Source organism: Odontesthes bonariensis, chromosome 7, assembly GCF_027942865.1.
Source record: "Odontesthes bonariensis isolate fOdoBon6 chromosome 7, fOdoBon6.hap1, whole genome shotgun sequence".
NCBI classification, from domain to species: Eukaryota; Metazoa; Chordata; class Actinopteri; order Atheriniformes; family Atherinopsidae; genus Odontesthes; species Odontesthes bonariensis.
Window position 1 is genome coordinate 39,939,395 of NC_134512.1, and position 128,639 is coordinate 40,068,033.

The 128,639-nt window shown below is 43.8% G+C and overlaps 6 protein-coding genes and 3 non-coding genes across 19 annotated transcripts; 3 read left to right on the plus strand and 6 right to left on the minus strand.

The window, feature by feature from the left end:
- Positions 1 to 908: 908 nt before the first annotated feature.
- Positions 909 to 5,660, plus strand: c7h15orf40 (chromosome 7 C15orf40 homolog). Its single transcript, XM_075471151.1, has 4 exons — positions 909 to 1,167; positions 2,426 to 2,570; positions 2,647 to 2,774; positions 5,074 to 5,660. Exons 1-4 carry the CDS (start codon positions 928 to 930, stop codon positions 5,161 to 5,163), a joined length of 603 nt encoding a protein of 200 aa, XP_075327266.1. The 5' UTR covers positions 909 to 927; the 3' UTR covers positions 5,164 to 5,660.
- A 9,462-nt stretch (positions 5,661 to 15,122) lies between these two features.
- On the plus strand, positions 15,123 to 23,644 carry LOC142384840 (cocaine- and amphetamine-regulated transcript protein-like). The gene is made up of 3 exons (XM_075471152.1): positions 15,123 to 15,307; positions 16,410 to 16,493; positions 23,367 to 23,644. The coding sequence occupies exons 1-3, from the start codon at positions 15,185 to 15,187 to the stop codon at positions 23,472 to 23,474; spliced, it is 315 nt and encodes a 104-aa protein (XP_075327267.1). The 5' UTR covers positions 15,123 to 15,184; the 3' UTR covers positions 23,475 to 23,644.
- Positions 23,645 to 24,833: 1,189 nt separating this feature from the next.
- Positions 24,834 to 31,007, minus strand: LOC142384511 (small ribosomal subunit protein eS17). The gene is made up of 5 exons (XM_075470788.1): positions 30,936 to 31,007; positions 29,721 to 29,872; positions 28,780 to 28,885; positions 26,747 to 26,812; positions 24,834 to 24,959 (listed from the first exon to the last, which is right to left on the minus strand). The coding sequence occupies exons 1-5, from the start codon at positions 30,936 to 30,938 to the stop codon at positions 24,882 to 24,884; spliced, it is 405 nt and encodes a 134-aa protein (XP_075326903.1). The 5' UTR covers positions 30,939 to 31,007; the 3' UTR covers positions 24,834 to 24,881.
- Positions 25,129 to 25,258, minus strand: LOC142384932 (small nucleolar RNA SNORA71). Its single transcript, XR_012770122.1, has one exon. It is a non-coding gene; the product is annotated as a small nucleolar RNA SNORA71 (small nucleolar RNA).
- On the minus strand, positions 27,012 to 27,137 carry LOC142384934 (small nucleolar RNA SNORA71). Its single transcript, XR_012770124.1, has one exon. It is a non-coding gene; the product is annotated as a small nucleolar RNA SNORA71 (small nucleolar RNA).
- LOC142384933 (small nucleolar RNA SNORA71) lies at positions 29,536 to 29,665 on the minus strand. Its single transcript, XR_012770123.1, has one exon. It is a non-coding gene; the product is annotated as a small nucleolar RNA SNORA71 (small nucleolar RNA).
- A 1,828-nt stretch (positions 31,008 to 32,835) lies between the features above and the next one.
- Positions 32,836 to 53,569, minus strand: LOC142384513 (endophilin-A3-like). Of its 2 annotated transcripts, XM_075470790.1 has the most exons (10): positions 53,337 to 53,569; positions 50,907 to 50,975; positions 50,750 to 50,822; positions 44,948 to 45,091; positions 42,058 to 42,191; positions 41,277 to 41,435; positions 39,596 to 39,699; positions 39,341 to 39,465; positions 39,215 to 39,253; positions 32,836 to 36,195 (listed from the first exon to the last, which is right to left on the minus strand). In XM_075470790.1, exons 1-10 carry the CDS (start codon positions 53,379 to 53,381, stop codon positions 35,984 to 35,986), a joined length of 1,104 nt encoding a protein of 367 aa, XP_075326905.1. In that variant the 5' UTR covers positions 53,382 to 53,569; the 3' UTR covers positions 32,836 to 35,983. The 2 variants fall into 2 exon arrangements, with proteins under 2 accessions (XP_075326905.1, XP_075326906.1); XM_075470791.1 differs by lacking the exons at positions 50,750 to 50,822; positions 50,907 to 50,975.
- Positions 53,570 to 65,567: 11,998 nt separating this feature from the next.
- Positions 65,568 to 87,370, plus strand: snrkb (SNF related kinase b). Its single transcript, XM_075470789.1, has 4 exons — positions 65,568 to 65,867; positions 68,313 to 68,707; positions 80,737 to 80,878; positions 86,237 to 87,370. Exons 1-4 carry the CDS (start codon positions 65,644 to 65,646, stop codon positions 87,234 to 87,236), a joined length of 1,761 nt encoding a protein of 586 aa, XP_075326904.1. The 5' UTR covers positions 65,568 to 65,643; the 3' UTR covers positions 87,237 to 87,370.
- Positions 87,371 to 94,571: 7,201 nt separating this feature from the next.
- ano10b (anoctamin 10b) lies at positions 94,572 to 120,691 on the minus strand. Of its 10 annotated transcripts, none has more exons than XM_075470802.1 (17): positions 120,183 to 120,691; positions 118,278 to 118,582; positions 108,749 to 108,922; positions 106,878 to 107,015; positions 104,393 to 104,509; positions 104,190 to 104,306; positions 103,004 to 103,339; positions 101,229 to 101,411; positions 101,067 to 101,122; positions 100,907 to 100,981; positions 100,433 to 100,597; positions 100,143 to 100,334; positions 99,932 to 100,069; positions 98,735 to 98,851; positions 96,211 to 98,638; positions 95,745 to 96,007; positions 94,572 to 95,671 (listed from the first exon to the last, which is right to left on the minus strand). In XM_075470802.1, exons 2-15 carry the CDS (start codon positions 118,573 to 118,575, stop codon positions 98,624 to 98,626), a joined length of 2,121 nt encoding a protein of 706 aa, XP_075326917.1. In that variant the 5' UTR covers positions 118,576 to 118,582; positions 120,183 to 120,691; the 3' UTR covers positions 94,572 to 95,671; positions 95,745 to 96,007; positions 96,211 to 98,623. The 10 variants fall into 10 exon arrangements, with proteins under 10 accessions (XP_075326917.1, XP_075326908.1, XP_075326916.1 ...); XM_075470793.1 differs by having other exon boundaries at positions 95,745 to 96,038; positions 96,109 to 98,638; XM_075470801.1 differs by having other exon boundaries at positions 95,745 to 95,970; positions 96,008 to 98,638.
- Positions 120,692 to 128,639: the final 7,948 nt, after the last annotated feature.

The following is a 128,639-nucleotide window of genomic DNA, read 5'->3' on the forward strand; positions in this document are numbered from 1 at the left end:
GCCCTTATATATACACATATTTATATACATACATATGTGTATATATATATATATATATATATATATATATAGATGTGCATGATAATATCATGTATCATAAGGTTGATACAAACACAACGAGGCTGAGGAAAGTCAATGACTCGGCTGAATACGTTTCCTTCCAGGTTGTAAAGCTAATGGCCACTGGTCATTTATTGTACTTCAGTGGCACATTATAAACCGGGCTGTTTTAACGTGATGCCGCTTGTTGTTTCCGTTTCAGGAACAAACTCCTCCCCTGCCGGTCGTCACTTCCAGCCGGCTCAAAGGGAAAAGAAGCCACGGAACCAGAAAAGGTCCCACCAGCATCTGAGTCAGGCTGAGGTTAGGATTGATCATCTTTGTCTGAGATGTAGCTCTTGGGTTTCTGACCTTGGGGTGACCTTGCTGGGACGTCCACTCCTGGGCAGATTGACTGCTGTCCTGAATGTTTTCCACCTGTGAATAATCTCTCTCTCTGTAGAACGATGGACTCCAGATAGTTTGGAAACGGCCTTCTAACCCTTCCCAGGTTGATGGGCAGCAGCAGCTGCTTCTCTGAGATCATTGCTGATGTCTTTCCTCCTTGGCATCATGTTAACACACACCTGAATGCTTTAGTTTTTTCTTTAGCTTTATTTATTTGTTTCTCTTTATTATTTTATGTATTTTTAATGCTTCTTCCACTCCCTGCTGGAATGCTTTTATTTTATGTAAAGCACTTTGAACTGTTTGTACATGAAATGTGCTATATAAATAAATTTGATTTGATTTAGACACCTTTGACTTTCCAAAGAAAGTCACTTTTCGTTGTTTTTTTATAGATAAAACTTTTATTTTGAAGAAAACCGGAAACTACTATTTTGAAAACCGGAAGTCTTAATGTGTACGTCCAAGCTAACAGCTAGCATGCTAACAGGCAGGTGGCAGATGTTTTGCCGGTCCCGTGTGGCCGTTGTTGGTGTTTTTAGGTGTTTTCAGAGGTCTGGAGCCCCGGCTTTACACCGTGTTCCGGTACCTGAGTTTGTCCCGGTTCCCAGCAGCCGGTTACCCGCTCTGTCCCGGTCCAGCCTGCCTCCTCTGCCCGGAACCGGCCAGCAAAGAAGACGGTTCTCCACAACCAGACACATGCCTAAAAAGGAGAAGGCGGTCAGTCTTTGCAGTTTGTTTTAATACAATCCAACTCATTTAATTTAATTTAATCCAACATTACGACCAGACACTTATGATTATATTAGTATGTAAAATAGCTTAAAGTACCACCAACTTACTGTATTTGTTCATATTTATGATGAAGTTTGAATTTAAACACAATCAGCATCAAACTGAATTTTATGTCGTTGTGACAATTTTTTGGGGGGATTCAAGAGAAAGCGAGATCATCGTATTAAATCGTCTGAATAAATAAAACCAGCAGCCAGCCATGGTCTCTCACTGAAGGGGAGGGTTGCCAGATCCTGTGACAGAAACACGTAACCAGATCAGTCAAAAGTAAGCCCAAAACGAGCTAATAAACATAAAACCTAATTATATAATAATACTAGGGCAACGATTAACATGTTTAATCTAATAAATCACATGATTTCCCTGATTAATCACATTTGTACGCAGAATCCACGCAGCTGGTGGGGAATGAACAGGTGACACGAGTGAAGCTAATGAACTGAACATGAGGGCAAAACGATGGCAAAACTAGCAAGAACTCCAAAACCAAGACCTGAAATCTAAAACATGAAAGTAAAAACACGGCAGGACCCACAGACATGACATTAACGTGTGTTAAAAGGGAACTTTAGCAGCGCTAAAATGCATAACCATCAGATCCTCCTACTTATAATGTATGGATTCAAAAAATATGGGACCAGATGGAGCAAATTACAAACTCATTAAGGCTTCAGAAACCTATTTTTATGAAACGATGGAAACCAGTTATAGCTCTGCTAATACAATAAGTGTAAAGCATAAGACTTCTGGTTAGGTACTAAATACATTCACACCACCAGACATTTCATACCTAGAGTGGATCTTTCCTTTTCTTTTCTTTCTTTTTTCCTCTTTTTCCTCCCTTCTTTCTCTCCTTCCTTTAAAAAATCATTTATTTTTTCCCTTTCAAATTATCACAACCATTAAAATTATCATTATTATTTTTTTTCTAAATTATGTTCAGTTATTTATCTTTATTTAATTTTCACTTCAAATCTGTGTAATTGGTCCTATGTTTTATTAGTTTTCATTTATTGAACTACTATGTTTCATGACTTTTGCTAAGATGATGTGCAGCTGTAAACAGAAACAGGAAAACATGTACATGAAGGGAAATTTGACTTGTCATGTTATGTGAAAAAATGAATAAAAATTAAGTTATTAAAAAAAAAATGGAACTGTGGCTTTCATCTGACCTGCGAAGGTCAAACAGGTGAAAGGGAAGTCGGCGGCGGCCGGAGGCGGAGCAGCAGAGACTCAAACGTCTGGTCCGGTGGCTCAGGACAAAAGTGGAGCCGTAACCATCACGGTGCGCGCCAAGCCCGGCGCCAAGCACAGCGGCGTCACAGGTGCGTCACAGGTGCGGCTGCACTGTGGCTCTGAGCTAAAAACCAACTGAGACACGACTTTCTGCTGCTCTTACAGACGTTTCCCCGGAGGCGGTGGGCGTTTCCATCGCCGCGCCGCCTGCAGACGGAGAAGCAAACGCTGAGCTCATCCGCTACCTGGCAGAGGTTCTGGACCTGAAGAAGACTCACATCTCACTCGAAAAGGTTCCTAAAAAACATAATTTTCTGTGTCTGTGGGGTCCCCCAGGGGTCCATATTGAGTCCTCTTTGGTTAATACATGCTCTAGGCAGCATAAGCAGAAAATGTGATGCACACCTCATCCTCCTCGACCTGAATGCGGCCTTCCACACCATCTTCATGACAGATTAGCATCTATTGGCATTTAACCCCAGGAGCAGAGGTGGGTAGAGCAGCCGAAAACTGTACTCAAGTAAAAGTAAAAAGTAGTCATCCAAATAATTACTTGAGGAAGACTGTGTTCCAAACCGCATACTCCCACTACTCCTACTAACTTTAACTTTTTTTAAGTTCCCGGATGTATACTAGATTCTCCTAAATGTTGGGTATGCATCATGAGGTTACTACTCATACTCAAACTACCCAAGATGCAACGTAACGTGACGTCGCCGATCGTCATTTCCTGTCAAAACGGCAGTTTCAAGCTAGCTACAACGAGGGTAGGTTCACTTCCTGTTTTCAAAACAAAAGCACCAATTGTATGGTAATGGCTTTCCCTATGATAAAAGGCAACACGTTGGGGATCTAAACGACTACTTTCTCACCTGAAAATGTTTCAAATGTTGCTAAAGTTTACAGAGTTTAGAGCTTAAGGGAAATCAGCTTCAGGCCGGCTGATTTCGGCTCGGGCAGGAGCGAAATGCATTGTGGGTAAACGCTCTGCATACTGTCTGATCGAGTAGTATGCAGTATGCAGTATGTAGTATGTAGTATGCAGTATGTAGTATGTAGTATGCAGTATGTAGTATGCAGTATGTAGTATGCAGTATGTAGTATGTAGTATGCAGTATGCAGTATGCGGTTTGCAGTATGCAGTATGCGGTATGCAGTATGTAGTATGTAGTATGCAGTATGCGGTATGCAGTATGTAGTATGTAGTATGCAGTATGTAGTATGCAGTATGCAGTATGCGGTATGCAGTATGTAGTATGTAGTATGCAGTTTGCAGTATGCAGTATGCAGTATGCAGTATGTAGTATGCGGTATGTAGTATGCAGTATGCAGTATGTAGTATGCAGTATGTAGTATGTAGTATGCGGTATGTAGTATGCAGTATGTAGTATGCAGTATGTAGTATGCAGTATGTAGTATGCAGTATGTAGTATGCAGTATGCAGTATGTAGTATGCAGTATGCAGTATGCGGTATGCAGTATGTAGTATGTAGTATGCGGTATGTAGTATGCAGTATGCAGTATGTAGTATGTAGTATGCAGTATGCAGTATGCAGTATGTAGTATGCAGTATGCAGTAGGCGGTTTCGAACACAGCCTAAGAGTAAAAAAGTGCTCGGTGAAAAAACTACTCAAGTACTGAGTAACTGTTGAGTAACGTCTGATTTATTTGTTAACACATTACGGTCATTTCAGACAGACACAAATACAAAATAATCATCTATAGGCCAATTAGAGTTCATCCAATTGATAAAATAAATTAAAATGAATTGATTAATTACAAAATAGCTTAAATTAAAATAACCCAGGTAAATTCATGTACTTCAATAAAAAATAAAAGAGACTTAGGAAATGTTTAAAACATGTGTAACCCATATGTAACCTAAAAAACAAACATTCACCTATCCATGGGGGGAAAAACGAGTTTAGGAAACTTAGCGCTACATGTTTCCTCAAGTTAGATGTTGAGTTTCTGCTGAAATGTGCGTTTGTTTTGGTTGCCACAGAAGACACATAATGTAGCTGCTGTTTCTCACTCTTTGTAAGGTAAACATGCTTTCAGTCTGAGGCCTCGTCTGCGTCTTCATTTCCCACCGTTGGTTCTGACATTTTTCATCTGTTTCTTTCTTTGTTTGCTACGACTGCTAATGCTAAAGCTAACCCGTCCCGCCGCTGAGATCGAGTACGGTCACGTGACCAGACTGCACGGCTGCGTCTGATTGGTGGAACACAGTCAGGTGGTAGAGCCTTTGGCGGAAGTCTTGGTGGATTCGCCGATTACTTTCTTTTCTGGTTCCACAGCAGACAGCAACAGACTTTTACGAAATAAAAAAAATAGATGAAATAAATAAAATTAAAAAGCGGCGTTAATGGTCAGTGGTCAGTGGAAACTGGATATAAATGTGCTTTAAAGACATACTTCCCTAATTACAGATAACTTCTCTCAGATAGCTGAAACCAGTCTGAACTTTGTTCACATTTCCAGGCTTGTGGGCACCGTTTCTCTCCCATTGTGTGTATTATCTGCGTTTCCTACCTTTTTTAATCAGTTTTAACATGTGAACTTTACTTCCTGTATCTTCTGTCCTTCAGGGCTCCAGATCCAAAGACAAACTCATCAGAGTGGACTCCTCTCTCAGTCCGGAGGAGGTGTTGGAAAGGCTGCGACAGGCTGCAGGCTGACCGAGGAGGAAGAGGAGGAGGAGGAGGAGGAGATCCATCCATGCCTCCTTTCCTTGATTCCTCTCCTGGGGTTTAAGTACCTCCAATCTGTGATTCGAGCCAAAGAAGCGAGGAGCTGAAATAAGTAAAAGTCAGTCAAATCCTCAGCTGTTTGATATTTAATCATCTCTGTCAGAGGAGCTCTAAAAGAGTTATCATGAACATTTACAGTGAACTCAGGCTTTAATGTGAGAGAACTTCCACAAAGGATGCACCTGAGCAGTGCCCTTATAGCGCCTCCTGCTGGTGACGTTTAGGAACTGAGAGGTCCAGTTCTGGCTCAGAGAGGACAGAGAGGTGATGCATTATAAACAGGACCGTGCAGAAGCCGGCAGCAGGTGGCGCTGTGTCCCTGTCTGCTGAATCTGTGGGTCACATGTTGCTGTGAGACCTGATCACACTGTGCATGTATCAGTGATGCAGCAAACAGTAGATCAAAATAAAACCTTTTAAAAAGCCGTTCTTTTCTCACTTAACTGCAGACTCTATGATCCACGTCGCTGTGAGGAATAAATGTTCTGATGCTGCTGCTCTGTGGTGATAAACTGTTTCAGTGCTGGTTCTCACATCAGAACACACTGCATGTTCTCTGTAAACATGGAGATTATTGTTTTTGTCTCAGGGTCGAACTTTTCCTTCAGTTATCAGACAGAAAAACTGCTCATTCTGAGGTCTGCTGACATCTTAAATCTTTTCTGTTTGTAAAGGCTCAGAATTAAACTTCTTTTACAGTCCGAAGCGGTGGGATGGGGGGGCAGAATCCAGATAAATACAAACAAGTGTGTTTAAAACAAAGTTCCTCAGAGAAAGGCTGGAAGGGATCTGCATATTTCTGCCTCTGCAGAGCAGAACATCATGAAAGCATTCAGGGAATCTGGAGCAGTTTCAGGGAGCAGCCTCAGCTGGACCCCCGTGACCTCTGACCCCTCAGACGCTGCATCCAGAACCCTCGTTCATAAAGAAAACTGAATATAAATGTGCTGACGGCTGCAGTCCTGACCTGTCCCCCCCCCCGTGCTGCTGCACACCTGAAGACCTGAAGCAGGAAGAACGGGACAAAATGAATTACCCTGAAGAGACAAAACATGAAATATCTCGAGTTTTTACTCTTTAATAAAAGATAAAGTAAAGGCTGCTGCTTTTTTTCCATCTTAGTTTGTGGAAAGTTTGGATTATTTGACCTATTTGTACATTGTTTTCCAAAAGAAATAAAAGAACATTTGTTAGTCGTGACCAAAACTATCAAATATTTCTCGAATTAACTTCAGTTTTTAGTTGCATAATTTAAAAGTTTATAATTTGAATCCTTTTTGTAAAGGGCCTGAAAGATGAAAGTCTCTCCTCCAGGCGAAGCCTTCAACTGTGCTGCTATAAGAGCCTAAAAGAGAGGAAACGGGCTCCGAGCGGCAGCTACAGACGGGTTAACAGTGTGAAACAAGAAGAAGAAGAAGCTGATCAGCATCTCGTCAGAGTCAGAGGGGCGCGGTGAATCACCCCAGCAGTGATCAGCCTCAGATTAAAACCAGTTTAAACCAAAAAGCTTCAAAGAGTCTGAGCTGACATCAAAGGCCGGACAGATAAAGCTCATTTTACCCTAAAGCCTCCAAAGGCAAACAGAGATTCTGCTTCTCGGGGCCTGTCAGGCAACATTCTGGGAGAATTACCTGCAGTTTGTTTTCCTGTTGGACCAGGACCACTCCAGTTGTTTTTCACGGTGTGTCTGTCTCCTCTGATCCAGGAGATTAAAGGGACAGTTCGCCTCTTTTGACATGAAGCTGTGTAACATCCCATATCAGCAACATCATTTCTGAACATCTTCTTACCCCCTGCTGCGTCCTGTGAGCAGAGTTCCAGCCTCGTTTTGGTGTTGATGAAGGTAGTCCGGCTAGTTGGCTGGGGTTTAAAAAATAAAGCGCTTTGCTTCTCAGAACAATATGCGTTCAACAGAGTAATACATTTGCATCACAAAATGGTTCTCCAGGAAAAAGTCAGACCTCACAATCTCTTGGCCCTATTTTCTCTCCCTTCGTATCACTGCCTGCTGCCGACAGCCGCGCCTGTTACGCTGTTTGCTGCTCGGAAGCTGGGGACTGCTCGCTCTGCACTTCGGTCTGCTCAGGCAGCAGAGCATGTGAACGGAGCGGAGCGGTGAAATATGGTGAGAGCGCAGAGCGATTTTCAGTTCAAAAGCCGGAGCGAGGATTTCGCTCCGATGCGCTCACAACATCAATTAAAAATGTCGGATTATAAAATTTGTAAAATAACATTTTTGATTTAATGTAGTCTAGTGTAATAAATTAATAATTAAATAGGAAGCGCGGGGCAACATGAGTGGAGCGAGATGTTACGTTCACAGCTGGGGACAAGCAGCCACGCGGGCCTTGTCACCCGTAGTAAATGAGGAAGTGAGCAATTCAAGTCGAGGGCGCAACGGTGTGTTCTATGTGTGGCGGAGCTAGCATTAGCTGCAGAGAGAGTGCGGATAATAAACAGGGAAACGCCCGAACTGTCGGGGCTACAAACGCTATCAAGCGTGGATTGTGTATTTCGTCTGGAGTTTTGGGACACGGGAACGCTCGGAACAGGTCAGGTACCGTGAAGACATGTTCCCCTTTCTGATTGTCTGAATTAAGCTGACTGCTCAGCTGCTAGTTCTAACCGTGACCCTCGTTTCCTCTGCTTTGCTTCCGTTTCTGCTGATGCTCTCGCGGCCACACACACACGCCTCTCCCTCCTCCTGCCTAGCCCAGCCTGGGCTCTCTCTTTGCTGTGTCGTGTGATGCATATTTAAGCTGAGTAATCTGGTGGGCTTCGTCCTGACGTGGTAGTTTTCTACCTGGCGCCCAACATTTTCTAAACATTATTTTTTGTACGTAAGAGCCACCGTTACAGTGGCGATAATTTAACAGCCAGTTAAATAAGACAATACACCGGTCACATCATTAAATCAAACGCCGCGTGTCCCAGGGCCCTGTCATAATTACATGAAGTAAAAATGTCAGAAAATTCCTTCTGCTGAAAATTTGAGCGAGCGTGGAGCGATTTCGCCTGAGCAGCAGGAAAATTAAGGCGAGCGCGGAGCGAGGTTTGAGCGGAGCGTCCTGGCACAACTTTGAGCGGGGAGCGGGAATTGCGCTGCGCTCCGCTCCGTTCACATGCTCTGGCAGGCAGTGATACGAAGGGAGAGAAAATAGGGCCAAGAGAATATATTTCAGAAAACAGCTGAGTTTTCATCGTTTTGTAGTTTTTTTTAACTGTTGAACATACTGGGAAGCAGTTCTTTCTGCTCATCATTTCCTCATCTTAACCTCCAGCGTTGGCTGTGAGCTCTGCAGTGGAAGGACTCGTCTTTTCAGGTCTGTTTGAACTGAAGTTTTCATCCCCTTCGTCGCGTCACATCTGTCATGGAGCAGCAATTAAAAGATAGCAGGAGGCCATCATCCCTCCTCACAGACTCTGAGTGGCTCATTGTGTTTGAGGTGACCTGATGGAGCCGAACGCCTGTTTCCTGAGAAGATTATAGAGAAACTGAGAAGACGGACGGTGATAATGACTGTTACGGTAATTAAAGAATGTTGTAGATGAGATGGCTCATTAGTGTCGGTACAGGAGACGGACAGTATCTGATGCCAGAGGAAGAAATCCCCTCATGGACGGAGAGGCCAGAAGCAGCAGTGTTAGACGTCTCAGAAACAGAACACCTCAGTTAGCATGTTAAAGGTTAAAGGTCACCCCAAGGTCAGAAACCAAAGAGCTACATCTCAGACTCTGCAGGCCTCAGTTAGCATGTTAAAGGTTAAAGGTCACCCCAAGGTCAGAAACCCAAGAGCTACATCTCAGACTCTGCAGGCCTCAGTTAGCATGTTAAAGGTTAAAGGTCATGACAGCACAGTTAGAAAAAGAGAAAGGCTGTGTTCGAAACCGCATACTTCTCCTACTACTCATACTAACTTTTTGAGTTAGTATGCAAGTTTGAGTAAGCAGAAGTTCCCGGATGCATACTAGATTCTCTGAAATGTTGGGTATGCATCATGAGGTTACTACTCATACTCAAACTACCCAAGATGCAACGTAATGTAACGTCGCTGATTGTCATTTCTTGTCAAAACGGCAGTTTCAAGCTAGCTACAACGAGGGTAGGTTCACTTCCTGTTTTCAAAACAAAAGCACCAATTGTATGGTAATGGCTTTCCCTATGATAAAAGGCAACGGGTATTTTATTTTGTGAAAATAACAGGAAGTGCGTTAGCTCACTGCGGCTGGCTTTAGTAGCACCGAATTCGTGGGAACAAAATTGTAAACAGCCGGTATTTTGTCAGGTTTTCAACACGTTGGGGATCTAAACGACTACTTTCTCTCCTGAAAATGTTTCAAATGTTGCTAAAGTTTACAGAGTTTAGAGCTTAAGGGAAATCAGCTTCAGGCCGGCTGATTTCGGCTCGGGCAGGAGCGAAATGCATTGTGGGTAAACACTCTGCATACTGTCTGATCGATGAGTATGTAGTATGCAGTATGTAGTATGCAGTATGTAGTATGCAGTATGTAGTATGTAGTATGCAGTATGTAGTATGCAGTATGCAGTATGTAGTATGCAGTATGCAGTATGTAGTATGTAGTATGTAGTATGCAGTATGTAGTATGCAGTATGTAGTACTCAGTATGTAGTATGTAGTATGCAGTATGCAGTATGTAGTATTCAGTATGTAGTATGCAGTATATAGTATGCAGTATGCAGTATGTAGTATGTAGTATGTAGTATTCAGTATGTAGTATGCAGTATGCAGTATGTAGTATGTAGTATGCGGTATGCAGTATGTAGTATGCAGTATGCGGTATGTAGTATGCAGTATGCGGTATGCAGTATGTGGTATGTAGTATGTAGTATGCAGTATGGAGTATGTAGTATGCAGTATGGAGTATGTAGTATGTAGTATGCAGTATGTAGTATGTAGTATGCAGTCTGTAGTATGCAGTATGCAGTATGTAGTATGTAGTATGCGGTATGTAGTATGTGGTATGTAGTATGCAGTATGTAGTATGCAGTATGGAGTATGTAGTATGTAGTATGCAGTATGTAGTATGTAGTATGCAGTATGCAGTATGCGGTATGTAGTATGTAGTATGCGGTATGTAGTATGTGGTATGTAGTATGCAGTATGTAGTATGCAGTATGGAGTATGTAGTATGTAGTATGCAGTATGTAGTATGTAGTATGCAGTATGTAGTATGCGGTATGCAGTATGTAGTATGTAGTATGCGGTATGTAGTATGCGGTATGCAGTATGCAGTATGTAGTATGCGGTATGTAGTATGCGGTATGCAGTATGCAGTATGTAGTATGTAGTATGCAGTGTGTAGTATGTAGTATGCAGTTTGTAGTATGCTGTATGTAGTATGTAGTATGCTGTATGTAGTATGTAGTATGTAGTATGCTGTATGTAGTATGTAGTATGTAGTATGTAGTATGCTGTATGTAGTATGTAGTATGCTGTATGTAGTATGTAGTATGCTGTATGCAGTATGCAGTATGCAGTATGCAGTATGTAGTATGCAGTATGTAGTATGTAGTATGCAGTATGTAGTAGGCAGTATGTAGTATGCAGTATGCAGTATGTAGTATGCTGTATGTAGTATGTAGTAAGCAGTATGTAGTATGTAGTATGCAGTATGTAGTATGCAGTATGCAGTATGTAGTATGCAGTATGCAGTATGTAGTATGCTGTATGTAGTATGTAGTATGTAGTATGCTGTATGTAGTATGTAGTATGCTGTATGTAGTATGTAGTATGCTGTATGCAGTATGCAGTATGCAGTATGTAGTATGCAGTATGTAGTATGTAGTATGCAGTATGTAGTAGGCAGTATGTAGTATGCAGTATGCAGTATGTAGTATGCTGTATGTAGTATGTAGTAAGCAGTATGTAGTATGTAGTATGCTGTATGTAGTATGCTGTATGTAGTATGCAGTATGTAGTATGTAGTATGTAGTATGCAGTATGTAGTATGTAGTATGCAGTATGTAGTATGCTGTATGTAGTATGTAGTATGTAGTATGCAGTATGCAGTATGCTGTATGTAGTATGTAGTATGCAGTATGCAGTATGCTGTATGTAGTATGTAGTATGTAGTATGTAGTATGCAGTATGCTGTATGTAGTATGTAGTATGCAGTATGCAGTATGCTGTATGTAGTATGTAGTATGCAGTATGCAGTATGCTGTATGTAGTATGTAGTATGCAGTATGCAGTATGCTGTATGTAGTATGTAGTATGTAGTATGTAGTATGCAGTATGCTGTATGTAGTATGTAGTATGCAGTATGCAGTATGCTGTATGTAGTATGTAGTATGTAGTATGTAGTATGTAGTATGCAGTATGCAGTATGCTGTATGTAGTATGTAGTATGTAGTATGCAGTATGCTGTATGCAGTATGCTGTATGTAGTATGTAGTATGTAGTATGTAGTATGCAGTATGCAGTATGCTGTATGTAGTATGTAGTATGCAGTATGTAGTATGTAGTATGCAGTATGTAGTATGTAGTATGTAGTATGCAGTATGCAGTATGCTGTATGTAGTATGTAGTATGTAGTATGCAGTATGCTGTATGCAGTATGCAGTATGCAGTATGCTGTATGTAGTATGTAGTATGTAGTATGTAGTATGCAGTATGCTGTATGTAGTATGTAGTATGCAGTATGCAGTATGCTGTATGTAGTATGTAGTATGCAGTATGCAGTATGCTGTATGTAGTATGTAGTATGCAGTATGCAGTATGCTGTATGTAGTATGTAGTATGCAGTATGCAGTATGCTGTATGTAGTATGTAGTATGTAGTATGCAGTATGCAGTATGCTGTATGTAGTATGTAGTATGCAGTATGCAGTATGCTGTATGTAGTATGTAGTATGCAGTATGCTGTATGTAGTATGTAGTATGCAGTATGCTGTATGCAGTATGCAGTATGTAGTATGTAGTATGTAGTATGCAGTATGCAGTATGCTGTATGTAGTATGTAGTATGTAGTATGCAGTATGCTGTATGCAGTATGCTGTATGTAGTATGTAGTATGTAGTATGTAGTATGCAGTATGCAGTATGCTGTATGTAGTATGTAGTATGCAGTATGCAGTATGCTGTATGTAGTATGTAGTATGTAGTATGTAGTATGTAGTATGCAGTATGCAGTATGCTGTATGTAGTATGTAGTATGCAGTAAGCAGTATGCTGTATGTAGTATGTAGTATGCAGTATGTAGTATGTAGTATGCAGTATGTAGTATAGGGTTTCGAACACAGCCAAAGCCTCTTCTTCATGGCAGAATTCCCAATAAAGCTGCTCTCATTCACATAAACTGGATCTGAAAATCAGCTCATTAGGATTACGTTTCATCCGACCGAAATCATTTGATGATAAAATCCTGATTTCATAACCGCAGCCTCATCTGACAGAATCACCATTAAAGTAGATCTGCGTGCCTTGAGTCATGTTTCCACCTTCAAACACATGACGGCTGTGGGAGATAACTTTCATTTCACTCAGTAAACTAACTTCTGGACTTCTGATGTTAAACTCAGTCGTCATAAATCCCCAAAAACACCAACTGTGTAAAAACTGTGAGATGATTGTGTAAAACAACACAAGAAGTTCAGCTTCAACTGCCTAAAATCTGAGAAAAAATACATAAAAAGATCAAATCTAACACATCCACACACACGTGCTTCAGAGGGAAACAGCTCTTGTAAGAAAGCTGTATATGATGAATAAATAAATAACCATTAATAAATCACATTCAGTTATTCAGCTGCCATCAAAGTGTAAAAATAAAGAATTCTAAATCTAATAAATATGGTTTCAGATGGTAGAAGCCTCCATAAGGGTCAGAGAATGTTCAGTCCCTGTTTTAGGCAACAGAAACATTTAATGTTAACTCACTAAAGTCTGTTTTTCCTGCGCTTTAACCTATTATCGATCTCTTATCTTTAAGCCTAACCTGCTCCGGGGTTAGGAATGAAAACACAGGTGTGTCTACACATCGATTAGGGATTTTAATTTAGGGCTGGGCAACGATTAACATGTTTAATCTAATTAATCACATGATTTCCCTGATTAATCACGATTAATCACATTTGTACGCAGAATCCAAAAATGAATCCAAAAGTAGCGTATAGCTTTTAGCATTTAGCTTTATTTTAAATGTGCTGCCATATGAATGAAAGTGCCATAACATTTGTTGTGCAAACACACTTTTAACATCAGCATCTTTCTGTAGTTTTTATGTAGAAGCCTCGCTCCACTGTCTGTTTCCTTGAATGACTTGCTGCTATCAGTTGTGTGTTTTGCCTTTAAGTGATATTTTAGACTGGAACTACTACGCTGAGAAGACAATTCAACTTGGCAGTGTTTACAGATGACTTTGGTTCTGTCGACTCCGCCGTCTGGAAGAACTTTAAAATGAAAATGGCCGAGTAAAAGTTCCGTACGCTTCTCCATGTTTGGTGGATCCAAAGATTACTTTCTTTTCCTGTTCCACAGCAGACAGCAGCAGACTTTTACAAAATAAAAGCCTGTGAGCAGCAGACTTTTACAAAATAAAAGCCTGTGAGCAGCAGACTTTTACAAAATAAAAGCCTGTGAGCAACAGACTTTTACAGAATAAAAGCCTGTGAGCAGCAGACTTTTACAAAATAAAAGCCTGTGAGCAAATTACTTTTACAAAATAAAAGCCTGTGAGCAGCAGACTTTTACAAAATAAAAGCCTGTGAGCAACAGACTTTTACAAAATAAAAGCCTGTGAGCAGCAGACTTTTACAAAATAAAAGCCTGTGAGCAACAGACTTTTACAAAATAAAAGCCTGTGAGCAAAAGACTTTTACAAAATAAAAGCCTGTGAGCAACAGACTTTTACAAAATAAAAGCCTGTGAGCAAAAGACTTTTACAAAATAAAAGCCTGTGAGCAAAAGACTTTTACAAAATAAAAGCCTGTGAGCAACAGACTTTTACAATAATATAAAAAATATAATTTTTTATATAAGTATTTTTAATAAAAAAAAAATTTTTTTACTTCATGGGCATGGGATTCTGTTCTGAGTGTTCCTGTATGTCTGTGTTCAGGGGGTAAGAAGATGTTCATCAATGATGTTGCTGATATGGGATGTTACACAGCTTCATGTCAGAGGAGGCGAACTGTCCCTTTACCAGAGGCCTGATGTGATGTGAGCGCTCCAGAGTTCCATCTGAGCAGAAGCGTCCCTGCTCTCTGATCTCTGGGGACGCTTCGTCTCATCTTCAGGATATTTATCTCTTCCATGAACAATCTGCTGGTGCTTCTTGTTGTCGCTTCAGCAGCTCAGAACCATCTGTGTTGCAAACGAGCTGAATTAATGCAAATAAAGTCAATTAATGTGGAAGCAGCAGAGTTCTGATCAGCAGCCAGAGAAACTAATCACTGAGTTTATCTAAGCAGAAACAGTTTCCCACTTTCTGTGAGTTTAAACGGAAAAATGTGTTTTTGTGTCAAACTTCAGGGAATTAAAAACCTTTAATTAGCCTGGAAGTGATTATTTGCTTATGACACCTTCAAGTGTTTCAGGATTTATTATTATTTTTATTATATTTTTATATATATATATTTATATATATATATATATATAATTATTATATAATTTATATATTATATTTTATTATTATTATTATTATTATTTATTATTATTATTATTATTATTATTATTATTATTATTATTATTTCAGTGTTTATTTTGTGTCTAATTAAAAGTTTATGAAGAAATCTTCACTGTTTGAAGAAAAGTTTTGGGATCCCCCCGAGCCTCTACGTCACACCCGTGACGTCACACAGAGAGGTGGGGGTGATGGAGCTCTGCCCGCGCGCAGCACTCAGCGCTCAGACGCACGTGGAGGAACCTGGAAGCAGCTCGCGCATCCAGAGAAGTTAAACTGCGGCTCGTGTCTCCTGTCAGCGTCAGCATGATGTGGGCGCGCGCTGTGCTGTGCGCGGCGCTGCTGTGCGCGCTGTGTCCGGCCGGGAGGACGGAAGCCGAGAGGGACTTGCGCGAAGTGCAGGACTACCGCCACAACACCAACAGGCTGGTGAGTCCATTAATAAGATTAATATTCACAATACCGACACATTTTTATAAGGAATTATAAACCTGCAAATCAGAAAATATTCATTTTGTTTGAGTGAAAATATTTTTAATATTTACCCCCCAAAAAACGTTTTTTGTTCTGTAAAATGAACACGTTAATAATACATTTTAAATGTAACCAATTAACTGATTAATGTATGAATTCCGTGTAATATCAATTAGAATCATCATACTAATAATAATCTTTATTAATCAATCTTTAATTGAGTGGGTAACTGAATATGTAAGAACCAGATAAATAAATATGGTTTGTTTATTTAAACAAAAACTGTTTAAATGTTTGTTTTTTTTAATTATAAAAGTATTAAATGTCCGTGTGAATATATATTTTAAATTCATCAAAAAAGTATTTCAGTCTAATTTAATCAATGTTGTGTTTACATTAGATTTACATTCATTTATCCGTTGTATTTATTTATTTATTTATTTAGGGAGTTATGTGATGATTGAATATTAGGATCCTTCACTTATGTCAAAGGAAAAAATAACAGAATATGTAGAAAATATACATTAATTCATCTAACTGAATTTTATATTTTCATTTCAACTCATCAGCTAATTATGAAAATTGTCCAAATAATTTTTTAAAAACTTGATAATTTGCACAAATATTTGTTTTTATTTTTGGATATACGATTTAATAATTTGTGGATTATTATTTGTATATACCTAATGTTTATTCACTATTTTTATTTTATTTTATTGTATTTGCTTGTTTTCACTTTAATTGTTTTCATATATTTACTGTACGCTGTTGCAACACAACAATTTCCCAAATTGGGATGAATAAAGTACTTATCTATCTATCTATCTATCTATCTATCTATCTTTCTATGTGTCATATGGTTCTATTTGATTTAAATATATAAATATACATGTTTAAACATTTCTGGCCCGGTTTCAGGTCACTGATCTGACCTGAAACCGGGCCAATAAAGCCTCCTGCACCAAACTGTGACCCGCTGAGTGTGCACGTGTCAGCTGAGTGTGCACGTGTCAGCTGAGCGTGCACGTGTCAGCTGAGTGTGCTCGTGTGTTCTCAGCTCGGAGCGCTGCAGGAAGTTCTGGAGAAGCTGCAGACAAAGAGGATCAATCCCTGGGAGAAGAAGTACGGACAGGTGCCCTCCGTGAGTCCAACACGCCAGTCCCTCCAGGAAGTACTTTTACTGTAGCACAAGTACTTTTACTGTAGCACAAGTACTTTTACTATAGTACAAGTACTTTTACTGTAGTACTCAGTACTTTTACTGTAGCACAAGTACTTTTACTGTAGTACAAGTACTTTTACTATAGTACAAGTACTTTTACTGTAATACTCAGTACTTTTACTGTAGTACAAGTACGTTTACTGTAGTACTCAGTACTTTTACTGTAGCACAAGTACTTTTACTGTAGCACAAGTACTTTTACTGTAGCACAAGTACTTTTACTATAGTATAAGTACTTTTACTATAGCACAAGTACTTTTACTATAGTACAAGTACTTTTACTATAGTACAAGTACTTTTACTATAGCACAAGTACTTTTACTGTAGCACAAGTACTTTTACTATAGTACAAGTACTTTTACTGTAGTACTCAGTACTTTTACTGTAGCACAAGTACTTTTACTGTAGTACAAGTACTTTTACTATAGTACAAGTACTTTTACTGTAATACTCAGTACTTTTACTGTAGTACAAGTACGTTTACTGTAGTACTCAGTACTTTTACTGTAGCACAAGTACTTTTACTGTAGTACAAGTACTTTTACTGTAGTACTCAGTACTTTTACTGTAGCACAAGTACTTTTACTATAGTACAAGTACTTTTACTATAGCACAAGTACTTTTACTGTAGTAGTCAGTACTTTTACTATAGCACAAGTACTTTTACTATAGTACAAGTACTTTTACTATAGTACAAGTACTTTTACTATAGCACAAGTACTTTTACTGTAGCACAAGTACTTTTACTATAGTACAAGTACTTTTACTGTAGTACTCAGTACTTTTACTGTAGCACAAGTACTTTTACTGTAGTACAAGTACTTTTACTATAGTACAAGTACTTTTACTGTAATACTCAGTACTTTTACTGTAGTACAAGTACGTTTACTGTAGTACTCAGTACTTTTACTGTAGCACAAGTACTTTTACTGTAGTACAAGTACTTTTACTGTAGTACTCAGTACTTTTACTGTAGCACAAGTACTTTTACTATAGTACAAGTACTTTTACTATAGCACAAGTACTTTTACTGTAGTAGTCAGTACTTTTACTGTAGCACAAGTACTTTTACTGTAGTACAAGTACTTTTACTGTAGTACTCAGTACTTTTACTGTAGTACAAGTACGTTTACTGTAGTACTCAGTACTTTTACTGTAGCACAAGTACTTTTACTATAGTACAAGTACTTTTACTATAGCACAAGTACTTTTACTGTAGTAGTCAGTACTTTTACTGTAGAACAAGTACTTTTACTGTAGTACAAGTACTTTTACTGTAGTACTCAGTACTTTTACTGTAGCACAAGTACTTTTACTATAGTACAAGTACTTTTACTATAGCACAAGTACTTTTACTATAGCACAAGTACTTTTACTGTAGTAGTCAGTACTTTTACTGTAGCACAAGTACTTTAACTGTAGCACAAGTACTTTTACTGTAGTACTCAGTACTTTTACTGTAGCACAAGTACTTTTACTGTAGTACTCAGTACTTTTACTGTAGCACAAGTACTTTTACTGTAGTACAAGTACTTTTACTGTAGTACTCAGTACTTTTACTGTAGCACAAGTACTTTTACTGTAGTACTCAGTACTTTTACTGTAGTACAAGTACTTTTACTGTAGCACAAGTACTTTTACTGTAGCACAGGGACTTTTACTGTAGTACTCAGTACTTTTACTGTAGTACAAGTACTTTTACTGTAGTACTCAGTACTTTTACTGTAGCACAAGTACTTTTACTGTAGCACAAGTACTTTTACTGTAGCACAAGTACTTTTACTGTAGTACTCAGTACTTTTACTGTAGCACAAGTACTTTTACTGTAGTACAAGTACTTTTACTGTAGCACAAGTACTTTTACTATAGTACAAGTACTTTTACTGTAGCACAAGTACTTTTACTGTAGCACAAGTACTTTTACTGTAGTACTCAGTACTTTTACTGTAGCACAAGTACTTTTACTGTAGCACAAGTACTTTTACTGTAGTACTCAGTACTTTTACTGTAGCACAAGTACTTTTACTGTAGCACAAGTACTTTTACTGTAGTACTCAGTACTTTTACTGTAGCACAAGTACTTTTACTGTAGCACAAGTACTTTTACTGTAGTACTCAGTACTTTTACTGTAGCACAAGTACTTTTACTGTAGTACTCAGTACTTTTACTGTAGTACTCAGTACGTTTACTATAGTACAAGTACTTTTACTGTAGTACTCAGTACTTTTACTGTAGTACTCAGTACGTTTACTATAGTACAAGTACTTTTACTGTAGCACAAGTACTTTTACCGTAGCACAAGTACTTTTACTGTAGTACTCAGTACTTTTACTGTAGCACAAGTACTTTTACTGTAGCACAAGTACTTTTACTGTAGTACTCAGTACTTTTACTGTAGCACAAGTACTTTTACTGTAGTACTCAGTACGTTTACTGTAGTACAAGTACTTTTACTGTAGTACTCAGTACGTTTACTGTAGTACAAGTACTTTTACTGTAGCACAAGTACTTTTACTGTAGCACAAGTACTTTTACTATAGTACAAGTACTTTTACTATAGTACAAGTACTTTTACTGTAGTACTCAGTACGTTTACTGTAGTACAAGTACTTTTACTGTAGTACTCAGTACGTTTACTGTAGTACAAGTACTTTTACTGTAGCACAAGTACTTTTACTGTAGCACAAGTACTTTTACTATAGTACTCAGTACTTTTACTGTAGCACAAGTACTTTTACTGTAGCACAAGTACTTTTACTGTAGTACTCAGTACTTTTACTGTAGTACTCAGTACGTTTACTATAGTACAAGTACTTTTACTGTAGCACAAGTACTTTTACCGTAGCACAAGTACTTTTACTGTAGCACAAGTACTTTTACTGTAGTACTCAGTACGTTTACTGTAGCACAAGTACTTTTACTGTAGCACAAGTACTTTTACTGTAGCACAAGTACTTTTACTGTAGTACTCAGTACTTTTACTGTAGCACAAGTACTTTTACTATAGTACAAGTACTTTTACTGTAGCACAAGTACTTTTACTGTAGCACAAGTACTTTTACTGTAGTACTCAGTACGTTTACTGTAGTACAAGTACTTTTACTGTAGTACTCAGTACGTTTACTGTAGTACAAATACTTTTACTGTAGTACTCAGTACGTTTACTGTAGTACAAGTACCACTCATAGTTTATAAAACCACAGAAAACTCAATGTGATGGACCCTGGAGGGTTATTAATGAAGTCTGACTTTAGTTTTTTATAACCAAACAAATACTTAAATTAAATCAATTAGATCAATTTTTCCTTAAAATCCAGAGCCGAGGCAGTTTTGTACATTTATTAAATGATCAAAATACAATGATGAATATTTAAGTGTGAGCCTGATAAATCTGAGTCGGATGATTAATTCGTAGAAGAATTAAAAAAAGATTAAAAACAGAGTGAAACACTTTGATCTGAAGCTGTTTTCATCTCTTTTCTTTTCTTCTGGATGATTGAAGTGTTTCAGCCTCACGAACAACAACAAAAAAAAAGCCTTCATCTGGTTTCTGGACCATCAGAATCTGCTCCGTTTGGCTCCGATTACAAACTAAATTTGAACAAAATAAAATAAAAACTTTAGTTCAGTTGTGGATAAATATGTTTGTGCATTATTTATGTTCAAATATAAAATTAGAGCAAAGAAACACTTAATCAGCTGAGGTTAAAATGCAGAATTATCTGCTGGTTGTAGGAAGGTTTTCACAAATGATAGAACTGAACAGAAGTCCTGATTCAGCCTCATTTCTGTCTGATTCCTTCCAAGCAGCCAGACTTCCTGTTACCTTTAGTGTCCTGATCAGCAGTTCTGCAGCTTCCTGAAGCTTTTTCTCAGTTTCTCTGCTTCTTCCCTCATCTTCAGTCCAGTCCTTGTACTTGAGCATCTTCAGAGGAATGTGTTTTTTCTTTGTTCAGCCACTTAACTCTGAGCTGTGAACCATTCAGGCAGGAAAAAGGCTCCTAACTCAAGGGATTGAACCAGTGTTGTGTCCACAAAGAGCAGATATTCACTTTAAAGCTGCTCAGAACTGAACTAACTCTGGTTCTGCCTCAGATTCTGGGTTTATGTTCATGTTGGAACATGTTTCAGTGACTCTCTGCAGCTGTTACCATGGAAACATCTGCAGATATTCACTTTAAAGCTGCTCAGAACTGAACTAACTCTGGTTCTGCCTCAGATTCTGGGTTTATGTTCATGTTGGAACATGTTTCAGTGACTCTCTGCAGCTGTTACCATGGAAACATCTGCAGATATTCACTTTAAAGCTGCTCAGAACTGAACTAACTCTGCTTCTGCCTCAGATTCTGGGTTTATGTTCATGTTGGAACATGTTTCAGTGAATCTCTGCAGCTGTTACCATGGAAACATCTGCAGATATTCACCTTAAAGCTGCTCAGAGCTGAACTAACTCTGGTTCTGACTCAGATTCTGGGTTTATGTTCATGTTGGAACATGTTTCAGTGAATCTCTGCAGCTGTTACCATGGAAACATCTGCAGATATTCACTTTAAAGCTGCTCAGAACTGAACTAACTCTGGTTCTGCCTCAGATTCTGGGTTTATGTTCATGCATTTCAGATTTTTTTCCTGGAAATATCTAAAGAAATGAGGGCTGGATCAGGACTTTAATACAGAACTATACGTTAGAATCTGAAGTATTTCAGAGTGCTGCTGAATATTAATGTTATTCTTTAACGCTTCATCCTTCCTCCACAGATGTTGACAATTAAATTCCTTATTTATTGAAAAAAAAAAAGTTTTTTCTTTGCTAAATTCACATATATAGAAAATATTTGACATCTAGTATCAGCAGTTAAACGGCCTGTTGAGTTATTTCTGTCTGAGGAGAAAACGAGCTGAACACCCGTCTGCAGAGGAATTCTCTTCCTGCTGACATGTGAGAAACAGGAGGGTCAGCAGCCAACATCTTCCACTTTTATGACAAATATCTGATCCCATAACTGTGTGGAACATGGCTCGTAGGAAGCAGCACCATGAGAACGCTGCAGCCAAAGTATTTCATGTGATCTCTGCAGTTTTACCACCTTATTCCTTCCTTAAGGCTTCAGTGCTGATCATAACTACCTAACCTTTAGATGCCAATTTGAACTTTTTAGCCCAAATTTGAAGCCTTTAGGTGCCAGTATTTTCAAAATATGGAATGCAAAGTGGAATTATTGAGTAGGGATAATTATGGTCTGGGATATGGCAATGATTAGCAACATTGATTTTTAATTTTTTTGTTATGCCTGATTTAAAAAAAAAAACTTGAAAAAACTTTAGAAAATAATTGAAAACTTGGTAGTTATGATCAGAACTGAAGTGGAATAAAAGATTTATGAAAAAAAGTGGAAAAGAATATTAATATATGATGTTTTTAGGTCGTTTTAAAAGGGGACAAAAATTTCCTTTTTCAGAAATTAAAGTGATACTCCGGAGTAGATTCAACCTGGGGTCATTTGAACCGTGATATCCAGCCAAGTAGCCCACCCGCAGTTTTTTTCGATATTGGCTGAACATCAGCTGAGTTACTGAGTTATCCCGAATAGCTTAGTACAAGGGTTAATGGACCCTGGCAGTATCTCCAAAATTACCACACTAAAATCACATACCATGACACCAAACTTCTACAGTAGTACAAATACGGTCTGTACTCACCAAAGCGATGCATTCGGAAGTTTGAAAATAGTCCAGGAGTTTATTATTATCAACACAAGCCTGATAGCTTCTCTGCAGCTAAAGCTGCGTCGACGTCACTTCCTTGATCTGGGAGCTTCAAAGTAAGATGAGGGTTGATCTACTATTGTAGACAACAAAGTATATGCTATATTCTACATGAATTTTTATGTTGTAGAGTTGTGAAGTTATTTTATCAATGGAGAAATTGAGCAGCCTTGCTTTGTTGTCTACAGTAGTAGATCAACCCTCATCTTACTTTGAAGCTCCCAGCTCTCTGAAGTGACGTCGACGCAGCTTTAGCTGCAGAGAAGCTATCAGGCTTGTGTTGATAATAATAAACTCCTGGACTATTTTCAAACTTCCAAATGCATCGTTTGGTGAGTACAGACCATATTTGTACTACTGTAGAAGTTTGGTGTCATGGCATGTGATTTTAGTGTGGTAATTTTGGAGATACTGCCAGGGTCCGTTAGCGCTTGTACGAAGCTATTCGGGATAACTCTGTAACTCAGCTGATGTTCAGCCAATATCGAAAAAACTGCGGGTGGGCTACTTGGCTGGATGTCACGGTTCAAATGACCCCAGGTTGAATCTACTCCGGAGTATCACTTTAATTTTTTTTTGTTTTTAAAATCAGACATAGTAAAAAAAAAATAATAAAATCCCTAAAAATCCATGTTGTTGCTGATCGTTGACTTATCCCAGACCATAATTATCCCCGCTCAACAATTCCACTTTGCATTCTATATACAGAAAATATAGCAGTTTTTGTGTTTTTTTTTTTTTTTTACAGAAATTGGCATTTACATCATATAAACCAGTATTTAAAGGGTTAAATTTTGAAAATAATTCAAAACTTGGTAGTTATGATCAGAACTGAAGTGGAATAAAAGATTTATGAAAAAAAATATTAACATATGTTTTAAAAGGGAATCAAAAATGTCCCTTTCCAGAAATTCAGTTTTTTTTTTTTTTTTTTAAATCAGGTTAAGTTGTGTTTTAAATCCGGTATGAGGGTTAACTCTGATGTGCTCATCATGTGTGCATGTGTGTGTGCATGTGTGTGTGCAGTGTGACCTCGGGGAGCACTGCGCCGTCAGGAAGGGATCCCGCATCGGGAAGATGTGCGACTGTCCCCCGGGAGCCTTCTGCAACTTCTTCCTGCTCAAGTGCTTATGAGCCGAGCCGTCGCACCGAGACTATATTTTACAGATATAATAATAATAATAATAATAATATAAATATAAATGTGAAGTGGCTGTTCTGCATTAAAACGTGTTTTGCTTTAAACTTCGACTGCGTTTTGGTGTTTTTTTAGTCTCATGAGACAGAATTACAGGTAAAACTTTATTGTTCAGCAGATTTAAAGAAATCCGGGAGCTCAGGAAACGTTATTAAAGGGACAGTTCGCCTCTTTAAAGGGACAGTTCGCCTCTTCTGACATGAAGCTGTGTAACATCCCATATCAGCAGCATCATTTCTGAACATCTTCTTACCCCCTGCTGCGTCCTGTGAGCAGAGTTCCAGCCTCGTTTTGGTGTTGATGAAGGTAGTCCGGCTAGTTGGCTGGGGTTTAAAAAATAAAGCGTTTTGCTTCTCAGAACAATATGCGTTCAACAGAGTAATACATTTGCATCACAAAATGGTTCTCCAGGAAAAAGTCAGACCTCACAATCTCTTGGCCCTATTTTCTCTCCCTGCGTATCACTGCCTGCTGCCGCCTGCCGACAGCCGCGCCTGTTACGCTGTTTGCTGCTCGGAAGCAGCGGACTGCTCGCTCTGCACAGCAGGTAAAGGAAAGGAAACACTAGTGAAAGTGTGGAAATCATAGGTCCCGTGCACCCATATTCTCCCTTACTCCTCTCTGGGCCCCTGTGTGTGTGTGTGTGTGTGTGTGTGTATGTTGGTAATTTACCAACTTTGTTGCATAATTAGAGCACCCAACACTGTCTGAACCCAGATTCCCACACATTTCACCCTGTCAGCGTGGTTCCATACCTCACCTGATCCAGGTGGCAGAGCGACTCTCTGTTCAGGCGGCCTTACAGTTGATAGTTACAGAAACAGAAAAACACAATATACATGCACCCAGTGCAAGAAGTACATACACCCACACAGTGAAACTGCCCCTCGTGTGTGGAACAGTCTGGTATGAAAACGGCCGTGTTCAATGGGGCTAATGTGTCGTTCAGGTGTAAACTGACCTGACTAGGTTGACTTTCTAATGAAATTCAAATAAATAATACTTGCTTCATTTGTTGATTACTTTCCAGTTATGCCTGTTTTTGATGCATTTCCTTAATTTGTTTTTTAATAAATTTTAATAAAAACAATTAACAAAAACGAGTGGCATTTTTATTCATAAATTGAATTTAACAAAGGTAAAATTGAACATATGTGTTGTTTATAATACTTGCAGTTGGGATGGAGTAAACATCTTCAGAGTATTTTAACAAAAAAAAGGTTTGATTATGTTGAATTAAAAGACGAGGACCCTATGAGGGTTAAGACGCTCCACAGAACAGTCCTGCACAGCGCTTTGTTTTTGTCCCAGAGGGTTTTTATTAGGAAGAAACTTTACAGACGTTAGACTCCTCGGGGCTGCTTGAAGTTCATGCCGACGGTGGGCTGGGTGACCTGCAGGTTGGACAGACTGCCGAAGTCCTGCGGAGACAAAGAAGATGGCGTGAGACCTGGGACAACCTGGGACAGAACCGAGGACAGAGGACACAACCTGGGACAGAACCTGGGACAGAATCTGGGACACAACCTGGGACAGAATCTGGGACAGAGGACAGAACCTGGGACACAACCTGGGACAGAGGACAGAACCTGTCTGAGAGCGCCAGGGTCTGACAGGAACCGGTGGTCCTGCAAACACGGGAAAGGCTCTCAGTTTCATCTTCCTGCATTAATAAATGACCGCGGCGACGGGCACGCCGCCATCACCTTTCGATGCAGGACGGAGGAAACGGAACGCCCAGATTCTGTCCACTTACAGAAATCAGCCAAGAAAACATAAATAAATACATACAGACATTTCCACCCAACATCAGAAACTTTTACGTCCTCAAACATTCAGAGACGACTCGCCGTCATTAAGCAGCTGCTGGTTTGGATTTAAACTGTTTTAATTGATTTAAACTCCAAACATCACAACTTAAAGGCTTAATTATCTAAAACTTTAAACGTATTTAATACTTTTTAATAATTTAATACTCAGTCTGAGCTGATCGAACAGAAAAGGATCAAAAATAATTAGAAATAAGCAACTCTTATAAGAAATATGACTCATATATATATATATATATAGCAAATATAACTTCTAAAAAAAACTCCTCTAGAATTAATCCGGTTAGAAGAGTTATTTTTAGAAGATATATATATAGTCATATTTGATAGAAGAGTTGCTTATTTTTAATTATTTTGATCCATTTTCTGTTCGATCAGCTCAGACTGAGTATTACATTATTAAAAAGTATTAAATACGTTTAAATAATATATATATAACAAATATAACTTCTAAAAAACTCTTCCTGCTTAGGAGTTTAAACTGTTAAAGTTTTATATTTTAGTAAATGTGTTCAGAAACATGAAATATGGGCGGAGCTTAGGGGAAGGCTCGCTGGGCTGCTCTGACCCGTCAGGGCGCCCCCATCAGGCCCAGCAGTGGAACTACACCACCTGATGCTCAACTGTTTACGCTCAATTTCAAAGCCCGTTTGGGCTAAAATATCCGTTTATTTCACCACATCTGAGTTCATTACAGTTCAGGAAACATCTACGTCTGCCGTTCAGCGCCGGTTCAACGCTGCATCGTTCTGTGCACGTGTCCATCTACGTGTGAACTCTACCGCAACCATGAAAACGCTTCAACGGGCGCAACTAAAGTGCTAAAAACCGGAAAGAATTCAATGCAGACTCTTTGCATCTGAAATGATGTTTTGAGCCAGAAAGTGACGGAGTGATGGTGCAGGGCTGCTTCTGAAGGTGCTTTTCTTCCAAAAGGACGTTTCTAATCGGGTTAAATCTTTTACTGGGAACCAGCTGCTTCCATTAAAGCAGCAGGAAGCTGCACGCCGCCGCCTAAAGTCACTCTGAGTCGGGGTTCTGATCAAGCTGCCACCTGCGTGCCCACGTTACTGCCGTTCCACCGCCGTTAACGAACCAATAGGAACGCTCTGCCGATGCCTGAAGCGGCGCCTTCAGACACTTTGTTATCGTGGCGCCGGACGCCGTCACAAACTCTTTGTTTCCGGCCTTCAGCTGCGATAAAGCCAACGAGCTCGTTAAACTTCTCATTAAATCGGCAGGTTTGCTGGAAGAATCCGTCCAATCAGAGACGGAGAAAAACCGCAGACTTTCAGAATCCAAAGTGAAAGGAAATGTAGCCGACCCCAGCCGCTACAGCTGGTTCCCTTTGTCGGCGTGTGGTGGACGGTGAGACTCACCAGCAGCTTCAGCATCTCCTTGGTGTCAGGATCCACTTCAATCAGCTCCTGGTCCAGAGCCGACACCTGCGGGGCAGAAAGCATCGGGCAGGTCAGGCCACAGCGTCTCACTCTGACACATCAGCTGAACTAAAACATGTCGCCGGTCTGAACCGGTCTGAGCCGGCCCGAGCCGGTCTGAGCAGCCCGAGCTCAAACAATCCCACATTCAGCGGAAACTTTACATCCGTTTACACAAAATCACGCAGAACCTTTTATAGCCTGATGTCTGAGAGCGCCAGGGTTCAAAAGGAACAATCCTTCAAACACGGGAAAGGCTCGCAGTTTCATGTTCCTGCATTAATAAATGACCGCGGCGACGGGCACGCCGCCATCACCTTTCGATGCAGGAGAGGAAAATGGAGGCAAAGCCGGTAAAATCAACTTATTTCAGAGCTCAGCCAATCAGACGATTTCTGTTTTTGACGAGTAAAGGTCGGATAAAAACACTGAAGCTTCTCATTTAAAGGGACAGTTCGCCTCTGACATGAAGCTGTATGACATCACACATTAGCAGCATCATCTGCTCGGTCTGCACAGCAGGCAGCGATACGAAGGGAGAGAAAATAGGGCCAAGAGATTGTGAGGTGAAGGAAAGGAAACAAAACAAACGGAAAGGAGAAGGAAACAAAAGAAAAACAGGGCGCTCGCTCTTTTTCCAAATTAAAATTCCAGACTTTTTTAAAACTGATACTTTTTTTCCCCAGGACCTTAACTTTATGAGCTTGTAACTTGTGTGCCTGCTTCATTGGGTGAGATTGTACCAACTGTGTTTATTAGAAATTTTTTATAGGCTAGTATTCAATGAACAAATGCATTATTCACAGTAAATTATGCTTTTACTGATGAAAACGTTTCAAAACATGAAAATCACAAGTACATGAATTTCACATCAAGTGTCACAAAAACTATCTATAAAAAAAATGAATGGATGGATGATTGTATGTAGAATTCAGTCTCTGCACTCACATCTCATTAGGCTGATACAGTACGTGACCAGTTAGTAAACTTATAGTTTTATAGCCTACCTTCCTATTTCTCATTTCACAATGCCTTTCAGCATACTGTAAAATTCTACCATACATTTATTTTCCATACTTATTAAGACTTTCACACAAAATTCAAGACTTTCCAAGGTCTGGAAAACAGTGCTTCAAAATTCCAGACGTATTAAGACTTTCAAGACTTGCGCAAAGCACCCTGAAAAAGGAAAGGAAATGAAGGGAAACAAAAAGAAAGGAAAGAGAAGGAAAGGAAAGGAAACAAAAGGAAAGGTCTGACTTTTTCCTGGAGAACCATTTTGTGATGCAAATGTATTACTCTGTTGAACGCATATTGTTCTGAGAAGCAAAACGCTTTATTTTTTAAACCCCAGCCAACTAGCCGAACTACCTTCATCAACACCAAAACGAGGCTGGAACTCTGCTCACAGGACGCAGCAGGGGGTAAGAAGATGTTCAGAAATGATGTTGCTGATATGGGATGTTACACAGCTTCATGTCAGAAGAGGCGAACTGTCCCTTTAAAGAGGCGAACTGTCCCTTTAAAGAGGCGAACTGTCCCTTTAAAGAGGCGAACTGTCCCTTTAAAGCTTCAAGGTGTAGAGAAACCAGAACATTTAGGTGGAAGGAAACCATGAGACCATGAAAGAAAGCATGTTCTGAGTGAAATAAAAGCAAGTTGAACACGTTTCCTTTGCTTCTTCCTCGCCGTGGCGACATCATTAAAGCCACCACCAGCGCTTTGTTTTTGTGCCAGAGGCTAACGAAGCCAATTTCTCTTTATTACGAGTAAAGAAATCAGATATAAACACTGAAAAGCTTCTCATTTAACCCCAAAACACTGATGGCTGTTTAGAGGATAAAGTTTTAGCTTTTTAAATCTCAGGAACATGGAGAAATGCTGCATTTATGCCTGTAAAGCTTCAGCGGGTAACATCTCACACCAACATCTGTAAACACCACCAGAGCCAAACGTCTGTTAGGGTCACTGACCTCTGGTACGTAGTTGTCCCTCCTCTCCCTCTCCTCCTCCTGCAGCTTGATGGAGATTCCTCTGACGGGACCCCTCTGGATCCTCTTCATCAGATGCGTCACATACCTGCAGCAGCAGCAAACCCACCGTGAGTCCTTCCCACAAAGAGCATCAAACATCTGCAGCTCCTCCAGAACGCTGCTGCTGGAGTTTTAACCCGGACTAAGAGATCTGAACACATCACAGCAGCTTTAAAATCTTTACTCTGGCTTCCAGTCAGTCACAGAATAGATTTTAAAAGCCTGCTGATGGTTTACATCTGTGATCTGTTCAGAGAATATAAAGCCAGCAGAGCTCTTAGATCCAAGGACTCAGGCCAGCTGGTCCAGTCCAGAGTCCAGACTAAACATGGAGAAGCAGCATTTAGCTGTTATGCTGCAAACAAGTGGAACAAACTGCCAGTGGAGATTAAACTTTCACCAAATGGAGACATTTTTAAATCCAGGTTAAAGACATTTCTGTTCTCATGTGTCTATGCATGAAATCTGCACGATATCTTTGAACTTATCTAGACTGTTGCCTGATTTTAAATTCATTTAAATGATTTCATTTGTTTCTCTTTATATTCTTTTATGTATTTTAATGCTTCTCCCACTCCCTGCTGCAATGCTTTTATTTTATGTAAAGCACTTTGAACTGTTTGTACATGAAATGTATATAAATAAATTTGATGTTACTTTACAACGAGACGGTTTAGGATGAATATCTTAACAAAGTGTCTGCGAGCGCCAGGGTCTGAGAGGAACCGACCATCCTTCAAACACGGGAAAGGCTCGCAGTTTCATGTTCCTGCATTAATAAATGACCGCGGCGACGGGCACGCCGCCATCACCTTTCGATGCAGGGAGCACGTCTTCCTGTGGTCTGAACGCCCGACAGGGCCACCCAGCGGGGGACTCACCCAGCGATCTTGTTGCGCAGCTTCTTGCTCGGGATGATGGCGATCTCCTCGCACACCCTCTTGTTGGTGTGGAAGTCGTTTCCCAGCCGGGTGTAGTATTTCTCAATGATGACCCTGGCGGCCTTCTTCACCGTCTTGGTCCTGACTCGTCCCTGCAGACGGGAAACAGAACACCCGTGAAGGGGAAGAGCTGCTCGTCCACGCCACGCCGCCTCGGGTGATAACCACGTGTGGAAGCTGCCATGTTTACTGTAAACTCTGTTTCTGGACTCAACCGTTCAACTAAACCTGGGCCACATTTACAACGTTACAAACCGGCGTGTTCATTTTTAGATTCTTTCACACCTCCAACAAACGCAGGAAGGTTTGCTGTGGTCAATGCTGAGCTGCACGCAGATACCTTCTTAAAGTTCTGCCTCAGCCCTCAGGGAAAAAGGATCTAAAACCTACAATCACAGCAAACCTCCGGGTTTTGATTTCATTTCATCTTTTTACTCCAAGTAAATTCATCCATAAACAACATTTTATAAACTTCCAATTTCAGACTGTTTTCGTTTTTAATGGTGTTAATCACAGTGGGATCAGCTGTGATCACAGAACAGGACTCAATAAACACTATAATAACCGCTCAGATTAACACCAGGTGGACACCTCCAGAGCTCACCACGATGCTCCTGAGCCTTTTATCCAAGCTAACATCAATACGTGCAGATGAGAGCATGTTAAAGTAAATCAGCAGCACATTTCCTGCAGTGTGGCATCATCCAGACACCCCCCAGCCCCCCAGAGGCGATGCGCCCCGCGGCCGCTCTGCACGCCAACATGACGCGGCTGCCTCCGGGTAGCACCGGCGCTGCTTCCCGGTGTAGCTTCCACAGCTAGCTAACGCCGACTGTTTAAAAAAAAAGGATTTTAACCACTTTAGCTCCCACTATCCAAACACAAATGAAAAACGTGTTATTCTGCCTCAGATCCGGCTGCATCTTTAAAATAATTTTCGGGATCCGCAGCTCATTCAGCGGGGACGACGGTTCCGTTGGCGGCGGCTCTAAAACTGTGAATAATCCCGCTCTGCTTGTGTTATCTGACTAAATAAAGCGACGGTCCAGTAATATTAACCACCCGCTTTCAGTAAATGAGACCAGAAAGAAATATGAACCGTCACAACGGGAGGATTAGTTCAGATAGTGTAGAAAGACGTGAAAATTTACCCACCATGTTGGATCGGCCTGGTAGAAGAGGACGAGCAGACTTCCGGTGGAAGTTTAAACCCGAAGGCGGAAGTCGTGGGCCGGAACTATCTGCGGTTATAGCGACTCCTAACGGCTGGAGGCCGCAACTACAACAACAAGAAACGTGCGCCTGCTCTTGGAAGTCAGACACGCCTTGTACTACAGCACAATGGTTGAGGGGATTGACCTTTTATGTTGCTTTAGAAAAGATAAGCTACTCAATAAAGAACAAACTTGACAAGTTTTGGAAAAAATATAATATTTTCTATAATTTTCTTGAGAATAACAATATGGATGTAGATGGTTGGGTGGATGACAAATAGGACTTCGTTGTCTTTATTTAATTGATTTATTTAATCTCTGGTCTTTTTAGTTTTGTTTTTGTCTTGTCTTTGTTTTTTTGTTTTTTTATATTATAATGTAATCTTTATTTATGATTGTAGCGTGTGAGTACAAACCATATGCTGGCTTTATTTATGCTTTATTACAAGTCCTCTATTTTGTTTTGTTTTATTATATTTTTATGTACCTTACTGTGCCATTGTGCTGTTTTGTATTGATCTCTGTTTGTTTATAAAATGAACAAAATTTTTAATAAATAAATGTGTAAAGAAAAAAGAAACGTGCACAAACTAACTTTTTTACGTTTAAGTGAAATATTAAAGCTTTATGAGATATTGTTAAAAAATTAATAAAATACACTAACATATATATCTAATTTCCTCTTTAAATCCAGATTTTCTAAATTAGACAATGTGAGTAAGACTTACAGCATCTGTTCCTCAATGTGTGAAAGGGAATTAAATACCAGGCCAGCACTCATGTTTGTTTAGTTCTTTTTTTCCTTTTTGGGCCAATCCAGAATCCTAGTTGTTGAAAAAATGGTTCCAAATATGATCTAAAATTTGAAATAGCTCCTGAGTTCCTCCTGAAATTGCATTTTTCTTGTTTTGACAACTAAATATCTTGTCAAATGTAACAGTTACATAACTTTGACTAAATTTTAAGTCATTATTTTGCTTTGATTTTGTTAATACATGCCTTTCAAAAGTCATATTACAATTTAATTCTAAATCAGCATATATAACAGTTATGATTAATTGTTTGAGAAAAAACTGTGAGATGACACGTGGAGCCATGTGCTGACACTGGGGTTAGACTCGGGGTCGGTGCTCTTTGAGATTTATTTTCTATTTCTCCAATCTTTTCTGACTAGATTGAGTCACTTGAACAAATGCAGCCCTTTTGAGCACATACAGATAGATAGATAGATAGATTATTAAAAAAGTTTCTCTCCTTTATTCTCTACCTCTGATCTTTTATAATTTCCATTTATTCAATTCAAAAGAAAAACATTTCAGATATTGACAAACAACATTTCTGTGGTGTTTGTCACATTTATAAGCGGGGTTTAATCGGCTGTCTTTGGGATCATTTTAATGATTATATGAACAGTGTATTTTGAGCAAATATTTTAAATAAATACCAAAATTACTAAAAAAAAAAAGTTAGGCAGGAAAGGTAGCTTAAAAAAATCTTATTTAAAATGGAATAATTATTCAAAATAAGTTAAAAATACTGATGTTTTCTTTGATTTACTGAAATACATGAAGGCTTCACAGAACTGTATATAATAGAGCATTAAAGGCCTTTTTTTAACCACTTTTCATGCCTGACTTGTCCTCTGAAGCGTCTGGAATGACCCTTTATTTTCTCATGTTGGGGCTCAGAACAGGAACAAATGTTTTTAGGTTCAGAACATCTTCATCTTGATTTGTTCTGGTGGAAACTGAACACAGTTCCAGATAAATCTGGTGAATCTAAATCAGTTTGTTCTCATCGTCTACAGTAGATTTATGAAGCTGCGTCAAACACTGAAGAAGTTCACGAAACAGGAGAGTATTTATTACCAAAGAAATTATTGCTGACATACATTCTGTTGTACAACAAACATCTGTGTTATGAATCACAGGCTGCAGTAGTTTCCTAAAGTCACCACGAATATCATCACACATCTGTGAGTTTATTTCTAACAGCATTAAGCTCAAAGGAAATGTTTCTCACTAAGAAGGTTGAGGGAATATTAATCTGAGAAAGAAGGTTTGAAGTGAAGATACACAGACTGATCTGACTTTTCCCTGAAAGAGAAGAATAAAAGAGTTTCTTCTCCTCTGCCTCAGTCCTACATGAACACACAGACACATAATAATCTGATTAATCTCCAGTTCATTGTCTACAGGACTTTATACTGTGGCATTATCAGCTACTGTAGTTAGTACTGAAACTAGTTTTCTGTTAAAGTAGCAGTGCATTTAGCAAATAAAGGCTTATTGCATGTCTTCTACCTTACACCCCCAATTCCAAAAAAGTTGGGACACTGTGTAAAATATCAATTAAAAACAGAATGCAACGATTTGAGGATCTCATGAACCAATATTTCATTCACAATATAACATTTAAAAGATACCAAATGTTGAAAAAGATGTTTTCCTGTTTACTGATGTTTACTGTTTTACAGCAAAACGTCTCCAAAGAGTTGAGATAGGCCTTTAAAAGTCAGGGTGGGAAGAAGAAACAGCTGGAAGAACATGTGGAAACATGTGATTGTGTTAAGTGGGAACAGGTCAGTGACATGATTGAGTGTAAAGAGAGCACCTTAGAGATGCAGAGTCTCTCAGAAAGAAAGATGGGCAGAGGATAGGCAATCTGCGAAAAAATGTGTCCATGATTGAGAAGCAATTTCAGAATAATTTCTCTCAACATACAGTTGGGAAGATTTTGAATATTCTACCATCTGCATATCATAATATCATCAAAAGATTTAGAGAATCTGGAGACATCTCTGTGAACAGCTGAACATCAGTCCTGGATGTGTGTGACCTTCAGGCTCTCAGGCTCCACAGATGTGTCTCTGGAACTGGAGACCTGCACATCTGGAAAGGCTCCATCAATGCTGAAAGGTCTAAACAGGTTTTATATCCTGACACCCTCACCTGTCAGCAGGTAACCTGCTGGTTGGAGAAGCTTCCAGAACGCTGTTCCTGCAGATTCTGGTTTTTACTTTCGCTGCTGCAGCAGGTTCTACGTTTGCTTCTGTTTTCTCGATACATCAAGTTCATCAGAGAGGATTTCTTTGAACTGTTAATTAAAGTTTCAAATTAAATAAAAGATTCCAGATTCAAGTTTTTTTTTGCTGCAAACACAGTTTAGTATCAGAATAAAGTTTCAGGACCTTTGCTCTGATGTTTATATAAACCCTGCTAGAAGTTACATGTTATGCTTGTTTTTGCTGTTTTTGAGTTATTTGTTGAGCGTGAGATCACAAAATGCTTTGGAGCAGCAGGTCCAGAACAACTTTAACTGGCAGCAACACTTCAGGAGGTTCTTTTTGAAAGTCTGTGGGACGGTTCCAGAGATGCAGGATGTCTTCTCCCGCCTCTCACTCTGTTTGTCCGGACGTTTTCTGCTCGGTAACCAGCTTCCAGCTCATCAGCCCGGTCTGGGTCTCCTGCTGCTGGAGCTCTTTGGAAATAACTGAAGTCTGAACCACTTTCCTGCTGCTTTGTTCTGTTTCCTGTGACTGCGTGGTTTCAACCATCTCAGAGTTTGTTTTTGCTTTTATTCTAAGGTAGCTGAAGAGTTGGATTATTTAGTTCGTTTCTGCCAAATGAAGAGAAGCTGCCTGATTTCTGATCGGTTGTTGAGACGAATAACTGACTAATCTCAGACCAGCAGCTCGGTCACCGGACCTTCGCCGGACCTTCCCCGGACCTTCGCCGCCTCCTGACTAACCTGCAGCCACTTCCCACATCACTCATCTGTGTGTGTCATACAGACTTCATCTGCATTTCTTATCCATGTGCTTGTTAATGTTCTAAAGCTGGTTCCCTGGACTCTGGTTTTATCCCGCAGGAAAGCTAGATTTTCACCATGTGAGCGTGAGTCGCTCTTTGTGCTCATTGGGGCTCATTGGGGGCTCATTGAGGCTCATTGGAGCTCATTGGGGCTCATTGGGGCTCATTGGGGGCTCATTGGGGCTCATTGGGGGCTCATTGGTGCTCATTGGAGCTCATTGGGGCTCATTGGGGCTCATTGAGGCTCATTGGTGCTCATTGGAGCTCATTGGGGCTCATTGAGGCTCATTGGGGCTCATTGGGGGCTCATTGGGGGCTCATTGGGGGCTCATTGGGGCTCATTGGTGCTCATTGGGGCTCATTGGGGGCTCATTGAGGCTCATTGGGGGCACATTGGGGGCTCATTGAGGCTCATTGGGGGCTCATTGAGGGCTCATTGAGGCTCATTGGGGGCTCATTGGGGCTCATTGAGGCTCATTGGTGCTCATTGGACCTCATTGGGGCTCATTGGGGCTCATTGGGGCTCATTGGGGGCTCATTGGAGCTCATTGGGGCTCATTGGGGCTCATTGGGGGCTCATTGGGGCTCATTGGGGGCTCATTGGAGCTCATTGGGGTTCATCGGGGCTCTTACACAACTAACAAACATCCAGAACCGGCAGCAACAAAAGGCGCTGGGTGTCCTCACGTCTGCAGCCAGTTTGCTTCGATTCTACCAACAACACGTGAATAATCAGAAATAATCAGAACCTCTGGAGGCTGCGTGCAGTCCAGGACGGGGTTAGTGACAGTTTGTGAGGAGACTCATCGCTTTTCATCACTGTGTAAGAGCCCTTTTAATCAGCTGAGTGTAGGTGAAAGCCTCTAAAGCACATCTGGATGCTGGAAACACATTCCTGCCGAGCCTCTCTGATCCAGTTTACAATCTGTGGACAGAACCCTGAGTTTTCTGGGACGGCTTCAGACTGAAGAACCTCACAATCACGACACCAAACAGGCTTATAATGCAGCGCTTTGTTTCTATTTTCTTAGAAAGAGAAAGAGAAAGGAAGCTTTTCCTGAAGGCAACACAAACCACGGCCTTCCTTCCCTTTGTGACGGACCGATTCGCTCGTGATAAAGTGCAAAAAAGAAGCTACAAATTTGCATAATACAGGAAGTGGGATCTCATCTCATCGTCACGGTAACGGCAGAGGCACCAACACGTCCACGTAGCTGACGGGGAGGAGCCCCGACCGGCCGCCCACCGCGCCCTCGAACCAGTTGTCGTCCGCCTGACCCGTGAGGACGATGACGTCGCCCGCGCTGAAGCGCAGCTCGCCCTCGTGGTTCGGCAGGAAGGGAAACATCGCCCGACAGCACGGCTGATCCAGAACCAGCCGACCGTCAGCTGGGTGGGAGACACATTCAGAGAGAAAAAACGGATCCGTTTTATTAATAATAATAATAATAATAATAATAATACTAATAATTTATTTATATAGCACCTTTCATACACAAAATGTAGCTCAAAGTGCTTTACAAATAAGATCAATATACAAAGTAAATAACGTAAAATAACTACAAGAATAACAAAATAGAGCACAATAGAACATGTTACTCGGGGGGGGGGGGGGGGGGTAGAGTGAGGAGGAAATAGATATAAATGACAGAAAGTACTAAAAATAGAAAAATTAATTTACCAATAAAATAGAGAAACAAATGTAATATATAAATAGTAATAATAATAAATCAAATCAAATCAAATTTATTTATATAGCACATTTCATGTACAAACAGTTCAAAGTGCTTTACATAAAATAAAAGCTTTGCAGCAGGGAGTGGAAGAAGCATTAAAAATACATAAAAGAATATAAAGAGAAACAAATAAAATCATTTAAATGAATCTAAAATCAGGCAACAGTCTAGATAAGTTAAAAGATATCGTGCAGATTTCATGCATAGACACATGAGAACAGAAATGTTTTTAACCTGGATTTAAAAATGTCTCCATTTGGTGAAAGTTTAATCTCCACTGGCAGTTTGTTCCACTTGTTTGCAGCATAACAGCTAAATGCTGCTTCTCCATGTTTAGTCTGGACTCTGGACTGGACCAGCTGACCTGAGTCCTTGGATCTCAGAGCTCTGCTGGCTTTATATTCTCTGAACAGATCACAGATTGTAAACCATCAGCAGGCTTTTAAAATCTATTCTGTGCCTGACTGGAAGCCAGAGTAAAGATTTTAAAGCTGCTGTGATGTGTTCAGATCTCTTAGTCCGGGTTAAAACTCCAGCAGCAGCGTTCTGGAGGAGCTGCAGATGTTTAATGCTCTTTGTGGGAAGTCCAGTTAAAAGAGCGTTACAGTGATGGAGTCTGCTGGAGATGAATGCATGGATGAGTTTCTCCTGGAAACCTTTAATTCTGCTGATGTTTCTGAGATGGTAAAAAGCTGCCTTGGTGACAGCTTTGATGTGGCTGCTGAAAGTCAGATCTGAGTCTATCAACACTCCGAGGTTACCAACCTGGTCAGTGATTGTAATAATACTAATAATAGAATTTATAAAACTAGTAGAAGGCGAGGGTGTATAGATGTGTTTTTAGCTGCTTTTTAAAGTTTGTAATATCTGTTGACTGACGAATGTACACTGAGGGAGAGCTCCAGATTTTTGGTGCATAAAAACAGAAAGCAGCTTCACCCGTCTTTTTATATTTCATCCTAGGAACACTTAATGAAGTAGCACCTGATGATCTTAGAGCTCGATTTGGAACATATTCTGTTTTAATATTGTTGCTTTTGCATTGTTCTTGTGTTTTATGCCTTGTGTTTTGTGTTGTACAGCACTTTGTTTCAGCCACGGCTGTGTTAAAGGCTACATAAATAAAGATTTAAAAGTTTTAAACCCCAAAGGGTCTCTTCATCCTTTGTTTGATGCCTCGTCTCATGATTATTCCAGAATAATCTTTCACCAGAGGATATTAAATAACTTTTAAAGTAGATTAGTGTTTTAAAACGTTTAGTGATGGGAAACTTTGACCAATCACAGCAGGAGCTGAGCATCGATCATTTTCACTGAGGGTGCTGCGCTCAGGGCTGCGACAGTGGGCACAGCCAACTTTTCCTTTACAGAAACACACATTTACCAACTATAACGTCTCACATGGAGGAGCTGAAGCTGACAGCAACAACTCGTGGACAAAAAAGAAAAGACTGACGCTCTAATTACCTGAGAAAACTGCGTTTGAGGGCAGATCAACATCAGAATATCAGACATCTTTCCAGTGATTCTAAAGGAAGCCACGGGGACCTCAGACACTATTTTTTTACCCAAAAGATCTGAAGGATTCCCAGTCGTCGATGCTGGAAATGTTGAGCTTCAACACCCACGATTTCTTTGACAAATACTCCTCAACATGTATAAAAATTAACCTTAATTCCCTGCTGATGCCTGCTCATCCTGCCTGATGACGGCATCTTTCCTGACCCCCCCCCCAACCCTTTCATATACATCATGAACACTTTGGAATTCCTAAACCTCGATGGCCTGAAATGGACTTTGATTTATTGGAAAGAGTCAAAGTGAAAACGTGGGGGAAAAAACCCCTAACCCATTAAGGCCGGGAAAGCGTACACGTCTTTTTTCCTGTATGTAGAAAACATGGCTGTTATTCCACGTAATCTGCCCAAAACACTTGCAGACTGCTGTCACTAAGAAACCTGGCACAGCAGCCTAATGCTGATTTCAAACAGGCTTCCAGCAGCATTTGTTGAAGCATTAAAAACCTTGTTTAAGCGGTGACATTTTCTGATGTGCGTTGTCTAAGATATCGATGTGGAGTTCAAGAAGGTGCTGGTTAAGCTCATCCCAGCACTTCTGTCACCTGAAAATCTGGTGGAAAAAGAAATTGGAGGAGTAAAACTCACCTGCAGAGACCTGCTGCACTACTTCAAAGTGAGTTTACGTTGTATACTCGGTACACTGAGTCTGTAAGAATCACAGCTTTCTGCTACATCAGGGGTCGGCAGGCCGCAGCTTCCATCCTGATGCTGCAGCTCCGCGTGGCTTGGGAGAATAAATTTAAAAAGTATCCAATTGAAGTGTATTTTATTTGTGTTTTTTATTGTAGTTCTAAATTCGAAGATTATTGTGATCTTGAAATATTAAAATAAATTATATATATATATATCTATATATATATATATATAGATATATATATATATATTTTTTTTTTTGTCGCTCAAAATATGAGTCACACTCGCCGTATATGCCCGCTGAAACGCCGTTCATTTATCGAGACTTTCAACCCCAGGTAGGCCAAGTATGGAGAAATGTAAGAAAATAAAAGTATCTGAAGAAAACTGGTGCAAAACAACCCTTACAGGAAAAAAGACGTGTACGTATCTGTAAATGAAAACGTGTGTTTTTCTTACTGTAAGTGGAGACGGGACTGCCGGGTCGGGACCGTGATGCTGCCAACAGACGGAGGAAAGAAGGTGTTTAAAATCTTACACATGAAACAGATTTAAAATGAGACATTAAAATGAGAGTCAGCGGACCTGGAGCCAGCGGCGCCGCGCCCGCCGGCTGATGGTAAAGCCCAGCGCTGCTGCTGTGGTCACCTCTGACCCGGATCTTTTTGGATCTGAACCGTCGCTCCAGTTTGTTACTGGCAGCGGTCAGCCTGATGAACCAGAAGGTTTGGAGGGATTAAAGGGTATAAAAACAGACTTATTTAGAAGAAAAACACCTGCTCAATAAAGCACCGAACATTCCACCACAGCGTCATGCTTCTGAGGTCAGAGGGGGCTCACCTGGCCTGCAGGTTGCCATGGAGACCAAGCAGGATGCGATGGGCGTTGCGGTGAAAGTCGAGCAGCGCAGCGACCAGAGCTGCCAGGAAACTGATCCGATCCACCTGCAGCAGGAAACATCAGAGCGGATCGGTCGGACAGACGGTGACTTTCTTTTTTTCCCCAACATTATCTTTATTGAGTTTTCAAAATGTTTCCAAAACACACATATATTCAGAAATAAGAGCGCTCTCATATCCAAGGAGACATCAGGGGCAAAGTTATTATCCAACATTCAAATTGTCCTTCCTTATAAGTCAGATATTTATGAGATAATATAGAGCAACACTTAGTACAAGTATAAAACAAAAAACAAAAAGAAAAGAAACAACAACAACAACCAGAACAGTAAATGTTTCTCTATCTTGTCCAGAATAAGCCCATATTATTTTGCTATTGTACCTATATGGTTGAAAAATACAGATTCAGATGTACAATCCATACAGAATAAATAAAAAAATCAAATATCAAAAGAAAATCAATCACAGAAAGGACTACCAACAACTACGCCTCTTCGTCTTCGTTACCCACATTACTTAAATCTACACTCTCCATATATTCCATAAAAGGACCCCAAATGTTTTGAAATAGTGATATTTTCCCTTTTATAACGGTGACTTTCTAACGTCCCCGCAGCATCACGATCAGCCCCGTTAACTCTTACACAGAATGTGATAAACGGGCGGCACAGGGAGAACAGTTCCTGTTTAACTTCATGTATTTCTGTCCTGCACTCCACCCACCAGGGGACGTTGGATCTTTTGACTCCACATGAATTAAGCTGCTAAGTAACAGCACCCCAGATCTGTTTCATACCAAAAAGCATCTCCCAGAAACACGGACAGTAACCGTAGACGGTGTGTTTTAACCCATGAAATGCTGATTTTCCAGATGAAGAAAGTGTGGAGTCCCTCCGTGATGTAAATGTAAATGTACTTTATTTCTACAGCCCTTTACAGACAATCCTTACGGTGTACCAAAGTACTTTACGGCAGGTAATAAATAAAGAGAAGAAGAAGTAAAAACAAATAAAAACAATAAAAGAACAGTGAAAGGAATAAATACATGTCGCTAGGTGCCTGTACGCATTGATATGAAGGGAGAGAAAATAGGGCCAAGAGATTGTGAGGTCTGACTTTTTCCTGGAGAACCATTTTGTGATGCAAATGTATTACTCTGTTGAACGCATATTGTTCTGAGAAGCAAAACGCTTTGTTTTTTAAACCCCAGCCAACTAGCCGGACTACCTTCATCAACACCAAAACGAGGCTGGAACTCTGCTCACAGGACGCAGCAGGGGGTAAGAAGATGTTCATAAATGATGCTGCTGATATGGGATGTTATACAGCTTCATGTCAAAAGAGGCAAACTGTCCCTTTAATATCAGCACTACAGTTAAACAAAGAACATTTTTACTATTTGGCTTCAATGGTAGATAAATGTGTAAGTCGTTTGCATAGCAGTGGAAAGAAAGGTTGTGCCTGGCTATAATTATTATTAAACCAGTGGTAGCAGGTACAATGAGAAGAGGATCGGGCCAAGAACAGATCCTTGAGGGACTCCAGAGGAGAGAGGAGCACTGGAGGAGGACAGGTTGTGCCCGGCTGATGCCTTCTCTGTGTTTGAGTTGCTTTAAACTCACGTCGTTCAGCAGCAGGACGAACATGCTCTTCTCCGCCAGCTCTTTGGACGACATGAACTTGTCCCAGGTGTGCCGCATCTCCTCCGCCGGGACTTTCCCACTTCGTCTCCTCTTATAGTCGAAATCCAGCCGACGACCGCTCACTTTCTTCAGCTGGAACTAAGGAGACACACAAAGTCAGAGGATCAGAAACGGCCTCACAGCTTGTAACAAAGAGAACGCTTCAACAGAACAAATAAGAACCTCATGGTGACGTGAGATCAGAGGGAACAGAAATGTCTGCGTATAATTCAGGTGAAACGAGTCCCTGATGAGACGCTCCACACTGGAAAAAATCTAAATCTCACCAAGTATATTTTTCTCATTGAGTATCTCATTACACTTAATATAAGACACAACTGCCTAACAAGCACCATTTCAGCCAGATATAGGGACTTGTTTTAATACAATACATCTGGAATATCTTGTTAAATGAAAAAGTCTTGAAAACAAATTGTTTTGAGTCAGATTTCACATGAAACAAGCTTTTTTTTTTCATTTGAAGAGGTTTTTAAGCTAATTTCAAGATCACTTTTATCTCAAAAGTCCTAAATATCACATCTTATTTCAAGAAATCTGTACAAGCCGATTTTCACTAGTTCCATTGGCAGATTTATTTGCTTATTTCAAGCAAAAACGTCTTTTATTTGTTGTTTTTTTTACTTAATTTTGGAGGGGCATTTTTTCCAGTGTAGTCAGGAACAGAGCAGCAAACGGTCCAAACTGATGAATGCTGACCCACCTTGATCTCCTTCAGCTCCGTGTTATGGAGGTCCTGCAGGGGGTCGATGAAGGTGCGTTTAACGTTGACGTCCAGAGCGTCCCGGGCCTGCCCGACCTGCTGCAGAGCTCCGCCCACAGCAGCCAGAGCGCCACCTGGAGGCAGGACGAAGAAAAGAGGAAAGTTCTACCTGCTGCCAACATGCTGCCAGCTGTTCAAAGAAAGCAGAAATAACTGTTCCCTTTTTTCATAAAAGACCAAGAGGCTCCTCTTTGGATTAAAGATAAATTAGTTTCAATATTTATGCCACAAAATTTCCTCCACAAGGACAACAAAACTTCTCAACGACTCTTTGGGAACTAGATAGATAGATAGATAGATAGATAGATAGATAGATAGATAGATTCTTTATTAATCCCAATTTGGGAAATTATTGTGTTGGAGCAGCGTACAGTATAAAAGATATGTAAACAATTAAAGTAAAAACAAGCAAATAGAATAGAATAAAAATAAACAATAAACATCAGCTATATACAAATCTACAGTATGAAGAGTAGGGTAAATAATAATAATAATAATAATAATAATAAACATCAGTAAAATAAATAACAACAGATTTGTACATTTAACAATAAAGGTAAAAATAAATTTAAATGAGCAGACTGAACCAATAAGAAATATGGGGTATATGGATATGGTTTACAATGCTGACTGTAAACCTTGTTATTGTAATTTATATTCAGAGACCACATTATACTTAAAGTTAAATCTCTCCAGGCCTGAAAAATGAACCCTGAAATTAGGAAGAAGAGAATTCAGGCGAGATGGAGGAGAAACAAACATGGTGGATCTTTGCCCAGCTGGAGGTCACTGATGGCAAAGATCTCCAGTTTCCCCCCCAACAGATAATCCATCCTACAGACACAGATGCAGTTTGCTGTTGGACGGCAGGTGGACAGCGTTTGAGATGGCTGCCATCTCCAACTTGACCACTAGATGTCAGTAATTGTTCCACACAGTTGATTTAAAAGTGATTTTCAGACGTTTATCCAGCAGGTCGGACATCAGAGGTAATCACGCTGAAACTCACATCCATTTCATTTCCAGAGTTTCTGATCCGACTGAGATTCTTACATTTCTTGCACTTAATTAAGATCCTGCAGATTTGAAACAAATTCTGACCCAAATGCTCCGATCGCATTAGTCTGTTTTATATGATCCCTACATAACGAGACTGATCTGTTACAGTTAAAAGATGATGACACCATGGCTGTGTTCGAAACCGCATACTTCTCCTACTACTCCTACTACTCATACTAACTTTAACTTTTTTTAAGTTCCCGGATGCATACTAGATTCTCTGAAATGTTGGGTATGCATCATGAGGTTACTACTCATACTCAAACTACCCAAGATGCAACGTAACGTGACGTCGCCGATCGTCATTTCCTGTCAAAACGGCAGTTTCAAGCTAGCTACAACGAGGGTAGGTTCACTTCCTGTTTTCAAAACAAAAGCACCAATTGTATGGTAATGGCTTTCCCTATGATAAAAGGCAACGGGTATTTTATTTTGTGAAAATAACCGGAAGTGCGTTAGCTCACAGCGGCTAGCTTTAGTAGCGCCGAATTCGTGGGAACAAAATTGTAAACAGCCGGTATTTTGTCAGGTTTTCAACACGTTGGGGATCTAAACGACTACTTTCTCACCTGAAAATGTTTCAAATGTTGCTAAAGTTTACAGAGTTTAGAGCTTAAGGGAAATCAGCTTCAGGCCGGCTGATTTCGGCTCGGGCAGGAGCCAAATGCATTGTGGGTAAACGCTCTGCATACTGTCTGATCGATGAGTATGCTGTTTGCAAGTATGTAGTATGGAAGTATGCAGTATGCAGTATGTAGTATGCAGTATGTAGTATGCAGTATGTAGTATGTAGTATGTAGTATGCAGTATGTAGTATGCAGTATGCAGTATGTAGTATGCAGTATGCAGTATGTAGTATGCAGTATGCAGTATGTAGTATGCAGTATGTAGTATGCAGTATGCAGTATGTAGTATGCAGTATGTAGTATGCAGTATGCAGTATGTAGTATGCAGTATGTAGTATGCAGTATGCAGTATGTAGTATGTAGTATGCAGTATGTAGTATGCAGTATGCAGTATGTAGTATGGAAGTATGCAGTATGCAGTATGCAGTATGTAGTATGCAGTATGCAGTATGCAGTATGCAGTATGTAGTATGCAGTATGCAGTATGTAGTATGCAGTATGTAGTATGCAGTATGTAGTATGCAGTATGTAGTATGCAGTATGTAGTATGTAGTATGCAGTATGTAGTATGTAGTATGCAGTATGCAGTATGTAGTATGTAGTATGCAGTATGCAGTATGTAGTATGTAGTATGTAGTATGCAGTATGCAGTATGCAGTATGTAGTATGTAGTATGCAGTATGCAGTATGTAGTATGTAGTATGTAGTATGCAGTATGCAGTATGCAGTATGCAGTATGTAGTATGCAGTATGTAGTATGCAGTATGTAGTATGTAGTATGCAGTATGTAGTATGTAGTATGCAGTATGCAGTATGTAGTATGCAGTATGTAGTATGCAGTATGTAGTATGCAGTATGCAGTATGTAGTATGCAGTATGTAGTATGCAGTATGTAGTATGTAGTATGCAGTATGTAGTATGTAGTATGTAGTATGCAGTATGCAGTATGTAGTATGCAGTATGTAGTATGCAGTATGTAGTATGTAGTATGCAGTATGTAGTATGTAGTATGCAGTATGCAGTATGTAGTATGCAGTATGTAGTATGTAGTATGCAGTATGCAGTATGTAGTATGCAGTATGTAGTAGGCGGTTTCGAACACAGCCCATCTCTTATCTACAAAACTTTTTCTTCCAACATCGTACCGAATTCAGAGGCAGCTCCGAGCTCCTGGCCGTACAGCAGCATGCAGTCTCCCAGCATGCCCTCTGTCTGCGGGTACCCCGTCGCCCTCGCCTGGCCTCGTATCCTGGACATGGTGTTGAGCATGCTGAGTTTAGCTCTGTACGCTGCAGAGAAAGACACGTTCAGTCTCCATGAGCACATCAGTTAGCTGCTTCTGTGACGGTTTACATTGAATCTTCTCTTTATTTTTTCCACATTTTCAGGATGCACATGAACAGAAAAGTTAAATCCCAAACCCTGTTCTGAACCCTTAGCCCTAAAACTAGGTTTTTAAGTCTTGCAGGTAGTTGTTGTGGCGATTGTTTGTCAAACCAAACATCCTATAAGTTGAAACAAGCCACTACACTGGAAAAAATCTAAATCTTACCAAGTATATTTGTCTCATTGAGTATCTCATTACACTTAATAATCAGACACAACTGTCTAACAAGCACCATTTCAGCCAGATATAGGGACTTGTTTTAATACATCTGGAATATCTTGTTAAATGAAAAAGTCTTAAAAACATCTTGTTTTGAGTCATATTTCACATGAAACAAGCTTTTTTTTTTCATTTGAAGAGGTTTTTAAGCTAATTTCAAGATCACTTTTAACTCAAAAGTCCCAAATATCACATCTTATTTCAAGAAATCTGGACAAGCTGATTTTCACTAGTTCCATTGGCAGATTTTTTTGGTTATTTCAAGCAAAAACGTCTTTTATTTGTTGTTTTTTTACTTATTTTTGGAGGGGCATTTTTTCCAGTGTACTGAACTGGGGTTGGGTTTCGTACGCAGACAAAAGAAGTCCAATGTCCAACACCTGAAGATTGCGTTTGACGGTTTATTTTTCCAGCTGGCAAGAAAATAATACAGATCAAACTTTTCTTTGTCCTCTGCTGCTTCTCCTGCTCTGATAAAAAAACCACAGGCCCCACCCCGATCCATACTGGTCCTATACCAGTCCCTATACTTAAAGGAAATGGACCCACAGTCCTTCCTGTCTAACTTAAAACAAAGAAACAGAAAACAAACAATTATTCACCTACAAATAAACTCAGTAAATAACCCCCCAAAATATAAAGTAACCCAAGAATAAATTTGAACAAAATTCAAAGTAATGAAGATAAGGAATAAATAGCTCCAACAGGCAGGTGGTTCGCCATGATCACTAGGGATGGGAATTGATAAGATTTTTAAGATTCCAATTCCATTTTCGATTCTCCTTAAAGGTGGGGTCTGAGATCTTGGAAAAACGGTTCCTGCAAGCTATATTTTTGAAAATACACAACCTTGCCTCTCCCTTCAGCCCACCCCTCGAAACTACGCCTTCAAAACACATGAACGAGTCTGTGAACGCGCAGGGGGAGGGGGGAGGGGGGCTGACGGTTGATTGCCGTGTCAGAATCCAATAGAAGTGACTCTCATCATTACTTCTATTGGTCAGACATTTCCTCTTGCTACACCCTCTACAATGGTCTAAAAGATTTCGTTTTTTTTCCCAAACATTCTATTTTAGTGGGTGCAATGGGGTCGTGAGCAGGTTTTCAGACAATATGATAAAAAATGCTCCAGAAAACATCTCGTACCCCACCTTTAACGATTCGGTTCTTTGTCGGTTCCCTTATCGATTCTCATTTGGAGAAAAAGGACAACAAACCGGTCGATTAGCATCAACTTTGTTTAGTTTAGAAGTAACACGAGTCATGACCTCACAAACCCAACAACGGTGAGGTCCACATTGGTCTATCCTGGCCTGGGTAATTGAACTCTTCCTGCTCTGGTGAAAGGAGAAGCTGGAGGTAGAGGTGAACTGGGGGTAGTACCACCAGCCTCTGGCTCTGAGCCAGTCAGGCTCTGTCTCTCATGATTTCATCTAAATGTAATGCCTGAGAAGGCCTTCATTTAACCTTAACCGTTACTAACAGCAGCTTTTACAATCAGGCAAATGCTGCTAACATGATAGGCAGTGTTTGTTAGTTAGTTAGCTGCAGTGTTAGCCGAGGACATGCTAACGTTGCTAACGTTGCTGGGTTCAGATTCACCAACGTTAATCATTCATTCATAGTTATTGCATGTTGGTAGTATTTCCTCCCTTTGGTGAAATATTCACTTTGCAAGTTGCCCTGTTGTCGTCTTTTTTAGGGATGTGTAACCAAAGTTTCGAGCGTTTGTACCGCTTGGGCGCCATGTTTACTGTTGGCTGCTGGCTGCGCTGGACTCGCCACGCAACGCTGCGTGGTGACGTCATTCGCGCCCACTGGAATCGATAAGGGAATCGTTTGCAAAATCGCCAAAAAGATTCCAAGGAATTGAAACACTGGGAACCGGTTCTCGATTCCCATCCCTGATGATCACCTTACCCCTGCAGAACAGAGGGGTAACTAAATGTAGAAAAAGTACCCAAACAAAGGGGCAAACAGGCAGGAGGCACGATGAAGGCAAACTTAGTAACTCTGATAACTTATTGAGTTGATCTTCAGGCCCTGAGAGCTACCTGAGGGCCTGAAGATCCCCGACTTCCAGCTGTGTCCCTGTTCACAGAGACGTCTCCAGAATGATTTCTGGATTATAGATGATGGATCATTCAAAGCCTAAGGAACATTTATCTGAACGTGTTTCACAATTTACAGACACAGTTTTCTGCAGATTTGTTGAATGAGTGGAGCTGAGGATAAGAGGAGAGGGAAGAAGACTAACTGATAAACCGGATAAAGACAAAAACATGAGAGAAAACTGAAGAATCCTGATAACCAATAACTCAAGAAGTCAAACAAACTGAGCTCAAACAAAACGACCAACCGAGGAGCTAAAAACAAAAAGACTCTATAATCTATATATACAATAATTTATATATATATAATCTATAATCTACACTTTAGATACACAAACAGCTGAATCCTAAAAACAACAAACGACTAAATAACAGGCAAGGAAACTAAAGCAAAGTCCAGAAAAATCCACAAACAAAAACAGGTGTGGTGCAAGGAAGCCAAGGAAGCCAAGGAAGCCAAGGAAGCCAAGGAAGCCAAGGACGCCAAGGACGCCAAGGAAGCCAAGGACGCCAAGGAAGCCAAGGACGCCAAGGAAGCCAAGGACGCCAAGGAAGCCAAGGAAGCCAAGGAAGCCAAGGATGCCAAGGAAGCCAAGGAAGCCAAGGACGCCAAGGAAGCCAAGGAAGCCAAGGAAGCCAAGGAAGCCAAGGACGCCAAGGAAGCCAAGGAAGCCAAGGACGCCAAGGAACTCAAGGATGCCAAGGAAGCCAAGGAAGCCAAGGACGCCAAGGAAGCCAAGGAAGCCAAGGACGCCAAGGAAGCCAAGGAAGCCAAGGAAGCCAAGGAAGCCAAGGACGCCAAGGAAGCCAAGGAAGCCAAGGACGCCAAGGAAGCCAAGGACGCCAAGGACGCCAAGGACGCCAAGGAAGCCAAGGAAGCCAAGGAAGCCAAGGACGCCATGGACGCCAAGGAAGCCAAGGACGCCAAGGAAGCTAAGGAAGCCAAGGAAGCCAAGGAAGCCAAGGAAGCCAAGGACGCCAAGGAAGCCAAGGAAGCTAAGGAAGCCAAGGAAGCCAAGGAAGCCAAGAAAGCCAAGAAAGCCAAGGAAGCCAAGAAAGCCAAGGACGCCAAGGAAGCCAAGGAAGCCAAGGACGCCAAGGAAGCCAAGGAAGCCAAGGAAGCCAAGGAAGCCAAGGATGCCAAGGAAGCCAAGGAAGCCAAAGAAGCCAAGGACGCCAAAGAAGCCAAGGACGCCAAGGAAGCCAAGGAAGCCAAGGAAGCCAAGGAAGCCAAGGACGCCAAGGAAGCCAAAGAAGCCAAAGAAGCCAAGGACGCCAAGGAAGCCAAAGAAGCCAAGGATGCCAAGGAAGCCAAGGAAGCCAAGGAAGCCAAGGACGCCAAGGAAGCCAAAGAAGCCAAGGACGCCAAGGAAGCCAAGGAAGCCAAAGAAGCCAAGGATGCCAAGGAAGCCAAGGAAGCCAAGGAAGCCAAAGAAGCCAAGGACGCCAAGGAAGCCAAGGAAGCCAAGGAAGCCAAGGAAGCCAAGGACGCCAAGGAAGCCAAGGAAGCCAAGGAAGCTAAGGAAGCCAAGGAAGCTAAGGAAGCCAAGGACGCCAAGGAAGCCAAGAAAGCCAAGGACGCCAAGGAAGCCAAGGACGCCAAGGAAGCCAAGGACGCCAAGGAAGTCAAGGAAGCCAAGGAAGCCAAGGAAGCTAAGAAAGCTAAGGAAGCCAAGGAAGCTAAGAAAGCTAAGGAAGCCAAGGAAGCCAAGGAAGCCAAGAAAGCCAAGGACGCCAAGGAAGCCAAGGAAGCCAAGGACGCCAAGGAAGCCAAGGACGCCAAGAAAGCTAAGGAAGCCAAGGAAGCCAAGGAAGCCAAGGAAGCCAAGGAAGCTAAGAAAGCTAAGGAAGCCAAGGAAGCTAAGGAAGCTAAGAAAGCCAAGGAAGCCAAAGAAGCTAAGAAAGCCAAGGACGCCAAGGAAGCCAAGGAAGCCAAGGAAGCCAAGGAAGCTAAGAAAGCCAAGGAAGCCAAAGAAGCTAAGAAAGCCAAGGAAGCCAAGGAAGCCAAGGACGCCAAGGAAGCTAAGGAAGCTAAGAAAGCCAAGGAAGCCAAAGAAGCTAAGAAAGCCAAGGAAGCCAAGGAAGCCAAGGAAGCCAAGGAAGCTATGAAAGCCAAGGAAGCCAAAGAAGCTAAGAAAGCCAAGGAAGCCAAGGAAGCCAAGGACGCCAAGGAAGCTAAGGAAGCTAAGAAAGCCAAGGAAGCCAAAGAAGCTAAGAAAGCCAAGGACGCCAAGGAAGCCAAGGAAGCCAAGGAAGCTAAGAAAGCCAAGGAAGCCAAAGAAGCTAAGAAAGCCAAGGAAGCCAAAGAAGCTAAGAAAGCCAAGGAAGCCAAGGAAGCCAAGGAAGCTAAGAAAGCCAAGGACGCCAAGGAAGCCAAGGACGCCAAGGAAGCCAAGGAAGCCAAGGAAGCCAAGGACACCAAGGAAGCCAAGGACGCCAAGGACGCCAAGGAAGCCAAGGACGCCAAGGAAGCCAAGGACACCAAGGAAGCCAAGGACACCAAGGAAGCCAAGGAAGCCAAGGAAGCCAAGGACGCCAAGGACGCCAAGGAAGCCAAGGAAGCCAAGGAAGCCAAAGAAGCCAAGGATGCCAAGGAAGCCAAGGAAGCCAAGGAAGCCAAGGACGCCAAGGAAGCCAAGGAAGCCAAGGAAGCCAAAGAAGCCAAGGACGCCAAGGAAGCCAAGGAAGCCAAGGAAGCCAAGGAAGCTAAGGAAGCGAAGGAAGCCAAGGAAGCCAAGGACGCCAAGGAAGCCAAGGACGCCAAGGAAGCCAAGGACGCCAAGGAAGCCAAGGAAGCCAAGGACGCCAAGGAAGCCAAGGACGCCAAGGAAGCCAAGGAAGCCAAAGAAGCCAAGGACGCCAAGGAAGCCAAGGACGCCAAGGAAGCCAAGGACGCCAAGGAAGCCAAGGACGCCAAGGACGCCAAGGAAGCCAAGGACGCCAAGGAAGCCAAGGATGCCAAGGAAGCCAAGGAAGCTAAGGAAGCTAAGAAAGCCAAGGAAGCTAAGAAAGCTAAGGAAGCTAAGAAAGCCAAGGAAGCCAAGGAAGCCAAGGAAGCCAAGGAAGCCAAGGAAGCCAAGGAAGCCAAAGAAGCTAAGAAAGCTAAGAAAGCTAAGAAAGCCAAGGAAGCCAAGGAAGCCAAGGAAGCTAAGGAAGCTAAGGAAGCTAAGGAAGCTAAGCTAAGCTAACTGCAGAAACAGCATAAAGCTGATCCCCCGGCTCGGTGGTACCTGGGTTGGGCTGGAGGAACTCGGTGGTTTTGGACACCAGCTCAGCCAGCAGAGCCTGGATCACTGCGACACTCTGACGGACAAACGGAGAAAGAAAGCAGCTTCAGCTCTCATTTCATGAAGGCCTCAAGCTCTCATGTTGTGTTGGAAGTTTTACCTTTTCCATCTTCAGGAAGTCTTCGTCCAGCTTGGTCCCCTCAGCTCCCATCAGCCTCTCATTCAGCAGCTGCAGCAGAGGCCAGATGTTACCAGAAAGTCTCATTTCAGGTGCATTTACCCTCCAGATGTTACCAGAAAGTCTCATTTCAGGTGCATTTACCCCCAGATGTTACCAAAAAGTCTCATTTCAGGTGCATTTACCCTCCAGATGTTACCAAAAAGCCTCATTTCAGGTGCATTTACCCTCCAGATGTTACCAGAAAGTCTCATTTCAGGTGCATTTACCCCCAGATGTTACCAAAAAGTCTCATTTCAGGTGCATTTACCCCCAGATGTTACCAAAAAGTCTCATTTCAGGTGCATTTACCCTCCAGATGTTACCAAAAAGTCTCATTTCAGGTGCATTTACCCTCCAGATGTTACCAGAAAGTCTCATTTCAGGTGCATTTACCCCCAGATGTTACCAAAAAGCCTCATTTCAGGTGCATTTACCCTCCAGATGTTACCAAAAAGTCTCATTTCAGGTGCATTTACCCTCCAGATGTTACCAAAAAGCCTCATTTCAGGTGCATTTACCCTCCAGATGTTACCAAAAAGCCTCATTTCAGGTGCATTTACCCCCAGATGTTACCAAAAAGCCTCATTTCAGGTGCATTTACCCTCCAGATGTTACCAAAAAGTCTCATTTCAGGTGCATTTACCCCCAGATGTTACCAAAAAGCCTCATTTCAGGTGCATTTACCCTCCAGATGTTACCAAAAAGTCTCATTTCAGGTGCATTTACCCTCCAGATGTTACCAAAAAGCCTCATTTCAGGTGCATTTACCCTCCAGATGTTACCAAAAAGCCTCATTTCAGGTGCATTTACCCCCAGATGTTACCAAAAAGCCTCATTTCAGGTGCATTTACCCCCAGATGTTACCAAAAAGCCTCATTTCAGGTGCATTTACCCTCCAGATGTTACCAAAAAGTCTCATTTCAGGTGCATTTACCCTCCAGATGTTACCAAAAAGCCTCATTTCAGGTGCATTTACCCTCCAGATGTTACCAAAAAGCCTCATTTCAGGTGCATTTACCCCCAGATGTTACCAAAAAGCCTCATTTCAGGTGCATTTACCCTCCAGATGTTACCAAAAAGTCTCATTTCAGGTGCATTTACCCCCAGATGTTACCAAAAAGCCTCATTTCAGGTGCATTTACCCTCCAGATGTTACCAAAAAGTCTCATTTCAGGTGCATTTACCCTCCAGATGTTACCAAAAAGCCTCATTTCAGGTGCATTTACCCTCCAGATGTTACCAAAAAGCCTCATTTCAGGTGCATTTACCCCCAGATGTTACCAAAAAGCCTCATTTCAGGTGCATTTACCCTCCAGATGTTACCAAAAAGCCTCATTTCAGGTGCATTTACCCTCCAGATGTTACCAAAAAGTCTCATTTCAGGTGCATTTACCCACCAGATGTTACCAAAAAGCCTCATTTTCAATACATCTGTGATGTGTTCAGAGAATATAAACCCAGCAGAGCTCTTAGATCCAAGGACTCAGGTCAGCTGGTCCAGTCCAGAGTCCAGACTAAACATGGAGAAGCAGCATTTAGCTGTTATGCTGCAAACAAGTGGAACAAACTGCCAGTGGAGATTAAACTTTCACCAAATGGAGACATTTTTAAATCCAGGTTAAAAACATTTCTGTTCTCATGTGTCTATGCATGAAATCTGCACGCTATCTTTGAACTTATCTGGACTGTTGCTGGTTTTAATCATTTCAATAATTTAATTTATTTCACTTTATTCTTTTATGTATTTTAATGCTTCTTCCACTCCCTGCTGCCATGCTTTTATTTTATATAAAGCACTTTGAATTGTTTTGTACATGAAATGTGCTATATAAATAAATTTGATTTCATTTGAAGAAGGAAATAAGCTAAACAACTCCAAAGTGTACTTCAGTGAACAAAGAGTGATGTTTTATTCCACTGCTGGGATGGATTACTGCTCCCCTGGTTGTAAGGAGCATCTTTATACTGTGGTATTATTATTATTATTATTATTATTATTATTGTTCAGGCTAAGTATCTGCAGCCTGTATGTAGCTCTGCTCAGGTGAGCTTTAGGCTGCAGAATAAATGCATGGCTGCATCAGGTTCTGACAGCAGGGACACACAGACTGTATTCAGCACAGATCTCAGCATCCAGAGAAATAAAATCCCCACAAACATCCACAGGATGAAACAAACAGTCCGGACCAGGAGTGATGCTGCAGGCCTCGTGTCGCAGTAAAGCCTCACAGCACGCGCTGATAGCAGCACGCGCTCATCCTGTTACCCCCCCGCATATCAGTTATATATTATTATTATATTATATCATATCAGACCCATCCCTGCAGAATTGAAGCACCAGGCCGGCCCGGCTCGGCTCGGCCCGCTTACCTGGCTGGCTTTGTGGAGCTGCTTCTTCATCCCGGACACCGACATCTTTACCGGGATCAGCGGAGCTGCCGCCGGCTGCAGGCACTCTGCATCCCGTCTGAGGTGCTCCGTCCCCCGCAGGGAGTCTGTGCAGCGGCCCACCGGAACCGGGACCGGAAACAGGACCGGGAGGGACCGGAACCAGGACCGGAACCGGGACCTGCACCGGGACCGGAACCGGGACCGGAACCAGCTCCACGTTGTGTTGTCTCTTATGATGACTAACTTACTAACTTAAATACAATTTATTGTCATTTTACTGAGGATTAAGCTTATTATGATAAAAAGGATTCTGATTGTTCTGTGTTCAAACACACGCAGCTTGTTCGTTTGGCCACTAGATGGCGCCAAAATCACGCAAACTTTACGGCTTCAGCGTGACAAAAACAAAACAAACGAAACATCTCATTTCAAAATGTGGACACGAGATTAGAGACTCTGAATTCAACAGATGGCGCCTAAACTCTGTTATAATTCAGAGACAAGTGTGGGTTGTAAAGCAAATGTGAAGCTGGTGACGGAGGAGGACAACAATGAGACTCTGCTCCGGAGTGGCAGCAGTTTATGCTGCTGGAAACGCACATAATGTGCTTTTGTTGTGGACGAGTCACCGAGCAGGAAAGATGAAACTCTATGACTGAAGAGACTGGAACACAAAGGCTTTTATTTTGTCTGCATGTATGGAAGCCCGTTTCCGCCACTTAATAAAAATACATTTAGAAATACTATCTCGTAATTTTGACTTAGTATCGCATAATCTTAACTTAATATCTCATAATCTTGACTTAGTATCTCATAATTATGAGTTAGTATTTCTAAATTTATATTTATTAAGTGGCAGAAACGGGCTTCTGTACCAAATGAGTGCATGGAGTTCATGTGAAAAAAGAAGGAAAGATAGCCGCCGCTAGATGGCGCCATTGTCCTGTTGATGGTAACTAAGTGACACAAAGAGCAACAGGGATGAGATCATCTTGCAGACTGATGCGGCTTCACAGTGAAACAATACCTGAAACCTGAAACCTTTAGAAAAAAACAGAAAAGCATTAAATCAAGATAAATTCATCCGACATTTTCAGGGAAATAAATCAACAAACACAAATACGCTCACATTTACACGATGATATCTAATACTAAATTATATTTGTCATTCAATAATGCCCTAAAAAGATATACAGCAGTGATTTTTATTAGAAATGTCTGCAGGAAATTCACATTTTTAAGCACAAATAATGTTCCAAGTGACAAAATATTACGACAAAGAAACAAAACTAACAGGAAGAAATGTCATTTCACTGCATAAACGAGCAAATCACCTCAAGTTATTTAAAAAGGAGACAAATTACTGACATATATTGACCACAAAGACGTGATTTTGAGCATAAAATGAACAAAACTGCAAAGATGTGCTCAATCACCAAATATACGAAAGAGAAAAACATGAACCACAGACAAAAAACTACCATAAAGAAAGAAGAATGAGCTAAATATACACAAAAATACCACAGAAGAACAAAAAGGCCAAAATGTGTCCAAACAGGTGGAAAAAACTCAGGAAAGGTGGGATTAGATTATCCACATTTATTCAAATCTTCAGGTTTCCTCAAAGATACTCTAAATGACTTCAAACAGACAAAACAACCAAAAAGAGACACAAAGCTCCTTCTAATAGATTCAACTCTGACCCAGAAACACAAAAATAACCACAAAATAACCACAAAATAACCACAAAATAACCACAAAATAATCACAAAATAATCACAAAATAACCACAAAATAACCACAAAATAACCACAAAATAACCACAAAATAATCACAAAATAATCACAAAATAACCACAAAATAACCACAAAATAATCACAAAATAACCACAAAATAATCACAAAATAACCACAAAATAACCACAAAAGGACATAAAACATAAAACATGCACATCAAAGTGTGAAGAGAGCCGCAGCCACGCGTGCACAGAGCGCGTGCATGTGGATCCTGCGCGTGAGTCACGGCACAGAAAAACGTTACATAATTTTTTGGACTTCTGGAGCCTTCATTCAGTTATTTTCCTCTCGCGTCGACGCACGCGGAGCTCGCGGCCGCTGGCTGCTGCTTACTGCTGGCGCGCGGCGGGGGCGCGCTGGAATGTATTGACGTCAGAAGGAAGCCGGACTCACAAGCGCTTATCTACACGCGCGCGCGCGCGCGCACACGTACGTGTTCCGTTGTGCTCCGCTCCGCTCTGTCTGTCTTGCGCTTGCGCGCGCTCGCTGAGTGGAATGAAGTGAGGCGCGCGGTCATGAGAAAAGTATGTCCACACGCGCGCGGCGGCGGACATGGAGCGTTATGAAAGAACCGGAGAAGGCGGCGCTGCTCCTTCCTGCGTCTGAGCCCAGCGGAGGCACCGAGTGCGCGGCCGCGGAGTGACGGAGGGGCCGCCGGCAGCTGCGGGATATCTGCCCACAAATGGTGAGTGAGCGCCGGGCGGCGGTGCGTTATTCTGCGGCGGGGAGACGCTCCTGCGGGGCAGGCTGCGGGATGTGCGTGTGTGCCAAGTTGGGACTGCAGTTCAGACCAAGTAGGGAACAGCTGGCCTCAAGTCAGCCGGTGGATGTGAATTTATCCACAGACACCAGCGGTGTTTATCACAGGAAGGCCCGCCTGTAGAGGGGCTTAAATGTGTAGAAGGGGCTTAAATGTGTTGCCTTATTTCAGAGATATGATGCTGCTCCGGCTGATGCTCCAAGTGTTGATGCTAAAAACAACAAAAAAAAAACTCAAATCCCCTTAAAGGGGCCCCATCTGTATTTCAAAAGTCAATTAAATGAACAAAATTCAAACGCAAGGGGCAAATGACTTTTATTTGACTTCAGAAACACAGAAAAAGCACAGAGAGTAAAATAAAAATGACTAAAAAAACTCAAAATAACCAACACAGGCGAAAAAATACTCAACATGAACATCAGAGAGGAAAAACACCCACAAAACAGACTCAAAAGCACCAATACAGACACAAAATAACCACAGAAAGTGAAAGATGGAAGCAAAACGACGACACTGCGACTACAAATACATGCAAAATAATCACAAGAGCTAGAAAACAAGTGTTCAGAGATAGAAACGACTTGATAGAGAAGCAAAATGATCACAAAATTATGCGAAATGATCACAAAGACACAAAAGTAACAATAAATAGATGCAGAACGACTTCAAAGAGCAACAACAAATCCAGTGGCTACAAAGAGCTGCAGATAGGTGACAAAGTGGCAGAAATGAACTGTATGCAGATGGAAATGACTACAAAGTGCAACCAAACAATGACAAATATGAGGAAAAACTACCAAGAAGCTACAAAGATATGCAAAAGGACCATGATGAAAGCAACAATACACTCGACTGTAAGAGTGAAAAATACTTGAGGAGAAAGTAGCAAAGTGGAAACAGCTAAATAAACTTAAAATGGAGCTAAATGAATTAGCTAATCAAAGTCTGATGACCACGAACAGATGCAAGTATTCAGAGCAGAAGAACAAGCTACAAAAATGATTTCATGGCAACAAAAACTGGGATTAGATTCCAAAAGACCACCAAGGAACCCGATTATGCTACAAAGACATGATAAAAGATGACAAAGCCGTGCAAAACGTCTCCTTTAAAGCTCCAAATTACCATCAAACACCATCCCAAATATGGAAAAATGAGCGAGGAGCCGGATATGTGATATAATACGGACAGAAGCCAAACGACTGGAACACGAAACGACAACAAGGGGAGACACTAATTCAGTGAATACATAAATAAATACATCAGAAGGTCCAAAATGAGCACAAAGAACTGCAAAAGAACTGCAGATGAATATGAAACAGGAAACGTGACCTCAGAGGCAGGAAAACAGTCTGAGACCAACAAGGAATGTTCTACAGGGAGGGTTCAGAACCAGAGGGAGAACCGGAGAACCCAAAGGTTCAGAACCAGAGGGACAACCGGAGAACCCAAAGGTTCAGAACCAGAGGGACAACCGGAGAACCCAAAGGTTCAGAACCAGAGGGAGAACCGGAGAACCGCAGAACCCAAAGGTACAGAACCAGTGGGAGAACCGGAGAACCCAACGGTTCAGAACCAGTGAGACAACCGGAGAACCCAAAGGTTCAGAACCAGTGGGACAACCGGAGAACCCAAAGGTTCAGAACCAGAGGGAGAACCGGAGAACCGCAGAACCCAAAGGTACAGAACCAGTGGGAGAACCGGAGAACCCAACGGTTCAGAACCAGTGAGACAACCGGAGAACCCAAAGGTTCAGAACCAGTGGGACAACCGGAGAACCCAAAGGTTCAGAACCAGAGGGAGAACCGGAGAACCGCAGAACCCAAAGGTACAGAACCAGTGGGAGAACCGGAGAACCCAACGGTTCAGAACCAGTGAGACAACCGGAGAACCCAAAGGTTCAGAACCAGTGGGACAACCGGAGAACCCAAAGGTTCAGAACCAGAGGGAGAACCGGAGAACCGGAGAACCCAAAGGTTCAGAACCAGTGAGACAACCGGAGAACCCAAAGGTTCAGAACCAGAGGGAGAACCGGAGAACCGGCGAACCCAAAGGTTCAAAACCAGTGGGACAACCGGAGAACCCAAAGGTTCAGAACCAGAGGGACAACCGGAGAACCCAAAGGTTCTGAACCACTGGGAGAACCGGAGAACCCAAAGGTTCAGAACCAGTGGGACAACCGGCGAACCCAAAGGTTCAGAACCAGTGGCACAACCGGAGAACCCAAAGGTTCAGAACCAGAGGGAGAACCGGAGAACCGCAGAACCCAAAGGTTAAGAACCAGTGGGATAACCGGAGAATCGCAGAACCCAAAGGTTCAAAACCAGTGGGAGAACCGGAGAACCCAAAGGTTCAGAACCAGAGGGACAACCGGAGAACCCAAAGGTACAGAACTCAAAGGTTCAGAACCAGTGGAATAACCGGAGAACCCAAAGGTTCAGAACCAGTGGGAGAATCGGAGAACCAAAAGGTTCAGAACCCAAAGGTTCAGAACTCAAAGGTTCAGAACCAGAGGGAGAACCGCAGAACCCAAAGGTTCAGAACCAGAGGGAGAACCGGAGAACCGCAGAACCCAAAGGTTCAGAACCAGAGGGAGAACCGCAGAACCGCAGAACCCAAAGGTACAGAACCAGTGGGAGAACCGGAGAACCCAAAGGTTCAGAACCAGAGGGAGAACCGGAGAACCGCAGAACCCAAAGGCACAGAGCCCAAAGGTAGAGAACCCAAAGGCACAGGACCCAAAGGTACAGAACCCAAAGGCACAGAGCCCAAAGGTAGAGAACCCAAAGGTAGAGAACCCAAAGGTAGAGAGCCCAAAGGTACAGAACCCAAAGGCACAGGACCCAAAGGTACAGAGCCCAAAGGTACAGAACCCAAAGGTAGAGAACCCAAAGGTAGAGAACCCAAAGGTACAGAGCCCAAAGGTACAGAGCCCAAAGGTACAGAGCCCAAAGGCCCAGAGCCCAAAGGCCCAGAACCCAAAGGCCCAGAACCCAAAGGCCCAGAACCCAAAGGTACAGAGCCCAAAGGTACAGAACCCAAAGGCCCAGAACCCAAAGGTACAGAGCCCAAAGGTACAGAACCAAAAGGCACGGAACCCAAAGGCACGGAACCCAAAGGCACAGAGCCCAAAGGTACAGAGCCCAAAGGTAGAGAACCCAAAGGTACAGAGCCCAAAGGTACAGAGCCCAAAGGTACAGAACCCAAAGGTAGAGAACCCAAAGGTACAGAGCCCAAAGGTACAGAGCCCAAAGGTACAGAGCCCAAAGGTAGAGAACCCAAAGGCACAGAGCCCAAAGGTACAGAGCCCAAAGGTACAGAGCCCAAAGGCACAGAACCCAAAGGTACAGAGCCCAAAGGTACAGAGCCCAAAGGTAGAGAACCCAAAGGCACAGAGCCCAAAGGTACAGAGCCCAAAGGCCCAGAGCCCAAAGGTAGAGAACCCAAAGGTACAGAACCCAAAGGCACAGAGCCCAAAGGTAGAGAACCCAAAGGCACAGAACCCAAAGGGACAGAACCCAAAGGTACAGAACCCAAAGGGACAGAACCCAAAGGTACAGAGCCCAAAGGTACATAACCCAAAGGCACAGAGCCCAAAGGCACAGAGCCCAAAGGCACAGAACCCAAAGGCACAGAACCCAAAGGCACAGAACCCAAAGGCACAGAGCCCAAAGGTACATAATCCAAAGGCACAGAGCCCAAAGGTACATAATCCAAAGGCACAGAGCCCAAAGGTACATAACCCAAAGGCACAGAGCCCAAAGGCACAGAACCCAAAGGCACAGAACCCAAAGGCACAGAGCCCAAAGGTACATAATCCAAAGGCACAGAGCCCAAAGGTACATAATCCAAAGGCACAGAGCCCAAAGGTACATAACCCAAAGGCACAGAGCCCAAAGGCACAGAGCCCAAAGGTACAGAGCCCAAAGGCACAGAGCCCAAAGGTACATAATCCAAAGGCACAGAGCCCAAAGGCACAGAGCCCAAAGGTAGAGAACCCAAAGGCACAGAGCCTAAAGGTACAGAGCCCAAAGGCACAGAGCCCAAAGGTACAGAGCCCAAAGGCACAGAGCCCAAAGGTACAGAACCCAAAGGCACAGAGCCTAAAGGTACAGAGCCCAAAGGCACAGAGCCCAAAGGTACAGAGCCCAAAGGCACAGAGCCCAAAGGTACAGAGCCCAAAGGCACAGAACCCAAAGGCACAGAACCCAAAGGCACAGAACCCAAAGGCACAGAGCCCAAAGGTACATAATCCAAAGGCACAGAGCCCAAAGGTACAGAGCCCAAAGGCACAGAGCCCAAAGGCACAGAACCCAAGGGCACAGAACCCAAAGGCACAGAGCCCAAAGGTACATAACCCAAAGGCACAGAGCCCAAAGGCACAGAGCCCAAAGGTAGAGAACCCAAAGGCACAGAGCCTAAAGGTACAGAGCCCAAAGGCACAGAGCCCAAAGGTACATAATCCAAAGGCACAGAGCCCAAAGGTACAGAGCCCAAAGGCACAGAGCCCAAAGGCACAGAACCCAAGGGCACAGAACCCAAAGGCACAGTGCCCAAAGGTACATAACCCAAAGGCACAGAGCCCAAAGGCACAGAGCCCAAAGGTAGAGAACCCAAAGGCACAGAGCCTAAAGGTACAGAGCCCAAAGGCACAGAGCCCAAAGGTACATAATCCAAAGGCACAGAGCCCAAAGGTACATAACCCAAAGGCACAGAGCCCAAAGGCACAGAGCCCAAAGGTACAGAGCCCAAAGGCACAGAACCCAAAGGCACAGAACCCAAAGGCACAGAACCCAAAGGCACAGAGCCCAAAGGTACATAACCCAAAGGCACAGAGCCCAAAGGTACATAACCCAAAGGCACAGAGCCCAAAGGTACATAACCCAAAGGCACAGAGCCCAAAGGTACATAACCCAAAGGCACAGAGCCCAAAGGCACAGAGCCCAAAGGCACAGAACCCAAAGGCACAGAACCCAAAGGCACAGAACCCAAAGGCACAGAGCCCAAAGGTACATAACCCAAAGGCACAGAGCCCAAAGGTACATAACCCAAAGGCACAGAGCCCAAAGGCACAGAACCCAAAGGCACAGAGCCCAAAGGTACATAACCCAAAGGCACAGAGCCCAAAGGTACATAATCCAAAGGCACAGAGCCCAAAGGTACATAATCCAAAGGCACAGAGCCCAAAGGTACATAATCCAAAGGCACAGAGCCCAAAGGTAGAGAGCCCAAAGGTAGAGAGCCCAAAGGCACAGAGCCCAAAGGCACAGAGCCCAAAGGCACAGAGCCCAAAGGCACAGAGCCCAAAGGTACATAATCCAAAGGCACAGAGCCCAAAGGTAGAGAGCCCAAAGGCACAGAGCCCAAAGGCACAGAGCCCAAAGGTACAGAACCCAAAGGCACAGAGCCCAAAGGCACAGAGCCCAAAGGTACAGAACCCAAAGGTACAGAGCCCAAAGGTACAGAACCCAAGGTTTTTACCATCAACACTTGGAGCATCAGCCGGAGCAGCATCGTAGCTCTGAAATAAGGCAACACACTTAAGCCCCCTCTACAGACGGGGCTTCTTGTGATAAATACTAATTATATTTATAATTTAATAATATAAATACTGGTGTCTGTGAATAAATTCACATCCACCGGCTGACTTGAGGCCAGCTGTTCCCTACTTGGTCTGAATTGTGGTCCCAACATTGGTTAGAAATAAGGAATTCAAAGTATGTGACATGATCAGGTCTGACCAGCCAGGAACCTGATGTGATGCCTGTAAGTTGCCCCGTGGTGTCTCGTTGCTCCGTTGTGTCCCGTTGACCCGTGGTGTCCCATTGCCCCGTGGTGTCTTGTTGCCCCGTTGTGTCTCGTTGCCCCGTTGTGTCTCGTTGCCCCGTGGTGTCCTGTTGTGTCCCATTGCCCCGTGGTGTCCTGTTGTGTCTCATTGCCCCGTGGTGTCTCGTTGCCCCGTTGTGTCTCGTTGCCCTGTGGTGTCCTGTTGCCCCGTTGTGTCCCATTGACCCGTGGTGTCCCGTTGTGTCCCATTGCCCTGTTGTGTCTCGTTGCCCCGTTGTGTCCCATTGACCCATTGTGTCCTGTTGTGTCCCATTGTCCCGTGGTGTCCTGTTGTGTCTCATTGCCCCATTGTGTCTCGTTGCCCTGTGGTGTCCTGTTGCCCCGTTGTGTCCCATTGCCCCGTTGTGTCCCGTTGCGTCTCGTTGCCCCGTGGTGTCCCATTGTGTCCCATTGCCCCGTGGTGTCCCGTTGCGTCTCATTGCCCCGTGGTGTCCCGTTGTGTCTCATTGCCCCGTGGTGTCCCGTTGTGTCCCATTGCCCCGTTGTGTCCCGTTGCGTCTCGTTGCCCCGTGGTGTCCCGTTGACCCGTCGTGTCTTGTTGTGTCTCGTTAACCCGTGGTGTCCCGTTGTGTCCCATTGCCCCGTGGTGTCCCGTTGTCTCATTGCCCCGTGGTGTCCCGTTGTGTCCCGTGGTGTCCCGTTCACCCGTTGTGTCCCGTTGTGTCCCGTGGTGTCCCGTTCACCCGTTGTGTCCTGTTGTGTCCCATTGCCCCGTGGTGTCTCATTGCCCCGTGGTGTCCCGTTGTGTCCCATTGCCCCGTGGTGTCCCGTTGTGTCTCATTGCCCCGTGGTGTCCCGTTGTGTCCCATTGCCCCGTGGTGTCCCGTTGTCTCATTGCCCCGTGGTGTCCCGTGGTGTCCCGTTGTGTCCCGTGGTGTCCCGTTCACCCGTTGTGTCCTGTTGTGTCCCATTGCCCCGTTGTGTCTCGTTGCCCCATGGTGTCTCGTTGTGTCCCATTGCCCCGTGGTGTACTGTTGTCTCATTGCCCCGTAGTGTCCCGTTGTGTCCCGTGGTGTCCCGTTCACCCGTTGTGTCCTGTTGTGTCCCATTGCCCCGTGGTGTCTCGTTGCCCCGTGGTGTCCCGTTGTGTCCCATTGCCCCGTGGTGTCCCGTTGTGTCTCGTTGCCCCGTGGTGTCCCGTGGTGTCCCGTTGTGTCCCGTGGTGTCCCGTTCACCCGTTGTGTCCTGTTGTGTCCCATTGCCCCGTGGTGTCTCGTTGCCCCGTGGTGTCCCGTTGTGTCCCATTGCCCCGTGGTGTCCCGTTGTGTCTCGTTGCCCCGTGGTGTCCCGTGGTGTCCCATTGCCCCGTGGTGTCCCGTTGTGTCTCGTTGCCCCGTGGTGTCCCGTTGACCCGTCGTGTCTTGTTGTGTCTCGTTAACCCGTGGTGTCCCATTGCCCCGTGGTGTCTCGTTGTGTCTCATTGCCCCGTGGTGTCCCGTTGTGTCCCATTGCCCCGTGGTGTCCCGTTGTCTCATTGCCCCGTGGTGTCCCGTGGTGTCCCGTTGTGTCCCGTTGTGTCCCGTGGTGTCCCGTTCACCCGTTGTGTCCTGTTGTGTCCCATTGCCCCGTGGTGTCTCGTTGCCCCGTGGTGTCCCGTTGTGTCCCATTGCCCCGTGGTGTCCCGTGGTGTCCCATTGCCCCGTTGTGTCCCGTTGACCCGTCGTGTCTTGTTGTGTCCCATTGCCCCGTTGCCTTGTTGCGTCCCGTTGCCCCGTTGCATCCCGTTGCCTTGTTGCGTCCCATTGCCCCATGGTGTCTCGTTGCCCCGTGGTGTCCCGTTGTGTCCCATTGCCCCGTGGTGTCCCGTTGTGTCCCATTGCCCCGTGGTGTCCCGTTGTGTCTCATTACCCCGTGGTGTCCCGTTGTGTCCCATTGCCCCGTGGTGTCCCGTTCACCCGTTGTGTCCCGTGGTGTCCCATTGCCCCGTGGTGTCCCGTTCACCCGTTGTGTCCTCTTGTGTCCCATTGCCCCGTGGTGTCTAGTTGCCCCGTTGTGTCTCGTGGTGTCCCATTGCCCCGTTGTGTCTCGTTGCCCCGTGGTGTCCCGTTGACCCGTCGTGTCCTGTTGTGTCCCATTGCCCCGTTGTGTCCCGTGGTGTCCCATTGCCCCGTTGCCTTGTTGTGTCTCGTTGCCCCGTGGTGTCTCGTTGTGTCCCATTGCCCCGTTGTCTTGTTGCGTCCCGTTGCCCCGTTGCATCCTGTTGCCTTGTTGCGTCCCGTTGCCCCGCTGTGTCCTGTTGCCCCGTGGTGTCTCGTTGTGTCCCATTGCCCCGTTGTCTTGTTGCGTCCCGTTGCCCCGTTGCATCCTGTTGCCTTGTTGCGTCCCGTTGCCTTGTTGCGTCCCGTTGCCTTGTTGCGTCCCGTTGCCTTGTTGCGTCCCATTGCCCCGCTGTGTCCCGTTGCCCCGCTGTGTCCCGTTGCCCCGCTGTGTCCCGTTGCCCCGTGGTGTCTCGTTGTGTCCCGCTGCGTCCCATTGCCCCGCTGCGTCCCGTTGCCTTGTTGCGTCCCGTTGCCCCGCTGTGTCACGTTGCCCCACTGCATCCCGTTGCCCCGCTGCGTCCCGTTGCCTTGTTGCGTCCCGTTGCCTTGTTGCGTCCCGTTGCCTTGTTGCGTCCCGTTGCCTTGTTGCGTCCCGTTGCCCCGCTGTGTCACGTTACCCCACTGCATCCCGTTGCCTTGTTGCGTCCCGTTGCCTTGTTGCGTCCCGTTGCCTTGTTGCGTCCCGTTGCCTTGTTGCGTCCCGTTGCCCCGCTGCGTCCCGTTGCCTTGTTGCGTCCCGTTGCCTTGTTGCGTCCCGTTGCCTTGTTGCGTCCCGTTGCCCCGCTGTGTCACGTTGCCCCGCTGCGTCCCGTTGCCCCGTTGCGTCCCGTTGCCTTGTTGCGTCCCGTTGCCTTGTTGCGTCCCGTTGCCCCGCTGCGTCCCGTTGCCCCGCTGCGTCCCGTTGCCCCGCTGTGTCCCGTTGCCCCGCTGCGTCCCGTTGCCTTGTTGCGTCCCGTTGCCCCGCTGCGTCACGTTGCTCCGCTGCATCCCGTTGCCTTGTTGCGTCCCGTTGCCTTGTTGCGTCACGTTGCCTTGTTGCGTCCCGTTGCCCCGCTGCGTCCCGTTGCCCCGCTGCGTCCCGTTGCCCCGCTGTGTCCCGTTGCCCCGCTGCGTCCCGTTGCCTTGTTGCGTCCCGTTGCCCCGCTGCGTCCCGTTGCCCCGCTGCGTCCCGTTGCCCCGCTGCGTCCCGTTGCCCCGCTGCGTCCCGTAATAACTCTCACGGTTGCCTCACTGACCAACACTGGTGGTGATGAGGATGAAGACGGGCAGCTGGACTTTGCTACCCCGGGGAAGAAATGCTGATGACATCATCAGGTCTAATGCCATCCTCTGAACCTCAAGCACGTGCACGCGCTCACGTGCACACATTCACGTGCACACGCTCACGTGCATGCGCACACAAACATAGGTTCTGGTTTCCTGTTACAGTATTGATCTAACGTGCCATTTGTGCTTGACGGTGTTATTTGAGACGCAGCCAAACGCAGCTCGGAGACGATGAAATGATATTTCACCCTCCGCTGCGCCCCATAATTCCACGACTCTGTTATCCAGCCGTCACTACTTCATCCCAAAGTGTTCTGGCGTCTGTGCCTCTGCTAAATGAAGTGGAATATCGGTCTACTTCTGGTCCAGCGCCTGCAGGGAGGAGGCAGCAGCTGACCTCGTCTGAAGCCTTTCTCCCTCGGAGCCAAAGGCTGAAATTATCCTCGCAGTCATTCCGTTTCATTGTTTGTTTGCTTCTCTCGTTCTTTGTCCTGCCAGGCGTCTCCCCAGCAGTGAGGAACTTCCTTCATCCCAGAAACCTCCACACGCACTGCTTCCCTCCTCGCTTTGTTTCAAACATGGACCCGACCTCAGCCCAGGATGGGCCCGTGGACACCAGAAGCAGCCCCAACCGCGCTGACCTCAGCGGACTGTACCATCTGGGCCGGACGCTGGGCAGAGGCCACTTTGCCGTGGTCAAACTGGCCAGACACGTCAGCACCGGGCAACTGGTGGCTGTGAAGATGATTGACAAGACCAAACTGGATATAATGGCAACAAGCCACCTCCTCCAGGAAGTCAGGTACCAACTTTCATTTATTCTGAGAGAGAATCGCTTCAAAAAGAAATCTCTGGCAGCCATTTTGTAGGTCAGATTTGATGCGAATTGAAAGAAATGGGCTGTGTTCCAAACCGCATACTTCTCCTACTACTCCTACCAACTTTTTGAGTTAGTAAGCGAGTTTGAGTAAGCGAGAAGTTCCCGGATGCATACTAGATTCTCCGAAATGTTGGGTATGCATCATGAGGTTACTACTCATACTCAAACTACCCAAGATGCAACGTAACGTGACGTCGCCGATCGTCATTTCCTGTCAAAACGGCAGTTTCAAGCTAGCTACAACGAGGGTAGGTTCTCTTCCTGTTTTCAAAACAAAAGCACCAATTGTATGGTAATGGCTTTCCCTATGATAAAAGGCAACGGGTATTTTATTTTGTGAAAATAACCGGAAGTGCGTTGCTCACTGCGGCTAGCTTTAGTAGCGCCGAATTCGTGGGAACAAAATTGTAAACAGCCGGTATTTTGTCAGGTTTTCAACACGTTGGGGATCTAAACGACTACTTTCTCACCTGAAAATGTTTCAAATGTTGCTAAAGTTTACAGAGTTTAGAGCTTAAAGCTGCAGTCTGCAAGATTTGTTGTTGTCATACGTAAAGTCCTACTTTTTGGCATTCTAAGAGTTTATATGATCTATCAGAACGCTTGAAGTTGGAAACGGTGACCTCCGTAGTCGCAAAATGCAAGAAATGCTTATTTTTTAACCGAAAAATAAAAAGTTATTCAACTTCCTGTCCCGCCCCTTCAAAACACCTGAGAACTCGTGCACGTCTACGTGCACGCCAGATGCGCCCACACGACTCCTCATTCATCAACTCACCTGTCATTTGCGATCATGGAAGACACAGTAAGTAGACTAGCCCGTAATGAAGTTCAATAGTCCAGATAAATAAGCGTGGGGACGAGCCTACCTTGTACCGCGCGTGCACAATCGGTGATTGACAGGCAGCAGAGCCCAGCTCGTAACCTGATTGGTTACCTTTTACCGGTCCGGTCTGCAATTTTGTAAACAAACCTGCTGGCTTTGGAGGGACCTAGCGGGACATATAGGGGACCTAGAGAACTCATTTTTTTTTGTATTGGGGTATTTAATGTACTACTTTCAGAATCCCCGGACAGTTCCAGGCATTATGCTTGAAAAAGAGTTGCAGACTGCCGCTTTAAGGGAAATCAGCTTCAGGCCGGCTGATTTCGGCTCGGGCAGGAGCGAAATGCATTGTGGGTAAACACTCTGCATACTGTCTGATCGATTAGTATGCAGTATGTAGTATGCAGTATGCAGTATGCAGTGTGTAGTGTGTAGTATGTAGTATTTAGGATGTAGGATGCAGTATGCAGTATGAAGTATGCAGTATGTAGTATGCAGTATGCAGTATGCAGTATGTAGTATGCAGTATGCAGTGTGTAGTGTGTAGTGTGTAGTATGTAGTATTTAGGATGTAGGATGCAGTATGCAGTATGAAGTATGCAGTATGTAGTATGCAGTATGCAGTATGCAGTGTGTAGTGTGTAGTATGTAGTATTTAGGATGTAGGATGCAGTATGCAGTATGAAGTATGCAGTATGTAGTATGCAGTATGTAGTATGTAGTATGCAGTGTGTAGTGTGTAGTATGTAGTATTTAGGATGTAGGATGCAGTATGCAGTATGAAGTATGCAGTATGTAGTATGCAGTATATAGTATGCAGTATGTAGTATGCAGTATGTAGTATGCAGTATGTAGTATGCAGTATGCAGTATGTAGTATGCAGTATGCAGTATGAAGTATGCAGTATGAAGTATGCAGTATGCAGTATGTAGTATGCAGTATGCAGTATGCAGTATGTAGTATGCAGTATGCAGTATGAAGTATGCAGTATGCAGTATGCAGTATGAAGTATGCAGTATGCAGTATGTAGTATGCGGTATGCAGTATGTAGTATGTAGTATGCAGTATGTAGTATGCAGTATGCGGTATGCAGTATGTAGTATGCAGTATGTAGTATGAAGTATGCAGTATGAAGTATGCAGTATGCAGTATGCAGTATGAAGTATGCAGTATGCAGTATGTAGTATGCGGTATGCAGTATGTAGTATGTAGTATGCAGTATGTAGTATGTAGTATGCAGTATGTAGTATGCAGTATGCAGTATGTAGTATGCGGTATGCAGTATGCAGTATGTAGTATGCAGTATGTAGTATGCAGTATGCAGTATGCAGTATGAAGTATGCAGTATGCAGTATGTAGTATGCAGTATGTAGTATGCGGTATGCGGTATGCAGTATGTAGTATGCAGTATGCAGTATGTAGTATGCAGTATGCAGTATGCGGTTTCTATCACAGCCCTGGACTGATTATTTGTGCTCTGTAGGCTCGACGCTGTCTCCACATGCACAATAATAATAACTCGGCCATCTGCTTATTCTCAGGTGCATGAGGCTGGTGCAGCATCCCAACGTGGTCCGGCTCTACGAGGTCATCGACACGCCGACGACCCTCTACTTAGTCATGGAGCTGGCGGAGGGCGGCGACCTCTACGACTACATCCTCCGCCACGAAGGCGGCGTGGCCGAGCGGACGGCCAAGCGCCACTTCGCCCAGATCGTGCGCGCGGTGGCGTACTGCCACGAGCTGCACGTGGTGCACCGGGACCTGAAGCCGGAGAACGTGGTGTTCTTCCCCCAGCAGGGGACCGTGAAGCTGACCGACTTCGGCTTCAGCAACTTATTCCAGCCCGGCACCATGTTGGCCACCAGCTGTGGGTCGCTGGCTTATTCTGCCCCGGAGATCCTGCTGGGAGAAGAGTACGATGCCCCGGCTGTGGGTGAGTGGCAAAGAATTCATCTGTTCCCTTCAGGAGAGTCCAAGCTCAGGTTGATATCAGGGCTTTCATGTTTATTTTAGGGGTTTAAAGATGATCTCTACACTAAAAAAAATAGGGGTCTTCAAACAAGATAAAAAAACACTAAAACTAAGGGAAAAGGTACTCAAAACAAGTGAAAAAATCTGTCCATGCAGCAAGATTTCTTAAATTAAGATTGTAGGAGTCTTGTTTTTAGATTTGAAAAAGGCAGTTTTGTGAACAAACATTTGTCATATGCTTAAAATCCAAGGAATAAAGTGTGTTTTCAGATATTTTCTGTGTGACTCTTGAATCAAGCATGTTGAGTTTGTTATTGAATCTTAAAACAAGATTTATTTTGATGAGACTTTGGAGGAGAAACGTAACACATCTTATTTTAAGTGTTAATTGTCTCATTTTATGATTCCCTGCCTGTTTGAGACAAAAAAGTAAAGTTTTGCTTAATATAAGATTATACTGTTGAGTAAGACTTAAAACAAGAAATTAATTCTTAAAACAAGAAAAAATATCTAGCACTTCTAAATGTAAGTTTTTTTTTCTTGGTAAGAACCAAATAATTTGCAGTGTACAGCATGAATACCAAACATTGGATCAGATTGGTTGAAGAAAACCAAATCATAAAGATACAAACTTCGGTTGAGGGATGTCTTCATTTAAATTCTCTGCAGATAAAAATAGAAACATGATTTGCAAGCTTTCAGCTACACCGCATCAAATATGCTCCAAGCATAAAACATGTGCGTAACTTTGGGGCATGTCAGAGGTTGCATCAGAATAATCTTTTTAAGAAAGTCAAAAGCTGAAATTTCTTTGTCTCAAACATACAGTTTTGTGGAAAAGTCTTCCTGTAACCTTTAAAGTGTCCTGATCAGCAGTTCTGCAGCTTCCTGAAGCTCTCAGAGTTTCTCTTTGGACATTTTCTGCTTCTTCCCTCATCTTCAGCCCAGTCCTTGTACCTGAGCATCTTCAGAGGAATGTGTTTTTTCTTTGTTCAGCCACTTAACTCTGAGCTATGAAGCATTCAGGCAGGAAAAAGGCTCCTAACTCAAGGGATGAACCAGTGTTGTGTCCAACTTAGCAAAGAAGCCGTTTTAAACTGGATCTTTAGGCACTTTGTTCCCAGCAGCCTGTCACAGAGACACATCATTTGTTCCCATTTCTTTAGCTGCATCTGTGAAAAACAGCAAAATGTACAGATTAGTGAAAAAAAGCCAAAAATTAGCAACAAATAGATTATTTGTGTTTCTGCAGCGGGTGCTAACAGGATGAACATGCAGCCATGTTTGTGTTTCTGCAGCAGGAGCTAACAGAATGAACATGCAGCCATGTTTGTGTTTCTGCAGCGGGTGCTAACAGGATGAACATGCAGCCATGTTTGTGTTTCTGCAGCGGGTGCTAACAGGATGAACATGCAGCCATGTTTGTGTTTCTGCAGCGGGTGCTAACAGGATGAACATGCAGCCATGTTTGTGTTTCTGCAGCGGGTGCTAACAGGATGAACATGCAGCCATGTTTGTGTTTCTGCAGCGGGTGCTAACAGGATGAACATGCAGCCATGTTTTTGTTTCTGCAGCGGGTGCTAACAGGATGAACATGCAGCCATGTTTGTGTTTCTGCAGCGGGTGCTAACAGGATGAACATGCAGCCATGTTTGTGTTTCTGCAGCGGGTGCTAACAGGATGAACATGCAGCCATGTTTGTGTTTCTGCAGCGGGTGCTAACAGGATGAACATGCAGCCATGTTTGTGTTTCTGCAGCGGGTGCTAACAGGATGAACATGCAGCCATGTTTGTGTTTTTGCAGCGGGTGCTAACAGGATGAACATGCAGCCATGTTTGTGTTTCTGCAGCGGGTGCTAACAGAATGAACATGCAGCCATGTTTTTGTTTCTGCAGCGGGTGCTAACAGGATGAACATGCAGCCATGTTTGTGTTTCTGCAGCGGGTGCTAACAGGATGAACATGCAGCCATGTTTGTGTTTCTGCAGCGGGTGCTAACAGGATGAACATGCAGCCATGTTTGTGTTTCTGCAGCGGGTGCTAACAGAATGAACATGCAGCCATGTTTTTGTTTCTGCAGCGGGTGCTAACAGGATGAACATGCAGCCATGTTTGTGTTTCTGCAGCGGGTGCTAACAGGATGAACATGCAGCCATGTTTGTGTTTCTGCAGCGGGTGCTAACAGGATGAACATGCAGCCATGTTTGTGTTCCTGCAGCGGGTGCTAACAGGATGAACATGCAGCCATGTTTGTGTTTCTGCAGCGGGTGCTAACAGGATGAACATGCAGCCATGTTTGTGTTTCTGCAGCGGGTGCTAACAGGATGAACATGCAGCCATGTTTGTGTTTCTGCAGCGGGTGCTAACAGGATGAACATGCAGCCATGTTTGTGTTTCTGCAGCGGGTGCTAACAGGATGAACATGCAGCCATGTTTGTGTTTCTGCAGCGGGTGCTAACAGGATGAACATGCAGCCATGTTTGTGTTTCTGCAGCGGGTGCTAACAGGATGAACATGCAGCCATGTTTGTGCTTGTTCTGAACTCTCCCTGAACGAGTCTCGGTGTGAGGACTCCTTCTTTTCCGTCTTTGTTTGTTTGTGCCATCGTGGCTGCGTATGGATCTGTGTGTGAGCGCGTCTGTGAGGGATTAGCCTGCATATCTGGGTCAGTCTGATCAGGCCACCGCTGATCAGACTGAGCCCACCGCTCGCCGCTGAGCTCGCCGTGCACGCTGCAGAGCTGACGTGTTTGTGAGGGAGGTGAGCGCAGGCAGCAGGAACAGGAAGTTCCACGCGTCGTTGTTTGGGATACCTCAGAAAGTTTGGGGAGGGTGGGAGCATCGTGGGATGGGTGCTCCTGGGAGGGCGGAGCATCGTGGGATGGGTGCTCCTGGGAGGGCGGAGCATCGTGGGATGGGTGCTCCTGGGAGGGCGGAGCATCGTGGGATGGGTGCTCCTGGGAGGGCGGAGCATCGTGGGATGGGTGCTCCTGGGAGTTGCATCAGTTCCTTTTTTTCTTCTTGTTCCTGTTTCTAAAACCATCCCCCCGACCATTTAAATGTATTTATTTCGCCTTTAAAACGATTCTCAGCAGCAACATCTGCTCTAACACGAGCCTCAGAGTGCAGATTATGTCATCTCTGGATGGAAACGTGCACCTCACATGTGTGCACGTATTTCTGGACGTGTGTTGTAATCCTGGGCCGCGCAGAGGAAAATGTCCCTCGCTGATCGCAGCTTAGCACCATGACTCATAGAGCTCGCTCCCCGTGTCTCTTTGATATTTCTGCCTCTCGTAAACAGGCTGCTGCTTAGTTCGCCGTGTGTGCGTCTTCTGTCTGATGCGTGCGTGTTTGATGATGGTCATATGATGTGGAGGGAAAACAGGACTCTCCACGGGACCTCCGGTGCAGACTGCCTGCAGTTATGTAACATCTGCCCATGCCTGCGCTCATGCATGTGTGTGCACACTGACTTGTTTCTGTTGGGTTCCTGTTAGAGCTGACAGGGAGGCTGTCACAGCTGCTGTATATGCTGACCTGCCACACTTTGTGTCAGAGAAGTTGAGCTTGGCATCAAAGTTACGGAAAGCGTCAGATAAGAAGATAAAATGGTGGTTGTGTTTCATGCAGGTGGATTGTTGTGAGCCCAGGTTCCCACAGTGAGCTGTACACGGCAGTCGCTGCACTCCTGAAATATAAAGAAAAAAAAAAAAAAACCTCTTCATACTATAGATTTGTATATACCTAATGTTTATTCACTATTTTTATTTTATTTTTATTTTATATTTATTTTACTTTATTTTATTTTATTTTATTTTATTTTATTTTATTTTATTTTATTTTATTTTATTTTATTTTATTTAATTTTATTTTATTTTATTTTATTTTATTTTATTTTACTTTATTTTATTCTATTTTATTTCATTCTATTCTGTTTGCTTGGGATGAATAAACTATTTATCTATCTATCTAAAGGTGCATCACAGGGTTGTAAACCCAGGAAATGCGCAGCTGCACCCCTGATGTAACAGCACCCCGACACATGACCTGCTCGCTGTGCAATAATCTCACAGATTGTTCACATGATGCAAAGTATCTCAAACAATCTCACAACTTCCTTCTTTGTGCTGTTGCCTGGCAACCAGTGTATATTTTCTTCTTCTAAAAAAAAAAAATCTAAATCTTACCTAGTATATTTGTCTCATTTCTAGTCCAAATATCTCATTACACTTAATATCAGACACAACTGCCTAACAAGCACCATTTCAGCCAGATATAGGGACTTGTTTTAATACAATACATCTTCAATATCTTGTTAAATGAAAAAGTCTTGAAAACAAATTGTTTTGAGTCACATATCATATGAAACAAGCTTTTTTTTTTTACATTTGAAGAGGTTTTTAAGCTAATTTCAAGATCACTTTTATCTCAAAAGTCCCAAATATCACGTCTTATTTCAAGCAGAAACGTCTTTTATTTGTTGTTTTTTTTAACTTATTTTTGGAGGGGCATTTTTTCCTTTTGAGCTTGACGAGGTGAAGTCGACATATTGTTTTAGTCAAAATGACTTTTTGTTTTTCTTAAATCATTGGCTCTACTCCCACTGATCCTTATTAACACGTTTCAGTTTGGAAGCGTTCTCTAACTCGGGTTAACAGCTGATTTCTCCGGCTGAAACTCACTCGGCCAGCCTCTGACTGTGTCCGCAGGCCCCTATAAACATCCCATTTTAGATCAAGGAACGAGCTGAATAACCGGAGAGGCTTTCCAGACAAAAGCGCTTTGTCAGTGTTTTCATATCAACCTGAAGGCTGCTGGACTGTTTCCATCAACAAGCTCTGTTCTGAGGTCTGAGAAGCACAGAACCGGCATAACGATGACGCTGACTGACCAGGACCAGGACATGTTGTCTGTTTGGGGGTTTGTTGCTAAGAGCTAGCAACAAACCCCCAAACAGACAACATGTCCTGCTGAGGGAATAACGAGCAGCAGCGAGGGTTAATGTATCATTTAGAGCTCAGCATGTCCTGAGATGTAAAGATGCTCTCAGGCCCTGAGAAATGCACAATCCTGATTCCCAGTGGCGCTCCTAACAGCTTTTAGCTTCATCTTTGCTGCTGTTTAACCCCTGAACACCCACCGGCCTGAAGGAAAGTCAGGCTCAAGATTAAAATGTAGGAAAACCCGATTATTATCAGTGAAGCTCACCGTCTGATGCTGTAAGTCCTTCTGAGGCGCACATACGTGCTGACTATCTGTGTTTTAAAGCAATGCAAACCCAGCCACTCGCTCTAAAGTGAGCCTTTTGTGTTTCCGTAGTTTGAGTGCTTTAATAAGATTCAATGGGCCTCATGCAAGAACATTTTCATATCCATCCATCCATCCATCCATTATCTATACCGCTGAATCCGTCGATCGGGTCGCGGGCGGGCTGGAGCCTATCCCAGCAGTCAATGGGCGAGAGGCGGGGTACACCCTGGACAGGCCGCCAGTCCATCGCAGGGCCACATAGAGACAAACGAGACAAACAACCATGCACGCTCACACTCACTCCTAAGGACAATTTAGAGATGCCAATCAACCTAACATGCATGATTTTTTGGACAGTGGGAGGAAGCCGGAGTACCCGGAGAGAACCCACGCATACACGGGGAGAACATGCAAACTCCACACAGAAAGGCCCCAGCTGGGTGTTGACATTTTCATATCTTTATTCTAAATTTCTAAAGGTCTGGTACGAACACACCACGTCAGATTCAACAAACGCTCTTAACTTCGGAAAAAGTGTGTAAACGACCTGCGTAAATGATGAATGCCACCTGTGCGTATTTAAGTGCATGTGCACGAGGATAGTAGATTTGCATACTCCACGCCCAAAATGATACCATATTAGGCTGTGCTTCCTCTCTGCTGTGCCAGGAAGTGCTGAGTCATGAGAACGGCATCAAGGAGCAAAAAGAACAACTTTAGGAGCTCTGAGACTGAAGTTCTGCTTTCAGAGATCCAGAAAGGAAACTCTCATTTTTAGCAGCGTCAGCAGTGGAATTACGGGACCTGCTAAAGCCAAGAAATGGGAAGCAAATAGGAGTGCTGTTAATAACATGTCACCGTGATAAAAAATAAATGGTTTGATATGAAAACATCTCGCCATGGCCAGGCGCTCGATGACTGCAACTAAAGCCGTGCAATCAGTCGTTGCCTCATCATGATGGCTCTTTGATGGGGGGTCCATGAGGGGGGTCTCCTGGCACCTTCTGGTCTGCCTGGGCTGGTTCAGGTGGAGACCCTCGTTCATGGCAATATTGCGCCATGAACGAGGAATGGAGACACCCCCACCTGGCCTTCAGCTCACGGCTGCTCTGATGCGTATATGTGTGCAGTCTGTTGCTCTGAATCTGATGTACCATGGGTGATAAACTGATGAGAGCTTTGATGACCAAGGGGAGCGCACGGCTCACAGAGGACTGGGACACCCCCGATCTGTCTCCCATCTCCCTCTGAAAGGTTCCAGTGGCCAAAAATCCAAGGGTGCTGAGGACCTGGACGTGTGGTGGAACTGGGTTTGATCGGCGTGTTTCTCTCTGGAGTTGTGGCTCTAGCGAGCTGCATATTAGCAGCAGCACAGTCCTTGGGAATCTTAATCGTGATGTCAGCCATTCGTCTGTCTCCACACGGTCTCGGAACACACGCTCTCTTCCAAGAGCCTAATGCGCTAAGGCATCCAAAAGTAGCAAGTCGGCCGCTGGTTACGCTTCCCGTCGACCTTGTTATATACAGATTCAAATTAACCTTCAATTAGTTCATAATTTAAGTCAAACAGAATAATGTCAGCATCATTATGGGGTATAATGTATATATTTATGTTTTCTTCAAAGTAATTAAATATACAATCCATTAGTCAAGCAAACTTGATTGGAATAACAGCGGACTATTTTAGGAACCTCCTATGACAGCTCTGGATCACTGTAAATTCTGTTCGTACCTGAAAGAAAACGTAAAATAGATTGGTGAATGTTCTGTTAAATCACTCGTACGCACGACTTAAGAACACATCTGTGCGTACGGACGGTTCTTGCATGAGGCCCAACGTTTCTCGCCCTGTTTATGGAGCTAAACGTGTTGGTGCCCCTGCCGTATGTGAACATATCCTCAGCTGCTTCCCAGCCGAATCATTTCATCCCATCAGAATAACGGAGGTCAGGACCAGGAGAAATACGTCCTGCATTCTTCTCTCTGAACTCTGAACCTTTCCAGCAGCCTGAGCTCTGTTCACCCTTTATGACGTGTTTGGAAATGTCGTTCTTTTGGAAGGAGGCGGGCCTTATCGGGGCCACAGAACCAGGAACTCTCCAAGCTTTTACCAGAGAGTCTCTATTATGAGGAGAGGGAAAACTGGCGGCTTTTTCCGGATGGTACTGCACTCTAGGGGGCGCCAACGAAGCAGTGCAGAGCACGCCGAACTCTCTGGTGGTACTATGAAATCCACCTTAGATGCAGCCATTGCTTTGGATAGAATTTTTTATATTTTTTCATTTTAATTTTCCTAAAGGCAGGATAAATTATCCTTTCAAACGGCACTTGGTTTGATTTTTTAGGCTCACTAGATTTGTTTAAAATACACATTTATTGTCAGTATTGCATCCCGAGTGACGTCACGCATGTAGCATCACTTTACGGCATGGTCAGTCCTAGCGCTGAGCTAGCAGAGAGGTGTTAGCTCAAATAGTTACAGATTTCAGCTCGTGCATCCTGTTATGGGTCTGCGTGGCTAGAATAGGAACTATAAAGCATATTAAAGTTGTGGGCTTTGCTAATTTTAAGCTTTGGTTGTTGTTAGCAGCACCAGGTTAGCACTCTGGCACAGTGGACGAGTGCCCTAAAGCAGCCGGTCGTAATCAGCCGTGCGTTCTTCAGATTCCGTTAGCTAGATGCTAGCGGATACTGACTCGCAAATGCCAGACCTGTAAGAAAACAGAAAGCTATAACTCCCAGGTTATTGTACTTTCGATATAAATCCACATCCCTCTGTCAGAAATCACAGTGTTATTTTCAGGTTTCAGCCGCTAGCGGGGACATTTTTTTAGTTATTAGCCCCAGCCCCATGGCCAATGATCATTCTGCACTCGCTCGCCAGCGCCCCCAGAGAAAATCAACTGAACTGCAGCCAAATTTTTTATAATGGGGCGAATAGGAAGTGGAACGGCTGTCTGTAAAAGGGCTGTGGTCTTACTCTAAAACTTCTTTTCCTCTTCACATCTGCTGTGCACGCTCTGCCGTGCACGCTCTGCCGTGCACGCTCTGCAGACACTCTGAGTGAGAGAGGATCTTTGTGCTGTCAGCAGGCCACTAATGCATGCTGGGAATGTGCGATGTTCCCCAGAGAGGGGAGGGAAGTACACTCCCAGCACTTTGTGGCTGCACAACTCGTCTGTGCACGGAGGCGAGCGTGCCGGCCAACGTGCACTTCAGTGGACATCGTGCACTGAGAACTGGGGGCGGCTGTTCGGACCCTCATGTGTAGGACGATGAACGCTTCATCCTGCACACGTCCGGGACATGTGAAGCACAATGCGTCTTTATCCTCTGAAAATAAGCATTTTAAATCCCTCTTTATGTGATCTGCTAAAGATGTTTCAATATTAGAGGTCACAGAGGTCACAGAGGTCGCAGAGGTCGCAGAGGTCACAGAGGTCGCAGAGGTCGCAGAGGTCACAGAGGTCACAGAGGTCACAGAGGTCACAGATCTCTCCAGCTGAGGGCCAGAAGTCAAAGACTCTCAGTGTAAGAACAGCGTGCACACGGCAGATACACAGCATGTGGTATGTTGTGAAGGAGCAAAACTTTGTTCAATTCTGACAGAAATCTCGCTGAAACACAAATGAGTTGAACAGAATCATCACCTGGTACCTAAATGTTAAAACATTTCATGCATCCACATTTTACCAGAAGTTTGGAAACTCCAAACTGACAATAACTTTTGATTTGATCTCAAAATCTTGACCCAGGATTTTTATTTTCTAAAAGCAATCTCACACTGCTTGTGTTGTTTTTGTCAGTTGAAGTAAATGTGTAGAACTACGTCTGTAAACATTAGCACAGATGGCACTCAGAATAGTAAGAAATGAGAGAGTTTTGTATCATAAATGAACAAAAGAAGTCTGATATTTGTAAGAAACAAAGCTGTTTGAACATGTTTATGATGAGCCCCTTCCTAACAGATGTTCAGGAGAAGTAGCTGCTCTGTTTCTGGTTAAATGTTCAAATGTGTTTTAGGCTACGTTCACACTGCAGGCAAAAGTGGACCAAATCTGACTTTTTTTACCCATTTGTGTCCCAAATCTGACTTTTTTTACCCATTTGTGTCCCAAATCTGACTTTTTTTACCCATTTCTGTCCCAAATCAGACTTTTTTTACCCATTTGTGGCCCAAATCTGACTTTTTTTACCCATTTCTGTCCCAAATGAAACTTTTTTTACCCATTTGTGGCCCAAATCTGACTTTTTTTACCCATTTGTGGACCAAATCTGACTTTTTTTACCCATTTCTGTCCCAAATCTGACTTTTTTTACCCATTTCTGTCCCAAATCTGACTTTTTTTACCCATTTGTGTCCCAAATCTGACTTTTTTTACCCATTTGTGGCCCAAATCTGACTTTTTTTACCCATTTCTGTCCCAAATCAGACTTTTTTTACCCATTTCTGTCCCAAATCTGACTTTTTTTACCCATTTGTGGACCAAATCTGACTTTTTTTACCCATTTCTGTCCCAAATCTGACTTTTTTTACCCATTTGTGTCCCAAATCTGACTTTTTTTACCCATTTGTGTCCCAAATCTGACTTTTTTTACCCATTTGTGGCCCAAATCTGACTTTTTTTTACCCATTTGTGTCCCAAATCTGACTTTTTTTACCCATTTGTGGCCCAAATCTGACTTTTTTTACCCATTTGTGTCCCAAATCTGACTTTTTTTACCCATTTGTGGCCCTAATCAGACTGATTTTCAGCCTGTTTGTTCACTTTAAACTCTGATTTTCAGCCATGGACTGACAGAAAATGAGCACCGGGCTGGTGTCTGTTAGGTCCTAAAGTTAAAAATGTTTCTCCAGCAGCCGGTAAAGAATTCAGATTGTGTGAAGGAAGCTAGAAATGTTCCGTTTGTTCTGAGCCTCGCTGCATTTCTTTAAAGGTTACAGCAGAGTTTTTGCATGTGTGGCACCTTGTTCAGCAGCACAGATATCAGCAGCAGCAGAGCCCGTCAGGGTTAACGCTGAGCCTGAACAGGCTGTGCAGTGTTCCTGTTTCCAGTGTTTGGGAGGAAAACAAGAGGAGATAGGACAGAAGGAAGCTGGTTCTCAGAATAGCACAGCAGCACAACGAGCCTCTGTTCTCAGCCGTCCTCTCTGGTGTGTGTTTGTGTTCCCTGGAAGCGGCCGCTGTGTTCTCGCCCGGTTCAGCCTGTCCTGAGTTCCCATCAACGTCCTTCCACTGTGTGCGTTAGACGGAGGGGGGGTGAGGGGAAGGAAAGGGAGGAGACGGGAAAGAACACAGTGTGTCGGTCGGCCCGTGTGAATGTTTGTGAGTCAGAGGTCAGCGTGCCAAACCCAGTCGTCTACAGGTTCTGCCTCACACTTATCCAGCCGGGACTCGTCCACCTTCCTCCCATCGACTCAGCAGGACGGCTGAAGGATGGGACGGATGTCTTCATCTCAACCTTAGTCCACATTCTGTCAGACCTGGGCTGAAACGGGACTCAGATGCAGGGTATCCAATTAGGCAGATTTTATTATATATATCCAACCACCAATACGGAGTGATGAAAGGATAAGCTATGAAAATGTTATTCTATATATAATATTAATAAATAAAAGAGGAAAAAACAACAGAAACTCACTCTGCTAAGAGGAGGGCAGTTAACTATGAACTATAAACCAAAAATCCCTCCCTCAGGAGGAAAAACAACATAATGCACTCCTAAAAACTCCTAAAAACTTTTGAAACGTTATCTATTACAAAAAATCACTCATCATCAAAAATGGCCATGAAAACTTAAGACTAGTTTATGTAATTTACAAACAAAAAATCTCTTGCAAGGAGGCAAAGGATCGTGGCTTAGTGTACGAACGAGCAAGGTTTGCTGTGACTGTGGCAGGCTGGTGAACGACAGAAGGAAACACATGAGGAAGGGCAAGAGACCTGGGACAAGAGGAGAGTTACTCTTCAAAATAAAACAGGTCGTTTCCTGTTTTATTTTGAAAAGACATGGAGACAGCACAGAAACCCAACTTGACCGTGTGACACATCTGATATGTGTGTGAATGTTTGCTGGACAGAGTGAGACTTCTACAAGTTCATTTAACAGATAAGAGAGCGTTACCTTAAAGGGACAGTTCGCCTCTTTAAAGGGACAGTTCGCCTCTTTAAAGGGACAGTTCGCCTCTTTAAAGGGACAGTTCGCCTCTTAAAGGGACAGTTCGCCTCTTTAAAGGGACAGTTCGCCTCTTTAAAGGGACAGTTCGCCTCTTCTGACATGAAGCTGTGTGACATCCCATATCAGCAGCATCATTTCTGAACATCTTCTTACCCCCTGCTGCGTCCTGTGAGCAGAGTTCCAGCCTCGTTTTGGTGTTGATGAAGGTAGTCCGGCTAGTTGGCTGGGGTTTAAAAAATAAAGCCTTTTGCTTCTCAGAACAATATGCGTTCAACAGAGTAATACATTTGCATCACAAAATGGTTCTCCAGGAAAAAGTCAGACCTCACAATCGCTTGGCCCTATTTTCTCTCCCTTCCTCTCACTGCCTGCTGTGCAGACCGAAGTGCATTCATAAATGATGCTGCTGATATGGGATGTCACACAGCTTCATGTCTAAAGAGGCGAACTGTCCCTTTAAGCTCACCTAAATCTTCCTAAATGTGAGCAGTGAGCTGGTGGTTGTCTTAAGGCTGGCTTCTCTGTGTAAGCGTAACTTTTGGGGTGTTCTGTGTTCCAGATATCTGGTCTCTGGGGGTGATTCTGTACATGCTGGTGTGTGGCGTCCCGCCCTTCCAGGAAACCAACGACAGCGAAACTCTGGTGATGATCCTGGACTGTCGTTACTCCGTCCCCGAGCACATTTCTGACGACTGCAGAGAGTGAGTACGATCAGGCATTAACCCGGGTCAGGGGCAGATGGGGGTCCTCTGGGAGATGCTGCTGGGTTAAAGGCCTCAGATGGGCTTCTTAAGGAGCCGCCGACCTTAAAATAATCTCATTACTGTACGTTTGGCTGAATAATTTCAGCGTCTGAGCTAAAAACGTGACCTTTAACGTGTGTAATCACTCTGGAAAAAATCTAAATCTTACCAAGTACATTTGTCTCATTGAGTATCTCATTACACTTAATATATAAGACACAACTGCATAACAAGCACCATTTCAGCCAGATATAGGGACTTGTTTGAAGACAATACATCTGGAATATCTTGTTAAATGAAAAAGTCTTGAAAACAAATTGTTTTGAGTCACATATCATATGAAACAAGCTTTTTTTTTTCATTTAAAGAGGTTTTTAAGCTAATTTCAAGTTCACTTTTAACTCAAAAGTCCCAAATATCACATTTTATTTCAAGAAATCTGGACAAGCCGATTTTCACTAGTTCCATTGGCAGATTTATTTGCTTATTTCAAGCAAAAACGTCTTTTATTTGTTGTTTTTTTACTTATTTTTGGAGGGGCATTTTTTCCAGTGCAGCTCAGACGCGCTGTAACCTTAAATCCTAATTCATTCATGTTGGAGTTACACAAACCGAGCTCCGTTTTCTCACCTAACCGTCACTCTCTGCACCACAAACGCTGCCCGAGCTCACAGAGCAGCTGGGCACACATCAGCCCAACCAGCTCCACGTAACGTTATGAGCAACGTAAGACTCTCATTAGTGTGTCTCTGCAGCCTCACACAGACGGCAGATATCTCACCTTCAGAAGCTGAACAACCACTGAATGTTGCTGTTTGCTCAACCTGTGAAGCTCATTTAGGACATTACTAAAGACTAGGGTCGGGCGAATTAACTCGTTATTATCGTGTTAATTCGTCAATTATTTAACGCTGATGAATATTTTATCGCACATTAACGCAAGTTTTATTTATTTTTATTTAAAAAAATAATAATAATAAATAAAATAAATTGTGGGGGGCTTTTGTGCCTTTAATGGAAAGTTCAGAGAGACAGGAACCACCCCTGTTTTATTATTTATTTTATTTTGTAAAAATCTGTTTCTCACAGGCTTTTATTTTGTAAAACTCTGTTTCTCACAGGCTTTTATTTTGTAAAACTCTGTCGCTCACAGGCTTTTATTTTGTAAAAGTCTGTCGCTCACAGGCTTTTATTTTGTAAAAGTCTGTCGCTCACAGGCTTTTATTTTGTAAAAGTCTATCGCTCACAGGCTTTTATTTTGTAAAAGTCTGTCGCTCACAGGCTTTTATTTTGTAAAAGTCTGTCGCTCACATGCTTTTATTTTGTAAAAGTCTGTCGCCCACAGGCTTTTATTTTGTAAAAGTCTGCCGCTCACAGGCTTTTATTTTGTAAAAGTCTGTTGCTCACAGGCTTTTATTTTGTAAAAGTCTGCTGCTCACAGGCTTTTATTCTGTAAAAGTCTGCTGCTCACAGGCTTTTATTTTGTAAAAGTCTGTTGCTCACAGGCTTTTATTTTGTAAAAGTCTGCTGCTCACAGGCTTTTATTTTGTAAAAGTCTGTCGCTCACAGGCTTTTATTCTGTAAAAGTCTGCTGCTCACAGGCTTTTATTTTGTAAAAGTCTGCTGCTCACAGGCTTTTATTTTGTAAAAGTCTGTCGCTCACAGGCTTTTATTTTGTAAAAGTCTGCTGCTCACAGGCTTTTATTTTGTAAAAGTCTGCTGCTGTCTGCTGTGGAACAGGAAAAGAAAGTAATCGGCGGATCCACCAAACATGGAGAAGGGTACGGAACTTTTACTCGGCCATTTTCATGTTAAAGTTCTTCCAGACGGCGGAGTCGACAGAACCAAAGTCATCTGTAAACACTGCCAAGTTGAATTGTCTTCTCAGCGTAGTAGTTCCAGTCTAAAATATCACTTAAAGGCAAAACACACAACTGATAGCAGCAAGTCATTCAAGGAAACAGACAGTGGAGCGAGGCTTCTACATAAAAACTACAGAAAGATGCTGATGTTAAAAGTGTGTTTGCACAACAAATGTTATGGCACTTTCATTCATATGGCAGCACATTTAAAATAAAACTAAATGCTAAAAGCTATACGCTACTTTTGGATTCATTTTTGGATTCTGCGTACAAATGAGATTAATCGTGATTAATCAGGGAAATCATGTGATTAATTAGATTAAACATTTTAATCGTTGCTCAGCCCTGCTAAAAAACTAGTTTTAAAGATTGAAAAATTGGGGACGGAATTTGGAAAAAGCTTGTGAGAAAGTTTAGATGAAATCATGTCCTAATAACTTGAGCTGCAGACGGAGATCATCGGGTTTCTTTTCATTATTACTCTTCTTTATATGTGAAAGGTGTCACATAAAGAATAAATCCTGAACAAATATGAGGGAAGTAAAATTCTGACAAAGGATAGAAGCCTGACTGTTAGACTGTATAGTTTAATCGATGCGTTGGTGTTTTCTTCTCACAGTTTTAGTCTTTCCTCCACCAAACAATACTTTAAAGGTTTTAAACATTACTGAAGGCAACTTAATTAAAAGCATTTCTCTCAGAAAATGAATGGTGTGTAGCAGAAAGACACTGAACAGAAATATGAGTAGAAAACAGGGACATCTTGTTATATATTTATTATATTATATTATTTGTTTTTCTTAAAAGTTCGATATTATTTGCAAATCTTGCGAGATCAGCTTGAATTATTTGATCAGTCTTTGTTTTAAATGCTTCTCAGATGAGGAAAGAGACGCTCTAACTCTAACAAGAGCCACTTTTACCACAACATACTAAAGTCCCGTTTTTGCAAATATGCATTTCTACATATAAAACATCCCACAAAAAGAAACAACACAGCCAATACATTTTTAATTCACCTTAATACTGGGCTGAGCTGAAGCTGGCCTGCATGTCCTCGACTTTCTTCATGTTGTATTTGTAGTTTGTTGTTGTAATCATAGTGAGACATTTAGGATGAGCATGGTTTCTGTGCTGGTTTTTGTGCTGGTTTCTGTGCTGGTTTTTGCCCTTTTTTAATTAAAAACCGATCCATTGTGCCTGCATCTGGCGCTGGCTAAAGCAGCTAGCGTGCTCTGTGGTTTAAGCGGGCTGCGTTGCCAGGTTTAAAAGAGCCCCCTTTAGGAAACACCATTAAGCCTTAATTAATACTTAATGAAAATACGTAATACTGTGCAGTATGTTATTTGAATAAATGTATTGTTATTGTTACCATATTGTTATAAGCTACTATGCTAGTGCGAACCGCCAATTAGAGCTTGAGGAGCCGCATGAGTATCTCTGCTCTAACTGTTAAACCTTCCAAGCAAAATGATTGGTCTGCTGGTGCTTCCATGTGTTCCTCTCTTATCTCAAACATTTCCTCCTCTGGGACAGGTTAGGTGTAACTTATACCCGTGAGAATGAGCCACTTCGGCAGCTGTCTGAGGTCTGTGTGCAGCAGCTGTTTCTGCTGAATAAACACCTTATTTCCACTTCTTTTAAAGTCAGCTGAGCTCAGACAGCAGGCATGACGTGGAACATGTGACCCCGGAACATGTGACCCACGTCATGTGATGTTAGATGTGCATTCAGGGCAGAGGTTGAACAGAACGCGGTCCTGGCTGTGTTCCAAACCGCATACTACATACTACATACTACAAACCTCATACTACATACTACATACTACAAACCTCATACTACATACTACATACTACAAACCTCATACTACATACTACATACTACAAACCTCATACTACATACTACATACTACATACTACAAACCTCATACTACATACTACAAACCTCATACTACATACTACAAACCTCATACTGCATACTACATACTACATACAACATACTACAAACCTCATACTACATACTACATACTACATACAACATACTACAAACCTCATACTACATACTACATACTACATACTACATACTACAAACCTCATACTACATACTACATACTACATACAACATACTACATACAAACCTCATACTACATACTACAAACCACATACTACATACTACATACTACATACTACATACTACAAACCTCATACTACATACTACATACTACAAACCTCATACTACATACTACATACTACATACTACAAACCTCATACTACATACTACAAACCTCATACTACATACTACAAACCTCATACTGCATACTACATACTACATACAACATACTACAAACCTCATACTACATACTACATACTACATACAACATACTACAAACCTCATACTACATACTACATACTACATACTACAAACCTCATACTACATACTACATACTACATACAACATACTACATACAAACCTCATACTACATACTACAAACCACATACTACATACTACATACTACATACTACATACTACATACTACAAACCTCATACTACATACTACATACTACATACTACAAACCTCATACTACATACTACAAACCTCATACTACATACTACATACTACAAACCTCATACTACATACTACAAACCTCATACTACATACTACAAACCTCATACTACATACTACAAACCTCATACTACATACTACATACTACAAACCTCATACTACATACTACATACTCATTGATCAGACAGTATGCAGAGCGTTTACCCACAATGCATTTCGCTCCTGCCCGAGCCGAAATCAGCCGGCCTGAAGCTGATTTCTCTTAAGCTCTAAACTCTGTAAACTTTAGCAACATTTGAAACATTTTCAGGTGAGAAAGTAGTCGTTTAGATCCCCAACGTGTTGAAAATCTGACAAAATACCGGCTGTTTACAATTTTGTTCCCACGAATTCGGCGCTACTAAAGCTAGCCGCAGTGAGCAACGCACTTCCGGTTATTTTCACAAAATAAATTACCCGTTGCCTTTTATCATAGGGAAAGCCATTACCATACAATTGGTGCTTTTGTTTTGAAAACAGGAAGTGAACCTACCCTCGTTGTAGCTAGCTTGAAACTGCCGTTTTGACAGGAAATGGCGATCAGCGACGTCACGTTACGTTGCATCTTGGGTAGTTTGAGTATGAGTAGTAACCTCATGATGCATACCCAACATTTAGGAGAATCTAGTATGCATCTGGGAACTTCTGCTTACTCAAACTCGCATACTAACTCAGAAAGTTAGTATGAGTAGTAGGAGTAGTTTGCGGTTTGGAACACAGCCCTGGACAGATGTGTGGTGATGGCCTAGATCAGATCCAATCTGGGTCAAATGTTTCTGTGCCGTATCAGCTTATCAGCAGCATAACAGATCCCTAAATGCTCCATATTTAACAATGCATGTTTGTTTTCAGTCTGATTTCCAGGATGCTCCAGAAGGATCCGTCTCAGCGGGCTTCACTCGGCGACATCGAGGCCCACCGCTGGCTGCAGGGGCTGGATAACCCCCTGCTCAGCCCGGAGCCTCCTCCACACTGGCTGTCCGGGGCCCTTTCCCCCACCTCCACCCGCTCAGGAGCCTCCGAGTGTGGGGACCTGCTCGCCGTGAGGCCCTCGACTCATCAGGCGTTTCCTGGACCGTGGCAGCCCAGCCTCAGCCTCAGCCTCCGCCCACCTCCAGCTGAGGAGCCCCCGGTCAGCAAGAACCTTCCTGCCCTCCAGCAGATCTGTGAGGAGGAGGAGGAGGAGGAAGAGGAGCAGGAGGGCAGTTTGGTAAAAGAGGGGGGGGTAACAGAGCAAGAAGGAGATGCTGAGGAGATGTTGAATGGATCAGACAATCCAGAGGAGGAGTTAGAAGGCTCTGAGGAGGACAAAGCTGAGCTGGAGGTGGAAAAGCAGAATGAAGACAGTGGGTGTGTTATCTCAGATCAACCAGTCAGTCACGGAGACGAGCTGCTCAGTCCGACTCCTGAAGCCCCTCCTTCCTCTCCTCCTGGGTTTGGGGTATCCTGCTGCCAGGGTCAGCCGGACCTCCCGCCTCCAGAGGAAGGAGAGGACGAAGAGATGGAGCCCAACAACAACAGCAACAAGCCCCTTCCTCTGCTGCCCACCTCTGAGTCCTGCCTCTCCTGCGCCCCTGCGCCCTCCGCCAGCCTGGACGGGAAGGAGGGGCAACAAGCCCAAAGGGAAGGGGACGAGAGACCGGGGGACCCCCCAGAGAAACCTCAGGACGCCGTGGGGAGTCGGGACGAGCCGGCGCCGAGGGCGGAGCCGGGCAAGCGGCACAGCATCAAGCTGCGCGAGCGACTCTTTCAGTTCCCTCTGTGTGAGAAAGCTCTGGCCTTCAACCTGCCGTCAAACAACAAGCCCAAGATCCTGCCGCTGGCCCAGTACAACTGCTGCCACGTGCTGTAGGTCCCACCGGCCCGAGCCCGGCTGGGCGCCGAGCAGGCGGCAGGCGGCGGGCAGAGGGCGGCAGGCAGCGGGCGGCAGGCAGAGGGCGGCAGGCAGCGGGCGGCAGGCAGAGGGCGGCAGGCAGAGGGCGGCAGGCAGCGGGCGGCAGGCAGAGGGCGGCAGGCGGCAGGCGGCGGGCGGCAGGCGGCAGGCGGTGGGCGGCGGGCGGCAGGCGGCAGGCGGTGGGCGGCCGAACACGAGCTCCAGAACTTGAGCTCCCTGCTGAGCGACATCGAGGAACAGCCTTTGGCACACAAACGTGTTCAGCTTCAGACTCGGCTCGTGTGATAAACGTTGTTTCAGAAGCAGACGGCGAGCAGTCGGAGAGCTCGTCCACTGGCTGCTGTGCTCAGGAGCCGCCGCAGACTGTTTCTGATCTGTAGCACGGAAACACATCTGGACCTACCTGAGTGGTAACCAGGGAAACGAACAGGAACTTTCCACTTTTGGTTTCCCTAACCCTGGCAGCAGAGAGTTTTTCACTGAATAAGCTAAAGTCCATTTTGTTTGTATGAAGGTGAAATGGATTCATACTGTACACGGTTTCACACTGAGCAGATACAGTAAATTACATCATTTATATCAAGTCTACACGGAAAAAACTCTAAAAAAAGAAGAAAAAAAACATAAATAATTAATTTACTATAAATAAAAGGAAAATTACATCATTTTGAACTATTCTTCTTGTATTTGGGTGTAAAACGCTTCCCATCAGACCCATGTTGGGCGGCTGTAACAGTAATTTAAAGGTCTGCATGGCACCTTTTAACCGGAGAGCTTTAAGTCTGTGCTCCTCTGGGGTTACAAAGGGAGAAGGAACTGGCTGAGGAGGCTGAGGAGAGTTATAGACTGAAGGTTAAAGGAACCACTGTAAGCCAAAGCCTTCCCCTGCAGGCGTTGCTGCTTAATTTAATCCTTTTTAACTCACAGTCCTGGTTAAAATGTTGATTTAATCCTTTTTAACTCACAGTCCTGGTTAAAATGTTGACTGTAAACACTGGTTAAAGCTGAACGAGCCGCAGATATTCTGTTAGAACTGGACAAACCGAGCCTCCGTTCATTCTGCAGAAAGCTGCTCTGCTTCTGCTCTCCATCACACGTCGACACGTCTTCCTGCAGAAAGTCACCTCCAACGCGGCGGCGTCCTTCAGACGTCCGCAGACATCGCTTCCATGTTCTCAGACACAATCTGAGCCGGATATTTCTTCTGTAACAGCCGCTCCCAGTTCACTTCTGATCCAATAGGCTGGGTTCCTCACTGTTTTACACACAAATACATGTGGAAACGGGTTGAAAGTGTTGGAATGTGACAGTTCAGGACCATCAGCTGTTTGGTAGCTTTGAATAAAAAGATGGTGCGGTCTGGTCTGCTCTGTTCTGCCATGGCTCAGATGGCTCGGCTTTGAACCAGCTTCTGCCACAGAGCAGCACTTTTTTCCTTTGCACAGCTGGTGTGAAAGCTCTTAAAGTGAGCCTGTATGAAGGTTTTGATTTATTACACATTGTGATGTATTACACATTGTGATATATTACACATTGTGATATATTACACATTGTGATATATTACACATTGTGATATATTACACATTGTGATATATTACACATTGTGATATATTACACATTGTGATGTATTACACATTGTGATATATTACACATTGTGATGTATTACACATTGTGATATATTACACATTGTGATGTATTACACATTGTGATATATTACACATTGTGATATATTACACATTGTGATGTATTACACATTGTGATGTATTACACATTGTGATGTATTACACATTGTGATGTATTACACATTGTGATATATTACACATTGTGATGTATTACACATTGTGATATATTACACATTGTGATGTATTACACATTGTGATATATTACACATTGTGATATATTACACATTGTGATGTATTACACATTGTGATGTATTACACCCCGGTGGGCCGCTGCTCCCTGGATCTAAACTCTAACAGGACGGCTTGTTCTAACATGCTGTATGAAGCTGTTTGTGGGCTCATTAACTGGGACGCGGGTCTCACATCGTTCTTCTTCATCATGCCGAACATTTGAGATATTTGATCAGAGCGTTTTTATTTGGGTATAAAGTTCCTTGGTTTATTATTTTGTATCTTTTATAAGGTGACACAGATGTTAATGATCCTGAGAGATGTGCATGTTGTTGCTGTTATTTATGGCCGTATACCTCCACGTGTCTTGGACCTGACGGACGCTCGTTGTTCTGCTGGAACCAGAAGAAGAACCTCGAGCTAACACTGAACGATGGATTGCACACAGTAGAACGACTGTTTCTGGCTCTCTGGGGACTTCTGGGGCCATTCAGACCCACTCACAATGACCTGTTATTGTGTGGCTGAGCAGTGCGTTTATGTGCTATTATTTGAACATATAGTGGCTCTGTTTGTTATATTTTCCCTCTTGTGAAGCAGAAACAGTTTGCAGGGCAGCAGAAGGACGGAGCCGTGCAGTAAGGGACGTCCTCCTCGTGTAACTCATTAAACGGAGCTTAAGACTGGCCTGCCATTGGTGTGCTCTGCCTGAATAAGCATCGGCCGTCACGTGAGATCTGATTATGACTCATATCTCATCAGCCGCGGAGCTTAAGATCTGTGCAGAAATGATTTGTTCCCGTCTCTCCTCAGCGTCCGCTGACCTGCATTTTAACTAGGACCACGTCTCTATGGAGCCATGAACTTATTTTTCTGTATTTATTTATTAAAATGGATTTAATGAACAACATGAGTGCATCCAGTGTGTTTATTTCACCAGTTTAAATCTCAGAGGAAATCACTTTTCTGGGTGATATCTCAAATAAGCAGAAAATACAACCTAATGAGGGTTAAACCAAACATTTGGTTTGTGCTCCTTTATGAAAAACAACAGAATTCAACACAGATACACAAAACCAATCAGCTCGCTGAGCCAGGCCGGTTTTTGCTGTGGGCGACCGCCCAGGCCACAACACAAGCTGCTTCCAGTCCAAATAAACTTTATTTCATTCCTAAAATGAACACAGACCCATATACCTTCATGTAATTAACTGAGTTTGTGAAAAATTAAAAATAATATAAATTGTGCAGCCATCTACATGAATGTGTTTAGGTCACGTGACTCCGGTTGATTGATGGGTGAACGGACGGCGTTAATGGGAAAAGCAAAGGTAAAAATGTGGAGTCATCATGGTGAAAGACCAAAGAAGCCATCAGGTGCCCAGTTTAGAAAGAGAAGAAGAGGAGAAACGGGCAGAAGATAAAGGGATGCAGATTTATAGGCTATCTGTTAGCCTCTTGCTAACATGTTGCTATTAGCCACGACTGTGTTTGATTTTTAGGCATCATGTCATGCAGCTACTTTCACCCAAAGGCAACCTGGTCTAAGTGCAAATTATTTTTATTGTTATGAGCTATTTGCTAAATTAAATAACTTCTAATATACATTGACATGGCATTTTGTTAGCTACATGTGGTGTTAGCCCAGGGCGTAAGTCTCGCCAGGTCCACCTCTGCGCTGAGCATCAGAGGCTAACGGATTCTACAACGGTGGTTATGGTGTTTCTTAACCCAGGATTTAGTCTTCGGGCTCATAAAAATGGGTATTAATTGTCTGACCTTTACTTTGAAAAATAAAAACAAATGGAGAAGTTTAAAAGTGTACAAAAATCCTGACCAACAGTGAAGTAAGACACCGACAGGTTCAGGGAATTATTAGTGGTTCAATACATGTCTGACTCCACAAAGCTCTTAAACTTTTAATTCCACCTTAATAAATGAAGCTCAGTTCTCTCCCTCACTAAACATTTTTTTTATTCCCTGTTAGATCCAACTTCAGCAGTTAAAAACTAACTGAACGTAACAACGTTTACAGCCCCTTCTGATACACCACTTTCCTGTTTCTTTAATGTTCTGATCGAACTGTTTTACCCATTTTATACATTTAATGCTGAAATTTAATGCTCGATTTGGTGATTAAAATGCCAAAGTTTGATCAAAGTCTAGAATCCCTGAAAGATTTCGAAGATCACAGTTGAATTATTAATTTTATTATAAAATCAGGCAATACTTTGCAGTGTTTCAGTCGGATTTTGCCGTCTGGGATGACATCAGCTAAAGAACTGTGGACAGAAAGGTTCATTTTACAGACAGTTTCATGCTAAACTCGGAGCAGAAATGGCTCTTCGGCTGGTTATCCGTCTCACTTACGATGGTGACCGAGTTAAAGGGATCCACCTCGGTGGCTCTAAAAACCCTGACTTAACGTACCTGGGTAAGCCATTAATCTCAGTTCTTTTCCTCAGGAGCGACGTTTTCTCCTGCACTTAATCAGCAGCACTCTGCAGTTTTATGGGCCACACTGCGTCTGAGACACACTTTTCTGTAGGATCACCGAATCTCAGACGTCTTCTAAGGCTCATAAGAAGAACAGTTTGAGGCCCGTAGAGTTAAAAAAGATTCAGTTCACACTGGCCCCCATGTGGATGGTTACCCCACTTTTCAGCCTTAGGAACCTAAGCTGCTCCTAGAACTGCACCTACTGATCCTGATGTTCGTCCCGGGGTCTCTTGGGGCTACTCCCCCAGTTTGGCCGTAACCTTCTCTCCCCCACATCCTTTTAACGTCCTTGGTATTTTTCGAGCTTGTTCCTTCCCGACCAGCGGCGTCAATTCAGCCAAAGCTAAGGTACGGCAAGGTCACTAGTCACATGACTACAGTATCAATAAATCAATAAATATACAATAATCACCACAAAAGTCTGCTATGTAGCTTATCTGTGTGCAAATGCAGTCTCACTCACATAGCCGCTAACATAACAATGGACTCGTCTCCGTCTCCCTGTTAGCATTAGCATTATCGGTTGAGGTGCTGAAAGTGGAGAGCCTCGTTAACAGCCTTCACTGCCTGGTCCTCCTTCCTCCGCCGCTGGGGCAACATTGGACCCCTTTTTATTTGGTGATAAATAAATCTAAAGTTTTCTGCTTTCTTTTCATATTTTACATTAATTAGCAAACAACAAATCCCGCTAATAACATCAGCGTTGACCTCCAGGCGCCGTCATCTCGTGGGAGGGAGGCTGGGAGATACCACATTTCAAAAGGGGATACAAGTGTTGGGGAAGATGATACTTAGATAAATTGATTGTGTTGTTCAGAATTTCATTTGTAGTTAATTTATATGTATTAAATAATAGAATAATCAATACAAATTGACAAAGAGTAATTCCATAAATTCATTAAAAAAAAAACACAAAAAAACCCCCGAACATTTACATTTTCCCCTGGAGCCAAGGAGTGGCAGCTGCCGTACCCAATTGACGCCCATGGTCTCGACGTTGCCTCAACATGTAGAAAGTTGACGTGAGTGGAGAGGAACATATGGTTGAAACCAGGGATGCCCCCTATACTTGGGCCGATACTAGTCTAATGGCCCTGTCACACTGCTGCGTATGGCACTAGCGTATGAAAATTATCACTCATACGCTGGTATACGCTGACATACGCCAGGGGAACGTTAGGCATAGGTTGTACACGTTTCAAGCACGCTGGCATACGTTGACATACGCTGAGGCAGAAATAAAATTTTTGAACATGCTCAAAACTTTTGTGCGTATGGTTAATACGCTGAGCATACGCTAGGCATACGCTGAATATGCTAGAGGTACGATATAGGTACGTTACTGATCGGTCAAGAACGCTGGACATAAGTTGCCATACGTTGGCATGAAGGTGTACCGTACAGCTAGCGTATTATAGCCTCCGCCCGTCTGCAACTGACATATCTGAGGCAACCGACGATTCACGGGAGCGGTCAGGAGGAGGAGTTGGGGATGTTGATCGCTCAGAAGCATGTAACTCATCAGCCGCAGGTGCATCAGGCATTTCAGCAGGTTTGGGTGAGAATGATTCTTGTGTCTTTTTGCCGGCCCAGGGCCCGGGCAAACTACGATTGCTTCTTGGGAGGCATGATCGAGATGAATGTCTCGAGAGATGTTGATAGCGCGTCGTCTACTGCAGTAATGGAGCAATGTGGAAAGGCTGCTGATATAGGCGCGTTGAAACGTACGCTGGGCATGCGCAGTTCATATGCTACTCATACGCTAGTCATACGCAGAGTACGCTGGTTATACGTTGTTCATACGCTGTCAATAAGCTACTCATAGGTTCAATATGGTAAATGTACGCACAATTCTTTATTTTCAAGGACTTTTCGTGTGTATGAAAATTATATTATTAATTTTCATACGCAACTCATACGCTTCTCTCATACGCGACAGTGTGACAGGGCCATAATATACTCGTATATAAGCGATACCAATTTATTGCATGAAGACCGCGATCAGAGGGTTCCTTGTCATTTTTGTTGTATTTTTTTAGATTGGCGGCTCGGGGAAATGTCGAGCTAGTCAGGAACAGCGTGGTTAGGCTAGTGAGACTGAAACCTGTCTTCCAATTCATTGTATTTTTTTATTTTTTTACAGGTTGATGAAACCACCTACATGTACACATATAAACGTGTCTCCTTTTAAAAATGCCTCAAATTCAATCAGGCACTTGATGATGAATCATGCATCAGGATATTATCACCAGGGGCTTCAGACGTTAGAGTGTCCGTCCACAGCAGAGCAAAAACCTTTCATTTCAATAAGCATTCAGTGTTCAGCATTTTAAATTGTTTGTGTAGCTAAAGCAGATATCCTGTTTTTCTTTAGTAGTTTGTCTAAAGGGAGATATATGAAGTACTTTCACATATTAAACCAGCTATTGGTTACTTAAGCTGTACATTATTATGTTGTATATATATACACACATTGATGAATTGAACCCCTTAAAAAAAGAACAACTGACTTGCTTCTGTGAGTTTATTACTGAACAACCAGCAAAGATCATGGACTCAGTGGCCTGAACTCCTCCTCTGGATCAGATGGTGGACACATTCATCTTTATTTACACATCCCACACACACGCAGCCTCTGGGAGTCTCAGCATCCATCTGCATCTTTGCTGAATCAGAGGAATAAATATCAGTGTGTGGCGCCACCTGGTGGCCGCAGAGACTTCTGACCCTTAAATAACCGTAAACGGCACTTATGGCAGAAATGGTGGAGCTCCGCTTTGGACTTTAGATTCTGAACATTAGCTAGGAACCCTGTTGGTGTGAATGCACATCATCCTACGGTAAAGAGGTTTCGGTTTAAAGAGGTGCAAACTAAAACCCAAAGTGAAATAAAAACAGATCTTTGGCATTCATGCAAATTAAATCTGGGCACCAGATGTGGAACCGTGTCACAGATGTGTTCCCCTAAGCTTTATTCTATGAGATGACAGTATCATTGTAAGACTGCAAAGGTAAGTCAAACATTCCAGGCTTAAAAATGTCCACGGTGGTCCAAAGAATGCACACCAAAAAGAGAAAAAACAAACATGATCCAAAAGTTTGCAGAGCTCTGATTATTTTATATATTTCTCTTCATAGGGAACAAAACAGCTCTTACTTTACATAGCCACAGGATGCCATTTTACCATTCCTCAACCTCCAAGAGACAACAAAAACAAAACAAAATCCCCAACATTCTGAACTACACCCCTTTTAAATTATAAGCCTATACCACCTCTAATTCCAAAGGGTCGAAAAACCCTCAAAACTAAACACACAATCTAAAACCCAAACAACATTCCTAAATATCTCCCCTCCCTCTCAACCAGTGTGGATTCCCCCAATGAGGCTGATTGAAAACACCAGGTCCTAATCAGTGCTGCTCATGGGCGCGCTTCCATGGCAACACAGGACCAGGTGACCTCAAAAAGAAGGAGAAAAGAATCAACACAAAATCTTAAACATTAAGTTAACACATCACCAAGTTTAAACCGTATGGACACAGAAAAACCCACATCAGATCAGAAGATAAAAAAATACAAAAATACATCCCTCACACTCATCAAGGGAGGAAAGAAAGAATTTAAGCATTTCTTGCTAATTCCTTGTTTTACCAAAAAGGTTTATTTAGCTCAATGAGAGACTAAATAATCTGTTGTGTGCTGCTTCAGAAGCCGAGACTGACCGAAGATAAAACTCACATCTGAGACTACAGGCAGCGAGTGTACAGATCACAGCACCAGCGTTTCTCTCTGTGAGCTCAAGACGTGAACCTTTTCCTGCATGATGAGCATCAACAACTGTGCAGCAGCCCTAACCCTCCAGGGGCCAGGGTTACCCTAACCTTAACCCTAACCCTCCAAGGGCCAGGGTTACCCTAACCCTAACCTAACCCTCCAAGGGCCAGGGTTACCCTAACCTTAACCCTAACCCTCCAAGGGCCAGGGTTACCCTAACCTTAACCCTAACCCTCCAGGGGCCAGGGTTACCCTAACCTTAACCCTAACCCTCCAGGACCAGGGTTACCCTAACCTTAACCCTAACCCTCCAGGACCAGGGTTACCCTAACCTTAACCTAACCCTCCAAGGGCCAGGGTTACCCTAACCTTAACCCTAACCCTCCAAGGGCCAGGGTTACCCTAACCTTAACCTAACCCTCCAAGGGCCAGGGTTACCCTAACCTTAACCCTAACCCTCCAAGGGCCAGGGTTACCCTAACCCTAACCTAACCCTCCAAGGGCCAGGGTTACCCTAACCTCAACCCTAACCCTCCAAGGACCAGGGTTACCCTAACCTTAACCCTAACCCTCCAAGGGCCAGGGTTACCCTAACCCTAACCTAACCCTCCAAGGGCCAGGGTTACCCTAACCTTAACCCTAACCCTCCAAGGGCCAGGGTTACCCTAACTCTAACCCTCCAGGGGCCAGGGTTACCCTAACCCTAACCCTCCAAGGGCCAGGGCTACCCTAACCTTAACCCTAACCCTCCAAGGGCCAGGGTAACCCTAACCCTAACCCTCCAGGGGCCAGGGTTACCCTAACCCTAACCCTCCAAGGACCAGGGTTACCCTAACCTTAACCCTAACCCTCCAAGGCCAGGGTTACCCTAACCTTAACCCTAACCCTCCAGGGCTAGGGCTACCCTAACCCTAACCCTAACCCTCCAAGGGCCAGGGTTACCCTAACCTTAACCCTAACAGGACTGCACGCCTAGCCAGGCCATATTTTGAAAAAATAATTTTTAATTTTTTTTAATAAATTAATAATTCTATCAATGATCAGGTATATAACCTTTCCCTTTCACTAAACTCTAACCCTAAGGTAACAGGACCAGGCGATGTCACAGGACTGCGCGCCTAACCATGACCGAGGTTCACATTCCACATTCTGAAAAATTTATATTAATTTTGAATATATTTTTTATAAAATTTAATCATTTTTCTTCTGCTCTCCCTTCTTTTGCAGCACATAACACACACCTGTATGGACCCTGTGTCTATTGCACCCACTTGGAACACAACTCAAAATCGCACAGTTTCCCACGGCCTCCTGAGTTACTCCAAGACCATTCCAGCACACGCAGCAGCCATCAGCCGGGTCCTGAGTTGAGAGTGCACCCCCCTGGCTCCTACACCAAACTCCATAACGGCGGTTCAGACGCGTAGGAGGGGAGCCACTGAGTAAAAACTCACAAACCTAACCCAACCCTAACCCCAACCCCTTTTTCTAAGATTCTCTTAAATGTATTCTGTTGGTTGCACTTCTAAAAAGCTTTGATTGTTCCATGTCCTTGAAATAAACCAGGGCGCCCGCTGCCATCTAATTTCACCACTGCATATCATAAAAGTAGTTTTATGTGCAAAGACACTTTGTTGCTGTTGAACATTCACTCCGTTGATGATACTGTGATCATTCTGTCAGTCTTTGGCACTTCACCAAGCATCAAATACTGTGTCCCTTTGTAAATATTGACAATAAAGCAGCCTTGGTTTTTGCCACACTTGTGCTACCAATACAACCGAGACGATCCCTTCACTGTCTGACATTTGGAAGCAAAAGCACTTCAGCTGCTGTTCCAGCTGCACTCGCAGCAGATGTATAATATCAGGTGTGCAGAAGCATGGTGAAGGCAGCAGAAACACTGGGATCAGGGAGCCAGCGGTGGGCAGAAACACAGGGATTAGGGAGCCAGCGGTGGGCAGAAACACAGGGATTAGGGAGCCAGCGGTGGGCAGAAACACTGGGATTAGGGACCCAGCGGTGGGCAGAAACACTGGGATTAGGGAGCCAGCGGTGGGCAGAAACACTGGGATTAGAGACCCAGCGGTGGGCAGAAACACAGGGATTAGGGAGCCAGCGGTGGGCAGAAACACAGGGATTAGGGAGCCAGCGGTGGGCAGAAACACTGGGATTAGGGACCCAGCGGTGGGCAGAAACACTGGGATTAGGGAGCCAGCGGTGGGCAGAAACACTGGGATTAGAGACCCAGCGGTGGGCAGAAACACTGGGATTAGGGAGCCAGCGGTGGGCAGAAACACAGGGATTAGGGAGCCAGCGGTGGGCAGAAACACAGGGATTAGGGAGCCAGCGGTGGGCAGAAACACAGGGATTAGGGAGCCAGCGGTGGGTAGAAACACTGGGATTAGGGAGCCAGCGGTGGGCAGAAACACTGGGATTAGGGAGCCAGCGGTGGGTAGAAACACTGGTATTAGGGACCCAGCGGTGGGCAGAAACACAGGGATTAGGGGCCCAGCGGTGGGCAGAAACACTGGGATTAGGGGCCCAGCGGTGGGCAGAAACACTGGGATTAGGGGCCCAGCGGTGGGCAGAAACACTGGGATTAGAGACCCAGCGGTGGGCAGAAACACTGGGATTAGAGACCCAGCGGTGGGCAGAAACACTGGGATTAGAGACCCAGCGGTGGGCAGAAACACTGGGATTAGGGGCCCAGCGGTGGGCAGAAACACTGGGATTAGAGACCCAGCGGTGGGCAGAAACACTGGGATTAGAGACCCAGCGGTGGGCAGAAACACTGGGATTAGAGACCCAGCGGTGGGCAGAAACACTGGGATTAGGGGCCCAGCGGTGGGCAGAAACACTGGGATTAGGGGCCCAGCGGTGGGCAGAAACACTGGGATTAGAGACCCAGCGGTGGGCAGAAACACTGGGATTAGAGACCCAGCGGTGGGCAGAAACACTGGGATTAGAGACCCAGCGGTGGGCAGAAACACTGGGATTAGAGACCCAGCGGTGGGCAGAAACACTGGGATTAGGGAGCCAGCGGTGGGCAGAAACACTGGGATTAGGGAGCCAGCGGTGGGCAGAAACACTGGGATTAGAGACCCAGCGAGGGGCAGAAACACTGGGATTAGGGAGCCAGCGGTGGGCGTCCTGCTCGGGATCTCCTCTCAGGGTCCTCCGGGGACGTTTACCTCCAGCGACATGAAGCCCACAGTTAGGACTCTTTGCCCTGCGGTTCATGGAGAACAACAAAGATGAGGCGTCAGTCAGCGGGGGGGGGGGGAGAGGCTGAAATGTGTCAGAGGTGGATGAAGCTGGGCCTGACCTGCTGTCTCAGGGCCTGCATGGATCTGTACTCGATGTGCTCCCTCTTTTTCCGGATCCAGGCCGGCTCGTCTGGGATCATGGCCGCCATGACGAACTTGACTGCGATCAGCACATGCTGCAACCACAAAGAAAGCTCATCCCATCAAGCGACCACACAGGGCTGGAGTTCTGTTTGCTTTCTGGAGGCCTTTTACTACGGTGGGCGACATGTGCAAACGGCAAAACAAATCCAACAGTAAAACGCTGCGAGTGAAAAATGCGGCAATCACAAAAACGACCGTTGTAAGTAGCAGATCGGCTCGATGTCACACAATATGGCTGTACGCTTGAATGGGAGTACATTGCGACTGGCTGTATGTCGGACAGTTGTGATTGGCTCGGACAAACTCCGTTGAGTTTGACTTTCACGAATAGGGATGGGAATTGATAAGATTTTTACGATTCCAATTCCATTTTCGATTCTGCTTAACGATTCGGTTCTTTGTCGGTTCCCTTATCGATTCTCATTTGGAGAAAAAGGACAACAAACCGCTCGATCAGCATCAACTTTGTTTAGTTTAGAAGTAACACGAGTCATGACCTCACAAACCCAACAACGGTGAGGTCCACATTGGTCTATCCTGGCCTGGGTAATTTAACTCTTCCTGCTCTGGTGAAAGGAGAAGCTGGAGGTAGAGGTGAACTGGGGGTAGTACCACCAGCCTCTGGCTCTGAGCCAGTCAGGCTCTGTCTCTCATGATTTCATCTAAATGTAATGCCTGAGAAGGCATTCATTTAGCCTTAACCGTTACTAACAGCAGCTTTTACAATCAGGCAAATGGCGCTAACATGATAGGCAGTGTTAGTTAGTTAGTTACCTGCAGTGTTAGCCGAGGACATGCTAACGTTACCTGCAGTGTTAGCCGAGGACATGCTAACGTTGCTAACCCTGCTGGGTTCAGATTCACCAACGTTAATCATTCATTCATAGTTATTGCATGTTGGTAGTATTTCCTCCCTTTGGTGAAATATTCACTTTGCAAGTTGCCCTGTTGTCGTCTTTTTTAGGGATGTGTAACCAAACTTTCGAGCGTCGCCAAACGATTCCAAAACGGTCGTTTTTTTCGATTGCCGCATTTTTCTCTTGCAGCGTTTTACCGTTTGATTTGTTTTGCAGTTTGCAACGCATTTGCACGTGCCGGCCACCGTACTTTACCTCCACCACCACCGCCATCAGCAGGATGTTGGTGCTGCTCACGCCGTCCTCCTGACGCAGCTCCTGTAACCGTGGCGACAGCAGCAGCAGCCAGCAGTTGGACACCACGGAGACGAAGCTCAGGACCTCGAAGGCGATCTGAAAGCAAAGACAGCGATGTGAAGTGAGCGCCACAAACCTCCCGTTCCCCGTGGTGGTGCCCGCCGCCCACCTGCCACACGCCCATGTTGGCCACGGGGGCGGAGAAGGGTTTCCTGAAGAGTCTGCAGATCTTATAGGCGTCCGATCGGATCTCTGTGAGGTTGTTGAGCAGCAGCAGAACGGCCGTCAGAGGGAAGACGCAAGAGAAAAGACTCAAATACCCAAACTGCACCAGGAGCTCAATGTATTCTGCAAACAGCCCCTGTAAGAGAGAACAGGAATGGGTCAGACTGAGGGGTCCTGAATCCTGAGGGGTCCCTGCTCTGAAGTCTGGTCCCATCGGGGGGGGGGGGTCCTCACAGGGAAAGCAGGCAGGGTTCTCTGGCTCCTGAATTTGTACTCCTGCGAGTCGTGTTCACTTTGCGTCCTGTGGGGGGCGCTGATGAACCGATCCACCAGGAAAGGTATGACCACCTCCGTCACCTGGTTCACCAGCTGAGTCACGATCAGCAGAGATGCTAACCGCTTCAGAGAGACGGAGAAGGTCGGTTAAAAAGCTGAGCTGAAACATATACATAGACATATAATCTAACAGATTTAAATCCTTTCTTTGATTAATGATAAAAACAGGAAGAAATGCACCTGTTGGGTCAACAAATGAACTGTTCTAACATGAGAAATAATCAGAAACGGAAACTGGAGCGGCGCAAAACATCCCATCTGGATACGACTCAGATGTGAGGATATTTCAGCCTTTACTCTTTAAGTTTGAGTTTAAAGTGAGATGATTTAAGTCTTAAATGAGACTCAGACTCTGGAGATCTCAGCTCGTACCTTCCGAAGCAGCAGCACATCCTGCTTGAAGAAGGCGATGTGGAAGAGCACTGCAAAGTAGTTGAAGAAGATGAACTGTGTAGAGAAAAGAAGAGGGTCAGGGAGGTGGAAGGGGAGAGTTGATGCTTCTGGAGGAGAGCAGAGGAAAGGAGGAACTAACCACCAAGACTTTGGCCGTCAGGTGGCTCTGGAAGGCCGACTCCTCCCGGTGGTTCTCTGAGGGAAACACCAGAAGAGTTGTGACTGTTTCCCCGTCTTTCCCCTCAGACTACACCTTCACCACAGATACCTCCACCTCATTCAGTTTGCCCGACCCACTCACCATACTCAGTCAGAGACTGTGCCACCTTCTTGTAAACAGTTGCCAGCATGTTGGAGTAGAGGATGTGGAGCACGGAGGGCATGAAGAGCAGAGCCTGGGACAGCAGGGAGTCCCAGTCTTTGTGCAGCTGCTGGGCCTGGGCCTCCAACCAGTAGAAGCCCAGCATCCCCAGGACCACCAGCCCTGCAGGAGGGGGGACAGCCGTCACATTCAGGGGGACAGGCGTCACATTCAGCGGGGGGACAGGCGTCACATTCAGTGGGAACAGGCGTCACATTCAGCGGGAACAGGCGTCACATTCAGTGGCGACAGGCGTCACATTCAGGGGGACAGGCGTCACATTCAGGGGGAACAGCCGTCACATTCAGGGGGAACAGGCGTCACATTCAGGGGGAACAGGCGTCACATTCAGGGGGGACAGGCGTCACATTCAGGGGGGACAGGCGTCACATTCAGGGGGAACAGGCGTCACATTCAGGGGGGACAGGCGTCACATTCAGGGGGAACAGGCGTCACATTCAGGGGGAACAGGCGTCACATTCAGGGGGAACAGGCGTCACATTCAGGGGAACAGGCGTCACATTCAGTGGGGACAGGCGTCACATTCAGGGGAACAGGCGTCACATTCAGGGGGGACAGCCGTCACATTCAGCTGGGGGACAGCCGTCACATTCAGGGGGACAGGCGTCACATTCAGCTGGGGGACAGGCATCACATTCAGCTCGGGGACAGGCATCACATTCAGGGGGACAGGCGTCACATTCAGCTCGGGGACAGGCATCACATTCAGGGGGACAGGCGTCACATTCAGCGGGAACAGGCGTCACATTCAGCGGGGACAGCCGTCACATTCAGCTGGGGGACAGGCGTCACATTCAGGGGGGACAGGCGTCACATTCAGGGGGGACAGGCGTCACATTCAGGGGGAACAGGCGTCACATTCAGCGGGAACAGGCGTCACATTCAGGGGGGACAGGCGTCACATTCAGCGGGGACAGGCGTCACATTCAGCTGGGGGACAGGCGTCACATTCAGCGGGGACAGGCGTCACATTCAGCGGGGACAGGCGTCACATTCAGTGGCGACAGGCTTTCACATTCAGGGGGAACAGGCGTCACATTCAGGGGGAACAGGCGTCACATTCAGGGGGAACAGGCGTCACATTCAGCGGGAACAGGCGTCACATTCAGGGGGGACAGGCTTTCACATTCAGGGGGAACAGGCGTCACATTCAGGGGGAACAGGCGTCACATTCAGGGGGAACAGGCGTCACATTCAGCGGGAACAGGCGTCACATTCAGGGGGGACAGGTGTCACATTCAGCTCGGGGACAGGCGTCACATTCAGCTCGGGGACAGGCGTCACATTCAGCTCGGGGACAGGCGTCACATTCAGGGGGAACAGGCGTCACATTCAGCTCGGGGATAGGCGTCACATTCAGCTCGGGGACAGGCGTCACATTCAGCTCGGGGACAGGCGTCACATTCAGCTCGGGGATAGGCGTCACATTCAGCTCGGGGACAGGCGTCACATTCAGCTCGGGGACAGGCGTCACATTCAGCTCGGGGACAGGCGTCACATTCAGCTCGGGGACAGGCGTCACATTCAGTGGCGACAGGCGTCACATTCAGCGGGGACAGGCGTCACATTCAGGGGGGACAGGCGTCACATTCAGCGGGGACAGGCGTCACATTCAGGGGGGACAGGCGTCACATTCAGGCGGGGGAAGACATTCAGCTCTCTGTGGGGAGCCGCTCCCTGTGGTCCTCACCTACCCAGGAACAGCGCCACCAAGGGCAGGGACACCAGCGCCATGCGCAGGTCCCGCTGCCACTCGGGGAACAGCGGCTCCACGCGGCCCGTCACAGGGTTGACCCCCAGGTCGCCGTGGAAACCGGGCCGGGGCTCCGCGAAGCGCTCTGCGAGGTGCATAGTCCCCCAGCGGTAGGACAGGGAGGAGCTGCGGCGCTTCCACATCTCCATGACCAGCGTAGACCAGAGCATGCTGAACACCGCCTGCAGCATGTGGCCGCTGACCGGCCCCGAGGCAGCGTGGAGGGGCTGCACCTGGGAGCCCGACACCGACTCCACCATCTCCCTCTGGACCTCAGCTGGGGCCAAAACAGAAGACCTTTCAGTGATGTACAGCCGGAGCCCCGTCAGGCAGAAACACGGGGCAACAGGGCTGATGTTCAGCTGGGAAAACAGCAACTAACTAAACAGTGACTCATTGTAAAAGAAAATGTGCCTTCGTTGAACTATGTAGCCAATAAGGCCATAAAGGCCATAAAGGCCATAAAGGCCATAAAGGCCATAAATGCCATAAATGCCATAAAGGCCATAAATACCATAAATGCCATAAAGGCCATAAATGCCATAAAGGCCATAAGTGCCATAAGTGCCATAAAGGCTATAAAGGCCATAAAGGCCATAAAGGCCATAAATGCCATAAGTGCCATAAAGGCCATAAAGGCCATAAATGCCATAAAGGCCATAAATGCCATAAAGGCCATAAATGCCATGAAGGCCATAAAGGCCATAAATGCCATAAAGGCCATAAATGCCATAAAGGCCATAAAGGCCATAAATGCCATAAAGGCCATAAATGCCATAAAGGCCATAAAGGCCATAAATGCCATAAAGGCCATAAATGCCATAAATGCCATAAAGGCCATAAAGGCCATAAAGGCCATAAATGCCATAAAGGCCATAAATGCCATAAAGGCCATAAAGGCCATAAATGCCATAAAGGCCATAAATGCCATAAAGGCCATAAATGCCATAAAGGCCATAAAGGCCATAAATGCCATAAAGGCCATAAATGCCATAAAGGCCATAAATGCCATAAAGGCCATAAAGGCCATAAAGGCCATAAAGGCCATAAAGGCCATAAAGGCCATAAATGCCATAAATGCCATAAAGGCCATAAAGTGCATGAATGCCATAAATGCAGGCACGTACCTGAGAAATATGCGATGGACAGGCCCACCAGAGCGGGTGGGAGCAGAGACCAGGTGTAGAAATCCAGGAAGCTGAAGTAAAACGCCACGGGGCTTCCAAAGTATTCATTCACAGAGTCTGGGGAACCCAAAGAAGTGTCTGATGTGAGCGCACGCCTGCTGGATGCTTCTCATGTTATGTGAGTGTGTTGCAGCCTCACTCACCCAGTGGCTGAGCCAGCTGATTGCCAGAGTACCAGGCCTCACTGAGAGCCTTCAGCTTCTCCGGGTTGTGGAGAGGAAACGTGTCCAGGACCACGCCGGCTAAGCCCAGTTTCCGCCCTGCAGCAACATTTAGTCTGATTCAGTTTCATGGGTCAGAGAGTTCGTGCCTGTTTGGTTGGCTCGCAGTCAGGTTGCGTTAAGTTAAGTTACGCTACGCTGAGTTACACAACGCAACGCAACGTAACGCAACGCAACGCAACGCAACGCAACGTAACGCAACGTAACGCAACGCAACGCAACGCAACGCAACGCAACGCAACGTAATGTAACTTAACTTAAGTAATTTAACGTAACGTATTTTTTTTTTGTCTTCAACGTAACGTAACTTAACGGAACGCAATGTAAAGTAATTTAACGTGACGTAAATTTATGTAACATTACGCAATGTAACGTAGCGCAATGTGACGTAACACAATGTAACGTAGCGCAATGTAACGTAACGCAACTTAACGCAACGTAACGCAACTTAACGCAACGTAACGCAATGTAACGCAACGTAACGCAACGTAACACAACGTAACACAACGTAACGCAACGTAACGCAACGTAACGCAACGTAACGTAACTTAAAGTAATGTAATGCAATGTAACGTAACGCAATGTAACGTAACGCAATGTAACGTAACGGAACTTAATGTAACGTAACATAACGCAATGTAACGTAACGCAATGTAACGTAACGCAATGTAACGTAACGCAATGTAACGTAACGCAATGTAACGTAACTCAACGCAACGTAACGCAACGTAACGCAACGCAACGTAATGTAACTTAACTTAAGTAATTTAACGTAACGTAATTTTTTTGTCTTCAACGTAACGTAACTTAACGGAACGCAATGTAAAGTAATTTAACATGACGTAAATTTATGTAACATTACGCAATGTAACGTAGCGCAATGTGACGTAGCGCAATGTAACGTAGCGCAATGTAACGTAGCGCAATGTAACGTAACGCAACTTGACGCAACGTAACGCAACGTAACGCAACGTAGAGCAACGTAGAGCAACGTAACGCAACGTAACGCAACGTAACGCAACGTAGAGCAACGTAACACAACGTAACGCAACGTAACGCAACATAACGCAACGTAACGCAACGTAACGTAACTTAAAGTAACGTAATGCAACGTAACGCAACGTAACGTAACTTAAAGTAACGTAATGCAATGTAACGTAATGCAATGTAACGTAACACAATGTAACGTAACGCAATGTAACGTAACGGAACTTAACTTAATGTAACGTAACATAACGCAATGTAACGTAACGCAATGTAACGTAACTCAATGTAACGTAACGCAATGTAACGTAACTTAACGTAGCGTAACGCAATGTAGCGTAACGTAAAGTAGCGTAACTTATTGAGCGTAACGTAACGTAGCGTAACGTAACGTAGCGTAACGTAACGTAGCGTAACGTAACGTAGCGTAACGTAACGTAGAGTAACGTAACGTAACGTAACGTAATGTAGCGTAGCGTAGCGTAACGTAACGTAACGTAGCGTAACGTAGCGTAGCGTAACGTAACGTAGCGTAACGTAGCGTAACGTAGCGTAGCGTAACGTAACGTAGCGTAGCGTAACGTAACGTAGCGTAGCGTAACGTAACGTAATGTAGCGTAACGTAACGTAATGTAACGGAACGTAAAGTAGCGGAACGTAAAGTAGCGGAACGTAAAGTAGCGGAACGTAAAGTAACGTAACGTAAAGTAACGTAACTTAAAGCTGCAGTCGGCAGGTTTTCAAAATTGCGAGTCTAAAGTCGGAAAATTCGAACTGATACAACTCTCAGGTCCCTCCCCCAACCTCTAACAAGCTCCGAATCGCCCCCCAAACCCCTCCCCCTCTGTGGACGAGGTTGTGCACGTGAGTTCACACCAGTGTGAGCGCACACAAGCTGGGGCAGACTCACGCTCAGCAGCGTGTGCACAAGCTGTGATTGACAGGTAGGATTCCTCCACCCTAACTTGATTGGTTAAAAACAGCCGGGAGCGCTCGGTTTTTGCAAGCATGATTACAGGCTTCAGAGGGAGCTACAGATTTCGTTATTTTTCCTAAACAGCCTATTTAATATTCTACTTCCAGAATCCCATGACAGTTCAAGCTAATATGACTAAAAAAAATTTGCCGACCGCAGCTTTAACTTAACTTAACGTAACGTAACGTAACTTCACGTAACGTGGCATGAAAGGTAAATGTGCAAGGCACAAGGATCTCACAATGAATGAGAGCAAACAGGGAAACTGCAGGTGACATGAGTGAAACCAATGAGCTGAAATGGTGACTGAGGAAAGAGAAACTGTGGGGGAAACTAAAACTAAACACCAATGTTTGAGAAACTAAAACCTGATAAAACTAAAAAGTAAAAACATAAAACATGGCGCCATGTTGATGACAGCGGAGGTGAACCGGAGCATCTACTCACAGATGCTGTCTCGGTTCTGCAGGGTGCAGCTGTCGGGCAGGCCGGGGATCCTGAGGTCCTTCTGCGCCCGCAGGCCGTCCAGCTCATACTTCACTATGAACTGTCGCTCTGCCAGCGTCAGAAACGCCTCCATGTTGTCTGGCACACACACAAACATGCACAGTGATGCTCGGACGCACACACAAACATGCACATGAAGCTTGAAGGTTATACACAATTCATGAAGTTTTCTCTCATCATGTACCTGAACCCTTAAAGTTTTCTCTCATCATGTACCTGAACCCTTAAAGTTTTCTCTCATCATGTACCTGAACCCTTGAAGTTTTCTCTCATCATGTACCTGAACCCTTAAAGTTTTCTCTCTCATGTACCTGAACCCTTAAAGTTTTCTCTCATCATGTACCTGAACCCTTAAAGTTTTCTCTCATCATGTACCTGAACCCTTAAAGTTTTCTCTCATCATGTACCTGAACCCTCAAAGTTTTCTCTCATCATGTACCTGAACCCTTAAAGTTTTCTCTCATCATGTACCTGAACCCTTAAAGTTTTCTCTCATCATGTACCTGAACCCTTAAAGTTTTCTCTCATCATGTACCTTAACCCTTAAAGTTTTCTCTCATCATGTACCTGAACCCTTAAAGTTTTCTCTCTCATGTACCTGAACCCTTGAAGTTTTCTCTCATCATGTACCTGAACCCTTAAAGTTTTCTCTCATCATGTACCTGAACCCTTAAAGTTTTCTCTCATCATGTACCTGAACCCTTAAAGTTTTCTCTCATCATGTACCTGAACCCTTAAAGTTTTCTCTCATCATGTACCTGAACCCTTGAAGTTTTCTCTCATCATGTACCTGAACCCTTAAAGTTTTCTCTCTCATGTACCTGAACCCTTAAAGTTTTCTCTCATCATGTACCTGAACCCTTAAAGTTTTCTCTCATCATGTACCTGAACCCTCAAAGTTTTCTCTCATCATGTACCTGAACCCTTAAAGTTTTCTCTCATCATGTACCTGAACCCTTAAAGTTTTCTCTCATCATGTACCTGAACCCTTAAAGTTTTCTCTCATCATGTACCTGAACCCTTAAAGTTTTCTCTCATCATGTACCTGAACCCTTAAAGTTTTCTCTCATCATGTACCTGAACCCTTAAAGTTTTCTCTCATCATGTACCTGAACCCTTAAAGTTTTCTCTCATCATGTACCTGAACCCTCAAAGTTTTCTCTCATCATGTACCTGAACCCTCAAAGTTTTCTCTCATCATGTACCTGAACCCTTAAAGTTTTCTCTCATCATGTACCTGAACCCTTAAAGTTTTCTCTCATCATGTACCTGAACCCTTAAAGTTTTCTCTCATCATGTACCTGAACCCTTAAAGTTTTCTCTCATCATGTACCTGAACCCTTAAAGTTTTCTCTCATCATGTACCTGAACCCTTAAAGTTTTCTCTCATCATGTACCTGAACCCTTAAAGTTTTCTCTCATCATGTACCTGAACCCTTAAAGTTTTCTCTCATCATGTACCTGAACCCTTAAAGTTTTCTCTCTCATGTACCTGAACCCTTAAAGTTGTCTCTCATCATGTACCTGAACCCTTAAAGTTTTCTCTCATCATGTACCTGAACCCTTAAAGTTTTCTCTCATCATGTACCTGAACCCTTAAAGTTTTCTCTCATCATGTACCTGAACCCTTAAAGTTTTCTCTCATCATGTACCTGAACCCTTAAAGTTTTCTCTCATCATGTACCTGAACCCTTAAAGTTTTCTCTCATCATGTACCTGAACCCTTAAAGTTTTCTCTCATCATGTACCTGAACCCTTAAAGTTTTCTCTCATCATGTACCTGAACCCTTAAAGTTTTCTCTCTCATGTACCTGAACCCTTGAAGTTGTCTCTGTCGCTGTAGGAGAAGGCCTCCATGTCCCCGTGGCGGTACGGCTTGCACAGACCCAACTCCTCTGTGGCTCGCAGTAACGTGCAGCGAGGGGCCGACACCACGATGATGTCCCCGCTGGGGTCCTCCCCCGGGTGGGCCAGTAAAGCAGCACCTGGAGCGGGACGGAGAGGGGAAAGTGGGACAAAACATTCACCGCTTCAGGACCAACATTTTCACCAACTTCTTAGACTTATTTTCAACTTCTTAAAAGTTCAAAATGGTTCCACACAGCGTCCCACTTTTTCTGGAAGCAGGGCCGGAATAAACAGGAAGACAGCGTTTAAAACTCTGCAGCCAGAGCACTCTTCACTTTTAAATGAATTAATTAATGATTATTTTTATTGGGTTTTTAATTATTTTATCATTATTATTATTATTATTATTATTATTATTATTATTTATTATTATTATTATTATTATTATTATTATTATTATTATTATTTATTTATTTATATATTATTATTATTATTATTTTAATGATTTTATTGCCTTCTTGTGATTTTATGTAGCTGTGAAGCACTTTGAATTGCCATGTGTATGAATTGTGCTCTATAAATCAAATTGCCTTGCCTATATGTGAGGCTTTCACAACATTACAGAATATCATTTCTGTTGATGTTTGCAGGTCTATATGATGTCCTGACCATTATAAGGTCAGAGCCGTCTCTCTTTAGTCTTTATTTAAGAAAATATTACCATATGTCATAAAAAACTTTAATAAATGGGTGTGTTTCTGTCAGATGACTGAGGTTTTGCTCTTAGTTTGTTTTAGATGAATTCAGTTTCCTCAGATAAAGTCAAACCAGTCACACATTCAGGATCCTCCACAGAGAGATAGGAAGCAGGGGGCAGAGAGAGGGGGAACAACACACAGCACAGGGCCATCTGATGTGGGACTTAACCGGGGCCAGCTGCAGCGAGGACCACAGCCTCTGTACATGTGCAGGGGACAGTGCTGGCTCCTCTTCTCTTCACCATGTACACTGCTGATTTCACACACTACACACCACACTGTCACTTACAAAAATTCTCAGATGACTCAGCCATTGTGGGTCTCATTAACAACAACGGGGATGAGAGGGAATACAGAGAACTGAACAAGAACTTTGTGACATGGTGTCACCAGAACCACCTCCAGATTAACGCTGGAAAAACCAAAGAACTTGTTGTGGACTTCCGCCGGCGCAAAGTCCACCCCCCTCTCTTACCAGTGAACATCCAGGGGACTGACATTGACATTGTGGACACGTATAAGTATCTAGGATTTCACCTCAACAAAAAACTGGACTGGACTGATAACACACAGGCTCTCTACAAAAGGGTCAAAGTAGACTCCATCTGCTACGGAGACTGAGGTCTTTTGGGGTCCAACAAACCCTACTGAAGACCTTCTACGACTCTGTGGTCTCCTCTGTTGTTATGTATGGTGTGGTGTGCTGGGGCAGCAGCATAACAGCAGCTGAGGGAAAGAAACTCAACAAACTGGTGAAGAAAGCTGGCTCTGTTCTGGGCTGCAGCCTGGACCCTGTGGAGGTGGTGGGAGACAGGAGGATTATGACAAAACTGTCATTAATCCTGGGTAACATCAACCACCCCCTGCATGGAACAGTGGCAGCCCTGCTGAGCCCACGGAGCAGCAGACTCCTCCACCCTAACTGTAGGACAGAGAGGTACCGCAGGTCCTTTCTTCCCTCTGCAGTTAGACTGTACAACAACAACAACAACAACAACAACAACAACAACATCAACAACAACAACAACAACAGCAACAGCAACAACAACAACAACAACAACAACAACAAGTCCCTGCGGTAGCCATGATGGTGATAATGATGATGATGATGATGATGATGATGATGATGATGACAATGCTAAGCTGCTGCTGTGGCCCCCTCTTCTTAATTTAATTCTTAATTTTATTTATTTATTACTATTTTAGTCTTTTTCTTATTTGTATGATGCTGCTAACACTGCACTACCTCTGGGTTTTTAAATTTTTTAAAGTTTTTAAGTCCTTTTACTAATGCATTTATTTAGACAGGAATATCTCTATTTTTATATAACATCCCTATTTTATTATCTCCCTTAAATAGTTTTAACTTCCTGATCCTGTGTTTGTATGTATGTCTACTTTTGCACAAGCTGTATGTATGTGTGTACGTTGCTGCTGCGACGCATGAATTTCCCCACTGTGGGATAATAAAGGGCATACTTACTTACTTACATGGGGCGCCTGCTCAGCCCACTACGCTACGGACCGCCCCTGTTTTATTATTTATTTTATTACTGTTAAAGTCTGTCGCTCACAGGCTTGAAACCCTTCAAGTTTCAAAGTGCAACTTGAAGGGTTAGGGTTACCCTGACGGTAGGCGTCCACTGTTCCGGCACGTCAACGTAACTCGCCGGATTGGATGCCTAGTGTCGCCGTGTTGCTGCTGCAGTGGGCGTGTACAGAGGGGCGTGTAGAATGGCTCCGGGGGAAAGTAAATAACTTGTGATTTTAACCAACCGAAGTTTCTCCCTCTAAAAATGTGAGTTTTGGAGGGAAATTAATGTGTATAAATCGTCAACAATGGAACATTATTTCATATTGCACCATGGGTGTGGATCTGCGAGCGAGGAGAGCTGCTGCTGCGACACAGGAGATCTCCTTCTCGCTGCAGCACCTGTCCCTGCACCTTTTCTCTGATTTAATAATGAAACATGAACAAGACATCTTGTGAAAACATGGCCATGGGTGTGATTTGGTTCTTTTGTTGAAATGAATGCCTATCACAATTATTGATAACGTTTAATCCACTCCTCCACCTCTGCCCATGAAAGAATTTGATGCACTGGATTGAACCTCTATTCCTTGATGGTCATTACTTTACTGCAAAAGTGGAGATGCTCACACAATTGCCTGATGTTTTAGGTGTGTTTATTCGCCTTCAATCGTTTTAGCACAGCCACTCTGGCCACTGCTGCTGTTCATTTTGCCCGCAATAGCAATGACATGAGCAATACCCGAAACGTTCAGGGGTGAATAAACAAAGGGGAAAAACTACATGATCCACTGTCATTGGATAACGCACTCCGTCTGCCGTGGCAAATTTGCATAAACTTCGGGCGAGCCCAACATTTTGACGTGCCGCAGGTCCGCCGCTCTCCGTGCCGGAATCCCAGCATAACGGTAGGCGTCCACTGTTCCGTCAACGCAAGCCGTATCCAACGCATTCAGTTCATTTTCAATGAAATCCGGCCGATCGTTGTCGCCGTGCTCGCAAAGCATGCTGGGATTCCGGCACGTCAAAAAGTTGGGCTCGGCCGGACTTTATGCAAATTTGCCACGGCAGACGGAGTGCGTTACCCAATGACAGTAGATCATGTGATCTCCTGTGTCGCAGCAGCAGCAGCACAATAGTAGAGATGCTTAACTGGAATCTTTTGGGTGATCCGGGCTGATCGGATCATTTCAAGGAGGGGATTCGAGTTATCCGGATCACTTGAATCACTTATTAAAAAAAAAAAAAAAAACCCTTTCTGCCGTTTAGTGGCTATGCGCCTCGCCTTTTTTTTTGTCCCATTTATCAATTCATTTTGATAAATCAAAGAGCAGCCTACGGCTACAAGTTCAATCATTTATTTTTGTCAAGTAATAATTCAATGCCATTTTATCTGAAAGCCAGACACAACAGCTAGTGTGTGCATTTACACAGCGACAAATGTGGTAGCATTAGGTGAGGCAATGCTGAGTTTAGACCTACAAGTAAACAACATGGAATGATCTTGCCCTCCCTATGTCACTAAATGATTATTTTTCAACAACTGTACAAGATGCATGAAGCCACGCTAACCGAGCCTGTAGCGAGCTACAGAGGCTTCAGCAGTCAGACGGGTTGACGACGACAATCCTTGCTGCCGGCAGAATCGAAACTTAAAAAGATCCGAGTTGGCAGGGATCCGCTACTTGCCCGTCTGACCGCTGAATCGCTGGCTCTGGGTGACTCAGCGCAAGGGCGTAACTTTGGGTCTACCATTGGGGGGGTTAAACTCGCAGCATATTTATTTATTTATTATTTATTTAATCATTTTCTTGCTCGCTAATTTGCCATTCCTGTGTTAGAAATACATTGTGATACTTTTACTGATTTAGGCTACTTAATGTAAATGCAGCTGTTCACTTCACTATTTATGCCATAACGACACAGTGGTTAAATTCAGTGTTTAAGCACTAGCCAACATTGGCAGATGACAAGAACTTAAAGATTAATCAATTTCATCACTGTATTGGCACCTACATGCAGCAAATGTATTATGCACAATGCAACTCTCGATACATCACACAATACAGGGTGGGACACTGGAGAGCAGCTTGCACCTTTATTCGGAACTGATTTCACATATTGCCCACTTACTATCACATTAAGATTGCTATGAATTAATAATAATATTATTAAAGGAGTCAGACCTGTTACTGATGGTGAACTTGTCTTTAATGTCGGGTGTGTTTCCAGAGCCACTAAAAACAGCTGTAATCAAACCTCTGCTGAAAAAGGACAATCTTGACAAGACACAAATGAACAACTACAGGCCCGTCTCAAATCTCCCATTTTTAAGTAAGATCATTGAAAAAGCGGTTTTTCAACAGCTTAATTACTTTTTAACACAAAACAACTGCTATGACACCTTCCAGACAGGTTTTAGACAGAACCACAGCACTGAGACTGCTCTGACAAAGAGTTTAACAACATATGTCTGAATACAGACGGTGGAAAAATGTCAGTCTGAGTTCTACTGGATCTCAGTGCTGCATTTGATACAGTTGACCACAATATATTACTGAAACGACTGGAAAACTGGGCGGGTTGAACAAATTTCACGGAAAAACATATGTTTTGACTGTTAAGCCCGGTGAAGATTCAACACATTAGCAGTCATTCCAGTTGTCAACGCCGCTTAAAAAGGTGATTTTCTCCTCTTCTAGCATTATCCTGACAGGAGAACCATGCCAAGCATGCCAAGCGATAGCAATAGCCTCAATATACATATCGTTGGAAAGCTTAGTTTATGGCCGTTCATGTGAGCACAATAACTTAGTTTTGTAAATTTGACCAAAGCGACTGGTTTCGCCTTGCAGGGTCACATATAAGGAACACATGAGGTGAACGTCTTGGTATGTGCAAGACAACATTCAAGATATTCGCGCTAGCTTTGTGAACTTTCTGAGCAGCCGTCACAGCCCTTTTCCATCAATTTAACTCTCGTTAATCCACCTCTTAGCACAACAAACCCCAAAAAAGTGTGACTGTTTTGGAGCAAACAGCAACTTAAAGGCAGGGTAGGGGATCTTTTTCTGGAACATTTTTTTACATATTGCTTGAAATACTCTTCACACCCTCATTGCAACCAATTAATTAAAAGTTTTGACACAAATATGAAAAGTTTTAGTGGCCTCTAGAACGTACAATCTAGGAAAAACAGTATCCAATCATTGTGAACGGACCGTTCACAATGATTGGATACTGATGCCGTCTATCAAACTGCATTCTCCCCCTCCCCCTCCCCCTCCTTCCCCCTCCTTCCCCCTGTGCGCGTACCCTGCTCCGTGAACGAAGCTTGGCAGGAAGCTAAACTAGAGCCAGCTTGGCTAGCACCTAGCATTATTAAACGTATAGTTAGCATATACTAAATACTAAATACGGCAACGATCGATGCTTGCTGTTAGAACAGCGCTCGTGCACCGTTGTGCTCGTGCGCGTTCATGTACTCTAGAGGCGTGCCTTCGGGGGGAAAGTGAAGAAAAGGGTTGGGACTTTTTACCGGTGTAGTTTCAAAATGACTCAGAATCCAGGATCTCCTACCCTACCTTTAAGCTACACTTCAGTGACATTGGTTCCACACAGTGATCCCTGGCACCCTCTGGCACCACTCACCAGGTCCAGCGGCTGCGCATAAACACACTTTCGGTAGAGAAATTGGGTTGGGTAATACCAAGTAGTCGGTTTGGGGGGGGGGTTACATTACAGATTATTTAAAACATGATACTATCTTGAAATGAAATGAATGAATAAAGAAAACAAACAAAAGTTATTCATTCAGAATTTTATGATATTTTTTGATGATTTGATTTGATGATATTGGGGGGGTTATATTAGCTGGATCTGATTTTTGAGAACTTTTGCGAATCCATGCCAACTCGGATCTTTTTAAGTTTCGATTCTGCCGCGTGACTCGACTGGCCGTGAGTCACCCAGAGCCGGCATGATTCGCCACAGAAATAACTCAATATGTGATCTGACCGAGCAAGGATCCGTCATGAAGTGGCGCTGGCTTAACTAGAGAAAAAAATGCAACGGTACTGTAGTATCCTGAATATTATATGCAGTACTACCCCCATGCCACCAGAGGGATAACCTACCTGTGTCACCTATAGAGATACTTCTAACACCTGAGAGGGACAGGATTAGACAGACAGCAGTCTGAGAACAGGTTGGGACGGTTGGATATTGTGTGCAATAAAGACACCAAAAAGGACAAACCCTGGACGGACATTATGATTTATTAGGACACGTTATCACAGGTACGAAGTTGGAACATGAGTCGTGTTTTTATTGAATAATAAGAGCCCAGCGCGAGCAGTTATGAGTCAGCGGGGATCCGTCCCGTCCGGACGGATCAGTGGGAGGCATGGCTCACTTAGGCCTTAACCGACAAACGGGGCGGGAGTTAGGTTTCTTCACTCAGTGTGTGACTGTGTGTGTGTGACTGAACACCATGCTAGAGAATAGAATGACTGTAGCCTAGTAGGCAACTAAAGAGGGATATATATTCCGGTTTCATCATTTCTCTCACGACTAAGGTGCAAGAGCGCTGTAACTGCCATTTGTTGACATAATGAAATGCCGTCTGGCTCGACTTGGGCGGATCATTTTTATTTTTTTTAAGGCGGATCAAATGCATGCCACCATCCGGTCTGCCCGGGTGACGTATTTATCCGGGTTGAAAACCGGATAAACCGGATTTTGTTACAGCTCTACACAACAGCTCGCAGATCCACAGCCATGGTGAAATATGAAATAATGTTCCATTGCTGACGATTTATACACATTAATTTCCCTCCAAAACTCAAATTTTTAGAGGGAGAAACTTCGGTTGGTCAAAATCACAAGTTATTTACTTTCCCCCGGAGCCATTCTACACGCCCCTCTGTACACGCCCACTGCAGCAGCAACACGGCGACACTAGGCATCCAATCCGGCGAGTTACGTTGACGTGCCGGAACAGTGGACGCCTAGCGTGAGCCTTAAATTATTCCAAAGGCAATACAGATAAACACATCACACAAAGTAAAAGAATGTTCACATTCAAATTAGCTAAATGCAAAGTCCAACTACAGCCACACAGAGACTTGAAACACATATGGGCAAACGCAGGTGAGGCCACCGGCGGACAAACCCACCTGGGACCCTTATCTGCAGCCCACATGCAAACCTCATGGGCCCCACATGGACATGCTGGCTGAAGGTTAACCGGGTCTATCGGGGTAAACAGTGAGACCTGCGGACCTTCTGAGAGGTCATCGCACCGACAAACGTAGATGAAGAGGTGCTTCTGTTGGTTTCCTGAGCTAGGAAACTGTTTTTGAATTGGCTCTAATTGAACGAATTGGATTATTTTATGAATAATTATGATTACAATTAATTGAATTCCAATTGGCTTGAATTGGACTTTATTATCTAAGTGCCTTGAGATGACATTTGTTGTATTCGGCGCTATATAAATAAAAATGAATTGAATTGCTCACCTCCACAGACCAACACCAGGAAATAACTGCACACAACGAGTAGAAGTTCCTCTAAATGTAAACCCTGTGTGGCGTTTATCTGGAATGGGGCATGCAAATGCAGTCAAATGTGTAAAATGCTGGGAATTATTCCTGGAAAAGGCTTTCCTGTTCAACTGATTCCCAGTAAGACCAGAGCTCGGGACAGATGTCCTTTACGCTCCCTTTGGAAAGGATTCCACACGTCTTTAAGGGCAAACAGGACTTGTTTGAATGTATCTGGATTCCCTTTATCATATGAAATACACATATTATATCTGTTAAAGATCTGAACATGACGGAGGATGGAACATGGGACAGTTGTCCTGTGGTTTATAAACAGCTAAATTAGATCTTTGGAAATGGAGATGATGTATAGACTTATATACTGCCCCTCACTGAGGCATCTGCCCCTTTATTTTCCAAATCAAAGATATTGTCCATTTACAACATTAACACGACGGAAACATGGATATTTGTCTTCAAAGTCCGCTATCAGGGACACACACTTCCATCTCAAAACTCAAACATTCACTCCAGAATAACTGGGCAGCCTAAGCTGCTTCATAAGCCGCTCCGTGGTCCCACCAGAGCAGTTTTCCTTCAGATATAAAGGTGGAACTCCCTCCCACCCGTCTATAAAAGGAAATTAAAAGATCACCTGTACTCTGTGGGACTGTCTTAATACTTTTTCTTCTCTTTTTTGTTGCCATTGCAATTTAGTCTTTCCATCCATCCATTATCTATACCGCTGAATCCGTCGATCGGGTCGCGGGGGGGCTGGAGCCTATCCCAGCAGTCAATGGGCGAGAGGCGGGGTACACCCTGGACAGGCCGCCAGTCCATCACAGGGCCACACAGAGACATACGAGACAAACAACCATGCACGCTCACTCCTAAGGACGATTTAGAGATGCCAATCAACCTAACATGCATGATTTTTTGGACGGTGGGAGGAAGCCGGAGTACCCGGAGAGAACCCACGCATACACGGGGAGAACATGCAGACTCCACACAGAAAGAACCAGCCGGGAGTTGAACCTGGAACCTTCTTGCTGTGAGGTGACGGTGCTAACCACCACACCACCGTGCAGCCCCAATTTAGTCTTTTGATTTATTGTAATTTATTTCTTGTTCTTTTTATTTATGATTGATTTTTGTGATGTTGTTTTTATTCTTTATTGTTTTGTTTTTCTCTCTCATTAATCCATTTGTTGTTGTATCCTGATAAGATACATTTAATTTAGTTTATTTATCTTAATGCTGAGGTTCTGGATGAGCCCTCCCAGGGTTTCTAACCTCTGATTCATTGCAGCTTATCATTTATCATCTATTGTATATTTATTTATTTTATTCCATTCCTTTCTTTTATGTGATATGCTCTTGTTTGTAATGTTTTATTAAAGTGCAAACAAACATTAAACCTTCAATAATAAAACCTTGTACGGGGTTGCATTACCATTAAGACTGAGACAGGCTCACAGTAGTTTGGGTTTGGCTTGTGTTTTAAGCTTAAAAGCTTGTCTGTGGACATGTGTTACAAAATGTTTACGCTGTTTGTATAAACTTAAGAAGTTTCAGTAAAGATATTTGGCAGAAAAAGAGTCGGAGGAAGGTGGAACACGTGTTCCCTCTGCAGTCAGGGAGTCAGAAAAGGCCTCACCTCCATCTTTCTGCGGAGCGGCCATCAGTCTGAGGAGCCACCGCTTGGTCTCCGGCCCGACCTTCTGCCCCAGCTTCACCAGAACCAGCGGCTCCACCCGCCCCGACATGCAGCAGGGGCAGCTGACCTTGGTCCACCCCGCTCCGGCCGAGGCAGCGCTCAGTTTGTTCAGCAGCTTTCTTCCTGTGGCCTCCCCGTCCGGCTGCTTCCCAGGTTCCCTCCGGTCCCCGGCTCCACCTCCATCAGCTCCATCAGCTCCATCAGCTCCATCAGCTCCATCAGCTCCTGCCTTACTCATGCTGAGGCTGCAAACAGGTCAGCAGAACTTTAGCCCAAAGCCGTTCGCACATACCGGAGCATGACTGGGTCAAACACTAGGGATGGGAATTGATGAGATTTTTACGATTCCAATTCCATTTTCGATTCTGCTTAACGATTCGGTTCTTTGTCGGTTCCCTTATCGATTCTCAGTTGGAGAAAAAGGACAACAAACCGGTCGATCAGCATCAACTTTGTTTAGTTTAGAAGTAACACGAGTCATGACCTCACAAACCCAACAACGGTGAGGTCCACATTGGTCTATCCTGGCCTGGGTAATTTAACTCTTCCTGCTCTGGTGAAAGGAGAAGCTGGAGGTAGAGGTGAACTGGGGGTAGTACCACCAGCCTCTGGCTCTGAGCCAGTCAGGCTCTGTCTCTCATGATTTCATCTAAATGTAATGCCTGAGAAGGCATTCATTTAACCTTAACCGTTACTAACAGCAGCTTTTACAATCAGGCAAATGCTGCTAACATGATAGGCAGTGTTAGTTAGTTAGTTACCTGCAGTGTTAGCCGAGGACATGCTAACGTTGCTAACGTTGCTGGGTTCAGATTCACCAACGTTAATCATTCATTCATAGTTATTGCATGTTGGTAGTATTTCCTCCCTTTGGTGAAATATTCACTTTGCAAGTTGCCCTGTTGTCGTCTTTTTTAGGGATGTGGAACCAAAGTTTCGAGCGTTTGTACCGCTTGGGCGCCATGGTTACTGTTGGCTGCTGGCTGCGCTGGACTCGCCACGCAACGCTGCGTGGTGACGTTATTCACGCCCACTGGAATCGATAAGGGAATCGTTTGCAAAATCGGCAAAACGATTCCAAGGAATTGAAACACTGGGAACCGGTTCTCAACAACAACCAGTTTTCGATTCCCATCCCTAGTCAAACTGCAGGGTTTTATCAGGGTTCCTGTTCATGGCTCTGAGTTAACCTACTGGATGGATCTTTGCTTCGGACTTTAGGAGCGCCGACATGAAGCCTCTAACGGCCTCTCATACAAAGAGAATCTATCACAGACCAGGTTTTATGTAACAGACCATAAAGAGTCTCAGATATTACTCTGAGAGCAACAAGTCCAGCACAGGATTAAACCCAGTTTATGGTTTATGGTCTCTATGCGACACACCTTCCTGAGCTGAACATTTAGGAATCTGCTGCAAAGTCTTTAGAAGTATTGATGAAAACAGGATTAAATCCAGGAAAAGGTGTCGTTATGTGTCTGTTTCTCTGTTCACAGCTTCTGGAAGGCTCCCTCAGACCCTCTGAACCCCTCACTGAGTTACTGCAATCACCCTTTTTAAGTCAATAAAATGTAAATACACCCATAAAACATTAGCTTCAGTTATTCCACGATAACAACAGAGTCTGCAGAGCTGCACCCTGCACCCTGCACCCTGCGGAAACCTCAGTTATTCCATCTCTATCAGAACAGTTCAAACTTCTTCCGTTCTGTCTGAGTTGAACTGAGCTGGAGGACACAGAGACAAACAGAATAAAGCTGCTGAACTGAAAGTGGGAGGCACTGAGTCCCGTTCAAACGGGCTAATTTCTGTGTGAAAGAGAGGATGAGTCGGCAAATACGGCACCTGGCAGAGCACTGAGGATGAGCTTCTGGTGTTTGGTCCTCCGTCAGGCCCCCAAACTCCTGTTTCAGGCCCCCAAACTCCAGTTTCAGGCCCCCAAACTGCTGTTTCAGGCACCCAAACTGCTGTTTCAGGCACCCAAACTGCTGTTTCAGGCACCCAAACTCCTGTTTCAGGCACCCAAACTCCTGTTTCAGGCACCCAAACTCCTGTTTCAGGCACCCAAACTCCTGTTTCAGGCACCCAAACTCCTGTTTCAGGCCCCAAACTGCTGTTTCAGTGCACGACACCAGGCTGAAGGAAAAAGTCTGAAGAGCGAACCAGGAACAGCCTGCACAGCCTCAGCCGGGGATCCTCCCTGCTGTAGATGTGTGTGTGTGTAGCTTTAGCTGTAGATGTGTGTGTGTGTAGCTTTAGCTGTAGATGTGTGTGTGTGTAGCTTTAGTTTTAGGCGTGTGTGTGTGTACCTTTAGTTTTAGGCGTGTGTGTGTGGAAGGAATGCAGAGGAACCTCAGAGTCTGCAGGGTGTGGTGTTTATATTCAGGCTCCTCCCTCCTGCAGCTCCCTGTTGTTGTGATGCAGCTGCAGCCCAGGGTCCTACTGCCCCCCTGCCGGGTTAAACACACACACTTAAAGGGACAGTACGCCTCTTCTGACATGAAGCTGTATGACATCCCATATCAGCAACATCATTTCTGAACATCTTCTTACCCCCTGCTGCGTCCTGTGAGCAGAGTTCCAGCCTCGTTTTGGTGTTGATGAAGGTAGTCCGGCTAGTTGGCTGGGGTTTAAAAAATAAAGCGTTTTGCTTCTCAGAACAATGTGCGTTCAACATTTGCATCACAAAATGGTTCTCCAGGAAAAAGTCAGACCTCACAATCTCTTGGCCCTATTTTCTCTCCCTTCGTATCACTGCCTGCTGCCGACAGCCGACAGCCGCGCCTGTTACGGTGTTTGCTGCTCGGAAGCAGGGGACTGCTCGGTCTGCACTTCGGTCTGCACAGCAGGCAGTGATACAACACTTTTATCTTATTTTATCTTATTCAATTTTGTTGTATTTTATTGCTTTCGCTGTTCTTTTATTATGGGCACCAATGCCGAAGACACTAGACACACATATTACTCCTGTGCCAGACTCTTATTCTCCCGTTTCCGCCCTAAAGTTCGGCGCCCTACTAGTCTGGCAGCGATACTCCGACCGACATAAAAAGCGCACCGTTGCGTGCGTATCGATCGGGAGCGGTGTGCTATTTCGTTTGGCTCTCATTAGTCAAAAGGAATTCTGGCAAAATGGGAAAAAGTCGGGAAAATGCGGATGGGAAAACGCATGGAAAATTTTAAAAAAGGCCATTTTGGGCCTAAACGAGCTTGAAAATGGCCTTTTCAGAGGCCTTATAACTCAGCCATACAGCATAGCACAGACCTCATTCAAAGTTTGTATGTGACACGAGACTCTCGGCTTTCACTGAATCGAAGGGTTTGTATATATCTCATACAGCTTTGACACAACGGCAGTTTACGTTTTAGGGTGCCAAAGTGTCAGGTCCTGCGTCTCTCCCACTCTACTGCTCACTCTAAATTTCATTCTGCACCGATTCGTCAAACAAATCTCTCTCATGTCCGAAATATCTGGCCGATCTGGACAAATTTTATAGTAAAACGTAGGCATTTTTGTCCTCTTTCACACAGTGTCACACTCATTGACGTCTGCCTCACAGATTTATCACAAATTGCCTCTGAGCGCAGAGAGTCGTCCCTCCAATTGACATTCCGTCCATTATAAATGGCTAAATTGATCAAATCAATGTGTAAAAATGATTTTAAAACTGCCATAAAAATTGAGCCTTATATGGTAGCCGAATGACAATTACACCGCTGGCTTCTGCCGTCCCTTGGGGCACTCACGGTACAAAAATTATTCGGATACGACATTTACTTTTCGAGCTGTGACCGTTTGTTCGAAAAAGTAGGCGAAAGTCCAAAATAGTCCAATTAAACAGGCAAAAGTCTGTGTCAGTTGGTGCAGCTGCTCACGTGCTGACAAGCTGTCTCCTAGCAACAAGCTTAACAACCTGCTCTGGGCTGAGACTGTGTTCGAAACCGCCTACTACATACTACATACTACATACTACATACTGCATACTGCATACTGCATACTGCATACTACATACTACATACTGGATACTGCATACTACATACTGCATACTACATACTACATACTACATACTGCATACTGCATACTACATACTGCATACTACATACTACATACTGGATACTGCATACTACATACTGCATACTACATACTGCATACTGCATACTGCATGCTGCATGCTGCATACTGCATACTGCAAACTGCATACTACATACTGCATACTGCATACTACATACTGCATACTGCATACTACATACTACATACTGCATACTGCATACTACATACTGCATACTGCATACTGCATACTGCAAACTGCATACTGCATACTGCATACTGCATACTGCAAACTGCATACTACATACTACATACTGCATACTGCATACTGCATACTGCATACTACATACTACATACTGGATACTGCATACTACATACTGCATACTACATACTACATACTACATACTGCATACTGCATACTACATACTGCATACTACATACTACATACTGGATACTGCATACTACATACTGCATACTACATACTGCATACTGCATACTGCATGCTGCATGCTGCATACTGCATACTGCAAACTGCATACTACATACTGCATACTGCATACTGCATACTGCATACTGCATACTACATACTGCATACTGCATACTACATACTGCATACTGCATACTACATACTACATACTGCATACTGCATACTACATACTGCATACTGCATACTGCATACTGCAAACTGCATACTGCATACTGCATACTGCATACTGCAAACTGCATACTACATACTACATACTGCAAACTGCATACTACATACTACATACTGCATACTGCATACTGCATACTGCAAACTGCATACTACATACTGCATACTGCATACTGCATACTGCATACTGCATACTACATACTGCATACTGCATACTACATACTACATACTGCATACTACATACTGCATACTACATACTGCATACTGCACACTACATTCTACATACTACATACTGCATACTGCATACTACATACTGCATACTGCATACTACATACTAAATACTACATACTGCATACTGCATACTACATACTACATACTGCATACTGCATACTACATACTGCATTCTGCATACTGCATACTGCATACTGCAAACTGCATACTGCATACTGCATACTGCACACTGCAAACTGCATACTACATACTACATACTGCAAACTGCATACTACATACTGCATACTGCATACTGCATACTGCATACTGCAAACTGCATACTGCATACTGCATACTGCATACTGCAAACTGCATACTACATACTACATACTGCAAACTGCAAACTGCATACTACATACTACATACTGCATACTGCATACTACATACTACATACTGCATACTACATACTGCATACTGCATACTGCATACTGCATACTGCAAACTGCATACTGCATACTGCAAACTGCATACTACATACTACATACTGCAAACTGCATACTACATACTACATACTGCATACTGCATACTGCATACTGCAAACTGCATACTACATACTGCATACTGCATACTGCATACTGCATACTGCATACTGCATACTACATACTGCATACTGCATACTACATACTACATACTGCATACTACATACTGCATACTACATACTGCATACTGCACACTACATTCTACATACTACATACTGCATACTGCATACTACATACTGCATACTGCATACTACATACTAAATACTACATACTGCATACTGCATACTACATACTACATACTGCATACTGCATACTACATACTGCATACTGCATACTGCATACTGCATACTGCAAACTGCATACTGCATACTGCATACTGCATACTGCATACTGCAAACTGCATACTGCATACTGCATACTGCATACTGCAAACTGCATACTGCATACTGCATACTGCATACTGCAAACTGCATACTACATACTGCATACTGCATACTGCATACTGCATACTGCAAACTGCATACTGCATACTGCATACTGCATACTGCAAACTGCATACTACATACTACATACTGCAAACTGCAAACTGCATACTACATACTACATACTGCATACTGCATACTACATACTACATACTGCATACTGCATACTACATACTGCATACTGCATACTGCATACTGCATACTGCAAACTGCATACTGCATACTGCAAACTGCATACTACATACTGCAAACTGCATACTACATACTGCATACTGCATACTGCATACTACATACTGCATACTGCATACTACATACTACATACTGCATACTACATACTGCATACTACATACTGCATACTGCAAACTGCATACTACATACTACATACTGCAAACTGCATACTACATACTACATACTGCATACTGCATACTGCATACTGCAAACTGCATACTACATACTGCATACTGCATACTACATACTGCATACTACATACTGCATACTGCACACTACATTCTACATACTACATACTGCATACTGCATACTGCATACTGCAAACTGCAAACTGCATACTACATACTACATACTGCATACTACATACTGCATACTACATACTGCATACTGCACACTACATTCTACATACTACATACTGCATACTGCATACTACATACTGCATACTGCATACTACATACTAAATACTACATACTGCATACTGCATACTACATACTACATACTGCATACTGCATACTACATACTGCATACTACATACTACATACTGCCTACTACATACTAAATACTACATACTAAATACTACATACTGCATACTGCATACTACATACTGCATACTACATACTACATACTGCCTACTACATACTACATACTGCATACTGCATACTACATACTGCATACTGCATACTACATACTGCATACTACATACTACATACTGGATACTGCATACTACATACTACATACTGCATACTGCCTACTACATACTACATACTGCATACTGCATACTACATACTACATACTGCATACTGCCTACTACATACTACATACTGCATACTGCATACTACATACTACATACTGCATACTGCATACTACATACTGCATAGTATATACTACATACTGGATACTGCATACTACATACTGCATACTGCATACTACATACTGCATACTGCATACTGCATGCTGCATGCTGCATACTGCATACTGCAAACTGCATACTACATACTGCATACTGCATACTGCATACTGCATACTACATACTGCATACTGCATACTACATACTACATACTGCATACTGCATACTACATACTGCATACTGCATACTGCATACTGCAAACTGCATACTGCATACTGCATACTGCAAACTGCATACTACATACTACATACTGCAAACTGCATACTACATACTACATACTGCATACTGCATACTGCAAACTGCATACTACATACTACATACTGCATACTGCATACTACATACTGCATACTGCATACTACATACTACATACTGCATACTGCATACTGCATACTGCAAACTGCATACTACATACTACATACTGCATACTGCATACTACATACTGCATACTGCATACTGCATACTACATACTGCATACTGCATACTGCAAACTGCATACTACATACTACATACTGCATACTGCATACTGCAAACTGCATACTACATACTGCATACTGCATACTGCAAACTGCATACTACATACTGCATACTGCATACTGCATACTACATACTGCATACTGCATACTACATACTGCATACTGCATACTGCAAACTGCATACTACATACTGCATACTGCATACTGCATACTGCATACTGCATACTACATACTGCATACTGCATACTGCAAACTGCATACTACATACTGCATACTACATACTGCATACTACATACTACATACTACATACTGCATACTGCATACTACATACTGCATACTGTATACTACATACTGCATACTGCAAACTGCATACTACATACTACATACTGCATACTGCATACTACATACTGCATACTGCATACTACATACTGCATACTACATACTGCATACTGCATACTGCATACTACATACTGCATACTGCATACTACATACTGCATACTACATACTGCATACTGCATACTGGGTACTACATACTGCATACTGCATACTACATACTGCATACTGCATACTGGGTACTACATACTGCATACTGCATACTGCATACCACATACTGCATACTGCAAACTGCATACTACATACTACATACTGCATACTACATACTGCATACTACATACTGCATACTGCATACTGGGTACTACATACTGCATACTACATACTGCATACTGCATACTACATACTGCATACTACATACTGCATACTGGGTACTACATACTGCATACTACATACTGCATACTGCATACTGGGTACTACATACTGCATACTGCATACTGCATACTGCATACCACATACTGCATACTGCAAACTGCATACTACATACTACATACTGCATACTACATACTGCATACTACATACTACATACTGCATACTACATACTGCATACTCATCGATCAGACAGTATGCAGAGCGTTTACCCACAATGCATTTCGGCTCCTGCCCGAGCCGAAATCAGCCGGCCTGAAGCTGATTTCCCTTAAGCTCTAAACTCTGTAAACTTTAGCAACATTTGAAACATTTTTAGGTGAGAAAGTAGTCGTTTAGATCCCCAACGTGTTGAAAACCTGACAAAAAAACGGCTGTTTACAATTTTGTTCCCACGAATTCGGCGCTACTAAAGCCTAAATGCCATTAAAGCTGTATTTTAAACAGGACCTTGATAAAAAAAAAAAATGACATAACTGTCTTCATCAGACCTGTTTTAGGAATTTTGGGTCTCGCAGAGGCCCAAAATTCAATGGGAAAATTGATTGAAAAGCACTTAACGAGCCAAAAATGCATTTTAAAATACTAAAAAAACGTTTTTTTTAAAACAGGACCTTGATAAAATTATATAGCTGTCTTTTCCATTTTGGGACTGGCAGAAGCGCAAAATGCAATGGGAAAATCGATTGAAAAGCACTAAATGAGGCCATTTTAAAAATGCCATTAAAGCTGTATTTTTAAACAGGACCATATAAAAAAAAATGACATAACTGTCTTCATCAGACCTGTTTTAGGAATTTTGGGTCTCTGTGAGACCTAAAATTCAATGGGAAAATCGATTGAAAAGCACTTAAATAGCCCCAAAATGCATTTTAAAATGCTAAAAAAAACCTGTTTTTTAAACAGGACCTTCATAGAAATGACATGACTGTCTACAGCAGACCTGTCTTAGGAATTTTGGGTCTTGCAGAGGCCCAAAATTCAATGGGAAAATCGATTGAAAAGCCCTTAACGAGCCAAAAATGCCCTGTTTTGGAGGCCTCTTAACTCAGTCATACGACATCACAGAGACCTCATTCAAAGTTAATATGAGACAGGAGACTCAATTTTATAGGGTTTCTTCCAGGCATATGCATCAGGATTAAAACTCATGGTCATAAGGAGAGAAAAAGAAGGCACTTTAGCCTGAAATGCCAAAAACTGCCCGATTTTGGAGGCATCATAACTCAGCCATACGACATCGCAGAGACCTCATTCAAAGTTTATATGTGACAGGAGACTCTCAACTTTAACTGAACTAAAGGGTTTATTGGTGGGGCGGGCAGTAGATTGGCACCCATCAAAATTTCTTCAGAAATTTTCTAGTTGCTTTTATTGTTTTTACTTCTTCTTCTCTTTATTTATTACCTGCTGTAAAGCACTTTGGTACACTGTAAGGATTGTCTGTAAAGGGCTGTAGAAATAAAGTACATTTACATTTACAAAGCGGCTTTGTCTCTTTCATTTAATGTTTTAAAGCAACGAAGCAGAAGTTTAAGCAGAAAGTGAAACAAATGGGGTTATGGTTCAGGTTCCTGAGGGGCCCAAGGAGGAGATTTCCAGGCACACAGACACCTGCCAACACTTTCAAGCTGTAATAACCATGTAATGTCATCTTCTGAAGACATGTGACTTCTCATTGTTACCCTGACAATAAGACATGAGAACAGGGTCATTTTCCTCCTTCACCTGACATGTCACAGCTTCAGCTTGACCATCCAATGATGAGATCTTGACCAGAGGTTACGGAGGGAAAGCAGGATAAGTTAGCATGAGTCCATGAGAGCAGAAAAATAAGATGGAGGCTGGAGGACCAAACATGATGACGTGTTTCTGTGCTGCAACTTTCCACTTAATCAAATTGTGTCGAGTAAGACCGAAGGGGAGTTGTACACGACACACAGAAATAAGTCTGGAAAGGCAACAAACACTTGTTACCATGGAAACATCTGCAGATATTCACTT

Bases quoted from the DNA above. Each gene is read 5' to 3' on its own strand.
- LOC142384840 (XM_075471152.1), top strand. From the start codon at position 15,185: ATGATGTGGGCGCGCGCTGTGCTGTGCGCGGCGCTGCTGTGCGCGCTG. The intron at 15,308-16,409 runs GTGAGTCCATTA...GTGTGTTCTCAG, and splicing joins GCCACAACACCAACAGGCTG to CTCGGAGCGCTGCAGGAAGT. The intron at 16,494-23,366 runs GTGAGTCCAACA...GTGTGTGTGCAG, and splicing joins AGTACGGACAGGTGCCCTCC to TGTGACCTCGGGGAGCACTG.
- snrkb (XM_075470789.1), top strand. From the start codon at position 65,644: ATGGACCCGACCTCAGCCCAGGATGGGCCCGTGGACACCAGAAGCAGC. The intron at 65,868-68,312 runs GTACCAACTTTC...GCTTATTCTCAG, and splicing joins CACCTCCTCCAGGAAGTCAG to GTGCATGAGGCTGGTGCAGC. The intron at 80,879-86,236 runs GTGAGTACGATC...GTTTGTTTTCAG, and splicing joins ATTTCTGACGACTGCAGAGA to TCTGATTTCCAGGATGCTCC.
- ano10b (XM_075470802.1), bottom strand. From the start codon at position 118,575: ATGAGTAAGGCAGGAGCTGATGGAGCTGATGGAGCTGATGGAGCTGAT. The intron at 103,340-104,189 runs GTACGTGCCTGC...TTTTGGCCCCAG, and splicing joins GTCCATCGCATATTTCTCAG to CTGAGGTCCAGAGGGAGATG. The intron at 101,412-103,003 runs GTAGGTGAGGAC...CCCCTCCTGCAG, and splicing joins CTTGGTGGCGCTGTTCCTGG to GGCTGGTGGTCCTGGGGATG.
- c7h15orf40 (XM_075471151.1), top strand. From the start codon at position 928: ATGCTAACAGGCAGGTGGCAGATGTTTTGCCGGTCCCGTGTGGCCGTT. The intron at 1,168-2,425 runs GTCAGTCTTTGC...TGACCTGCGAAG, and splicing joins TGCCTAAAAAGGAGAAGGCG to GTCAAACAGGTGAAAGGGAA. The intron at 2,775-5,073 runs GTTCCTAAAAAA...TCTGTCCTTCAG, and splicing joins CTCACATCTCACTCGAAAAG to GGCTCCAGATCCAAAGACAA.
- LOC142384513 (XM_075470790.1), bottom strand. From the start codon at position 53,381: ATGTCGGTGTCCGGGATGAAGAAGCAGCTCCACAAAGCCAGCCAG. The intron at 50,976-53,336 runs GTAAGCGGGCCG...CCTCTGCTGCAG, and splicing joins AGCTCCACAAAGCCAGCCAG to CTGCTGAATGAGAGGCTGAT. The intron at 45,092-50,749 runs GTACCACCGAGC...CTTTCTCTGCAG, and splicing joins GTTCCTCCAGCCCAACCCAG to CGTACAGAGCTAAACTCAGC.
- LOC142384511 (XM_075470788.1), bottom strand. The intron at 28,886-29,720 runs GTGAGTCCCCCG...CTGCTGCTGCAG, and splicing joins CTGCGCAACAAGATCGCTGG to GTATGTGACGCATCTGATGA. The intron at 24,960-26,746 runs GTGAGTCTCACC...TTGTCTCCGCAG, and splicing joins AGGAGATGCTGAAGCTGCTG to GACTTCGGCAGTCTGTCCAA.